This window comes from Syzygium oleosum, unplaced genomic scaffold (assembly GCF_021117445.2).
Source record: "Syzygium oleosum isolate NSW1041296 unplaced genomic scaffold, Sole_v2.1 Sole_v2.02, whole genome shotgun sequence".
NCBI lineage: Eukaryota > Viridiplantae > Streptophyta > Magnoliopsida > Myrtales > Myrtaceae > Syzygium > Syzygium oleosum.
Window position 1 is genome coordinate 10,906,539 of NW_026607486.1, and position 143,572 is coordinate 11,050,110.

The 143,572-nt window shown below is 39.9% G+C and overlaps 10 protein-coding genes and 1 pseudogene across 14 annotated transcripts in view; 7 read left to right on the forward strand and 4 right to left on the reverse strand.

Annotated features, from left to right (window-relative positions):
* Positions 1–1,163: 1,163 nt before the first annotated feature.
* On the reverse strand, positions 1,164–2,554 carry LOC115681575 (myb-related protein 308-like). Its single transcript, XM_030605554.2, has 2 exons — positions 2,011–2,554; positions 1,164–1,765 (listed from the first exon to the last, which is right to left on the reverse strand). The coding sequence occupies exons 1-2, from the start codon at positions 2,271–2,273 to the stop codon at positions 1,261–1,263; spliced, it is 768 nt and encodes a 255-aa protein (XP_030461414.1). The 5' UTR covers positions 2,274–2,554; the 3' UTR covers positions 1,164–1,260.
* An 18,888-nt stretch (positions 2,555–21,442) lies between these two features.
* On the reverse strand, positions 21,443–26,597 carry LOC115681524 (beta-galactosidase 13-like). The gene is made up of 19 exons (XM_056308677.1): positions 26,272–26,597; positions 26,078–26,173; positions 25,875–25,987; positions 25,734–25,800; positions 25,559–25,651; positions 25,310–25,453; positions 25,021–25,115; positions 24,834–24,939; positions 24,609–24,693; positions 24,408–24,526; positions 24,164–24,331; positions 23,840–24,018; positions 23,598–23,707; positions 23,394–23,503; positions 23,204–23,311; positions 22,981–23,085; positions 22,725–22,870; positions 22,296–22,641; positions 21,443–21,864 (listed from the first exon to the last, which is right to left on the reverse strand). Exons 1-19 carry the CDS (start codon positions 26,455–26,457, stop codon positions 21,748–21,750), a joined length of 2,493 nt encoding a protein of 830 aa, XP_056164652.1. The 5' UTR covers positions 26,458–26,597; the 3' UTR covers positions 21,443–21,747.
* Positions 26,598–26,800: 203 nt separating this feature from the next.
* LOC130137187 (receptor-like protein 15) lies at positions 26,801–42,414 on the forward strand (annotated as a pseudogene).
* Positions 42,415–46,841: 4,427 nt separating this feature from the next.
* Positions 46,842–49,676, forward strand: LOC115681522 (receptor-like protein EIX2). The gene has a single exon (XM_056307952.1). The coding sequence runs from the start codon at positions 46,842–46,844 to the stop codon at positions 49,674–49,676; it is 2,835 nt and encodes a 944-aa protein (XP_056163927.1).
* Positions 49,677–68,386: 18,710 nt separating this feature from the next.
* On the forward strand, positions 68,387–73,036 carry LOC115681570 (rac-like GTP-binding protein 5). The gene is made up of 7 exons (XM_030605549.2): positions 68,387–68,619; positions 69,843–69,930; positions 70,031–70,140; positions 70,248–70,311; positions 72,203–72,267; positions 72,389–72,454; positions 72,555–73,036. The coding sequence occupies exons 1-7, from the start codon at positions 68,521–68,523 to the stop codon at positions 72,657–72,659; spliced, it is 597 nt and encodes a 198-aa protein (XP_030461409.1). The 5' UTR covers positions 68,387–68,520; the 3' UTR covers positions 72,660–73,036.
* A 991-nt stretch (positions 73,037–74,027) lies between these two features.
* LOC115681490 (ubiquitin-conjugating enzyme E2 5B-like) lies at positions 74,028–75,176 on the forward strand. The gene is made up of 4 exons (XM_030605455.2): positions 74,028–74,314; positions 74,425–74,552; positions 74,645–74,749; positions 74,835–75,176. Exons 1-4 carry the CDS (start codon positions 74,245–74,247, stop codon positions 74,976–74,978), a joined length of 447 nt encoding a protein of 148 aa, XP_030461315.1. The 5' UTR covers positions 74,028–74,244; the 3' UTR covers positions 74,979–75,176.
* A 14,213-nt stretch (positions 75,177–89,389) lies between these two features.
* Positions 89,390–91,584, forward strand: LOC115681477 (probable BOI-related E3 ubiquitin-protein ligase 3). The gene is made up of 2 exons (XM_030605436.2): positions 89,390–90,466; positions 90,655–91,584. Exons 1-2 carry the CDS (start codon positions 90,047–90,049, stop codon positions 91,201–91,203), a joined length of 969 nt encoding a protein of 322 aa, XP_030461296.1. The 5' UTR covers positions 89,390–90,046; the 3' UTR covers positions 91,204–91,584.
* Positions 91,585–98,229: 6,645 nt separating this feature from the next.
* On the reverse strand, positions 98,230–100,941 carry LOC130137463 (uncharacterized). The gene is made up of 3 exons (XM_056308797.1): positions 100,435–100,941; positions 100,114–100,299; positions 98,230–99,713 (listed from the first exon to the last, which is right to left on the reverse strand). Exons 1-3 carry the CDS (start codon positions 100,621–100,623, stop codon positions 98,346–98,348), a joined length of 1,743 nt encoding a protein of 580 aa, XP_056164772.1. The 5' UTR covers positions 100,624–100,941; the 3' UTR covers positions 98,230–98,345.
* Positions 100,942–104,838: 3,897 nt separating this feature from the next.
* LOC115681568 (uncharacterized) lies at positions 104,839–108,416 on the reverse strand. 2 transcript variants are annotated; one of them, XM_030605545.2, is made up of 4 exons: positions 108,129–108,416; positions 107,187–107,334; positions 106,143–106,453; positions 104,839–105,874 (listed from the first exon to the last, which is right to left on the reverse strand). In XM_030605545.2, exons 2-4 carry the CDS (start codon positions 107,308–107,310, stop codon positions 105,062–105,064), a joined length of 1,248 nt encoding a protein of 415 aa, XP_030461405.1. In that variant the 5' UTR covers positions 107,311–107,334; positions 108,129–108,416; the 3' UTR covers positions 104,839–105,061. The 2 variants fall into 2 exon arrangements, with proteins under 2 accessions (XP_030461405.1, XP_056164626.1); XM_056308651.1 differs by lacking the exon at positions 108,129–108,416 and adding an exon at positions 107,899–108,098.
* Positions 108,417–136,608: 28,192 nt separating this feature from the next.
* Positions 136,609–140,167, forward strand: LOC115681521 (transcription factor ABORTED MICROSPORES). Of its 4 annotated transcripts, none has more exons than XM_056309023.1 (10): positions 136,609–136,694; positions 137,013–137,033; positions 137,234–137,337; positions 137,454–137,627; positions 137,712–137,790; positions 137,906–137,974; positions 138,110–138,688; positions 138,917–139,210; positions 139,283–139,459; positions 139,826–140,167. In XM_056309023.1, exons 3-10 carry the CDS (start codon positions 137,240–137,242, stop codon positions 139,997–139,999), a joined length of 1,644 nt encoding a protein of 547 aa, XP_056164998.1. In that variant the 5' UTR covers positions 136,609–136,694; positions 137,013–137,033; positions 137,234–137,239; the 3' UTR covers positions 140,000–140,167. The 4 variants fall into 4 exon arrangements, with proteins under 4 accessions (XP_056164998.1, XP_056164997.1, XP_056164996.1 ...); XM_056309022.1 differs by having other exon boundaries at positions 136,643–136,849; XM_056309021.1 differs by having other exon boundaries at positions 136,662–136,756.
* A 2,636-nt stretch (positions 140,168–142,803) lies between these two features.
* LOC115681489 (uncharacterized) overlaps positions 142,804–143,572 on the forward strand; it is an 826-nt gene continuing 57 nt past the window's right edge. The window contains exon 1 of the mRNA XM_030605454.2: positions 142,804–143,572. This exon is cut by the window's right edge and continues 57 nt beyond it. Within this exon, the coding sequence (XP_030461314.1) occupies positions 142,895–143,353 (459 nt within the window). The 5' untranslated portion in view covers positions 142,804–142,894 and the 3' untranslated portion in view covers positions 143,354–143,572.

The following is a 143,572-nucleotide window of genomic DNA, read 5'->3' on the forward strand; positions in this document are numbered from 1 at the left end:
TCCTCATCTCCACCTTGTGCCGCGCATGGGGCTAGGAGGAGAACCTAATCCCTGCCCTCGCGATAGCCACAAAGCCCTGCATGCCTACCCTGTTTGTCCTGTCTGGCTTACAGAAAGACATGTATCGCTTGACATTGACCAACAGCCAAAACATTAAGAAACGATTGTGTACTCATCTCAATTAGAATCCTTTAGAAGCTACAATTTGCAAATTCAGGAATAGAGCAAGGGCCAAAAAGAAAAAAAGTAGAGAAGGGAAAAACAATCAAGCTAGGGTTTGTTGGGGTGGGCTCATGGAATGAGTTGGCAAATATTAGGGTGGTCGAGTTATGGTACTATGGACAGTTGTTAGTTCCTTCACGCTTTTAATATTACTTTCTTTGGTGCTTTTATCGCAATTGTGCCAGAGATAGGCTACCAACCACTCCATCCACCCTATTATCTCCTCCTCTCACATCTTATCCAATTCCTTCAAAAAGGAAAACGATTTTCGTTTTGCTTTTCTATAGTCCATAAAAGACAATGCTTGTAATGTTTTTGTCGCATGGTGAATCACTTATCTTAAACGGTGGTTCAGTCAAAAAAGGATTTGACCTTAAATCAAATGAAAAATTCCCAAGTAATGATGATTATCCTCTGTTCTATGGAGAATTTAGCTAAACTAAAACCCTTTTTGTCCCTTTGTTAATACTCGTGAAAAAGAATGATGGTCTCCAAAGTGGGTTATAAATCTTCTTGATCTCATTTGGTGAATTAGGCAACGCATTCAAAGATTACAAGTACTTGTTGTTGAATATGTCTTTTTTAAGACATATCATTGTCGTGTTTTAATTAAGGGAAATGTATCTTTTTCATTCCAAAGAAAAGAAAAAAATCATGCTTGTTTCTCACAGATATCTGGTAGACGCTGGTAGCTAGCTACAACCACCATATTAAATTTGTCACCCTTTTTTGGGTCTTTGAAAAGGTCTTTAATTTTTTTTTTTGAAAAGGTCTCGAATTTTTTCATATAGGAAAAGTTCGACATGATATCACTGAAGATGAGATATCATTCATTCATCTCTCTAACTGGTAATATTTCTAATTAACCTGTGATTTATGTACTCAGCTATTAACCAGGACCAAGTACAAATTTAGAGAAAAGGGTAAAAGAGAGAGCGAGAGAGAGAGAAGCAACAAAAATTAATAAAGAGATTTCAACTAATAACAATCTCTTTCTCATCCCTTCACTGCACAATGATCCATCTTCTTCACCACAACTCAGCTCCTATAATCCAAAACACCAGCCTTCAAGCCCAAGAAGTCATACCCAACGCTAGTTTCGCTCTCGATCACTCCGATACCACAACTGCAATCTTGGCTATTTTTCAACCCCAGATTGCACTCAAGACACAAATCACTTTTCCTACCTGTGAATCTCAATATTGGCTCAGGCTGATGCTGTTGATGAGAAGGAGGGCTGATTCTGAGCTCAAGATTCAAGTCGGGACACCTTTCTCGAGCCGAAGATGTCGCGTCTGTCGACTCTTCTAAGTTGCACACGAAACTGAGCTCAGCGCTGTTCTTCATCTCTTTGATCTCCTTGGAATTAGCAGCAAAAGAAATGGTGGGCTCGTCATGGTGATCTTGTGCGGGCTCATTGATCGGCCTGTGAGTGGCCGGATCGATGCCTCGGTTCATAAGCTTCCTCCTTATGTGCGTGTTCCAGTAGTTCTTGATCTCGTTGTCCGTCCTCCCTGGCAACCTCCCAGCAATGAGCGACCATCTGTAAGAAAAATCCACAACAACTCATGGGGACAGTTAGTACAAATAAGCTAGATGAAATTGATTCACAAGGAGATGAGAAGAAGGTACATAATCTTAGGGGGAGTGTTTGGTTCGATTTAAAGAAAAAAAAAGAGGTTGATAAATCTCTGCGTGCTCATCCCATCTAGCAATTTTCTTATTATTAAAGTTATGTATATGCTACGGGGGTTGCAGAAAATAATTGAGGACTACACTGGAGCTTACTTGTTACCAAGAAGGCTGTGTAGTTTGATGATGATCTCATCCTCTTCTTCGGTGAAGTTGCCCCGCTTGAGGTCGGGCCGCAGGTAATTGATCCACCGGAGGCGGCAGCTCTTGCCGCAGCGGAGGAGGCCGGCGGCCTTCGGGAGCGACCGCCAGCAGCCCTCGCCGTGCGCTCTTATGTAGGCGATGAGCTTGTCATCCTCCTCCTTGGTCCATGCGCCTTTGTTTGTGTGAGCCTTCTCACAGCAAGGAGACCTTCCCATGTTGTTGATGTTGTCGTCGTTGGTGACGATGATGGTGATGATGGTGATTTTGAAGAGAGAGTGTAAAGAAGAATTTCCCTAAGTTGGTCTAGTGAAAGTTTGTAACTAGTTGAGCTGGTTGAACTGTTGTTCTATTAGTAGTAGAGACCTAGAATGGTGGGGAGAGAGAGAGAGAGACAGAGAGAGAATAAAATAGAGATAACATTAGATTTCTTTCTTTCTTTTTCCCCTAATTTTCCTTTTCGGTGATGTACCAAAGAGAGAGAAGCCGGCCCGTTGGAGGGCTCAACCTGTGATTTTATAATCTTGACTCTTGAGAGAGAGAGAGATGGACAGAGAGAGAGTCACCGGCCACTCCCTCTACCTGTCTCACCAACCCTCATCTAGAAGCTCTCTCTCTCTCTCTCTCTCTCTCTCTCTCTCCGTGATGATAATGGAATCACACGATCACATTGAATGAGCTGAGAAAGAGACTACAAGTAATAACTGGAGGGTAACCTTTCAGGTAGGTGTAAAGCAAAGGTGTTTAAAGTGAGGGACCAGGGGTGTAATAATTGTGAGATCTCTCTTTCTCTCTTTCTCTCTCTTGCCTCACTGCCTAAACTTTGAACAACTTCATAAATAATTCAGTTAGCTCTCAAGATCTCCCCCTAACTCAGTGGACAAATTGTACCAGACTCCATGACCCAACTCGAATAATTAAATCATGTTGGTGGAACTAACACTTTGGTGGGTTTCTTCAAAGGTGTACCATGTGTTGTCCTTTTATGAGGCCAACTTAGCCCCAGCCCATCCATGTTCGTTTCTTGAACTAAACCTACAGGGAACACAAACGTGGGATTTATGGGGTCTCCTCCTCATCAGCTACTTGCCAAACCATAATCAGCTGAATTGTTGGCGGTACGTTCCTTAAAAGACCTTTGAAGGATGACTGCAATTGACTTGCGAAATCGATCTACTAAGTTATTTGGGTAACTGTATTTCGATATCATAACAAGTGATTTGTATTCAAATGATGAATGGGAGTTGACCATGTCACTTTACAAATCAATTTTGTATATCAATCTTAAAATCTGTGGTATTATCTTTGGATATGATAGCTCATGTGTATTCATGTTTGTTGCTCTTGCAGGTTTCATATTAGTTCCTGAATACGTGTTTCGCAACATCGTTAACAAAGTGATGGACGAAACACGATTTTCTTCTCCCACCTTTAGATCTAAAACTTTTTGCATGTACAAATTTCAACAAGACTTTTCCCCTAGATTGCATATTGACCCAGTAAGCCGATGACAGCTTCATTTGCTCAATTGATCGAATCATTCCTTGTCTTGTACATTCTTTTTTTTTGGGCTAGAAATTCCTTGTCTTGTACTAAAAGACATGTGAACGTTTGTTTAGCGACCATGCAAGACTATATAATATGTTTAATGGAGCGGTTAACAAGGAAAATTAATGATACTTTAGAACCTGAATATGTTATTTTAGTTCGTTAGTTGTGGTGGCTCTTGGCAAAGAAACAAAGTGTTTGGCTCTACTTTCGTGCATATATGTGTTTTGGATCTTATTTCTTACCATGCATGTCACACAGAGAGAGAGAGATTCTAGAAGATGAAAACGAGGGGTTGATGAAAGAAAAGTAAAAAATATATGGTCGTGGTTGTGGCTCACCTTCCACTTTCTGGTTTCTGCTTTTCCCCAACTCCTTTTGGTTCACGTTTAGGCCCCAAGACCCCCCCAGCACAACTGTAAAATTTTTTATTTATGCACAAACAAATCTAAAAGAAAATCCATCTCTAAAAGTAAGGTGAAAACTATGGCCTCGTGTGATGTAAGTAAAGCAAAAAAGTAAGGCCTCGTATATTGTTTCAGTTTTCGGCTAAATTGGAAAAGAGAAAAGACATGAGGTTGGAATTAGGGATTTGAGAAATTAGATCATACCCTTGTATTAGTGTTACAATCATCTGATTGGAATAAAAGCTTGTTATCCGGGGAGCATCTTTCTCCATAATAGTAGAACGTCCAATGTAAAATCTTAAACTAATAGCAAAAGAGTCACAAATACAATGTAGAAAAGTGAGTGAGATAGTTTAAACTCTCTTCTCCTATGTAAGTCGGATTAAAACCAACAAATTGAATTTGATGAACGAGGATGCTTTCACAGATGTGTCAAGAGGATGGTAAGAGTTAAGGATGATGGGGAGAGGTTGTTTTCAAGGGGACAAGCAGAGAGAGAGAGAGAGAGAGAGAGAGAGAGAGAGAGAGAGAGAGAGAGAGAGAGAGAGAGAGAGAGAGAGAGAGAGAGAGAGAGAGAGAGAGAGATTGTTTATCCGTCGAGTTAAAATGAGCCTGAATTTTCACCTACCTTTTCCCTCTTTTCCGAGTGTCCATTTCTCGTCTCAACTTGCCTCGCTGTTTATGATGTTAATTCCTCTTGACAGGTCGCTTCCTTCCTTTTATTTTGCAAAAAGGACCCATCTAAAGCTTATCCATGTATACATATCTTCTTCTTTCCATTACTCCGGTCCTCCAAACGAGGATATTCAAGCTCAATTCACATGTAGGCGACCGAGAAAACCGATAAGTTTAGAAGGTTTTCTTGTCAACTGATCTGAGGGTTCGAAATGAGATGAAGGGTACGCAAAGAGAGATTCAAACCTTTCGCCATGAATAGCTAGGGAAGCGGTATCCTCGCTAAAACCTTTTGCGATATTCACATACGGCGAGTGATTAATTCGCCAAGCGATTCTTGAACAAACTCAGCACGGATGAACTCACATAATTGTTAAATTCGAGAAGCCCCGCATGAGGATCACACGGTCTTATCAACTAGAAACAAGCTGTGCATATGCAAACCGTGCTCACGAGATTTAACACTTTCCGGAGCCTTCATAATACAGTTTAACATTATAGGTCTGTGTACTATAGTATCTGGGCCATTTGGTTCATAACGAATCGAGGTATGTAGTAAGTAGTATACCTATCTCTGACTAAGACTTGTGATATCTTCATCTTCAATCGACAGTTTCAACCATATTAGGTAGATTTACGCTCTTATTTTTCAAATGTCTCCGGCGTTACCATTTCTATAGGTCTCCATAAAAGCCAAAAGTGATGCTTTTAATGGCTCACGTATGTAGATGGGGCTTTGGGTAATTTGGTATGCATGTGCCCATTAGGTGCGGGACAAGACCATGGAACTGTCCCATGAACCCATACCTACTTCTTTCAGTGTCATTTCCATGTGGGACTCTGGTCAGTTTCAATTATGAGAGAAGAAAGAAAGAGAGTGATGTTCCACAAGTGATGACTTTTTAGTTGCATCTTCTTCCATAAAGGGGTTAAAGATAAAAGGAGACATTATCGGGTGCTTGCGATCTCATCGCATCTTAGCCTTTAGATTATGCGACCCCTACATAGAACTCACCAAGTATCAAGCGCTCAGGTACATTAGACTTATATGCACTCTGTTGACACAAAAAACAATAAACTTTTGGTTATTATCGACAAGTGACAAACTAAGTCAATAAACATTTTGTCAGAATAAACGCCAACTCTTTGATAAGATCATCAACGCAGAGTCTTGTATTTTCTCAGTTTCCAATTATTATAGCCGGTACTTGTATTTATCTTTCCTTTAGGTTTAATTGTTCTTGATCCTTGTATTTCACAACTTTTGGTGTAATGTATTTCACTATATATAAATAAATTGTATACTGTTCGTAAAATTCTGCACGTGTCAACGAACGTGTTGAACAAGTAATATAATGATGAGAAGAGTATCGTCCCACAGAGATTGATGATAATAAACCAATTAAATATTAAAAATGGACTAATTCTAAAATTTATCTAACTGATCAAAATATAATTGAGAACAAATAAAAATTGACAATTTTTAAAAACGAAATTTTTTAAACTAAAGGCAGATAATCAATCAGGTAAAATATGTTAGAGCATTCGATTTCACCATAACCACTAGATATGAATTTCGGATCATTATGCATACAAGCACAATATCAAACATGTGATACCGGAATTTCCTAGTCTATTTACTATCCTATCTCTAGGTATAGCAAACCTACTCAGTTTATCAATTCACTATATTTCTATGTGAATTTAAATAAACATAAGCGCATTAAAATCTGTGAATATTCCCGGTTTACAATGAATCTTTTGAACCACCTTATCACCGAAAGCTACACAAATAACATAGTATATTTCTATCCACATTTAATTCATGGTTATATATTATAAGGAGTAATTGCATATTATTACTTCTCAGTCTCAAACATGCACATCGGATCATTCAAGTGGTGGCCAATCACCTAAACGCATTAATCACAATAATATATAACTCACATGAATGAAATTACTTGCAAAGCATAAAAAGCATGAAATTCATATCATCATGGTTAGGCTACATCGTAGCTCTAATAAAGAAAATTAGAACATAATAGAAGAAAAAACAAAAATAGAAATTAAACCAAACATCTTGAATCAAAGAACAAGAATTCTGTCACCACTTTTGTCTTCTCTTCAAAATACTTGAAAAACTCTCAGAACACTGAAAACAAAAACGATCTAAAAAAACTCCATGTTCCCCCAAGTTATCATATTTATATGATAACATCCAAGACTCCTCTCACAAGGCAATTGCTTCTTTTTCGTAAAAAATTAGGGAATAAATCGCAGAATTCCCAATGTGATATCCACCTTCTAACTCTTCTCTGGGTTGCATATTCCTTTCCTTCTTTTTGCCATATTTTCCTTATTTTCTCCATATCTCAATATTCTGCATAAACAAGGAAAAATTAAGTAAATAAAAGGAAATCCAAATATATTCTAACAAATATTGCATTATTTATTGCCTAGAGTAGATAAAATAACTCTATTTTTATAGAGTTATCATATACCAAAAATGATAATGTTTATACATATGAGATTTTTTGTGTAAATGATGCTTGCATATAATTTGGATAGCAATCCGTCGCCAATATAGTGGCTAATGTGAAAAAATGGGTGATAAACTCATATTTGGCAATAAGACTGAGTAGCTAAGAAACTTCTTACCATATATTCCTTTGTGAATGAACCCAACACCTTTGGTGTCTGTGCATTGTGATTGCCAAGCGGCAATAACCGTTATTGCAATGAAAAAAAAAATTTCAATAGTAAAAATAGACACATCCGATTAAGCAATGAAGTTGTAAAGCATTTGCTTCAAGATAGAATTATGTTTGTCGCTTATGTTGAGTCAGAAGTGATTTTGGCCAATCCTCAAACTATACATTGCGGGGAAATAGACTTAAGTCAGTTGAAGAAAATCTATAGTGATGGTAACCCAACCTAGATAATTAGTGATACTATGAATTAGGTTCATATGGGTAATAACAAGTCACTTGTCGATCTAGTGATGCACTATTAAAAATTTTTGTCCCTCCTAAGCTGAGAATAATGCAAGACTGCAATGAAAAAGAGGCTGAGCTTAAGCTCTTAAAGAATTCCATAGCCATTATTAGTAGTCATGGCCACGGTTCGGAACCAGCCGGTTCCGGTTCATAATTTAAAATTTTAAAAAATAAATTATGAAATAAAAAAATAATGAATTATGAAATTATGAAATAATGAATTATTCAATATAAATTGTAATCAACATGTAAATTGTAATCAAATTTGGGGACAAAAAGAGAGAAAGAAGGGGCTTGAATTTAATAAATTATCATTAAGCACCTTACAATTCGTTACAATGATCTATAAAAACAAAGGAGCACAATATATATGCCCTAAAATGACCCCAAAACCTAAGCCTATCCGAACCCCCGCATTCCGTGCACAGGGGTCACATGTCGTCGGATTATACTTCGATTTCTCTAAGCTCACGTGGGCGTGCCCGGTATGAGAAACAAGGGTCTCCGAAATATTTGCCAACTCCAACAATTCTTTTACCCTCAGTCGTTGCTACCCGTTCCGGTAGCGGTACCGGTACCGGTGGTATCTCCGTCGTTAAAGAATTCGGATTCATTATTCCGATCTATTTCTTGATGTCGGTATTGAGCCTTCGTCCAATCATCGACACAAGCTTGAGCCTTGTTGACACCTAAATTTTGGCGTATCATTTAGTGTAATTTGCATAGAAAATTAGGGATTAAATTTTTAACTCCTAAACAAAAATATTTAAATTGCATAAACATATAGTTTAGGTCCATTTAATTTAATTGCATTTTTTGCATCAGATTGGCAGTGGCGAATGAGCTTAAAATTTCATCGAACGAGACTCGGCTCGCTCGGAAGGCAAGGGCCGGGAATTACAAGTCAAACGGGCTCGGTTGTTTTAATTTGAGCTTAATTCAGCCCATTATCCTTAATTAATTCAGCCCATTTAAATTAAATTAAAATCTAAGCCCAAGCCTAAGCCCATTAGGACTAGAGAGCCCATCTAATTGACCTAGATTAGTGTCATATATACATCATTAGGTCAGGATTTTAGGGAGGACTCTCATAATTTTCAGAACACAATTTCTAAGAGCACGAGAGAGAGTTAGAGCGAAAAGAGAGAGAAGGAGCTTGGCTTGATCCTCCACGGTCAAGCCCCCATCCTTTCGCGGCCAGACCTGTGGTTGCACCACCGACAACGACGAAGCAGCCTGGTTGGATCTCATCGCCAAGCTTCAAGCCGCAACGAGCTCCAGACTTGCTGCGACCCCGCGTTGCTGAGCCCCATCGACACTATTGACGTCGCTTCCTTGCTCGACCTAGTAGTTCCTTCTTGCCGTCGGTGACTGTGACCCTCCGCAAGCTTGTCTTCACTAAACCAATCGCTCGGACAAATTCCAACTGCGCGTGGCTGTACCAGAGATCTTTGGACGTTGTGTCCACTGGAGGTTATTGCTAAAATAAAAAAGGAAAGAAATTTTTGCATGCGTGCAGGTGTGCTTCGTGACTGAAGTGGTGAAAAGTCCTGGAGGAGTGCACTTGGATCATTCACGAAGAAAAAGAACACAAGTGGTATAAATCCTGATGTGGTGATTTGGTGCAAAAGTGCTCGGTGGGTGCAGTTAAAGTCCTTAGAATTGAGAAAGTGTTCTGGCATTCATCTTCGTCCAAAATCGGCAACATCAATAAACTCCCAAGGCAACTCATCACCTCGCGTGTTCAACAGTTGCGACACACTCGGTCAAGACTCATCCTCGAGCAGCCATTGGGAGGTTGATCCCCGCGTCTCGAGCGGTACCACCCTCGCTCCTTCTCGGCTGAGAGCATCGCGGGCCACGTCGTGAGCCACCATCGGACATCACCGCCGGTCTACCTGCCGCCGACACCCCGTTCCGATCCGCAAGCCCGATCCGGCACCGAGTTCGAATTTGGGAATTATCTGCAAATTAGGTAATTCAACATTATCCGATATTTTCAGAATATTTAATTTCCTAATATGGGTGTTTGAATATTTCGTGAATATCATGTGGATATTTAGAAATCGGCAAAAGGACATTATAAGTGCCATAATTTGTGTACGGAGATCACTTTGGTGCCATAATTTTTTTTCGGATCACTTTGATGCCAAGTCGGAGGAAAAACGATCACTTAAGTGTCATAAGTTTTTTTTGGATAACTTCAGTGCTAAAATTTTTGAAAAACGATCACATAAGTGATAAAAATTTTTAAAAACGATCATTTAAGTGCTAAAAATTTTGAAAAACGATCACTTAAGTGCCAATCTCCGGCGAGCCTCCGGCGAGCCACGTCAGCTTCAGAAATTAATAAAAAAAATGCCACGTCGGATTTCTGGCGAAAAATTGTGTACGGCACCGGAGTTGGCACTTAAGTGATCATTTTTCAAAAATTTTAGCACTTAAGTGATCGTTTTTCAAAAATTTTAGTACTAAAGTGATCCAAAAAAAACTTATGGCACCAAAGTGAGCGCCGTACACAAGTTATGGCACTTGTAGTGTTCTTTTGCCTTTAGAAATCTTAGGATAATGTTCGATATATCCGCAATATTTTTAAATATTCAAAATTAGGAAAACTTCCTAATTTAGCAACGTATCTGGATGACTATCCGACCTTATCCCTAAGGTTCGATACGCGGCGATACGGAAAATTATTATCCTATCCATAACCACTTGGGTACGATAATGATTTTTATCCGCTTTCCAAATTTGAATAATCGGCTTTCCGTCGATATCTATAACCCTATAGATATGACCGATAGTTTGATTTTTGTGCCTAATCCGAGTTTGAAACAAATATGGCGGATCGCGTGGACGTTTTGAATGTGGTTGCTATCCTTGTTTATTTAATTGCTTTCGTTTTTCAAATAAACAGAAAATTCAAAAAAATATTAATTAGATTTGAATTAGAGTTTTTGCATGTCTAGGAATCCTAAATGTATCTAGAAGATAGAGTAGTTATTTAATTTAAATTAGGACTTGAGATGATCTATTTCCTAGTTTAAATTAAGTAATATTCTAATCTTAATAGATTATTCAGGTTATTCATTATTTCGAATTTTAACAAAAATCCTAAAGAGGAATCATGCTAGGGTAGATTAAGTCATCATAGTTTGCATGTTAATTTAGGCATTTTTATTATTCCGAATTTAAATTGAGAAAATACCAAAAATAATCATTCGTCCTGTCATTAGAAATAGGTCGCGTCGTCGCACGACATATAGTTTGCATGCTAGGTTGCATTAATCGCATGTCATTTTCGCATATCATTGCATATAGGCTAGATTTCATTTAAATAAGTGAAAATCCAAAAAAAGAAATTGAGTGAATTGCTTGTTAATTAGAAATCATATTAGGGTGTCAATGTGATTTTCTAGCTAACAATGCAGATGCTTACGTTGCTTCCAGGTAAGTAATTCTTCTAAACTTGCAATTTATTTAATGCTTTCTGGGTGTTAAATTGGTGGTTTGCGCACTCGCATGAACACCTCACATGTTATTAACTAAGTTGAAATGGATCCAAACTGCCTGCCAAAACATTTTTGAAAAGAAAAGGTACCGAAAGGGCGTTAGACCAGATCTAGCGTAATCAAGTCCCCGGGCTTAGAATCTCTGGTTCGTAGGAATAAAACATATCTCCCTATGTTTTATTTAGGTTTCTAATCAACCTACCATAAATTGATTAGTGGCGGCTCCAAGCATGAAAACTTTTGCATGTTAAAAATTTAAACCCTAAGTTGCGAATTGGTAGGGCTTGGGAGGGCCCGAGTTAGGCTTAGTCTTAACAATCTATTAGCCTGAGAGAAATTTTAGGTCGCGACAAGCCTCCACTGATTCTAGAGCTAATCTTGAACGATGTTCATCCAAAATATTACCTCCGGCACTGAATGCTTGTTCGACCGCAACTGTGGAACAAGGGGTTGCAAAATTTTGTTTTACAATAAGAGAAAGGATTGGGTATTGGCTTGCGTGCCTCTTCCACCAATCCAAAATTAAAAAACCTGTACTACCTTCGGATTTAGTAAACTCAAAGGAAACGGTTAGATAAATCTCTAATTCAGAAATATTTCCTATTACTCCCTTTTGTTTTTTTTGTCTATGTAATAAAAGTTGGAACCCTCTACTAATTTTACCTGTACTCTCACTTTGTGTCTCGGTAGATTGAGAAGATCCAATATCATCTAAATTATATTTAGTATAAAATTCATTATATAATTTTATTACTACGTTTTTAACCTCACTTAGTATGGTTGTAACATTTACTGTATCATAATGTAAACATTGATAATACATATGCAAATAATCACTTAAACCATCTAATTTGCAACGCGGATAAAAAACACAAGCAACTAAATAAATAATGAGAATTTCGCTATAATAATGTAGCAACTTCATTTTCATTGTTACTATAGTATGTTGTAATTCAACATCATTTTCATATTCCTCAAAAACTCCGACAATATTAATACACTCTACTAAAAATAAATGCGTAGTAGGATAATAAACACCGGACAAAGTATAAGTTGCATCATTAAAAACCTTTAAAATATCTAAATTTTTTTTGCAAATACCCCACTCTTGTGGGTATAAATTAATCTGAGGTATATTATTAGAAATGAATGTACATAATAAATCTTTATATTTATAAGATTCACTAAACAAGTGGAAAGTAGAATTCCAACGAGTTGGAACATCTCTTGGAAATCTTTTTGGCTTTTTGTCATTTTCTCTACAAAATCTACCCCATTCTTTCATTTTTTGGAGATGTTTCCACAAAAATTGAATCGCCGTTTTTATTGGTTCAAGAAAAATATCAAGAGTTTTCAAACCATCTTGTACACATAAATTTAAAACATGACAAACACATCTAACGTGAAAAAATTTTCCGCCAAAAGCGGGTTTACAAATATTTTCTAGATCGGCAATTGAAGCGGTATTTGCCACGGCATTATCAAAACCAATTGAAAAAATTTTGTTAAGCAAATAATATTCTTCTAAAATTTACCTAATTATTCTATAAATATTATTTGCCGTATGCTTACCATCGAAAACTTTAAATGCAATAACTCTTTTTTGAATACTTCAATCGTCATCTATCCAATGACATGTTATGCCCATGTAAGAATGAATTTGCCAATGATCACTCCAAATATCACTACCTATATGCACGCATCCATTAAATTGCATAAAAAAGTTTTGTAAATCTTTTTTTCCATTTTTGTAAAGATGTTTAATTACTCGTTTAAGTGAATTTCTAGGAACACGTTTTGCTTGTGGAGCATATGCTTTTTGTACAAATTGATTAAAACCAAATCTTTCTTCAAAATTAAATGATAAATGCTCAACGGAAACAAATTTACCTAATTCTTCTTTATAAGTTTTTTCATTAAAACGAAATAAAGGGGAAGTGTTAGGATTGACGTACCCGGAAATTTGTTGTTGCCTGATATCGATTCCCGCTTGGGTTGGATGTTTGCTCCTAAGATGTCGTTTGAATGTTCCATATCCTTGTCCACTTGTATATTTATATATTTTCCCACAATGTTTACAAATTATATCATACCTTTTTTGACCAATATCAAACCTTTCCATTTTCGTGAAGTGATCCCAAATGTCAGATGTAAGTTCCCGCTCCGCCTCCTTTGTTGTAGATATTTTGGCAGGAGGATGAAGACTTTCTTGCGTCGGGACGCGCTCCACATTGGGAAAAATGTTGATTTCATCATCTTGAAAATCTGCATAATCATGAGGATCAAAAGAATGATGGGATTCCGTCATGATATTCTTACCTTTGCCAGTTGGCACTCGACTTCCACTTGCCATTTTTCGAGTGGATTGAGAGAATTGAGCGGATTGATTGGGAGAATTAAGAGAGAATTGTGTGGATTGAGAAAATTGAGAGAATTTAAGAGAATTTGAGAGAATTTAGAGTATTGAGAAAATTTGAGAGAAGAGAATTTGAGAGTATTGAGAGAATTTGAGAGAATTTATAAGAAAAAAATGAGAAGAAAATTTAGGATAAAAAAGAAGAAGCTAGATAGTTGCAATTTGCAACGGTTATCTTTTTATTTTATTTTTATTTTTTATTTTTGCCCCGTTGCCAAGGCAGCCTGCAAGGCTGCCCTGGCAACAAGCCGCAGTAGGGCCTGCAGACGTGCAGGCCCTGTTGCGGGTTTTTTTTTTTTTTAAAAATTATTTATTTAAATTTTTAAATTTTTTTTTTGGAACCGGAACCTGGCCCGTAGGCCACGGGCCGGTTCCGGTTCTGAACCGCGGGCCCGGTCAACGGGCTGGGCCCGGGTTTGACTTGGCCGGTTCAGGGCCGAAACCGGCCCGTGGCCATGACTAATTATTAGTAGTGCATTAAATTGCAAAATACACTTAATGGAATCACCTGTATAAGTGTGGAGTGGTGCCGCTCCTATGAAAATTATCGGTAATAATCTCTATAGCATTTATGAATAAATTAAGCAGATGCATAGCCTGTTAGCACAAATCGCGTTGAAAAACAAAATTTGTGGGAGTGTAATGTGATTGGTGAAAATTATAATTCACAAAAAGAAATTCTTGGTTCATAGAAGATTCAAATTTTACCATTAATTTCGTGAATTATATTTCATTCTTTCTAGATTTGGTTCATAGCCTAACATGCATCAATTCCGACGCATTACTGTCCAATAACCCAACAATATTCTATTTTTTCTTTTCAAAACCTATGTGGGGGATTGTTGGATATTCCAACAGTTTTGAAATATTTTTGAAAGTAACGGCTTTGATAAAAGTTATGAATGCCATGAAAACCATCATTTTGTAACAACTGCATAACGGCTTCGTAACGGTCTTGTAACGGTTTTATAACAAGGGCAAAAGCAATCAAAGAGCCTAAACGATGCCCATTGTGACAATGTGAACCGTTAAAAATCTGTCTACATGGAAGCCAGAAAGCAAATAATATTGACATGGCACCCACATGGCTTAAGTGAAATAAAAGAGACATTGTTTTGGTTGAAAATCATCTAACGAAACCTTGACAGAGGGTAAATGTGTCACATAGGTACAAGTTTAGGGTTTTTTTATGTCACAAGAATACGTTAAGGGTAAATATATCACAACGGGTATAGTTTGGGGTTTTTATATTGCATAAAAAAGTTAAGGGTGAATGTGTATTAGTGGGCATAGTTTGGGGTTTTTTATGGCTTTTTCCCTTATAACGACTTTGTAACGTTTGATTTATTTCTTTATAAACCCTTAATTATTTTATAACAGCTTTGTAACGGTCATCTTTTTAATAATTACCAATTGATTTATAATAGTTTCTTGAAGGTTCTCTCTTTTGTTTGAATGTAAAATTAAACTTCGAACCGCAATCAAGATACACCAGATTAAAAAGAGAATTTGCCTTTGATTCTCATATCTTTCCTTTCTTTACTAAATTATACAAATAATGTTGTTCCCATTCCTTCTATTATCGGTGCAGAATAAAGAAGAATGTCTGTTATATCTTAGGATGACAACCACTAGAGTCTATTGCACTGAGTTTCATACTCCGAGGGGCAGAATTATCCTTAATCTCACTAATCATCCAAATTATATTGTGGTTTCTTTTCATTGTCCAATCACTCTTAAGGAATTCACTCGTGCTTTTACATGAACGAAGCTATTGATGGCAAAGGCAGAGGCAACACTTCGAGTTAATCGACCATAGAATCTAATAGTCTTGTCTTTGAGATGATTGCAAGCGAACCATCGATAGGCCTGTCAAATGGGTGAATCGGGTTGAAAATCGTCTGACCTTCCAACCTAAACTAACCCATTTTTATGCAATATAATTTTGGCGATCCATACCAAAACTGACCCGTTCCCAGTCTATATTTGACCCAACCTTGGCTCCTTTTTTGGAAATTTTCTCCTTAAATTGTGGCCTCTGAATAATGGACTCCATATACCATCTTGCCGAGTCGGTGAGGAAGCTTGGGTGCCTAGGTTGGGTCGTGAGCTAGGACTTCATGTGGCTTATTAGTAACGTGAAGACATGGGTGAGTGCCTCGCTGACAGCGAAGAATACATACATTGATGGGTTTAGGCTGGAAACAGGTCCATTCGTCTTAACCCATATTGACATATTTATATTTGTACTGACCTGTATTCAACCTAACCTGTACCAATCGTCTCAACTCCTTCACTAGATGCGTTAATGTTAGGTTTTGTAAGGCTAAATTCAATTATAGTTTTTTAGTCGATGAAATTGGCATTTGCTTCATATTTTTGAAATAGAAAATTATATCTGAATTTTTTTTAACATTATAAGAAAGAAATTTCCCGATTTTCACCACGATGGTGTCTTCTTCAAATAAAAATTGGTTTGCCACGATGTTGTCTTCTTCAAATATGTTAAGTACACCACTTAAAATATTTTTAAGAAAGAAACTTAAAATGTTTTTAAAACCAATTTCTTAAAGTATTTTATAAAATCAGGGCATTAACGATGACAAAGTATATTAGAAAATCTGACTCATAACTTCTCAAAATTAAGTCCACCATGAAGAAAATCAAAAGAGATGATAACCCAACCTATGTGATTGAGGATTTCATGAATTAGGTTCATATGAGTAATAATAACTCACTTGTTGATCTAGTATTGCACTATTATAAATTTCTGTCCCTCCTAAGGTGAGAACAGTGGAAGACTGCAATGAAAAGGCTAAGCTAAGCTATTAAGGAATTCCATAGTCATTATTAGTGGTGTATTAAACTGCGGAATACACTTGATGGAATTACCTATATAAGTGTGGAGTGAGACCGCTCCTATGAGAATTATTAGCAATAATCTCTAGATCATTTATGAATAAACCAAGCACGCACATGGTCTATTAGCACAGAAGTGTGTTGAACAACAAAATTTGTGGGAGTGTAATGTGATTGGTCAAAATTATAATTCACAAAAAGAAATTCTTGTTCATAGAAGTGTCAAACTTCACCAATGATTTCGTGAATTCTAGGTCTGCTTCATAGCCTAACAAGCACTAGTTCTGATGCATTGCTCTCCAATAACCCAACATTATTCTATTTTTTCTTTCCAAAACCTATGTGGGGGATTGATGGATATTTCTAACAGTTTTGAAATATTTTTGAAAGTAACGTCTTTGATAGAAGTTATGACCACTATGAAAGCCATCATTTTGTAACTTTTGTAACGGCTTTATAATGGAGGCAAAAGCCAAAAAATCCTAAACGATGCCCACCGTGACATATTTACCCTAAATTTTTTTGTGACACAAAAAATCCCAAACTTAAACATGGGCAAAAGGACACTATAAGTGCCATAACCTGTGTACGGAGATCACTTTGGTGCCATAACTTTTTTTCGGATCACTTTGGTGCCAAGTCGGAGGAAAAACGATCACTTAAGTGTCATAAGTTTTTTTTGGATTACTTCAGTGCTAAAATTTTTGAAAAACGATCACTTAAGTGCTAAAATTTTTTAAAAACGATCATTTAAGTGCTAAAATTTTTTAAAAACGATCACTTAAGTGCCAATTTCCGGCGAGCCACGTCAGCTTAAAAAATTAATAAAAAAAATGCCACGTCGGATTTCCGGCGAAAAATTGTGTACGGCACCGGAGATGGCACTTAAGTGATCGTTTTTCAAAAATTTTAGCACTTAAGTGATCGTTTTTCAAAAATTTTAGCACTAAAGTGATCCAAAAAAAACTTATGGCATCAAAGTGAGCGCCGTACACAAATTATGGCACTTGTAGTATTCTTTTGCCCTTAAACATGTATGGCACATTTACTTTCCATCAAATTCAGTTAATAAAAATCATTAAAAATTTATCTACATGGACGTCGGAAATCAAATAGTGTTAACATGACGCTCATATGACTTAAGTGAAATAAAAATGGCATTGTTTTGGCTGAAAATCGTTTGACAGAACCTTGACGGAGGGTAAATATGTCACGTATGTACAAGTTTGGGGTTTTTTTATGTCACAAGAAAAAATTTAGGGTAGATATGTCACAGTGGACATAGTTTGGGGTTTTTTATGTTACAAAAAGAATGTTCAGATTAAATGTATAACAATTGGCATAGTTTGGAATTTTTTGTGGCTTTTTCCCTTATAACAGCTTAGTAACGTTTGATTTATTTCTTCATAAACCCTCAATTATTTTATAACGGCTTTATAACTGTCCTCATTTTAATAATTACCAATTGATTTATAATGGTTTCTTAATGGCTCTCTCTTTCGTTTGAATGTAAAATTAAACTTCAAACTGCAATCAAGATACATCAAATTAAAAAGAGAATTTTCTTTTCATTCTCATATATTTTCTTTCTTTGCTGGGTTATATATATAACGCTGTTACTGTTCCTTTTATTATTCGGTGCGGAATAAAGAAGAGGGTCTGTTGTATTTTTGGAGAATAGCTACTGGAGCCCAGTGCACTAAGTTTTGTACTTTAAGGGGTGAAATTATCCTTAACGACGGTGCTTACTCTTAGACAATTTGATCCAAATCTCACAAATCATACAAATCAAATTGTGGTTTCATTTTCATTGTCCAATCACTCTTAAGGAATTCACTCGTGCTTTTACATGAAAGAAACAATCAATGGCAAAGGTAAAGGCAACACTTCGAGTTAATCGACCATAGAATCTAATAGTCTTGCCTTTGAGATGACCCCAAGCGACCATCGATAGGCTTGTTAAACGAGTGGATTGGGTTGAAAACCGTTCGACCTAAACTTAACCATTTTTATGCAATATAATTATGTCAATCCATACCAAAACTAACCTGGTCCCAATCTATACCTGACTCAGCCCATGCTCCTTTGTTTGGAAATTTTCTCCTTAAATTATGGCCTTTGAAGAATGGACTCTATATATCGTCTTGTCGAGTCAGTGAGGAAGCTTGGGTGCTCAGATCAGGTCGTGAGCTAGGACTTCGCGTGGCTTACGAGTAACGTGAAGACATGAGTAGATGGCTCGCTGACAGGCAAGAATACATGCATGGATGGGTTTAGGCTGGAAACAAGTCCATTCGTCTTAACCCATATCGACCTATTTATATTTGTACTGACCTGTATTCAACCTAACCCGTTAAAACCCTTACAAATCATCTCAACTCCTTCACTAGATGTGTTTATGTTAAGTTTTGTAAGACTAAATTTAATTATAGTTGTTCTAATTGATCAAAGGGTTAATACCATAAAAAACACTAAATTGGTATACCTGTGACAAATATACTTTAAACTAATTTTTTGACCACAAAAAACCCCAAACAGATACACCTGTGACAAATTTACCCAAAACTAATTTTTTGACCACCAAAAACCTAAAATTGGAACATCTGTGATAAATATACCTCAAAATAATTTTTTGATTGCAAAAAACCCCAAACTGGTACATTTGTGACAAATTTACCCTTCGTTAGTTTCCATTAAACTGGATTAATACCACGAAAAATCACAAACTGGTCACTTGTGATAAACGGAGGGTAAAATCCTAAACTGGTACACCCGTCAACTGTCACGTGTCATCCAACTCGGCAATTAGAAAATAAAATTTAACAGAAACTAATAAAGGGTAAAATTGTTACAAATGTATTTGGGGTTTTTGGTAATTAAAAAATTAATTTGGGGTAATTTTGTCACAGGTGTACCGGTTTGGGATTTTTTATGGTCAAAAAATTAGTTTTGGGTAAATTTATCACATGTGTACCAATTTGGGGTTTTTTGTGATGTTAACCAGTTGATGAAATTGGCATTTGCTTCGTATTTTTGAAATAAAAAATTATCTGAAATTTTTTTATTAACATTATAAGAAAGAAATTGCCCGATTTTCACCACGATGGTGTCTTCTTCAAATGAAAATTGGTTTGCCACAATGTTTTCTTCTTAAAATATGTTAAGTACACCACTTAAATTATTTTTAAGAAATAAACTTAAAATGTTTTTTAAACCAATCTCTTAAAGTATTTTCTAAAATCATGGCATTAACGATGACAAAGTATATCAGAAAATCTGCCTCATAACCTCTAAAAATTAAGTCCACCATGATTTCGTCTTCTTCCTTTGTTTTCGGTCAAAATCGTCACTTGGCCTCTTCCTTTCTTTTCATACTTTTCGACTTTATAATTTCGCTGCTTTTTACAGAAATGGGTTAGATAATTGATCTAGTTCATACGGACTCTAGCCCAAATTCAGGTGGGCTTTCTTTTCTTTAACCATTCAGAAATTAAAAATTTTGGAAAACTTAGGCTCCGTTCGTTTGGCGGAAAATATTCTTCTTTTGGAAAATATTTTCCCGGAAGTCATTTTCCTGAAAAATGTTTTCCTGGAACACAATTTTCTGGTGTGCGGTTAAAATCTGAAAAAGTTTCGGAAAATATTTTTTGGTGTTCGTCGACCGCCGATCCGGAGGCGTCTGCGGCGGCGATCGGGCAACCGCGGCGGCGGGCCGGCGGCGGGCGGCGGCGACGGGCGGCGATCGGCAATCGGCGGCGGCGGTCATTGCGGCGGGCAAAGAATCGACGGCGGACTAACGACCGACGGCCGACGGCGGCCGACGATCGACGGTCAACGGTGGCCGACGACCGACGGCGGACCGGCGACCGACGACGGCTGCGGCGGCGATCGGGCGATCGGGCGGCGTCGGGACCGAGGCGGCGGTGGACTGGCGACCAACAAAGGCGATCGGGTAACGGCCGACGATCGACGGTGGATCGGCGACCAGCTGGCGGCGACGGGCGGCGGTCGGTTATCGACGACCGACGGCCGGGCGATCGGCGACGGGCGGCGGTCGGCGACCGGCGGTGGCCGCAGAATCGACGACCGACAGCAATGACCACCGCGGCGCTCTACAATTGATGGTGATCAAGACAGCGGCGGGCGACGATCGACGGTGACCGGCGACCGACGACCGGTGGCGGCGATTGGCAAGGGCGAACGGCGACGGCGGCGGTCGCAGCAGCCGGCGGCGGCGGCCGGTGGTGGTGACCGGCGGCCGACGGCAGGGACCGGCGATCAACTTCCTCTCCCACGGAAAATATTTTTCCTCCCATGGGCAATTTTGCCTTCACTTTGGGGGAAAATGATTTCCTCTTTGGAAAATGATTTCCTCTTTTCACAAAGAGAAAATCATTTTCCCCCAAAGTAAAGGCAAAATTTCCCATGGGAGGGAAAATGTTTTCCGTGGGAAGTTATTTTCCGCTCCCCGAACACTGGAAAATCCGGAAAATATTTTCCTGGAAAACATTTTCCGCCAAACGAACGAAGCCTATATATTACCCGACCCATTAAAAATGAGTTAAAAGGTGAATTTACAATTTAAATCGCCACCTTTAACAACCCATTACTAGGCGGCAAGAACTCAGGGTATCCTGTAATTCACAATAAAATCGGATCTTGAGAAGATAGAGCATAGGACTTTTGGAAATTCAATCGGATCTTGCTATGTATTTCACGTCCTTGTAAATTCGTTTTCATTGGGCTAAGTTGTCGATTCTGGGTGAAGCATTTATAGTTTCAAGGCATCATAAACTTAAAGAAAGAGATATGTTTGCGGAGATCAAAGATGAGTGCATGAGCACAAATGCTGAATCAAGAACCCCATGAAGCGTATTGGTTTTCAATGGATCGATGAGAAGTCGAATAATAGATGTGAAAGCGCAATGGAGAAATTGTAGTCTTGACAATGACAGGAAAAGAATAGGGAGAAAGGTAGGACAAGAAGAAATGGCAAATTAAAATTGATGAGAAGCAAAATTAAGGCGACAAAAACGCGGTCTATACAGCTATGTGAGAGAAGTACTCAAACTTCTGGCCTTGAAAGATCAACGATGACTCTGTGAAGTCCACTGGACGTCTAAGTTGAGCGGAAGCAAAACAGGATAAGGCGAATGGCGCAGCATCCGATTTCAAGAACTCGTTGCCCTTTTCAGATAGCCACTAGAATCAAGGCCTTGAACCGATTGTTAAGCTGATCTCGACCCATTTTCCTCGCTGATCTTCTCTCGTGCTTCTGAGGGCTAGCTGCACGTTGCCTGGATGGCTAACGTCTTCATGATGTCGGGACACCCGTCGTTGTTCTTGTCAAAGAGAGATCTGTCAATGGGAACTTGGCAACTGGTTTTTCCCAGGCAATACTATTCAAAGAAAACCAAAGCACCCTGTTAGATCGGTGAAGTGTGTCTCCCTGTAAAACTTATGATTTTGCCTCATTGAACCACATTTTGCAGTCTTGAACACACCAAGGCTTTCAGCTAAATATGATATTGATGATTATGTTCCCGGCAAAGTACTAATACAAATGATATCGATTTCTTCCAACAGAATGGTTTAGTGTTTAATATTGGCATCATCTGCTAAATGAGTAAGCCAGTTCGATCAATAAATTTATCAGCAGTTAGATTTCGAATGGTATAATGTTTTACCAAACCTTGATTCTAATGTACCAAACCTTGATTCTAATGAACCAAACAATGTTTTCCGAAACTAATGTAAGGAAACTCAACTTCAATGAGAAAGTCCATAGCATTGTTCTTAATATTCAAAAATTGGTGGGTGCGAGTCATACCTGTTCAACCACCTTTTTGGAAATGGAAGAAGTGCATTTTCCAAGTGAAAAGGTTCCGCAGCTACCGTACGGATCGCCAAAGCTTGCAAACTCAATAGCGATGATCTTCTTGTGGTTTGAGCACTTTAAGTTAGCCGTCGGCTTCGCGGCATTCGCAACGGGTCTGATGTGGCTGTTCTTTCTTGCCCACGACTTCACGTTGGGTGGATGGTTTTCAGAAATGAAGCTACAGATAGTATCTCTGTCCACAGTGAGGATCTCAATTGACTGAGGATTGCCTCCTTCTTCATCCAACACGACCAAGAGATTGTCACTTGGTTTAATGAAGGACCTTGGAATATGGTACCTGGTAACAAGCAAATTTAGGAAGCTCATATATCTCTTCGCTTGTGAGTTAGCTAAGGAGGCGGTGCACCAGTAAATGCTTACTCTGATTGAGATGGTTGCAAAAGAGGAGTAAGGTAAGAATTCCAGAAGCGGCCAATGCTTTTGCCGTTGACCCAGATCATTCCCTTGCCCAAGCCAGGAAGTCGGATAGCAATGGGACCGTTTCCTTCGGGAGCATGGAAGTATGTCTGCAATCAAGATGATGTGGTTATGTGCATTGTTCTTGACTCATCTAATTGATTGATTAACACTATCATGTTAGATTTCCAGGTGATGTCTCTGAAATAAATTCGCATACCTTGTACCAAGTAAGAGCACGGCCGACTCCGTTTGCCTTTTTCCATTGTACCCGGTGCGATCCTGCTTGTGTGTATGCACGAACCTTTTCCCCGTCCAAGCCAACCTTCAATTTTTCCAATTTAATCACAATGATCATTTATGTCTTGATTCCATTTTCCTCCCTATCTCATCCAAAAGATAATTCTTTCATCGTAAGATCGGTTTAGAAGTTTCTTCAGTACCTGATGCCCCCAGCCATTCAGTGTTAAATCAAGTGTGCCGGTGTTCAAACCAAGGATTGTCACCAAACGAGGCCCAGCAAATCTGTGCTCCATGTATGCTCCACTATCCTGTGTCAACCAAAGAAGATATATTGATGCCAATTCTCAGATGCTTTAAACTACAATGCTACAAAAGATGCTAGGTTCTCACAGGTAATCCAACTGTCATGCCCAACAAAGATATGTAATTGGTCCCTGGCTTCAAGTGTACAGGTTTTTGAAAGACGAAGCTCTTCTCAACGTGGTTTCCATGGGCCGTTCCTGAGAACCATTACAGTATTTCACAATAAGTCAATAATGACCAAGACAAACCTAGCCACTAAGAATTTAACTACTCATCTTTCTGATTACTTACCGATGTATTCGCCATTTACAAATGCGAGCACAGCATGGCCAAGACTTGCTACCCTTAGAACTGGGACGATATCTTTACGCATTGGTAGATCACGTGGGCTTACCTCAATACTGAGGTCACAATTACATGAATGTGTCACTTTTCTAGAGTGTATTAGAGTTGGAGATGCATTTAAGTAGAGTATTTTCTCAGACATCCATCATATGATCTTCAAGAGGCTAAGATGCTCAAGAACAGCATACCTTGTCGTAAACCATGCATAGTCTGTGGTGTCTTTTGTCAATCCGTAGTGCTCAGCCGGTACCTTAGAATCAACTGGTACTTTGGCTGTGTCTGGGATGGCTTCTTGGGACATCTCCCACTTAAGGTTGTCTATAACCTTTGATCTGCGGTAGTTCCTTGCATTATGCTGTGATACAATCTAATTTTTGCAACAGAAAAATTTCCATTAAGCATTTTAGGATTACAAATGCAACCTAGAAGATCAGAACAAGCTAACTCATGAGCTTTAGTCAAATATAGGGATACACTGATTACTAGTAATGTGAAGAAAGAGGCAACATTACCGATTGTGTATTGTAAACTAGAGTCTTGCAATCAGGGAGGATGCTAATGGAATGAGGAGGCAAATAGTAACTTTCACCCCTGAACTCGGCGACTTGTGCCGTTTTGGTGTCGTTATTAGTCAAGAAAGCGGCGCAAACTTTGGTCCCTGGGATCTCATAAGTTCGGGCCTGCATAGAATAATTGTCCAAGTTAGTAGCCATGTTCTTCCTTCTTCATCTTCTAAAACTAGAGTTTCATAAGTACCTCAACGTCTGCTCCAAGGCGTTGTACGCTTGGGTTACCCCACAACAATGGCTTCCTACATAATCCCAAAGCCTTGTGCAAGTCCCTGAGATGGCCCCATTTGGGTTCCCTCTGCAAACCTAAATAAAATTAAGGGTTATTACGAAAGAAGCTTAGTCTATGACCATAGAGAAATATTTCTTTTTTTTTGGGTATTCGTACCATATTCATCAAGAGGAGCTTCATCATAGTAGCGGGTGGTTGTGAAAACGGCACTAGTTCTGCCGAAATTTGTTCCACCATGATACTGCAAATATAGTTTGAGTAAATTATTGCAGGCATGAATGCTATCAAAGCAAAGCGATTAACTACTGATAATATGTCTTGACCAAAAAAAAAAAAAAACTACTGATAATATGTTGTAAGGAAGTTCAAACATCCTCATACCATGTAATAGTTGGTTAAAGTCCCGTTCTTAGCAAAGAAACGTGCAACAGAGAAAGCAATATCTTCTGCTGATCTTTGGGATGGTGGATCTCCAAATACTCGATACCTGCAATCATTCATCATAGTTGAGAAAAGGGGGCATGTTAGCATCAGCGTAAAGTAAAATCTTTGAAACATCGATACTTACTGAGCAGTCCAGTTCTCTGTCCAGAGAGTTGGCTTGTTCGGGCTGTTTGGGCCGGTGAAAGTGTCACCACAGTGCCTTCCGTTGCATGTATTAATCTGATATACACGTCCACTTTATGAACAACATAGAAGTGTAGCATACAATAATGTTTTCCTCTACCAGTAGGAGCCAACGTGTTTCTGTAAAAATATGGCTTATCCATTTTACCCAACTGCCATGGAATTTCTAGGTTTCATTCATTCTTGAAAGATCGTTTTTGTCAAAATAAAGGAATATATCATCTACATACCACTGGACCGGGAGCATCCTTTTGCTTGCACATGATCCATGGAACTCCAATATTAAGACCAAGAGCCATGTTTCCTGCCCATTGGACATACCGGGTTCCTAGCTCTTTATAAGCGAGTTGAATATGATTGTACTCGTTTTCAATCTGTATAACCAAATATAAATATCAGACGATTATGGAAACAAGAAAGAGCAGAAAATTCATATAGAGCTCTAGGGAGGACAGTTCATGCTACTGTTGGAAACATACCTGAGCCAGAATGATGGGACCTCCTTGGGAAGCAAACAATTTCTCTTCCTTCATCATGTCTATGATTTTCCTAACATACCTTTCCATGTGGTACTGAAAGATGAAAGATCCGATCAGATGAGTGAACCAGTAAGATTCACAAAAAGGTAAATTCAGGCTTGGAGCAATAGATTACCTTGAACGGTGCATTGTCTGATCGGAATGTGATGTCCGGAACCTCCCTCAACCAATATGGAAGTCCTCTAAATAAGATTGAAGTATCGATGAGATTTGTGCTTGAGAGAGAGAGAGAGAGAGAGAGAGAGCAGAATTGTACCCGTGATTCCATTCGGCCTGAATGAATGGCCCAACTCTAAGGGTGACGTACATGCCATGCTCCCCGATCATCTTGATGAATTTTACCAGATCATTGTTTCCTTCGAAATTGAACTGCAGAATAAATATGGATATGATTGCTTAAAATTCAATCGGCGACATGATTTCATGGAATTCAGTTAGTGTAACTTCCGGTCCAATCACCTGGCCTTGAACGGGTTCGTGAACATTCCAGAACACGTATGTCTGGATCACATTCAATCCTCCATGCTTCGCCTTGCTAATAAGGTCAGGCCACATCTACATCCCGATTAAAAAAGAAATAAAAAGAAAATCCATTAAACTCGGCAAGGGATATACTTCAAACAAAAGACGAGTTTGATTTCGAAAGGGGTTACATCGGGGGTGCTCCGAGGGTAATGGATGGATCCCGAGAAGAGCAGCTCTCTCTTGCCATTGATGATCAGTGACCTCCCGTCATAAGTCACTCCCTGCAACTTGTTCCCGCCGTCCTCAGCGACTGCCAACAACACCAATGCGGAGAGAAGCACAACCGTCAGCAATTGGCCCGCCCTTGCTGACATTGTTCTGACGAGAGCCAGCAAAACCGAGCTTTCTCTCGGTTGGAAGTACGTAGAAGCTCGGAGAAGAAGATCAGCGATGCGGAGCGTATTTGAAACCTCTTCCTTGCCGAGGAGGAGGTGCCAACAGCTGCTTTTCGGCAAACGCATGAGGGCAATAATATGAGAGGATGGATTCAGGAGAGTGTCGACGGTTGAGAGGAAAGCTCGGAGGCTAAATTGGTCGTTGTTGGTCGTTGTACAGATCTTCTTTCGACTTGTTTTTTTTTGGACATCTCTCTCTCTTCTCTGTCCCTTCAATGGAAGATTAGAAGGTCTGAATGAACATGACAACAGATATTCGAAAATGGCGGGTATTACAGGTTTGACAAAGAACCTCATGCTCTGGATGGTCAAGCCAATGACAGTGCTCCACGTCATCCAGCACATTGTTGGTGGGAGTCTAGTCAATAGGCTTGACTTTCTCTGATGCAATGCTCGCTTCTTTATATCGTTTCGGTTAGCAAAGTTCATGGAGGTTCATGTCAAAGGTCGATCCACTTTGCACGTTATTGTATCCTAAATGATTTTGATCAAGATATAGGTAATTATGAACCATTTATATACGTTCAAACAATATATAAATTTCGACAAAACAAAAAAACCATATGTAAATTTGGTTATTGTGATTGCATCGTCTCTTACGGTCATATAAAGGGCTCGTGATCTACGTTGGCGTTGGAGAATTCACGATGGATTACTCGATTGGGCCCCCTCGTAGTTGCATTGATCGGGTATTAAGTTCGAAATTCTTAGACCGTTCAGACATGATCGACATGCTTATCGTTTACCTTTTTCTTTTTCTTTTTCGTCAAGTAATATACAAGATCAACTTTTGCATACTAGAATTACTTCACCTCCTAGTATGATCTCTAATGATTTTATGACCCGATTAGTTCTTTTACTATGTACGCCAAGCGATAACTTCATATCGGCGATTCCTACTCGACGGCAAAGGGTTCCAACATTTTATTATTCTTAAATAGTGGTAAATTCATTATTTCTTTAGCATTTTGGTAACAATGCAGTTAATTATCTCTTATTGAATTTGATATAGGCAAAATCATCCAGTTACCTATGAAATAACTTAATTACATGTCCCACAAATCGATTAAGTCTAGAATTTTGGTCTATGTAAGTGACCCTGATCAAAAAAGTTCGCATGTAATCGGTGAAATTTGAACGGGCGCCTCTTGCTCCTCAGTTGGAAATTTCCCAAGGGTGCAATCAACTGCACCAACCTTAAGGTTAAAAGAATCATTGTTTCGATAGTAATAACTAATAACTAATCGGCCAAATAAGTTTTGGGTCCATTTAGTTTACCAACAAAATCTGACACTTCCTGACCAATGTTCAAATTTACATTGACAGACCTAATGTCCATTTTTTTCATTGCACGGAAATCTGGAGTATATCCTATCCAATATTTATCTTTTTCTAAATAAAGAACAAATTTTTCGATTTTTCACAGTACTCTTGATCATGGTTGTTTATAATTCCAACCGGAATGATTCTAATTTTCCCCTATCCAATACCATACAAAACAATGCACTCAGGCAACTTCATATGTTTGGCCACACTTGCAGGAAGAGCCAATTATTTCACATGCTTCACACAATTATTAATTGGTTGCATTTGATGTCTTGACCAATTAATGGGTCTTGCAAGGCATGACTCGGATAGATTAGATGAAGATTTCTAGGCTAAAGCAGTGAATACCGCTTGTTGATTAGTAAAGAGATCACACCACCACCAATAATTGATTGAAGAACTCCAAAGGAAACGTGGTCAAGTAAGTCTGCTAATTACACCGGATTGAGAATCCTCGGTTGCCCTGCTTATGCTCATGTGAGTGATGGCGCGCTAGAGCCGAGGGTAACGAAGTGCATATTCTTAGGCTATGCACATGAGGTGAAGATATATCGGCTATGGTGCAGTGAGGAAGATTTACCTGGTTTTATGTTAAGCAGATATGTCACCTTTGATGAATCTGCTCTGTTTCAAAAGAGGAGTGAGAAATCAATTATGGAGAAAGATCTAAATGGCATTCAGAAATAGAGGGTGTCACGCCCCGTACCCCACGAAGCGCAACATCCCGTCACGATCGATTAAGGTGCAACGCTCTCAGGAAGCGTCGCCGACCCAAACCCCAAACAGAGATCAAGCACAAGCGGAAGTACGTATATAAATATATATACACCCTGACAATAAAATATATGAGGCCAAGGTAGCACAACCAGCAAACAACACCTTTGAAAGTATGTATACTAGTATTACCAAAGAAAACTTTTTACACAATTCATTTATACAACAGCAGAGGAAACACACAGTCAGCAACCACTCAGTCAAAAGGGGTCAGTGTAAAACACTTCGGCTCCTCAGCTTCCTCGACCATGGCTGCAGGTCCGTCCCCACAAGGGTGCACACTAGATGACCGCTAGATGAACTGCGGTATACCAAAAAGAGGCGCTCTCCTCGGCATCCTACAGCTGGGGGTCTGAAAAGTTTCGGTTTACACAACCGTGAGACGAATCTCAGTGAGTTCAATCCCTAAACCTAGGCTAGTCTAGCATGCAATCTCCTGACCGGAAACAAATATTTAAAATCATAACACAACCCTAATCATACACTTCTCTGACCCTGCAGGTTAGACAATTCAATATGTAATAATCACGGGACATGGCACATATTATCACACGTACGCCAATCATATGCTCATACACTGAGTCTCCCACACTCGCATGCTAATCAATGCATGTTTATGCATGCAAATGTCATCGACATGTCATGCACATTTCTTTGGCCCACTGGCCCACACTGGCACACTTGCCCAATTAATTATTATTACGACTCGAGTCATCAATTTTTCACGGCCCGGTGTGTCTAGCCTGCTTCAAAGTGCATGAGGCGCAGCAACCGATCTGGTCCAGTGTCTCTAGCCTACTTCAAAGTGCATGAGGCGCAACACTATTCTCCTTGCGAACCAGAGCCTGCTTCAAAGTGCATGAGGATGGTCGCCTTCCGGACGTACCGGGCATCGTCCTGCTTCAAAGTGCATGAGGACGGTATCGACCCGAAGGTCCTTGGGTGATCACACAACTCATTATTATCTGAACCCAGCGTATAACGCTTCAGGATATTTTAGGTGATCACATACCCATGGCAGACACGCATTCTCGCACAATTTCATCACATGCCTCACTCTTGGCATACGCAATGCGTGTCCATGCTATGCAATGCAATGCACCACGAGCACCAAGGAAATTCATACACTCAATAACACAACACGTGCTCAATTGGCCCAATTAATACCGTGTGGCCCAACGTGCGATTCACAATTCAATAATTAATTGCAAGCCAAACAGTGGCCAATCGCACTCCACAAAAATCAGCCACACCACATGCGACATGGTAGTACGAAATCAATCCCAATTAAGTACAAATCATGTACAACCAGTCAACCCGGACATACCCGGTAATTTTCCAATGGGCTCCTAAATTGGTCATTTAATCCAATTAATCTCTCCAAATAATTCTCATTAATCCACTAAATTTTCCCGATAATAATTTCTACCAATCAGTCCTCAACCTAGTCTGGAATACACACTGATACTACCTAAGCCAGTCCAAAATGCACCGATAATACCTAAACCAGTCCAGAAAAACGCACTATCAGTCATAATCCGGATTTAGGAATTTTACTCACTTAATTTCTGGACCACGGCGACGGGGAACGGCGGCCGGTTTCACTGATGAACAGTGAAACCGGCGGCGAAATTCCCGGCGACGCGTACTGTTCACGGCGGTACTGTTCACGGATGTACGGACTGTACGGACGGGGGTAGGAACGGTGCCGGCGAGACGGCGGCAACGACCGTACGGACACCGTACGGCCGGCGACGAACGGCGACGTACCGACTAGCTGGACGGCTGGGTGGCGACGGAACGGCGATCGGAGCTCCGGCGAAGCTCCGGTGAGGCTCGGACGCGGCGGCGGTGCTTTACCGGGAGAGAAAAAGAGAGAAAAAGAGAGGGAAAGGGAGAGAGAAAGGGCTGGACAGAGGCGAGGCTCGGGCTGGGGGGCTGTGGTGGTCGATGGCGGGGCACGGCAGTCGGTGACGGCGCTCCGATGGCCGGCGGCGAGCTCCGGCGAGACAAAACCAAGAGGGAAAATGGAGAAAAAGAGAGAAAAAATGGGAGAGAAGTTGCTGTTGGGGGCTGGTTCTGCCGAGAATGAGGGGAGGAGAGAGAGAAAAGATGGTCAGCTGGTCAAATAAAGTAGCCCAAAGTGCCACGTGTCGCCGATCCGTGAAAAATGACCAAAATACCCCTAATCCAACGGTTTTAATTCAATCCTATCTAAAAATGAGGGACAAAGTGGTCTTTTGGTCCAATCATGCAGCTGATAACCCTTGACAATTTTCCTAAAATTTTTCCCAAAAAAAATTCGGAATTAATACCGGCCCAGGGGCAAAATCGTCATTTTTCCGGTCCCGGGGCGAAATTCCAATTTTCTCACATACGCGTTCCATATGTGTGTGGCCAACATAATATGGCGTCAGATTCGCGAAATTCACTTTTTAAGCCCTCGAAAATCGACTGCGAAGTTCCGGGAATAAAATAATATTATTTTTTGCTCCCGAGCCAAAATTCCAGTTTTTCACCGAAACCACTCTAAATGTGCATGGCCACCCCAAAATGACTTCGGTTTTGAAAAATAACCTCAAACGGGCTCAAAATCCAACCTCGGGGCCCACAGGAGCAAAACCGTAATTTTCCCCAATTTTTGTCGAAATTCCAATTTCTGGCTGGATTAGCCCCAAATGTGCATGGCCACACCAAAACGACGTTGGTCCTGCAAAATAATCGTAAACGTCTACAAAATTTCGACGTCGAAGTTCGGGTCCAATCTCGCGATTAAATTTGCTCATTTTAAAATTCTAGAGCCTCTCACTAACGGGTGGCTGTTTAGGTGTTACACATATCGACCTAGGGTTGTCCGAATTGTAATGGCCTCGATTTTCGAGAGAGCGCGGGGAATTATCACTAGTACCGGAGGTCTTGGTCATTTAGGTTAGTTCGGGAATCGTTCGCCATGTGTACTCTTGGTCATGCGGAATCACCCGCGATCCAATCGTACATCATTGGTCGAATCGAATCCGTCACCTTCCTAAGATCGGCTCACATTGGTCCAAAATATTCCCTCGGCGTTCCTCGAAGTCCGTGCCTAACTCGCGATCGGGTCCCCGGTCCACGTACATATTCCTATTTAGCCTTTCCCAATAGGTTAGTATCCCGTGATTGATCAGGTCCGGGCGAGACTTTCTAAAATTAAATGAGAAATAATTTACACTTTATTGATTCCGAAAATGGGTCGAAATTCAGGATGCTACATAGGGAGTTTCAAGGAGAGCAACTTTTCTTAATCTCTCTAAAAATCAACTGTCTGGGAGACTTCTCTAATGTTCGAGGAAGTCACAAACATATTTGACATGAATTTCATTTAGAGACAACAAGTTAAATGGTCAAATTCCATACCCTTTATGCAAAGCGATTAAAAGTTTTAGGCCCACATGAAAATGGCTTGAACTTTGTGCTTCCAAAATGCTTGCGAAAGCTATATTTTGTAATCCTTGATATCAATGACAATCAATTCACTGGTAGAATACTTCCGTTTAGACAACAATCTCGATCATTTAGGATGATTGATCTAGAGAGAAATTACTTCATTGCGGGCAATTCCTTTACAGCTATGCCATCTTGCTAATCTCCAGTATTTAAGCCTAGCGTATAACAATATTTCTGAGGCATTTCCTCCTTGTTTCCACAGCTTCTTGCATTCCACTTTTACTTCGTATGGGGGTTTCTGGTCAAGGTTTTTCATTATGGTGTTAATATAATAGGAACAAGTCTAGAATTCACTAGCATGCTGAAATTATTATTTTTCATTGACCTTTCAAGCAACGCATTAGAAAGACAAGTACCGGAAGGGGTTACTATGCTTGCTTGTTTTCAGAATTTGAACCTCTCTCAAAATAAGTTGATCGAAAAAATCCCTTCAGATATTGACAACTTGAGACATTGAGATTCACTCGATCTATCCAATAACAATCCATCAGGTGAAATCACTCCTAGCATATCCAATTCAGACTTTCTAAGTTGTATGGATCTTTCCTTTAAGAATTTATCTGGTCCTCTTCCATCAAGCAATCATCTAATGAAGGCGACTCCATTGTTATTTGGTTTTACTTAGGATTGCGACCGGGTTTCACGATGGCACTCTTGGTATTTTGTGGCATATTACATTTGAAGCAATTTTGGAGGATCTCCTATTTTTACGTGGTGGACAGGATAATTGAAAAATTGTTGATCGTGATGATGATTACCATGCTAGCTCAAGAGAGCTTTTCGACTGCAACAGTTTATTTACTAAGTGAAATCTCTCTCTCTATTTGTATATTCTTTTCACATACTTATTTACTTTGTGATAGATGTTGCTAGCTGTTTCTATCATTTGTCGTCACATTTGAGAGTCGCATTTTGCATGAAAGTACAAATTAACTTATCCAATTTAGAAGACATGGGCTACTACAGTAGCTATGAAATTGATAGTTCCTTTCTTCATTATGGAAGATTGCTATTGAAGCTTCAAGTAATAAAGAAGTTATCAATATTCTCCAAAATTTCACTCTCTTTTCATTTGGTCATTAAAAAATCTTTCGTTTGTTCTACAAAATAAGACATGCGTGTTTAATGTAAAATGAGTCAACTATGTAAGTCGAAATTGGACAAGTCAAGTGCTCTGTATATTAAAAATTGGAACAATGTTTCGTCCTGGTAACATGTGAAAACTATTATGTGCTAGTAACTGTAAGAATTTCCTAATGTGGGCTTCATTAATTGAAATTAACTGAATTAATTTGGTCTAATAAAGGTAAGATATATGGGTTCTTAATAAGTCTAATATGGGGCTGGCTGGTGTGGGCCGAGTACGGCCCGGCCCGTAATGAGAGGGCCCGTGGTCGAAGACTCTATAAATAGCGCTCAAGTCCCTCCCCTAACCTGATGATGCACAATTTGACTCACATACGGATTTAGAGAGAACTTTCTTCTCGTGAGTGGCAATCTCATTAGGCCAGTGTTCTAACGAAGGGATAGGGGAGAAGCATTTGAGTTCGTATTCGGAAACCGTCGCAAATTCCGCGTCAAGTTCGATGGATTCCAAACCAGGTACGCGAATCTACAATTTCTCCATTATCGTGTTTCGGTTTCTGATTATGGTGATCCTGGGCATGCCATTTTCGTGGCCTACATGTGGAATCAGAGCCTACCATAGATTAGAACTGAAACATGTGGATTAAGACCGTTTTAGTTTTGTCCGAGAGATTTTTGCCCAGTTTCGAAATTTTTTGTCGGATAAAAGTTAAATTTTATTATATATTTGGAATCTACTCGTCGAGACGAGAAGAATGGTAGGCGGATCGTCGCCGGACGCGCTGTCACGCGCCCTAGGCGCGGAGGCGCGTGACGGCCAAGCGCGGCCGTGCCAAACCGGCGCGTTTGTTCGCCGGTAACTGCAGGCTGATGTCAGCATGATGTCAGCGAGGCGCGGATTCGGTTAACCCGGATCCTGACCCGACCCGACCCGGATCCTGACCCGACCCAACTGGTCAAACCGGTCCGTTGACCGTTGACCGGTTGGACCGGTCAACCGGTCGGACCGGCTGTTCAGACAGGTTTGACCGGCTGAACATGCGCCACGCCTTCCGGTGGCGCGTGCGAGCGCGTCCGATGTCCGTTTTGGACGATCTTGGTACCGACGCCCTCGTATCGAGACGCTCTACATTGTGATGTATTTATTTTGCATGTTTGAAGCTTTTAAAGATGTGAAAATACGTATAGAACCCTATATACGCGTATTTTTAGGGTATTTTTGCGTATTTTCTTGTATTTCTCTATGGTTTCGGAAATACATATGGTAGCTCACATGTATATCACCACATAAGGACTGTGTAGGGTGTAATTCATTGTCTATCAATGAATGGAACAGTATAATTAGCATGGCATGTAATTTCAAAGACATACGCCCCTGTCTTTACGTCTAGCATTACATGCATATAGTAAATGTGATACATAAAGCTCATATCCCTAGTATGAGAGATTTTCAAGAATTCAGTTGGGTTGTGACCGCCAAAGTGGCACACTTGATTGGGTTTGAGAAATATCGGTCTCATATTGTGGTGGGATGTCTCATGTTCTATTGCGTGATCATACTCCCAAAGGAGGTGATCTCGTACTGGTTCATAGAGGGGTACATGTATAGCATGTGCTTGAGAAATGACTGATCTTAGTGTTTCATACACCCAAAGGTGGTGATTTCACGAAAGATTAGAATATGTTCTCATGGCCGCTGTCATGTGGAGAGTGTACAACTGCATGTCATATTTTCTGCCCAAAGGTGATTATGTGATGATGTACGTAACTCTCTAGATAAGTATTCACATGATGCTGATTGTATTGTTTGCTTCTTTTTCAGTCACCTTTTCTGTAAACGGCAATTCCATTTCCATTGAGGTCCTTACTGGTTTGAACTTTAAGAAATGGAAAGAGGATTTTCTATTTGGAATGGAGTTGGCGGATGTTCACATTGCTCTTACAAAGGATAAGCCGGCAGATATCATGGCCACCAAGACTGAAGCTGAGAAAACGGACTATGCTTCCTGGGAAAAGAGCAATCGGATTTGCTTATTGACAATGAAGAAATCCATTCAAGAACACTTAAAAAGTGGTTTGCCAGCTGACTGTACTGCTAAGGAAATGATGACAGCCTTAGAGGCTAGAAACCGCATTTCATCTAATGCTGAGGTTGGAACACTTCTTCAAAAGCTCTTCAATATGAAGTATGATGGTACTGCTGGGGTTAGAGATTATGTCCTTAGGATGGTAGACCTAAAGACGAAGCTTCAAGCTCTTAATGTTTCCATTCCTGATGTCCGTATTGTGCATCAAGCCCTGAACACCCTTCCACCTGATTTTGGGATTATAAAGACAAATTACAATTCCCAAGATGAGACTTGGTCAGTGAATGACTTGATAGCAAGGGTGGTGGCAGAGGAAGAGAAACTTAAGAAAGAAAAAGGGCATCTAGCCTTATATGTTTCTAGTTCCCACAAAAGGAAGGATAAGAAGTCCAGAAATCATACTCATAAAGGTACTCATGACACTACCGGTCAATCTGACAATATGGGTCCAAAGAAAACATCCTTTAAAAGGGATAGTGACCACTGCTTCTTTTGTAAGAAGAAAGGTCACATAAAGAAGGACTATGGAAAGTTCAAAGCTTGGTTGTCCAAAAGTCAGCCTACAGGTAATGATTCTTTGGCACTTGTTTGTGAATCCAACCTATCAGAAGCACCATCCAGTTCTTGGTGGCTCGATAGCGGTGCAACTAATCATGTTGCGTTTACCATACAGAGATTCATAAACCGGAGGAAGCCAAATCAGGATGAGTCAAGACTCACTGTGGGAAACAACGAGAAAGCTGATGTTGTGTTTGTGGGAGATGTTATATTGATTCTAGACTCTGGTTTTAGATTAATGCTGAAAGACACTTTTTATGTACCTTTTTTTAGACGGAACTTAGTTTCCGTATCGTGTTTGGACATGTATGGCTACTCTTTTGAAATCAAGAACAATGTTATTTCTTTGTTTCTTAATTCAAATAAGGTTGGGTCTGTTATATGTCCAATGGATTGTACTGATTGTGTTTGTCTCCCAATGACATATACGTCGCTATATACTGAAAAGGTTGTTTCTAAGAGACCACTACCTAAGGAACAGTCTTATGCATTGTGGCATAAACGGCTTGGTCATATCTCTAAAGATAGAGTAGAAAGGCTGATAAAGACTAACATCCTGCCTGCTCTTAAAGATGACTTAGAGACATGCGTAGACTGTTGTAAAGGTAAAATGACCAAGATAAGGAAGAAAACTGCAGTCCGAAGTTCTGACCTGTTGGAGGTCATTCACACCGATATAAGTGGACCCTATATGACAACCTTGTGTAGAAATTTTTATTTCATTACATTTATTGATGACTATTCTCGATATGGCTATCTGTACTTGATTAAAGAAAAGTCTGAGTCTCTTGACAAGTTCAAGATTTTTCGGACTGAAGTCGAGAAACAGTTGGGAAAGGTCATAAAGGTTGTTAGATCTGACCGGGGTGGAGAGTATTATGGCAAGCATGGCGATGCCGGACAGCTTAAGGGGCCATTTGCCAAATACTTAGAGGATTCTGGGATAGTGGCTCAGTTTACTATGCCTGGGAGTCCTAAGAAAAATGGTGTAGCCGAAAGGCGTAATCGCACCCTTATGGAAATGGTGAGGAGTATGATTAGTAGGACAAATTTACCTGGTTTTCTGTGGGGTGAAGCTTTGAAAACAGCTTTGTACATTTTGAATCGTGTACCTACTAAAGCTGTTTCATTGACTCATTTTGAGTTATGGACTGGACGTAAGCCTAGCTTAAACCATCTTAAGGTTTGGGGATGTCCTGCAGAAGTGAAGTTATACAATCCAACATTAAGTAAGTTAGACTCCACAACCACTCGGTGTTACTTTGTATCTTACCCGGATCATTCGAAGGGATATCGGTTCTATAATCCCAATGGAGGCACAAGAATTGTGAAATCACAGACAGCCAAGTTTCTGGAGTTTGATGTGGCCGAAGAAAGTAGCAGCTCACAGACTATCGAGGATAATAGTACGGTGAGTAATGTTGTATCTTTATCTCCTCCCATACAGATAATTGTGGAGACTCCCACACCTTAGACTGAACCTGTTGAGGCTCAGAACCCTGTTGTCGAGACAGCTCCTAATGAAGTTCCTCAAGGCTCTCAGGTGCGGGATGAGGCTGTTGTTGCTCCGGTAAGGAGATCCATTAGGGAGAGACGATCAGCTATACCACTAGACTATTCACTCTATATAGGAGAGCAAGACTACGATATTGGTTCCGTAGCTGATCCAGTAACTTATACGGAAGCTGTTTCTTGTCCTCAGTCGGAACTGTGGTTGGATTCAATGAGAGATGAAATGCAGTCTATGAAGCATAATGGAGTTTGGGAACTTGTTGAATTACCTGAAGGTCATAGACCCATTGGCTGCAAATGGGTGTATAAGACTAAAAGGGACTCCAAAGGAAAGATTGAGAAGTTTAAAGCCAGACTGGTAGCCAAGGGTTTCACTCAGAGAAAAGGAGTAGACTATGAAGTAACTTTTTCTCCAGTCTCTTCGAAAGATTCTTTCAGAGTGATCATGGCATTGGTAGCTCATTTCGATATGGAGTTACACCAGATGGATGTTAAAACTGCCTTTCTCAATGGAGACCTTAATGAAGAAGTCTATATGATGCAACCCGAAGGTTTTGCGGCAGATGATTCAGGTACGCTTGTATGTAGACTGAAAAAGTCTATTTATGGTCTCAAGCAAGCTTCTAGACAATGGTACTTGAAGTTTCATAGTGTTGTCGCTTCATTTGGTTTTGTTGAGAACAGAGTAGATCAGTGTATATACTGCAAGGTCAGTGGGAGGAAATTCATTTTCCTTATACTCTATGTTGATGATATTCTGCTTGCAAGCAGTGACCTTGGTTTACTGCATGAGACAAAGCGGATGTTGTCAAAGAACTTTGATATGAAAGACCTTGGTGAGGCGTCTTTTGTCCTTGGCATTGAGATTCATAGGAATCGTTCTCGCTGACTATTGGGCTTATCTCAGAGGGCATATGTTGATCGTATCTTAGAAAGATTCAACATGCAACAATGCAAGCCAGGAATTGCTCCTGTCAGTAAGGGTGATAAGTTGAGTCTGTCACAATGTCCTCATTCAGATTTTGAGAAAGCTCAAATGAAGAATGTACCTTATGCTAGTGCACTTGGGAGTATTATGTATGCTCAAGTATGTACTAGACCAGATATTGCTTTTGCAACAGGACTTCTAGGCAGATATCAGTCAAATCCAGGACACGATCATTGGGTTGCTGCCAAGAAGGTTTTGAGGTACTTAAAGAGGACAAGACTATATGCTGATTTACAAACATGTTCAAGACCTACAGCTAGTTGGGTATTCGGATTCAGACTTTGCTGGCTGTCAGGATGAAAAGAAGTCGACAACGGGTTACATCTTTAAGTTAGCAGGAGGTGCAGTATCATGGAAAAGTGAGAAACAGAAATCAATGACATCCTCTACCATGCAAGCGGAGTTTGTAGCATGTTTTTCGGCCGCTACTCAGGCAATTTGGCTCCGGAACCTCATTAAGGAGTTGACCGTATTTGATTTTGTGGATAGGCCCATACAATTGTATTGTGACAATAACTCTGCAGTGTTGTTTGTTAACAACAACAGAGGTCTCAAGGGGTCTAAGCATATGGAGGTCAAGTACCTAACTATAAAGGAAAAAGTTCAGAATGGTGATATTGCAGTAGAGCACATTTCAACAGATCATATGATTGCAGATCCGCTAACTAAAGGCCTTCGCCCTTGTGTATTTGATCGACATGTCATGAACATGGGCTTAGGAGTATCATGGGATACTGTTAATTAGTGGGAGCTGTTTAGTTTTATGTTGCTCTTATGAAGTTCGTATATGATTTTGTTACATTTTGTAATATTTGAATATGTATCAACTCTTTTGCATTCAATGAGGTATTTGTGAATGTAGATTTATCAAGTTGAGTACACATATTTGATGAAAATCTCGAGGCATTGTGTAAACCTTGAGTACAGGCTACGGGGCATTCTTGATATTAGCCTTAAGGATATGTCTTGTTACACATAAAGTACAGTTAACTATCAAGGTAAGACATATGCAGGTTCGTTGGAACCATGAAGGATATTCTCTAGTGACACATTAGGTTTTGTGACACTTAAGGAGAGAGAATTTGGACTACAAAATGGATAACACATGAAGTATCACTCGTTTTGAGGTATTGTCCATTTGACACACTACCATATTGAATCCATATCAGTAAAGTTAAAAGCACTCGTAACCATGGAAGGCTCTGCGTGAGTACATGCAGTTACCGCCATGATTCGGTGTTCGAGACTTTATGGGATCGGATTGACTATTAAGAATAATCTCTAGACCAATATAAGGGTGCGCACACAGTTCTGTTTCAATTAATATCGCCCAAGTAGGAGAATGTAAGAATTTCCTAATATGGGCTTCATTAATTGAAATTAACTGAATTAGTTTGGTCTAATAAAGGTAAGATATATGGGTTCTTAATAAGTCTAATATGGGGCTGGCTGGTGTGGGCCGAGTACGGCCCGGCCCGTAATGAGAGTGCCCGTGGTCGAAGACTCTATAAATAGCGCTCAAGTCCCTCCCCTAACCTGATGATGCACAATTTGACTCACATACGGATTTAGAGAGAACTTTCTTCTCGTGAGTGGCAATCTCATTAGGCCAGTGTTCTAACGAAGGGATAGGGGAGAAGCATTTGAGTTCGTGTTAGGAAACCGTCGCAAATTTCGCGTCAAGTTCGATGGATTCCAAACCAGGTACGCGAATCTACAATTTCTCCATTATCGTGTTTCGGTTTCTGATTATGGTGATCCTGGGCGTGCCATTTTCGTGGCCTACAGTAACATGTAAAATGACCGACAACTTACGTAGTCAATAATTGTTGAAATACACGTTTAAAGTTGTGTTGAAGAAGTCTCACATCGGATAATTGATGTGGTGTAAATGAGTTAATACATCTAAGTTGGCCCATATTCATTGGCTAATGCTTTTACATAAAGATGGATTCAATTAGATATGTTGACGGGCTCAGACTTGGCTCGGATTTGGGCTCCCTCTTGGCAATCTCCCCTGACAAAGGTATCGAGCTTTTTCTGGACGCTTCCAACTATTGATATCAAAGCTTGATATTAGATTTTCTGTATTTTGATTTAAGGCTTTTGCTTGTTTGATTATTATCTGGAAATTCTGTTGTTGCAATTATGTTTAGAGCGAAAGTAGAAATTGAGAAGTTTAATGGCAGGAACAACTTTGAGTTATGGAGCGTCAAGATGGAGGCTCTATTAACCACTCAAGGTTTGGCTAAAGCATTGCAGGGTAAGGAATTTTACTTGAGTGAGCTCTGTGCATGCTTTCACGTAGAAGATTGGGTAACGAATTTTGGGCCGAAGCAGTGAACATGGCATGTTACTTAGCTAATCGATCTCCATCATCTGCTATTAAGTAGAAGACTATTGAGGAAGTATGGTCGAGGAAACTTGTTGATTATTCCAGATTATGGGTATTTGGATGTCTTGGGTATGCTCATGTGAGTGATGGTTAAGCTAAGGGTGAAGAAGTGCATATTTTTGGGTTATGCACATAGGATGAAAGGCCACTGGCTATGGTGCACCGATCCCAAACATCCGATTTGCAGTCAATAGAGACGTGATCTTCGACAAGATTACAATGCCTCGAAAGAGGAGTTTTGAGACACAACTGGTAAAGCAGATAGATCGCGGTGTTGGTGGTGAGGTAGAGTTTTAAGTGGAGACTCTGAAGATCTCGGAAGTAATAAAGGTTGAGACTGCATATGATGCCGCAATTCTTGAAATCAGTGATACTGAACAACCAACACACTCGTAGAACTGTAGCTATCGCCAGACAAAGAAGGCAAATTAAACCACCGGTATGTTATGATTATATAGATATTGCTTATGCATTGACTGTATGTGACGAGATGGAGACAGATGAGCTTTCGTCTTACTTTGAGATGATGGCTAATAGTGAGTTGTTGTAATGGTTAGGAGCTATGAGCGAAGTGATAGAATCACTTCATCGAAATTAGACATTGGAGCTATTTAAAGTACCCAAGAGTCACAAGATTGTGGAAGCAAATGGGTCTACAAACGAAAGGAGGGCATTTCTAGTGTCAAGGCAGCGAGGTATAAGGTAGACTTGTTGTGAAGGGGTATACACAGCAAGATGGCATTAACTACAATAATGTGTTCTCTCCTGTGATAAGACATACTTCTATTCGTATATTACTTGCATTAGTTGTTGCATAGAATCTCAAGCTGAAGCAACTAGATGTGAAAAATGGTGTTTCTTTATGGAGAGTTGGAGGAGCGGATTTAAATGAGGTAGTCAGAGAGATTTGCTATTCCAAGGAAGAAAGACCATGTTGCTTATTCAAGAAATCTTTATATGGGCCGAAACTGTATCCTAGACAGTGATATAAGTGTTCTGATGCTTTCATGGCTAGTTAGGATTATTCGAAAAGTCAGATGGATAGATATGTTTACTTTAAGAGATTGGAGGATGTGTCTTTGATATATCTATTATTATACGTTGATGACATGTTGATAGAAGTTAACAATTTGCCTGATATTGATGTGCTAAAGAAGCAATTGAGTGCTAAGTTTCAAATGAAAGATTTAGGTCAAAGAAAATATTGGGTATGGAGATCCTGCGTGATAGGATTGCAGGAGTTTTATGTTTATCTCAAAAAAAAAATATATTGAGAAGATTGTTGCACATTTTAATATGCAGTTAGCGAAATATGTAAGTACACTTTTAACGAAGCACTTTAAACTTTTTGATAAATTATCACCGCAGACTGAGAAGGAGGAGAAGCATATGTTTCGTGTTCATTATTCTAGTGCAGTGGATACTATTATGTACACCATGGTATGCATTAGGCCTGACATTTCATAAGATGTGATCGTAATTAGCCGTTATATGAAGCATCATGGTAAAACTCATTGGGAAGCTATGAAGGGCTCCACAGATATTTAAAGGGGACAACAAACGTTGGTATAATGTACCGGAGGAACAACAATGGCAATGAGACCACATGGTATGTGGATTTGGATTATGTTGGTGACTTGGATGAGTGTGGGTCTTTAGCAGGGTAAGTATTTACACTAACAAGTGGTGTAGTGAGTTGGAAAGTGTCCTTATAGGATCACGTTGCCTTGTCTTCGACTGAGGCAGAGCACATGGCACTGACTTTTATAGCGACGTAGGCGATATGGCTAAGAGGTTTGCTTTCAGATTTTGGGTTGGAGTAGACAATTATTGATACACACTGTGATAACCAAGATGTGATACATTTGGTATATAATCCGATTTGTCACTAGCGAACGAAACATATCGGCATCAGGTATCATTTTATGCAAGATGTCTTAGCGAATGGTAAGGTGATGTGAAGAAGATTGCGATAGTGGAAAACCGCACACACATGATGATGAAACATGTTCTTTTGGCAAAGCTGAAGCTTTGCTCGAGCTCAATTGGCGTTTGTAGAGAATGAACGCTCGTTGGGGCGTTAGGAGAGCAGCATGAATGATGAGCACTATGACTTGGCTATAAATGTCAAGTCAAGGTAGAGAGTTGTTAAATTACTGTCTCAAGTTTGATCTCGCGTAAACTTGATTTGAATTGGATGGTGTAAATTAGGATTATTAACCGAATCTGTATGCTGTTGAAGAATTCTTACTGTCGCCTTATCTTTCAACTCTGGAAGACGTACAATGGACATCAACGTTAAAGGCCACAAATGGGTGGGTCCAAGTCAAAGTTGCTTTTTTTGACTTTTTAAAAAAAAGGTTAATACTAAGAAAAACTCGAGATTGGTACACTTATAATAAATTTACCTAAAATTAATTTTGGAATTATCACAAACCCCAAGCTGGTACACTTATGATAAATTTACCCAAAACTAATTTTTGGGTCACCAAAAATCCCAAACCAGTACATGCGTAACACATTTACCCTCCGTTACATTACGTCAAATTTTACCATGAAATTGCTGAGCTGGATGACACATAGCAATAACTCAGTTAACGTGGTAAGTCCACGTGGAAATCCATAACTCTCTCTCTTTGTTTCTTCAATTAGCCATAATTTGAAAACAAATATGGCTCATTCTCTGTTTCCATCATAGCATGAAAAACCCCAGATCGTCCTCTGACGAACTTTGTTGATAGAGCTAGAAGAAAACGCGCTTCTCTTCGAACCACTTCCAATTGAAGTCATTGAACATCTAATTTGGTGATTTGCATGAGTAGCCAAACAAGTCTAAAAAGAATCTAAAGTGATAAGATTATTGGACATAAAAGTGTGCTCGGTTGAGTGCCGATGCCTAATCACGAAGACGAAGATGACGATGAAAGAGTGTGTTCAATGAAGAGGAAGACGAAGAGCGGATAGAGTGCTTTGAGAGAGAGAGAGAGAGAGAGAGAGAGAGAGAGAGAGAGAGAGAGAGAGAGAGAGAGAGAGAGAGAGAGTTATGAATTTCTATGTGAACTTGCCACGTCAATTGAGTTATTGCCATATGTCATACAGCTTAGTGATTTCAAATTAAAAATTGACAGAAGTTAACAAAGTATAAATGTGTCACACGTATACTGGTTTGGGGTTTTTGGTGACCCAAAAATTAGTTTGGGGCAAATTTATCACATGTGTATCAGTTTGGAGTTTTTGGTGATCTAAAAATTAGTTTAAGATAAATTTATCACAGATATACCAATTTAGGATCTTTCGTGATTTTAGCCCTAAAAAAAGCAAAGTAAGGGCACACATAAAAGGCATGTGTTTCTTCAGCGAGATAGCAACCGCACAAGGGAAAAAGATAAGAGCATACAAGACTCTTCTTGGACAACCGAGTGTAAAGCTTTTACATCTAATTAATTTGTTCTATTTGTAAACACTTTGGGTTTAAACTTAATCTAGGTGTGGGAAATACTTGAGAGTATGAGCGATTGTAACTTTGAATTTCTGATTATAATGAATTATTTGTTGCTGACTCTCCCCGTAAAATAGGTATTGACACTCGGACCGAATCACGTAAATCTCTAGTGTTCTTTATTGTTACTGACACTCTTACAAAAGTATCAACTGTTATTAAATTGTTTTAAATTACCAACTATTTCAATGATTTACCAACATTTATTTTTATAATTTACCGATGTGTTAAAATACTAACTTTTGTAGAAAACTACCAACTCTTATTTGAGTCCCCTTATCAACATTTATTACATTGATTCAAAATTACTGATTATTCCAATAATTTACTAAGATTTCTTTGTAAAAGTTATCAATGAATCAACTTACGAACTCTGATTGAAAACTACCAATCTTGATTCAAATGATTAACTAATATTTTTGTGGGATAAGTTACCAAATAATTTTAGCTTTATTTACTCTTACTTGAGCCAGTTACCAACATATGTTTAATTGTTCGAAATTAACAAGGGAATTAATAATTTATCAACTTTATTTTGGAGCATACGAACATATTATATTTATTAACTCTTATAGTAAATTACCAACTTTATATAAATCCTTTGACCAATGTGATCCGATTGTTTGAAATTACCAACTGTTCCAATACTTACACAAATTTATTTGTCAAAGTTATCGACTACGCACACAGCTCAACCACTCCTTAACAATGAGTTACAGTCTAGAGCATTAGAGATTCAAAGATGAACAATATGAAACAGTCGTCCTTCCCGGGAATCCATGGAACCATGACCAAATAACAAAGTAGATATTTGATGGACACAGATGTCATTGGTTGCATCTTAAGTTTTGACCGTTCGACGGGTCTTGCACTGCCTTTGTGCTCCCAACATGATGGACAACTTCTTCCATTTGAAGCATCTGAATTGGGATATTTCAAAGCTGTAGCGAATGTGATGGGCATCCGTACCGAGGGGGAAGCTGATCTGTTAAAATTCAAGCAAGGTCTCATCGCCGGTCCACTTGTCATCGTGGACCGGCTAAAATTGTTGCGAGTAGAAAGGAGCGGAGTGCAGCAAAAAGACTGGCCATGTCTTCAAACTCCATCTTCGAAAGCCATGTATCGAGATTGAATCGAACTCGTTAGTATATCTTGCAATTATCTGAGTTCTATCTTGATTTGGGATTCTTTGATCTCATCGACAGTGAATTCCCTGGTAAAGTGCCTCCGTTTTGAAACCATTCTCGATTATCAGAAGGGAAGAATCGTTTTACTGACACCCTCACACGCGGGCATGGGAACCAACTATTTCACATGCTTCACACAATTGTTCTTGGTCGCATTTGATGTCTTGACCATTTGACGGGTCTTGCAAGGCATGATTTGGAATATTTTTAGTCGCTTTAGGTGGCTAGTGTATTTCATGATTTCGTTGACCTTTTAGGATATGCTCCTAATTAAGTTAAATTTAACTCGAACAAAAATAAAATTGATCTTGGTCAAATTATCGGACCAATATAAAATGGTCGCATTTAGTGTCTTGACTATTTTTTTTTTTTTGGTCAAAGTGTCTTGATTGTTTGACGGGCCATGCAAGGCATGACTTTGAAATTTGAGATATGGGTAATGTAAGTCCTAAAACTTATCATAAAAGTATAATTGAGTATTAAAACTTTTAAAAATTGTAATTAAGTCCTAAAACTTATTAGCATTTTCCATTTATCAAGTTGGACGGAGTTAATGAAAGGATTTGATTGCACTAACTTGATAAGTTTTATGACTTAATTGCACTTTTTAAAAGTTTTAAGATTCAATTGCACTTTCATAACAAATTTTATGACTTGATTTTGTTGGAGTTGGCAAATACTTCGGGGACTCTTGTTTCTCATACCGGGCACGCCCACATGAGCTTAGGGAAATCGAAGTATGATCCGACGACATGTGACCCCTGTGCACGGAATGCGGGGGTTCGGGGGTAGCGCCCCTGAAACGGGGGTCTCGCTAACCGGACAGCGGGCGGGGGTTCCGCTCGCCGGTGAGCGGACGGCAGACCTGTTCGCCGGTGAGTAGGCGGGGGCAGCGCCCCCGAAATAACATCAGTTTTTTAGCTTATGTTTTAAGCTGACCCGTTTGTTGTGGGATTAAAAAGATTTGGATAGACTTGGGCTTTGGGCCCATTTTAAGTCCTATATATTATACTCGTACGAGAGATCATTGTAACAAGTGATTGTGGTTGTAAAACCTAAATATCATAATGGAATCCTTTTGCAGGACGTAGCCCTATTCTGGGGTGAACCTGAGTAAACTCGTGTGTCCTGTGTGATTGTTCTGATTCGGTTCGGATATAACCCCATCAGAATTTCACTTTCTGAAATTTTTAGGACTCAATTATATTTTCGTGATAAGTTTTAGAGTTGTTAAAATTTAAAGTCTCTTCAAGTTGCGAGTGAAAAGAGAAAAGGACATTCCAATTTTTTTTATGGCGAATCAAGACCAAGATACGTGTGACTAAAAGAAAGAAAATAATCATATCCTTCAGGGAAGTGTTTTCTTGGCCAATATAAACGGAAGTTTTCAATTTCATTTCAAACAACAATGGCATCCTACTTCTACACTAGTTCTGTGCCTGTATTCTTGTGTGCATTCTATGTCATTCAGGCCTTGAAATTCAGTCATTCCAAAGCCTTCACAAATATAAGATGCATTGGCGCCGAGAAGGAAGCTCTTTTGAAGTTGAAGCAGGATCTCTCCGATCCTTCGAGACGTCTGTGGTCTTGGACTGGCGAGGATTGTTGTGAGTGGGAAGGAGTCGGATGCAGCGAGAGAACTGGTCACGTCTCGAAGCTCGATCTTCGCAATCCTTGTGATGACTTTGTGAAGTGCATATTGGAAGGTAAGTTACATCCTGCTCTTAAAGAACTGAAGCATTTGAAGCATCTAGACCTCAGCTTCAACAATTTTTCAATACAAAAAATTCCGGCGTCCTTAGTTTTTCTTCGGAAACTGGAGTATCTCAATCTCTCATCTACAGGATTCTATGGAAATATTTCTAATCAACTTAGTAACCTTTCCAGCTTACAGTACTTAGATCTTAGTCTAAACCCAATAAAAACAGAGAACCTCCGATGGCTATCCACATTTTCTAACTTGAAGTACTTGGACCTGTCTTATGTCCCCCTTCTCAACCGCAAAGAATGGTTAAGTCCTATCAACATGCTTTCCTCCCTAGAGTATTTAATTTTGAGTGGATGTGTTTTGGAAGATGCTTCAGCTTCTCTGCATGTCAATTTCACTTCTCTTAGATACCTCGATCTGAGTAACAACTTCATGAATTCATCTGTTCCTCCTTGGTTTCTAAATTTGAGCAAACTCGAACATCTTGATTTAAGCTATAATGATCTCCAAGGCACATTCCCCCCTGCCATCCTTGAAAATAATCGGTGGCTTAGATTCCTTGATATCTCTCAAAATAGGTTGGGAGGTGAACTTTTGGAAAATATGAGCATTTTCTGCGATCTGCAAGTACTAAGCTTGCGTGCTAACAACTTTAGTGGGAGTATTTCTGAAACCAAGGACAATGCTTTGATTTGTGGACGAAGTAACCTGAAGATTATTGATGTTTCCTTCAACAATCTTAGTGGTAACCTACCCAATCAATTTGGGAATTTCAAAGATCTCGAATTCCTTGATCTTTCGTTGAATTCGATTTCAGGTCCTATTCCCGCTACTATGGGTCAGCTACCATCTTTGAGAAAGTTGCACCTCTCTTTTAACAGATTGAGTGGAAACATTCCCGAAAGTATTGGGCGACTATCCAATCTAGAGCTGATGCACTTTGCTAATAATCAATTAAGTGGAGTTGTTAGTGAACTTCACTTTGCCAATCTCACAAGCTTGACCGAGTTGTATATTTATTCGAACGAGCTTGTCATAAATGTTAGCACATCTTGGATTCCTCCTTTCCAGATTCAAAATATTTTCATGTCAAGTTGCAAAGTGGGACCAGAGTTCCCAAACTGGATTCGAACACAGAGCAACATTTCAGCATTAGACATGTCAAATGCTAGCATCTCAGATGAAGTTCCCCACTGGCTATCAGATGTTTTATCCAATGTTAAACTATTGGATCTCTCGCAGAATATGCTTAGAGGCACCATTGCTCGAATTATTGGAAAAAAGATGCCATTATTAATCCAAGTGTCACTTTTTGGAAATAACCTTAGCGGTGGCATTCCAAATTCGTTGTGCATGCTAGATGGATTGAATTATCTTGATCTATGTAGGAACCAACTATCCGGGAGACTTCCACGATGTTGGAGGAAGTCGCAAGCAAATTTGCGATGGATTTCATTGGGAGACAACAAGTTCAATGGTCAGATTCCAAACTCCCTATGCCATTTAAAGCAATTGAAAGTTCTAGGCCTACAAGAAAATGACTTTCATGGAGTGCTTCCAAAATGTTTGCTAAAGCTGGATTTTATAATGCTCGATCTCAGTGACAATCAATTCACCGGTAAAATACCTCCGTTTGGACGACACTCTCGATCGTCTAGGATAATCGATCTTGGGACAAATGGCTTCACTGGGGACATTCCTTTGGAGCTATGCCATCTTTCTAATCTCCAGTATTTAAGCCTAGCACATAACAACCTATCCAAAGGCATTCCCCGTTGTTTCAACAACTTTTCACGGATGTGGGTCAATTCCACTTTTTCTCCATATGAGGGAGTCCCGTCGCTCTTTCCCATTATGGTTGATATGAAAGGAACAAGCCGAGAATTCACCACCACTCTCCGATATTTATTTTCCATTGACCTTTCAAGCAACGCATTAGACGGACAAATACCAAAAGGTCTAACTATGCTTGCTCGACTTCAGAATTTGAATCTCTCTCAAAATAATCTGATTGGAGAAATCCCTTTAGATATTGGCAACTTGAGAGATTTAGAATCGCTCGATCTATCCAATAACAAGCTATCGGGTGAAATCCCTCCTAGCATATCCAATTTAGACTTTCTAAGTTGTTTGGATCTTTCCTTCAACAATTTATCCGGTCCTGTTCCATCGGGCAATCATCTAAGCACCCTGGACGATCAATCTGTTTATCGCGGCAACGATGGACTTTGCGGAGCTCCTCTTTTGAAGGTTTGTCCTGGAGAGGATCATAATGTTAAACACAGACAAGATGGTCACAATACGATTGAAGATGAGTCTAATGAAGACGACTCCATTGTTGTTTGGTTTTACGTGGGATTGGGACCAGGCTTTGCAGTGGCATTATTGGGATTATGTTGTATATTACATTTCAAGCAATCTTGGAGGATTTCTTATTTTTGGGCGGTGGATAGGATTATCGAAAAATTGTCGATCACAAGGATGATTATCATACTTTGGTTCAGGAGAGCTTTCCAATTTCAACTACGCAAATAAGAGGTTATTTAGTAAGTAAAATCACTCTCTGTCTCTCATGATTTATATTTTCTTTTCCTCGTAATCATTCATTCATTTTGTTGATAGATGTTGCTAATTGTATCTAGCATTTGTCCTCACATCTGTGAGTCGCAGATGACACCCCGCATGAAAGTGCGGATCGACATGTCCAACTCCGGAGCTATGCGCCACTGCAACTACTATGAACCTGATGGTTCCTTTCTTAATGATGGAAGAATTGTTATTGGAGCTTCAAGTAACAAAGAAGTCGTGCTTATTATTCTCCGACATCTCTCTCTTTCTTTGCATTTGGTTATAAAGAAAAAAAGTCCCTTGCTTTTGTCCAATAAAATAAGACATTATGTTAATGTAGAATGAGCTGACTATGTGAGCCGAAATTGGACTGGTCTACTGTTCCGTAGGGTAAAACTATGAATACTGTTTCGTGCTGGTAACATGTGAAAAGCCTTGATAACTATCAAACACGTTAGCAACAAAGTTTTGATTGGCAACTTGTTCGGTCGATGACATATTTGTAAGTTACCAACACACAGTTCCGGTGTTCGGAGAAGCTTGTATAGAAAAGAGGCTGCTGCCCCTGCTCACCAAATACCCCATGTCAACCCGTTTGCCACTATTGAGCATTCGTGGCACTGCTGCAGTTTGTGTTATCACATGGTGTCGCTAAGTCACTATGAACGGCAAAAGAACACTATAAGTGCCATAACTTGTGTATGGCGCTCACTTTGGTGCCATAAGTTTTTTTTTTTTATCACTTTAGTGCTAAAATTTTTGAAAAACGATCACTTAAGTGCCAACTCCGGTGCCGTACACAATTTTCCGCCGGAAATCTGACGTGGCATTTTTTTTTATTAATTTCTGAAGCTGACGTGGCTTGCCGGAGATTGGCACTTAAGTGATCGTTTTTCAAAACATTTAGCACTTAAGTTATCGTTTTTCAAGAATTTTAGCATTTAAGTTATCGTTTTTCCTCCGATTTGGCACTTAAGTGAGCCGGCGAAAATTTTTGGCACTAAAGTGAGCGCCATACACAAGTTATGGCACTTATAGTGTCCTTTTGCCCACGATGAACTGCCTCCGATGCTCGATTTTGATCTCTTTCATATTGTTTCAGGTATAATTTAATTTTGGTTCTTTGGGATAATGACTCCGTTTAGGATCCAATTTGGTTTTTTTAGTTATTTAAGTCGTTTTTACTAATTGGATGATTTCGTCGCCATTTCTAAGTATATAGTTGGATATTTCTGTGAGACCAAAGCTTGGCCATCAAGCTGTGTCTGCTAGGACTTTAAATTGTATCCATAACTTGATAGGACTACTCTATGATTTAAATGCCTGTTTTTGGGCAAAAGGACATTATAAGTGCCATAAGTTGTGTACGGAGATCACTTTGGTGCCATAACTTTTTTTCGGATCACTTTGGTGCCAAGTCGGAGGAAAAGAGATCACTTTAGTGACTCCGGCCAAAAAAAGAGCCACGTCAGATTTCCGTCGAGCCACGTCATATTTCCAGCGAGCCACGTCATATTTCTAGTGAGCCATGTCAGCATCGGAAATTAATAAAAAAAGAGCCACGTCAGATTTCCGATGGCCATGTCAGCATTGGCACTAAAGTTATCGTTTTTCAAAAAAGTTGGCACCAAAGTGATCCGAAAAAAAGTTATGACACCAAAGTGATCTCCGTACACAACTTATGACACTTATAGTGTCCTTTTGCCCCTGTTTTTGTCTCTTAGAGTAAGTCCATGCAAGGATTAATCATGTTCCTCGATTGTATTTCGAAATGTTCATATCGAGTGAAATTGTTTGGTTGGGTGCTAGAAATTCTGGATTTGCATGTTCATTAAGCCTAATTTCATTGTATAATTTTAAATTAGATCATACACTTTGCATATTAAATTTGCATTATGACATTGAGGTTGCATTATTATTTAATTGTCACATTTGCACATCTATTTCTGAAATCACATGTCATAAAATAGAAAATATACAAAAATTGAATCTGGCATGCTATTGATTTGAGACTGTATCTACATTAACAAATCCTTAAAACATGTCTAGGGGTGCAGTTAGGGGATTTTGCATATTCGTACATATGTATGTATGTATGTATTCATTCTCTTAGTATTGTCTGGCATTTGAGATTGCATTAGTTAAATTTTATTACCACGTGTAATAGCTCATTTTAAATAAATAATTTATTGAAGGTGTATTTTGCATAACATATTACATCCGCATATTCATTAATTTTTCTTTTTATAAATTGGTCTATATTAGAGAACTTGCGTAGACTTGCCCTTTACAGCTCACCGTGTCCAGCGAGGTTATATTTTGTCCGACAGGGCTTGATTTTCTATTACCACGCTTTATGTTTTTGGGTTAATATCACGAAAAACCTCAAATTGGTATATTGCCACAAACTAATTTTTTGATCATAAAAAACCCCCAAATTAGTACACTTGTGACAAATTTACCTTCTGCTAGTTTTCATTAAATTTTACTATCGAATTGATTAGTTGGATGACACGTGGTAGTTGACAGATGAACTAGTTCAAGTTTTACCTTTTGTTTGTCACGTGTGTACTAGTTTGTGATTTTTTGTGGTATTAATCCAATTTAATAGAAACTAGCAGATGGTAGATTTGTTACAAATGTACTAGTTTGGGGCTTTTAGTGGTCGAAAAATTAGTTTTTAGTAAATTTGTTACAGGTGTACCAGTTTGGGATTTTTTTATGGTGTTAACCTATTTTTTTATTGGTATTATCATACCTTATTTGAGTATTGTTTTGTTTAGATCAATTGTATGAGTACTCTCAAGTCGCGAATACATTTTCGTACTAGTAACATGTGAAAAGCGTTGATAACTATCAAAACACGTTAGCAACAAAGTTTTGACTAGCAACTTGTTCAATTGATAACACATTGTTAAGGTACTCAGAATGTTACGAAAGTGCTAACGGTTACTAGATTATCCTACGTTACCAACTATTTTAATAATAAGCTAACATTTATTTACATAAGTTACCAATGTGTTAAAATTATTATCTTTTATGGAAAATTACCAACTCTTATTTAAATCCACTTATCAACATTTATTATGTTCAAAATTACCGATTGCTCCAATAATTTACTAAAATTTATTTGTCAAAGTTAACGGTGCGTCAATATTACTAACTCATATAATGACTACCAGTCTTTATTCAGGTGATTTACCAACTTTTCGCGAGTTAAGTTACCAACATATATGCTCTACTAACTCTTATTTGATCTAATTGCTAACATTTATTTGATTATTGGAATTAACAATGGTATTAATAATTTACCAATATTTATTTTCGGAGCATACAAACTTATCAAATTCATTAACTCTTGTAGGAAAAACCAACTATTCCAATACTTGACATAAGTAATTAAGATGTTAAATTTACTAATTCTTATAGGAAAAGGCGAAAATGACACCACACGTGTCATAACTTTCGTATGGTATTCACTTAAGTGCCATAACCATTTTTTATCTCTTGAGTTCTATATAACTTTTCATTCGTTCACTTAAGTGTCATAACCTTTTAAAGATGTTCACCACAAGTACCATGCCACGTCAAATTTATGACATTTGGATGAATGTTTTTTAAAAGTTATGGCACTCAAGTAATTGATTGAAAGTTATTATACTCAAGTGAACGGTTTTTTAGAAGTCAACCACTCAAATGATAAAAAAAAAAAGCTATGATATTCAAGTGAGTGTTGTACGAAAGTTATGATATCATCCCTTCCTAAGTTATCAAGTTTTGTTTGAATCACTATCAACATTTGTTAATAAATGTGGAAACTAACTTAACGGTGATGAATAATAAATGAAAATTGAGTAAGGAGAGGCGAGGTTACATGGATCCTGACCTTGCACCTCACGGCAAGCAGGATGGAGCATTGAAAGAGAAAGAGAATGTCAAAAGGTGGTGATGATGATCTTGTTTGATTATAGGCATTGAAATAATGTGAATAAAGTAGAAAACACCAGAATACACAATAAAGAATCGGTTGGTAATTGATTTTCTGGGAAAAGGATAGTGGAAGTGCCAAAAATTGTATACGACACTCACTTTAGACTCCGTTCGTTTGGCGGAAAATATTCTCCTTTTGGAAAATATTTTCCCGGAAGTCATTTTCCTGGAAAATGTTTTCCCGGAACATAATTTTCCGGTGTTCGGTGATCAATACGAAAAAGTTTCGGAAAGTATTTTTCACCGGCGACCGGCGGCGGGGGCGGCCGGCGAGCGTCGGCGGTGGCGGCCGGCGGGCAGCGGCGAGCGGCCGGCCGCGCGGCCGGCCGGGCGGCTGCGGCGGGGGGCGGCGGGCGACCGGCGGGGGGAGGCGGCCGGCCGGCCGGCGGCGGGGATGGGCGGACGGCCGGGCGGCGGCGGACGGGCGGCCGGCGACTGGCGGCCGGCGGCCAACGGTGGTGACCGGCGATCAACTTCCTCTCTCACGGAAAACATTTTCCCTCCCATGGGCAATTTTGCCTTCAATTTGGGGGAAAATGATTTCCTCTTTGTGAAAAGAGGAAATCATTTTCCTCAAAACAATGAAGGATTTGGGGTGGGAAAGGAAAATGTTTTCCCACGGAAAACTTTTTCCGCCCCCGAACACCGGAAAACGCGGAAAATATTTTCCGGAAAAATATTTTTCCGCAAACGAACACAGCCTTAGTGTCAAAAGTTTTTTCCGGATCACTTAATTGCCAATTTTTTTAAAAAACGATCACTTAAGTGCCAACTCCGATCTGAGTTGCCGGAAATCCGATGTAGCCATATTTTATTAATTTTTTTGTCTTATGTGGCTCGTCGCTTGTCCAGTTAGCATATAACCCCTAAACGATGCCGTATAAAAGTTGTAAATACTGATCGATTAAGTAACAAATTTTGTTTAAAGTGATTACTTTAGTGTCAGTTGTTAAAAAATGATCACTTCAGTGCCAGTCGGATTGTGCAATGTCGTTTTGGATGTCCATGTTGACTGGATTTTTAAAAAAATATGACATGTCATATTAAAATTTTTAATTATAAATGCCACATAATCAATTTAGCCGGAATTAACACTTAGGTGATCATTTTTTTCTCTGGTTTGGTACTTAAATGATCGTTTTTTCTCTGATTTGTCACTTAAATGATCCAAAAATATAACTTTTGGTACTAAAGTTAGCATGGTACACAACTTTTGGCACTTCTAGTGTTCTTTTCCATGATTTTCTAGTTTTCATACCGGATTATGTTGGGAAACCTCCTATGACATTTTAAAGTTGACAAAATCATTTATTTTTTTTTTATTTGATAAATATAGATGTTCTCTTATTTCAGGATGTGTTGATGTAGGTGACACTATCACCATTGACAGGTTCTGAAGTACCAAGTGAGAAGAATGATAGAAACTAGATGAACCTTGATGAAGGTAAACAAGTCAAAAAGAGTGGGAAGCTCATGGAAACTTGGAGGTACTGAACAAGGTAAACAGTTTGGTGAAGTCGTGATCTCTAGCATGTTCAGAAAGATCAAATGGAAGGTAATACGTCGGTCAACTACTAGCAAGAAGCTTGGATAGGCTCACGAGTTACTGAATAGAAGTAGCTCACTCTATCACTTGTGATGAATGTACGTTACACGTGCTTAAAAATTTAGGATAAGAAGACCCAGATATTCTTTCACTAATTTATAATTTAAATAAATTTGACAGCTGGCTTTAGGTTTGGAGTTCTAAAAAAGAGAACCGGAGATTAATCAAATCAGTTCTTGCAAAATTTATTCACTCAATCAGAGGAGCGGGCTAGAGTCCTATATAGCCAACGTGATTTGGGAAGCTTCGCTATTGCTAGGAAGATTGGATTGTATTGGTGACTAGATCTCTGGTGATTATGTTGTTCATTCCACATGGCAAATTGATTATATGGAGGATTATCGAATGGCTAATTTAGAGATTGAAGACTATATAAGAAAATCATCCTTTGTTGAAGAAGGTGTTAAGAGAAGTCGAGAAAGCTATTAACTCTGATACAGTCACACACTCTGCTTATTGCGTCGCGCTTGTTGTTATACTTTTTCGAAAGTTGTTCTTGCAACTTGTTGTAATTTGTATTTTGAGGAGTGTACAAGTGTGTAAGCAGTGCTTGTGAATTGATGGTGGGGTCTAGCTTTAAGTGGATGCGTCACTTGCTACATTGTAACTACTCACGAGATTACTAGTGGATTATAGCTTGTTGGTATCTATTAGTACGAGAGAGTGGATATATGTTTGGTCCAAGCTGAACCACTGTGTGCATCATATTCTATCATTTTATTTAATTCTTATTTATCTTAGTTAAGCATATCGCACTTGATTTTACCCGTTCATTCCTATATCTATCAAATATTTCTGCATATATTAAACTGGAGATAATGTGAATAAAGTAAAAAGCACCCAAATAAACAATCAGAATCGAAATAGCATTCATTTTCCAATAACCGGATCTGATAACATCTGAAATATTGTGATTTTGAATTACTACAACTATAAGTGATTGAATAAACATATAGTATACGCTTTACCATATGAAGTTTTCTTCTTATAGTGGTTAACACATTCGAAACTTTGTTAATGGCGAATCAGTATATACCATTTTTATTCAATAATTCCCAGTCACCCACGTCTCCCAATGTTAATAAAAGCACATGTATAAGTGCTAGAAAATTCAATTATCTGATTTTGAATATTTAAATAATAAATCATATTTTCATCTAAGAGTTTTATCTTTTTTAACTGTTGGTAGTGGTCCCACAAAATCTCATGATCTGTGTTCTCATTTCCAAACACAAGTAAATTAACGCCACACAATTTGGTAATAGTAATACAAACAAAACTATACTAAATGGTTTCTTCAATCATAAAGTAGATAATTCAAAAGAGACGAAATTAGCAGCCATTCATCAAACTCATTGTGGTTTTCTCATTCAAGGTGTTAAACGTGACGTTACTAGACAACAACAACAACAGAATAACACTTTTTGCTTGTCTATCTAGCAATCTCAATTAGCATGCATCATTGATTTGGCTTCTCCCTAAACAAAAGTAAGTGTAGGTTCATATGATACATGTAAGTCTCAATCTACACCATCCATAAATCAAGACCCTTACAATGAAATAGGTCGATTTTCACTTTTCCATTTTCTATCGCCATTGATTCGCTTCAACTGAGCGAGGCTTGACTAGGATGCCTATTGTTGGGATGCGCAAGAGGAGCCAAGTACCTCGTTATGAGAGATTGCCAATAATGAGTTTGAATTCAAGTTTATCAATATATTCAGTTGGATTCACTTTCAGTGAAAAACTTAAATCATAAATTATAACTCGATTAGGATATATTAACTGATCCACACCTGAAACCTTTTAAAACTATTCATACATGCATCTAAAATTAGGAAACACTTTTAGAGTTCGCATGAGATTTGGGATTTCTCGTGATGCTATGACATGATTTCTCTCTTAGGAGTCGCACCGGGTGCTTTATCTTGGTGTACCTGTCTATAGTTTTTGATGTGCCATCAATTGATCACGTACACAAACATTTGTCTTGCTAGGTTAGGATTGATTTTTCTGCAATTTGATTATTTGCTATCTTTGTCGGATGCCACTCACTTGCTCATATTGGGTTTTTTTTTTTTTTTTTGGTCGAAGTTTTACTTTCCATTCAAACACTTGGAAACATATCACAAGAGAGAATATGACTAGAGTCGATACAAAATAAATCCCATAGAGGTAGGGGTGGTCTAGACATCCAGTTGGATGGTAGAAATCCTTTCGATGATTTTTGGCTATCCAGTCTGCGCTTGATTGCTGTTTCGTGGACAGTGGACCAGGGAAACCTCCTTTAATTGGGAGAGCAGTACATTACAATCAACAAAAAGGCTTCTCAAGGCCCATGGGCTTTCTTTCGGATTATAAGTGAGACTTACTGAAGCTTCGTTGTCGATTGTAAGCAAATCTTCTCTGCTAATATTTCCTTCTTCTTCGTTGTCTCTGCTCGCATGACAGAGAAGAGCTGCTTTACGGCGTTGCCTTCGGTTTCCAGCGGGGAGGAAGCGAGACACGTTTGGCGAACCCCACAATAATCACTCCTCTCGTAATCTCCGCATATCCCACCCACCGATCCCTCTGTTTTCCCTTCGATCCAAGACCCATCGACGTTGAATTTCAGAGTTCCTGGTTCTGGGGGCGTCCAGCGTTCTGTCTTCGCTTTGGCCTTCCAACTCCTCGATTCAGCTAAGTTTTGCTCCCGATAGTTTCTGTTTAGAAAAACAGCTTCTTCCACAATTGTTCCGGAGCTTGGACTAATTTGATTGAATACCCAGGCGTTCCTTGCCTTCCAAATTTGCCAGAGGACTCCTGCAAGCATTTCCGGATCCAATTGTGCTGAGCTTTTGGTGAGTGCTTCATCGATCCATTTGTCCATCCTTGTTAGATTTATCGGTGATACGTCCATCTGGATTCTCGGGTCTGACCATATGTTGTTGGTCCAGTCACAGAGGGTGAGATGTGCTCCATCGTCTCGGGATGCTTTCGGCAAATTGGACAAAGTGGGTCAGGTAAGGCCCTTCTTTTGTATAGATTTTCTGAAGTTGGCAAAGCATTACTACACACACACCATATGACAATCGAATTTTTGGTTCTGTGCGTAATTTCCATATCTCTGTCCAAAGTGAGCGGGGCTGCTGGTAAGAGGATGACGCGAGTTCTGTATTTTGCTTGGAAGGAATTGCTCGAAGTCTAGAATAACCGTGTTTTACCGAATATTCTCCTGTTGTAGCTCCATTCCATATTTGTCTATCGGTGTCCTGGATAGGATTGATCTTTATGGCCTGGATTTCGGACACAATCTCCTCCGGAAACAGTCTTGTAAGCTGATTAACATCCCACGTTTTTGTCTCTTGATCTATCAGTTCTACGACTTTCTGTGGGTCCTCCCTGTTTGCTGGACCTCCTATGACTCTCCTTTCCAGCCATTTGTCCTCTCTTATGTCGATGCTCTCACCATTGCCGACATGCCATCTCACATCAGGGCATATGGTATCCCTTCCCATTAATATACTTTGCCACCCCCACGAGGGCCGGGAGCCCTTAGTTGCTTTCCAAAAACTTCTGTTTGGGAAATAAATGCCTTTTAGTAGTTGGCACCACAAGGCAGTTGGATTTTGCGCCAGTCTCCACGCTTGCTTTCCTAGCATAGCCTTGTTGAAGGTAACTAAGTCCTTGAAGCCCAATCCCCCATCTATTTTCCTTTCTTTAAGGAGTTCCCATTTTTTCCAGTGGATGCCCGATTTTGATGAATTCTGTTTCCACCAAAAGGAAGCTATTTTCTGTTCAATCGCTTTGCACACTGAGATTGGGATTTTGAAAATAGACATTGCATATTGGGGAAGTGATTGTACCACTGTTTTGATTAGAATCTCCTTACCCGCCTTTGAGAGCAGCTTTTCCTTCCAGCCTTCCAACTTCATATTTACCCTTGCCAATATCCACGCGAACATCTGTTTTTTTGTTTGTCCCCAATCTGATGGGATGCCCAGATATTTCCCGGTTTTCTCCATAATTGGAACTCTTAGTTCATCCGCCAAATTTCTTTTGAGGATTTGAGGGCAACCAGCACTATAAAAGATTCCGGATTTGTTTAGATTTATTGCTTGTCCTGAAGCGAAGCAGTATTGGTTTAAGATGTTTGCCAGATTTTGGCATTCCCCTATTGTCCCATCCAGGAAGAAAATAGCGTCATCAGCAAAAAGTAAGTGTGACAACGTTGGGCAATTCCTATTCAGTTTGATGCCTTTCAGACTCCCATCCTCAACAGCCTTTCTTAGTAGAGACGAAAGCATATTTGCCATGATTATAAACAAATAAGGAGATAGTGGATCTCCTTGTCTAATACCCCGTGTTGGTTGGAAGTACTTTAATGGCTCACCGTTCACTTTAACGCTGAATGTGACTGAGGAAATACATTGCTTCACTAATGACACCCACTCCTGGCTGAATCCCATTTTCACCATGCTAGCGCAAAGGAAGTCCCACTCCACTCTGTCGTAAGCTTTTTGCATATCCAACTTTAGGATCGCCTGAAACTTCCTTTTCCGTTCCCGAATTCTTAGTTGATGTAGGACCTCCTGGACTATGATTATATTATCTTGAATCAACCTCCCACTCACAAAGGCACTCTGTTCTGTGGCAATTAGATTCAGAAGCCAGGGTTTGAGGCGATTCGTCATCACCTTTGAGATTATCTTGTAGCTGAAATTGCATAGGCTAATGGGTCTAAATTGTGTGATGCTTTCTGGATGGGTGACTTTAGGGATGATCACAATGTGTGTTTTGTTGAGTTCTGGATCGAGGTAGCCTGATAGGAAGAAATTGCTGACAAGACTGTGTAGATCATGTTGTAGTTCCTCCCAATGGTGATGGTAAAACTGGCCATTCATCCCGTCTGGTCCTGGGGCTTTTGTTGCTCCTAGCTGAAACACTGCTTGTTTGACCTCTTCTACGGTAACCGCTGCCATCAATGCCTCATTCATCTCATGTTGGCTTGGAAAAGAGCATTGGTCTAGAATTGGGCTGAAGTTCCTGGTACCCACTGTTTCGAACAAGGATTCATAATAACTGGCGATGTGCTTGTTTATGTTGTTGGGATCTCTACACCATGTGTCTTCAATTTTCAACATTGCAATTTTATTCCTTTGTCTTCTTTGGATCGTGGCGGCGTGGAAATATTTCGTGTTTTTGTCTCCCCACTTAATCCAATTAATTCTTGATCTCATGCCCCAATATTGCTCTTCTTGTTTCCACAAATTCTGGATTTGCACTTTGATTTGCTGCATTTCTTTTCTGTCGGAACCACCATTACTTGCATTTGTAAGGGTCGTGAGTCTTCTTTTTAAGAACTCGATCTTGTTGTGGGCATTGGAGAATTTCTTTTTACTCCACAACTCTAGAGCATCTGAGGTCTTTTTCAATTTTCCAGCAAACGAGATTGGGATGACTTCCGGTACACCCCAAGCTTCCTTCACCAACTCCTTGCACTCCGCATCGGCCAGCCAAAACGCCTCAAACTTAAAAGCTTTTTTCCTTTTAGTCCTATTTGGTTGGAGGGACAGCAGAATAGGACTATGATCAGAACCTATAGCAGGTAAAGCGAATGCTTCCGCATTTGGGAACCTCACTCTCCAATTGATGTTGCAAAGTACTCTATCTAATCTTTCCCGCACGAGTGCATTTCCTTCCCTATTGTTGGACCAGGTGAATGCGCATCCCTTGCTTTCGATATCCATTAGTGAGCATCTATTTAAACAGTCTTGGAATGCAACTAGTCTGTAGTGCTCCGCCCCATTACCACCTGATTTTTCCCAATGGTACAATATTTCGTTGAAATCTCCAGCACATATCCAAGGGAGGTGATTAGCTACCTTTATTACTTGTAGATGCTGCCACAGCCTGAGTCTTTCCTGGAAGTTTGTGGGAGCATACAGGAAAGTGATGCGCATGAGAGTCCCACTATCTTGATCTCTACACAAAATGTCTATAAATTCTCTAGAGGAATCTTCCACCACCACCGTCACCCCTTCGTTCCACATTACAGCCAAACCCCCGGCGATACCTTCGGGGTCTATTATCTCTATGTTTTGGAAGTTGGTTCTTCTTTTCACTCTGTCGACGACTGGTCTCTTGTTTTTAGTTTCCATCAGGAAGACTAAGTCAGGCCTTTCTTGAGCCACTAAGGCTCTGAGATTCTGGACTGTCAGGGGATTGCCCAGCCCCTGGCAGTTCCAGCTCAAAAGTTTCATATAATCCCCGGTGGCTTATTAGGGCTAGCCACCAGAGCCCAATCATTTCTTCCATCAACCAACTTGATCGGAGTGTCGAGGAGAGTTCCTTCATTGATGGAGGGATAGAGAATCTCGCATACCCCTTGAGGATCGATTTTTTTCTGTTTCCTCGTAGCGGCCACTTTCTTAAAGGCTTTCGTGCTGATCTTCTCCCTCCTTGGTTTCTTCGGTTGTCCATCTTTCATTGCAAACCCTGACCGAATTAGCTGGGTGTCTTGGCTTGTGGAGCCTAGTTGACCTTTCCTATTCAAGCAATCTGGTTGTGTCCCTTCTGTTACTCTCTCCTTCTGAGGAGAATCTTCAATCAGCCCAATAATTGTCTTACCCTTAGATGTAGACAACTCTCGTTCTCTAGGAATAAGTTCCCTTTGCGTTCCCGGGATGACCTCGTTTTCCTTCGTAGAGGGACTATACGTACCGTAAAAGATCTTCCAAAAGGGGCTCGATTCTCGAACTTCCGCTCTCAGCCATTGCCCATATTTGCTCCTTGCGTGTACCATGGGGCCCGCCTCCGCAAAGGGAACTTCCTTGCAGTAGGTTGCATAATGCCCTATCCTCCCGCATGAGTAGCAGAAATGCGGGAGTCTTTCGTATCTAAAGTCCACCCAGATCTTCTTATGCTCCAGGTCTACAATAGTTCCTGTCTTTAGAGGGTTAGAAAGGTTCACAAGAACTCTTACTTTACAGCTTCTACTAGGGCCTCCTCCTCTTGAGTCAAGTTTCACTTCTACCACTTCACCAATCTTCCTTGCTATTTCCTTAACTGTCTCTTCTGATAACCTCCCACGGGGAATACCTGCCAACTGAACCCAAAAGGCACAGTGTGTGAACTCGTAGCAATGGTCGGGAGTATCCGGCTCGCCTTGTTGAAGAACTAGTAAGTTACTCGAGAAGGACCATGGACCTGAATACAGTACCCTGTTTTTTTCCTCTATCGAAGTGAAGGAAAAGGAGAAGAGCCCCGGCTCGATGAGCTCGCATTCTAACCGGTCCGTTTTCCACGACTTCTTCATTGTGTTAATGAATGCTTGAACATTCACATTTGGTTTTGAGTACAGTTTCCCATATAATGTTAATGCACTTTCTTGTTGTTTTTCTGCAGGGATTTCGCCATTTAACCGCACGAGGTCATCTTCTGACCATAGATTTCCCAGTTCTTTACACAGGGCTGCCACCCGGGCTGCATTATCATCTTCCTTTGGCATAGTAGGTTCTGATGTGAAACTCACTACACTATGCTGTTCTGATTATGGCACTTACCATGAACTCCAAATTGATCCCCATTTCTCTGAGATCGACAATGTTGTACTACTATAGACAGTAGCGACTGAAATAAACAGCTGTAAATTTGTCCTTAATGAGACAACTTAACTGGAAATATGATTGAACAGCTATAGTTTACGGCTTCTGCTCCTTCTTGCCCCAAGATTACACTGTAGTTTAAAAGCTTCATCTACTTCTGGTACGAAAGTTGATACTAGAGGCTGAGCAGGGCACGGGGAGGATGGATGAGGAAGTTTGGGATGATTGAACTTTTAGGGTCGCGATGGAAGTTACTCAGTATGAAGGGTGAAGGTTAGCGAAGCTGGGGTTTAAATCGGTAGAGAAACAGCTCTTCCCGACCCACCGAAAGGAACCCCGACCCTACGCCTCGGAGGGGGAATATTCTGCCATTCACGAAGAAACAGATGGCATGCGCTTGAGGATTCCACGCCACTAAGGAAAATGATGATTCGATGGGGGGGTTTGGATTAGGGCATGACGAAGATGGATCTTTAGACTTCCTGGATTTATGGGAGGAAGGGAAGATTGGGATTTCTCACGGGGAGAGGAAACAAAGAAGGATTAAAGCTGGGGAAGGCCGGATTAGGTTTTGAGGGGAAAACTATCACCATTGGGATAGGGAGGGGAGCTCCTAAACGGAGAGAGGAATAAGTATCCAGAGGATCTGAGTGCCCCATATTGGGTTGAGTGAGCTAAATTGTGCACTTATCATGAAATCAAGAGGATTTGTTTTTTGGAAGTGTTTGTCCAATGTCAAATTTTTTAGTACTTTACAGAAGACGGGTCTCATGCCATCAAATCATGATTTCAATCAAAGTCGGAGTGTAACGCACTAATTTTGTTCGTGACGTCATGACTGATTGGATCATCTATTGTCCAATCTTTGGATATGATTTTTCCTTGTGAGAAACATTTATGTACTCGGTGATTTCTAATTTAAATTAATTCCTTTGGAACAAAGTAATTAGACGGGCTCTTTGATAATAAACTATTCTATTTGGTAATAGTTGGCGGAGGTGATAGCATCTTGCCGAGTTGCAGTGTCGGGCTCAATAATCTTGGACCTTCATATCGCAGGTGGTGCAGAGTAATTTATTGAGTGGAGAACATTTATGGTAATGCTCAAAGAAAATCATTTGCACTGATTGCTCTTCCACCCTATTACTTTTCCCCCAAAAAATAGAAAGCGTTATTTTTACCTCACAATGATTTTGGGCAAATTTGATAGCGTGAACATGACACGATACGATTTTGATATTCCTATACTCCAAGAAAAGAAAAAGGCAACTAGTTATGTTTTGACATCTAACTACTTCCAAGCATGTTGATCGAGTTCAGGTTTCTGAACAATGTTCATTACTTTTGGTGGAAGGAAGTTAATCTAGTTTCCATCACTTGAAGCAACTTCATTGTGGCCCGGGAAATTGTCGGGAATGGGGTAAATTATGTTGAGATCAGTACTTCCATCAGGGGTCATTTTCACATGGATTAATCCACTCTTTTTTTTCTTGAAATATAAAATATTAGTCGTTTAATTTGTTTCAAAAGGAAAATCCATTAAAAGCACCAGTAAATTTACTTCATAAATTCATTTACCTTATGCACTGTCTTAAAAAAAAAAAAACCATGACTTCATCGAAATGTCATTACATATTTGTGTAGAGTCATACACGCCGTAATCAAAATTCTAATCCTATTTTCTCTCTCTTCTGCTTCTCCCGCCATGCTCATGCACGGGACGGCAACAAATCGCGACCGCTCTCACCGCTGCAACCGTCAAAGCAATCGACGGCCATTGGATTAGAGGTCGAAAGCCCTAATGAGGCGACGAACTTGCATCGAAAGCCCTCGACCCTGGACCAGTGGTTCGATTTGGGGGAGGGGGTTAAGGGATGGAGGGAGGAGTTTATTAGATGTTGTGTAAGACTAGAATGGGCCTTTGAAAGAGGAGGGGGACATATTTAACAATTAGTAACAGTTTAACACATCAATTAATAAACTAATTCTATTGGTCACTTTCAGATACTAGCATTTCCCTTTTGAAATGGACAGTGAGAAGGAAAAGAAAGGAAAGGAACATAGAGAAATATAAAGAGGGAACAAAGACAAAATAGATCTCAAGTTTCCAAAATCACTAACATGATACCTACTTGTCGCGTGGCGTTTTATGGCCACACACATTTTCTGGGCAAGGACGATGAAGTTACTTCCGTTTTTTCCCGGTCAAAGTATTAAAAGAGTAAGAAGCCTTTTGGTTACATATATTGGAAAATCTTATGATATTCTGAAGATGACAAGACGGTTCGTGTATACTAATATGCATGTTTGAGTATGCAAATCAAATAGTTTTGGATGATTACTAAAAATGTCCTAAACTTTGCACTTATACCAATTCAGTCATAAACCTTTCAATTTAGCCAATTTAGTCCCGAACATTTTTCTGAATTTTTTTATATATTTTTTATTTTTTATTGCTTTTTCTCTCTTTTTTTCACTGTGGTCAGTGAGGGCTTGCCGTGGCCGAAGAAGCCCCAACTCACGCAGATCTGGAGGAGGCTTGGCCTCGCCAGCTGCTTGCGAGGCCTGTCCTCGCTGGCCGAAGGCAAGCCTCCCTCGCCCAGACCTAGGCAAGGCCTTCGCAGCCTGGTCAACAGCGGGGAGGCAGCTCTCGCCTAGCAGGTTGGCGAGGCCTGGGTGACCTTCGCCAGCCATAGTAGAAAAAAAAGAAAATAAAAAATATATAAAATATCCAGAAATGTTATTGAAAAATTACAAAAAAAAAAAAGGTCAATGTAAGCGCCGTCATGCAACGTAGGACACTTGACATCTATGTCAGCGATTTCCGACCAAAATTAGCCGAAAAGACTATATTGGTGAATCGTCATAATGTTTATGACTAAATTGGCCAAATTAAAAAGTTTAGTACTGAATTGGCGCAATAAATTTAGGACTTTTTTGGTAATTTTCCCTAAATGATTTCTAGTCAACGGTATCATATGCAATGTTAATAATAAGACGTCCATGCAAGTGAATATTTTTCTCACTTTGCAAATGCAGATTTATGATATGGAGTAGAAAATGTTAAAATGTGGAGGGACCTTTCAATTAGAGAACAAGCTCAGAGGTAGTGTGATCGTCAAGATACTTAATGAACCGAAAAAAGGAGTACGGCCTAGAGAACATGAGCACATCGATATGCTTGGAAGGACCTACGACTAGTAGGTAAACAGATTTCGGATCTTAAAAATTCAACAAGTCTAGAAGGATGGTGTCGTAGAGGAAGTTCTCGTTATAGACAAAGTGAATATTATCCACGAACTTGGAACAAAAGACCTAGCTCTTTATCAGTTAGAATCAAATTCAAATTGGTGTCCTGGAGCCAATTTGCAGCGTTTAGGGAAGCCCTAAAGGCATTTTTATCTACTTCAGATAAAGTCCATTAGTTAGTTGCAGATAAACACTCTGAACATAAAGACAGACCGAGTGCAGGGCAATAAATTCGCATCAAAGTTAGTAGTTGAGGATTGGCCGAGTTGAAGAACTGCTCGCAAGCTTTGCGTGTGCTTCCCTTGCTAAGCTTATTCTTTGAGAGAAACCGCGTGATTTCTGATCGTAGTTCTCCGTGAGAGAGCGTCATGCGCAGTAATCATAAAAGTGCTGGAGCGTAAAGTGAAGTGTTTATATCTGTAGAGCGAGCTCTAGAGCTTAGTGGAGAGGCAATTGTCATCTATAAATGTTGTCGAGGCTAAGCGATTGCAGGTTCCGACCTCGTTCTTAGGTTGTTAAGAGCTGGGAAGTGGAGTAGACCAATGTGGACCGACTGAACCAGTATAAATCTACTTTGCATTTCTCTTACTCTCTTTAAATTTCATTATGTGTTCAGTCCATTTCAACATTTGCGTAAATATTCTTTTTTAAAAGCAAAATCCATTTTCATATGAACATACGGATTGGATCACTATAGATAAAACTAGTTATTTCAAAAACAAAGACCAATATGATTCTTTAATCTGAAAAGGCAAAAAGCTTTTGTTTTTCATAAAGAAAAGCTTACTCGAGTTATCCCTGATTTTGGATTAATAGAAGGAAACTTTAGTGGCAAAAAGGATCTCCTATTTGAATGTGCACATTTACTTCTCTTGCCTTGTTCGAAACAATTCATATTCTTGCGGCAACTTTAGCAACGATAGTCGTATCTCGCAAAGTAGAGGTGTAATGACATGTTGAATCTTTAAGGACATGATTAGACCGAAACATGATGGGACTAGATTTGGATATCAACTATAAGTTATGTTTTTTTACGAGACAAAAAACTTTGGGCCAAAATTGGAACTCAAGCTAAAATTAGTGTTTTTTTTATAGGGTTAATACCACGAAAAATCTCAAACTAGTATATTTGTGATAAATTTATCATAAACTAATATTTTTACCACAAAAAACTCCAAAATGATACATATGTGACAAATTTACACTAAGCTAATTTTTTAACTATCGGATAATAAATATGTCACAAGTGTACCAGTTTAGTATTTTTTGTGGTCAAAAAATTAGTTTTGGGTAAATTTGTTACAGATGTACCAGTTTGGGGTTTTTCATAGTATTAACCCTAAATTTAATAGTACCAATAAATGTCTCGTTTTTTCTTACCGTTGGTCTAAATTGATTGAAAAAAAACTATTTTTTCAGGAGTTAAGTTTGAGAAAATTTGCGTATCGTATTTACTTTGAAAAATATTTACAAAAACAAAGAATTAAAATAAAGTTTCACAAGCGGCTAGAAATTTGATATTTTGACCGGAGATTATTTGGTGTCTCGAATAAGGTAGAATAGGAAAAAAAAATAATCCTCTAATTAATATGTTAGTTTATTTTTTGTGGTCGAAATATATGTTAGTTTGTGCGGCGGTGGTTGTGAGATCCCATAGCGTATAGCGAAAACGAAATACAATATAGACATTATATAAATAGTCATCCACTCATGGGCACCAAAATGACTCTTGATTAAATTTTTTCTATTCTTAATAAATTTGAAATTAACCTCTTTTCCCAATTTGGAAAGAAAAATGAATGACGAAAGTTAAAATTGAGCAATGGATAGAAAGGGAAAAGCCATCAAAGACTCTAAACCATGCTCACAGTGACATATTTATCTTGAAATTTATAAATAAATAAAACACAAACTATGCCTTTCGTTACATTTTTATTGTAAACTTTTTTTATGAGAATAAAAGCCTCAAACTTGTACATTTATATACATTTACTCTTATTAAAGATTCTATCAGATGACTTTCAGTCAAAATAACGTCGTTTTTATGTCAACGTCCATGTAGGCAGATTTTTTAAAGTACTTATTGAATGAATTTTGACAGAAGGTAAATGTGTCATATAAGTATAAATTTAGAATTTTCTGTGTTGCGAAAAAAAAAATTAAGATTAATGTGTTACAATAAATATAATTTGGAAATTTTGATAGCTTTATCCCCAAAAGAAGAAAAAGATCAATGAGCTATCCATAAACATCCATAGCTGGCAACGGCAGTCCCTCCCCACTCCCCAGTCTTTCTCTCTCTGTGTCCGAAGAAAATCTCTGAAAAATCGGGAGTAAAAGAAGCCTGTCCTGTCTGAAAGTGGGTTGACTCGGGTTGAGAATGAGCCCGTCGAGGTTCATAAAATGCGTCACGGTCGGCGACGGAGCTGTTGGCAAGACGTGCATGCTCATCTCCTACACCAGCAACACCTTCCCCACTGTAAGCAAAAACAAACTCACTCAAGACTTGAGCTGTTTCCACTTCTTTTGGTACCCTTTCATGGCATTATCGATTGATTGAAGCAATTGGACTTAATTTTGTTGTGGGTTCAATCAGTGTAAATGGGTGGCTGCGCTTCTTTGAAATTTTTCTTATTCGGGTGCTGAGGAAGGGGGGGTGAAGTTGTTCGAATTTTGGGTTTGCAAGAGCGATTTGAAATTGATAATTTGTTGGGTCACTTTAGGATGTGGATTTTGGTGGTGAGTGTTTGCTTCTTGGCCCCAATCTCTACTAGTTGTTGGTGACAAAATGAGAGAAAAGAAAGCGGCATTGGATTTTGATAATGTGTTTCTAGGTTTATGCTAACCTGTGTGCATTGGCGGAGTTTGCTTCTTTTGTTACATAGGAATTTTGTTTTCGAAATTATGCTTGTCATGTCTCTGTTTTTAGTTTTCTTTTTGGACTAAATTATGCAAGTAACATGGTTGCCATGGCCATAGCTAATGGGTTCGTTTTTCACACAAAGCCACATATGGAGATATTGCTATTCATTCTCTCAAATGGTAATGACTCTTTAGTCTTACCATTTGTAGTATGGACTATGAAATCGGATTTGATTTGAGAAGTCTTTTGATGAAGACATGAGAATTTCTACAAAATTTCTCAGTATTTGGCTCTTGATTAGTTTGTTTTTGGGTGAGATTTGAAATACTCTCACTAATTGTCCACTTTGCAAAGCAATATTGGTGTCCTTTCTTCTCTGTATTGGGAGGTGTTATTTGACGAATACTGGTGGTTTGAAGGTATCTGACATTGTAGTGTGGATCAGTCAGATTATTTGCTAAAGGATTGTTTACTGTGGGAGAAATTTCAATCTGTTCGTCCCGCACAACTTACTAGTGACTTAATGAACCAAGTTATCATATTTAAAGATGCCTTTATATTTTGAAGGTAAACTATGTTTCTGCCGGGGACAATTTAATGAGTTACTTTATAGCACTTACTATGGACTGTATGCCTCACGCTTTGTTGTGTGTATCTAGGGTGTTTTTACTAGGTAGGGCATGCGTTACACTTGATGAACTGAATGCTGGATGATATACTCCGAACTAAGTTCAGTTATAAATTTATCATTTGATCATATCTATAATGATTATTTGATCTGCACCTTGTTGAATTGAAGAGCTATCTTTCGATTCTCATGTTATTTTGCTCTGGAGCAGGATTATGTGCCAACTGTATTTGACAATTTTAGTGCAAACGTAGTTGTTGATGGAAGCACTATTAATCTGGGGTTGTGGGACACTGCTGGTTGGTCCTCAATCTCTGATGATGAAATTTCCTTCACTATGCTTTGGCTGAAATCCGTTTCTTCATGTTTTGATCGGGATGCTAATTTCCAATGCCACAGGACAGGAAGATTACAATAGGTTGAGACCTTTAAGTTATCGTGGAGCAGATGTCTTCCTGCTTGCGTTCTCTCTCATAAGCAAGGCTAGCTATGAGAATGTTGCCAAAAAGGTAAGTCTTACCCAGCTTAAGTTCTTTTCTCGATTTCTGCATTCTCTCTTTGCCTGCATGATCAGACCACATTTGTTGATCTTACGTATTTTCCCTTAAATGTTCAGTGGATTCCTGAGTTGCGACATTATGCACCTGGTGTTCCGGTTATTCTTGTGGGGACGAAGCTTGGTTAGAGTCTATGGCTTTCCCTTCGTTCTCCTATTACTTAGTAGCAGATACCATACCCTTGTTGGTAGTACAATATGATTTAATTCAATTGTTGGCATCTATCTCAATGTCATATGGTACATTTTTTCGAGATTGTAGTTTTGCTTGTTCATTAGTTCACGTATTTAATCAACATATGGCATTATCTGTTCTCACCCGATTTGCGACGTGATATTGATCTTAAAATGAGTATAGCCTGCATGTCTTTGGTGGACCACTCAGCCAGTCCAACTGGTTAAATCGGGGCAAATTGGACCTGGTCCGGTTTTCTTAGAATCGGTTTTGGCCCTGTGAACCATTTAAATATATTTACTACCATCTGTTGGCTTCATTTCTATACAAAAAGGATTTAGTTGCTGGTGATGAGTCTCAAATAAGTGACCTCAAGGATCAAAGGGGTGCTCGCTAGCCATCTGATCTGGGCAGCAATGATGTGCTTATTTCTTTTTTCTTTTCTTTTAAACTTTCAAAAAGTTATGAGATATTTCTGAACTTGTTTTTCAAGATTGCATTCTTTTATGTACATAGCGTATTTAATCTAATTAGTCACTTTAATTGGACTGAAAAGCTTGACTGGTAGGATCAGTTGAACCGCAGATCAACACTTGCTTGGTTCGTAAACCATTTTCAAAACATCTCTCTCTCTCTCTCTCTCTCTCAAACACACACACACACACACACACACACACACATACAGAGCAATGAGGGTTAACAGATTAAAATCAATTTTGACTTGGAAATTCGACCTTGCTCATAATCGAAAATTTGTGAATTTGTCTTATATACTTGAAGTAGCGCAAAAGTTTTTCCTGTTAAGTTTCCCTTGTGATCCTATGCCTTACATATAGCACAGTACTAATGAGTGTGTTTAAGTATGACATGATGATACTGATTAATTGGGACAACTAAAGCAAACAACTTATATCAGATGAATACAATCAATTGTAAGGAGGGGATGTTTGGAGCAGAAAATCAGAATAGTTGTCACAAGAAAATATTGCAGTCCTGGAACTTGAAGATATTGAGAGCACTGAACCAAATGTTTGGTTTCTTACCAGCAAAAAACCTTTTATCTTCAAAATAAGAAATTAAAAAGGGTATGGTATCAGTTACAGCAGGTCTTTTTATGTTGCTGCAAAAAATTACTTTCCGAAGCTATGTTGAAATTAAGTACAATTGTTCTGTTTCATTACATTGTGGATATTCTGTATCTGAAAGCTTTTATGGTCCTTTGAATCAATCCTCTAGCTTGCTAGTTCTTCATATTTTTGGCCACCATTAAGTTTGGTATTTCATTAAAGATAATTTGCTTCAAAGTTTTTTTTTTTTTTTTTGATTTAGAGTGTGGCTTTTTATACTTTGATTTTCGTTTGAACCCCTTTCTTTCTTTTTTCCTCCATGTATATACCAAGAATGCTCCCAGGTTAGAGCCACCTTGTTTAATAAACTTAGGGACCATATCCCGTCTGAGTAACTCTCTCAGTACTCTTGGTTAGCACACGGGTTCATGCGAATCCCAGGGTATTAATTGAACTCAGTGTCTGCTTTGAGTGTGATCTTGGTGAGCACACGGGTTCATGTCAGATATCTTGTCTTAATAACTTGATTGCTGGTCTCTATTTGTTGTTAAAAAAGGTAACTTGTAAAGTGGTTCGTTATCCTCATGCACAATACTTGTGTGGATAACTAATAAGCAACAGTACTTTTTGTGTGATCTCGTTAGCCTTTGATGAGACAGTACCTAATGTTCACTAATCAGCACTAATATCCCCTGTAAAAAACTGCAGTCTCGTCTATAGTATCCCAAGCAACCTCTTTTGTTCATTTTCATGACATATATTATTTCCTACAGATGTACGAGATGATAAGCAGTTCTTCTTAGACCACCCCGGCGCCGTCCCCATTACCACAGCCCAGGTACCCTCTATTCTTCCTTTAGATAGTTTCAACTTTCATTATTTATTGGTTTTTATTGACATCTTTTGGACTTATTTTTGAATGAGCTTCACTGAAACATTATTCTTTTCTATTTTGCAAGGGGGAGGAACTAAAGAAACTGATAGGGGCTGCTGCTTACATAGAATGCAGTTCAAAAACACAGCAGGTTCGTATTATCTGATTCCACTTACAGTTGAAATTATTTACATGTTGGATTGAATAATCTGTCATGTCCTTACTTGAAGTTTGTTAATTTGGGATCGCAGAACGTGAAAGCTGTGTTCGATGCTGCCATTAAGGTGGTCCTGCAGCCCCCTAAACAGAAGCGAAGGAAGAAGAGAAAGGCTCAAAAGGCATGCTCTATCTTATGAGCATGGCAAGGAGAGCAAGAAGAAAGAAATTCTTTGTGGTATGGAGTAGTAATTAATTACTGCAAAAGGAGTAAACGAGTGATGTTAATAGTCCTAACTGACAACCTAGGGAGATGTCGACAGAGCATTGCAGTTCTGCTTGCTGCACCTCGTCTGTGGTCTGATATCATTATGAAGGGCTTACTTTATATGCGGGTAACTAGCAAAAAATTTCATAAAAGCTCTAGAGAGTTGTATTATTTTTCCTTTTGGTTGAAAAAGTCGCATTGTTTACTACTAGGATGTATTGTGCATGTGTTTTTCTTGGTAACTACTACTGGTGTGCATGTTGATGCAGTTGTAGTCTTCTAGAAATGGTCCTCTGATTCTATTTTCCAGTTTGATCTCTCTCTCTCTCTCTCTCTCTCTCTCTCTCTCTCTCTCTCTCTCTCTCTAACATTAGCTCCTACCCTATCATCTCTAAGGCGCATGGCTCAGACCTTTCCTGTCTCATGCTGTTGGTTCGCCAATTCCGAAAAATCTTAGAACACAATTGGCCAGACGAGACATACTTTAGTGACTGAAATTATGAAACTTGGGGCATTTAAATAAGGTGTTTGAATTGCTCTAAAAGAAGAGGGACACAGAATTGGAAGGCCATTTAGTGCAAAGAGAATGTATTTTGAAGGGGACAGATATAAAGGTGCACAATGTGAGGTCTATTTTTAAGATGTCAGAATCAATATTTGCCTTTTAATCTTCTTTAACAGATCAGAGTAGTCCCAAGATTCTCAAGGGCTTATCACGAATTGCCTTTTGTTGAGGGTCAAGGGATTGAGTCTTGAGCCGCCCTGATAGAGATGGCTTGCACAATCAATTTGTGACAATTGGTGGGTGGTGCATTAGAAGGTATCTAACGAAGCAACTCTTGCATTTCTGAATGGAATCAATGGATATTTTACTAGCTGGGGCATTTCCTCCTCTTTTATTTGTTCTTTTCTTGTTTTGCCTGGAGCTATCCTATCTGTTTCCTTGGTTCCTTCTTTTCCTCCCAAAAAAAAAACAAGGTTCACATTCCCCTGACCATGTGTGATAGGGATGCACGATTGAAGCATTATCTCGCCGGATCATACAGGGATAACCCTCCTGATTGAACCCTCTAATTTATCGGGTGACGATTGCATCCGATAATCAATTCGTCGTAATAGCTAGGCACTCTCTCTCCCTGTTCCTGTACATGCGTATGGACACGCTCGCGTGTATGTCGGTGTGGCATCATTACAAGATTGCAGTCAATTGGCAATAAAATTAGTCCTGATTTATATTGCTGATGAACTTTGGCCATGTTTGTCATGTTCATCAGATTTTAAATGCATGATTCCTGCCCCCATTTTCTTTTCTGCAAGAATTGATTCTTTCCCCACTCATCTTCCTTTCAAAAGGAATCGTTTAGCCAATCTCTCACATTTGCTTCCCCTCTTCTTCCTCGCCAGTCGCCACCACCTCAAATTCCTCCATTATAAACACCACCACCTTCCCATTTGACTCATCACAACCTGTTCCCCTTCAGTTAACTTCTTCTTCACCTTGTAACGTATTGGCTTCAATGGCATCCAAGAGAATTCTGAAGGAGCTCAAGGACTTGCAAAGAGACCCCCCATCTTCTTGCAGTGCAGGTACAGGAACATCAAGGGACTTGATCAAAATTGGGCCTATGCTCAAAACAATATTATATTTCTCCCCACCAAAAAAGGAATTATATAATCACTTTAGCCGTGTCTTTCAGGTCCAGTGGGTGAGGACATGTTTCATTGGCAAGCAACCATAATTGGCCCAAACGACAGTCCTTATGCTGGTGGAGTCTTCCTTGTGACCATCCATTTCCCACCTGATTATCCTTTCAAGCCTCCAAAGGTGCAAAGATCAGGCCAAATCTTTCTTTTCTTGGGTAATTTTAAATTCAAACCCAAGAATTTCTTGAATTAAATTGGGGGCAAACTTTGCAGGTTGCTTTCAAGACCAAGGTGTTCCATCCAAATATCAATAGCAATGGGAATATATGCTTGGACATCCTCAAGGAACAGTGGAGTCCTGCCCTTACAATCTCCAAGGTATATCCAATACACAGTTGAAGAATTTGTTCACGACTTACTGACTCCTAGTCAATCCGTACCAATATACAAGTGATTCTCACAGGTACTGTTATCCATATGCTCGTTGCTCACGGATCCGAACCCTGACGATCCGCTCGTTCCGGAGATCGCCCACATGTGCAAGGCCGATAAAGTCAAGTATGACTCGACGGCCCGCAGTTGGACCCATAAGTATGCCATGGGTTGAACCAGACATGTCCTCTGAGATTTAAACTGAAATCCCATCACGTTTGTTATGCAACAACAGATTCAATTCATCACCACCCTTCACCCAAAGGAAGTATGTTGTCAAGAACCACAGGCCTGTGATCTGAGGATGTATGTATGATTGTAATTTGAGAATCTCTGAAATAAAATTTGGTGTGGAGGCTTTTCAAGATTTGAACACATTATCTCTACTCTCTGTAGGCACTATTTCACATTGTTCAGCAGATATTAATCACTTTCTGGAAATATCATTATGATCATCTAAGTGAAATTCATCAAAAACATTGTTGGCTTGCAAAAATCGCAACTAGATGTAAAAAGAACTTATTTGAATCAATTACGTTACAGTTACGAAATCGCGCTTAAACTTTTAAAGCAGTTAGTTGTGATCTCACAAATTTTACCTGCTATCAAAGTTGGAAGTCTTGAATTTAATTTTTCAAGACCTTTATTTGCCTCCTTATATTTGCACGGCCCAATCCTAGGCCGAAAGCTTTCATAATAGTGGGTTGTGATCCTACCGATTTAACAAATTACCATAAAGTTAAATGAGCAAGATTTCCTGAGATTGATGAGGTTTGACATATATACAACTCAAAAATATGCACGTGTCACACGCGTGCAAGAGAAAAAACGACAAGTTCAAAATCGCGCTGTAAATAATAATTTTTCTTCGTATTCACGCTTATAATTCTAGCATCTCAATGTCCATTCCGGAAATAGGAGGGATTTATGTATAAGAAGATTAAAATATCCTCATCAACTAAAATAGATAATATATATATGACGAGGATAAAAGAAAATGGATGCTTTTATCTAATTTTGATAGTTTTTTTTTGTTGCTTTTTTTTTTCAGCCGAAATGCCATGAAATGGAGTTGAACATGGTTAAGAAAATGGCCGTAAAAATGAGAAGTGATTAACCGGAGGGTTGAGACAAATAGGATGAAATTTTTTTCTCCCACGGCAAATACTTTTTCCCAATTTCCTTGAACATTCACTAAGGGCAAATCATGAAATTTCATACGGGGAATAGGGCTGTTTTAGTCATTCAAAGAGTGGATACCAACTTTGAAAATTCGCTCCATATACAATATAAGTGGCCATGGTCCTGAGCAAAACCTTAAAAGGCTCAAGGAGAAAACATGTGAAAGGGACTCCCCGGTATGGTGAAGGCTCGTCCCTATGTTCTCTCCGTATTCCCTCTCTCCAGGGAAGAAAAAGATTTGGAGGAAACATGGGGCCTTTTGGGTGGTGAAGGTAGACACCACATCAACTTCGGTTGACTATCTTCGGATAGACAGGTATAGTAGCCTCCCGCGTTTGAGATGACAAGAGGAGAAGTCTTAGCTTCCTACATGTCTGCTTATGCTTCGCACAAGCCTGTCAATCGACTGGCAGACCTATACGCCGGTTGGCAAATCATGAAATTTCATATTGGGAATAGGGCTGTTTTAGTCATTCAAAGAGTGGATACCGACTTTGAAAATTCGCTCCATATACAATATAAGTGGCCTTGATTTTTTTCTACCATAAAAATAAAATAAAATGAGGTAACTGGGCACAACCACTGTTAATAAAGAATTTGGTGACTTTGTTTCCACACCTAATAAGGCTAAAACACATTCTCTATTAAATTAGAATGACCAAAATGTCCTAAATGAAAATAGGCAACTAAGTTGGCTAAAAAAAAGAAAGTCAATAGGCATACATCGTGCTAATAAAGGGATTGGGGGTGAGGTCGGAGAGTACCAGATCTGGAGTTCGATCTCCTTATATACCACACATACATGTATGTACATAAAAGAGATGAGCGAGACCCAAAAAAAAAAAAAGAAAAAAAAAAGATGTTGGTTCGGAAAGGCGAGTAAAGTGGGATCCATCTATTAAACCCCATCTTCATCATCGAACCGAAAGAAGAAGTACACGAGAGATGCAAGACCTTCTTGGATAATGATGATGTCTGAAATTTTTTTGTTGGTTTATAATTTTTATTTCATTTTTGGAGCTTATCTTCAATGGGCAATTTTCAATTATTATATTCACAGCTTGAAATTATTTTTACGATGGCTTGTTTTGACTAAAGAAAATATTTGCCAATGAATATTTAGTCGTTTGTCAGCCTCGAAAATGTTTCCTTAGCGTAACGTATGGATTGCTTGATTGAGATGATGCTTCAGCTAGTCAAGGATGGCGACAGCGTCAGTTTTGGCGACGAACTATGGACGCCAGAAGTTTTCGCGACCACTTTAATCGTACAAACTAGCGACCGTATATTTCCTTCTGGTGAAATTTTTTTCCGTCACTAAAGTCAATTATCAAAAAAGTCGTAAATTTATTGCACACGTACCGATTTAGTCCCAAAACCTTTTGACAATTTACCAATCTAAATCTAAACCTTTGAATTGTATCAATATAAACTTTTTTACGATTTGCCAATTTAATCCTTTAGGTCAATTTTGGCTGGAAATCGTTAACATGGTAATTTAGTCAGCGCCGGCTATCCTACGTGACATGACTATAGAACTAGCGCTGACGTGAATAATTTTTGCAATTTTTTAAAATTTTTCTGAATTTTGTTATTTTGTTTTTTTTTTCGTTTCGTTTTTTTACAACCCTAGGTCGGCAAGGTTGCCGATTGACCCTAGCTTAGATCCTAGAGAGGGCCCGACGCCCTCGCCCAGACCAGGTGAGGGTCGCCGGCCCTTGCCTGTGGCCGGGGAGGATCGGTGACCTAGGGTTGAAAAACAAAAAGAAAAGAAAAAAATAAGAATTTCAAAAAAATGTTAACAAATTAAAAATTGTAAACCCTATCCATGTCAACGTCCCCTTGCCACGTAGGAAGCCAACGCTGACTAGATCGTCATATTAGCGATTTCCAGTCAAAATTGATCGGAGGAACTAAATTGGCAAATTGTCAAAAGGTTTAGAACTAAATTTGTCCAAATTGAAAGGTTTATAACTGAATTGGCACAAATGCAATAGGTTTATGAATTTTTTTGTAATTTCCCCGATAAACTTTTTATCGCGCCAACATTCATTTCGATCTTAATTTGATCGATTAGCACGAAGAGACCGATGATGCACAAATCCGAAACAGGTCGGACTCATAGTTCAGATTCCGCGGGCCAAATTCTTGGAAACCAGTACGGCAAGAATCAAAGAAACTGGGTTTTTTTTTTTTCTTCTAGGCAACTCCATGATGCTTAAAGTCCTGGGGCATTCATTGATGCTTTAGCATGAGAATGCGTGCGGAAGGAGGAAGAGGAGGAGGAGGGAGGCAAATGCAATGAAGAGTAGAATTAATGGTCTATTCACAAGTGTACAATGCACATGACTTTCCTTGTAGGGAGGGTTAGTCCTCTCTTTTAGCCGTGCAAAATGCTCCTAGCAAAGCACGCAATTCTTTCAAGACTTTGGGGGCATTACCTATCATTCTTCTACGCTTTTGGTACGAAATTTATGGGCCTTGGCTCTTGGTCTAAGCTTTGCTAAGCCCAGGTGGAATTTGGGTGCCACAAAGTGTCAACTCTTGCTTTCGACTTTTGTAAATTTAGCGGAATCCGCACTTTGACTTTCATTCAATACCGACATACATGAAATTTTCATTTAAGATGTTCAATTATTAACTTGTAGGATCGCATATAACTCATTCACAATCTTTCGAAACTAGTATATTCTATTTTCAAGATTCGGAGGTAAAGCTATAAGTAGAACTTAGAATAGCCGATTAGAGTAAGAAAATACAAGAGTTTGGAGAGCCTTCTCCTACATTGCCATGTAATTTAGAACCAGCACAGTTTCTTTTTTTTCATTTTCTATCTCTTGTTTTGAATGGTCAAACTCCCTGCTTCGTCAGCTATCAGCATGAATTTCGTGGTTTCTCTCGCCTCTGTCAATCTGGATTGTCTTTAATTTCATAGAGTCACGCATTCACATGCAAGATCCTGGGGTTATCAGTTTTCAAAAGCCTTGAATTCCTGACAATATATAAGTATGAATATATATATCAACTTTCTTCAAGCACCAACAACAGACAAGACACTATCGGAACACATGCACTCCATCGATCAGTGCCATGCACGAACATATCTATACAGTCTCTCATGAAAATTCAAACCTCGATGTGTTTTTTATTATGTTCATTGTCAAACGATTAACGTGCATGATACGATAATGGTTTAATAGGAGACTGACATGTCTTGGTTAGGGTTTAGGAAACGGGGAATTGTTTATAATCTACATCTCAACTGCTCGCATATAAAGATCTGAATATTATCCGTCAAAATTACATTCTGCGTGTCGTTTTGGAATTTCTTACAAGGACCCGGTGTGCTAAACGGAATCTATCACAACGGTCAATTATGTGAGCCTTACGTTAGAGCCATCAATCAGTCTCAGGAAAATAACAATTGCGATTGCATTGTTGGGCCTCAGACATCAGATCTAGACAAGAGTTTCCCAATCATGTCCCTTTGAGTGGTAAGCAAAAAGAACGATCAAGACTATATACGGGTTTATATTTTCCTCCAATCATGATTGACGAAACTTATATTTCCACCATGCAATCTATTAGATGATTTCAAGTTATGAACATCAAGTGTACGTAAACTTAACTGAACACGAATATGATGATGTCTATGCTGATAATCTACCGATCACAAGGATGGTTCGACGAAATTTTTCGAGTGCTATTGCGTTTGGAAGTGAGCTTCCGGGAAGGCAGAGTAAGTCAAAAGGATCTTTGTATAAGGGCAGGCGTTTTAGGGTTTGCTTTTTCATTTAAGGAAGAGGAAAACGTTACATTGGAAATATAAGCCTAACAAGACAAAAAGTAACGCTCGACGTTCTGCAAAGAAGATAGCGTGACTCACCCACGTAGGCCTACTGGTGAAAAGCAGACAATGCATGCCATGCACATAGTCAAAGTAAGTAATAGCACGGGAAGCCCACCATGCCTTTTGCTTTTCTCTTTTCTTTTCCTCGCCTTTATGTTATTATATTATGGGGAAATTAATGTTGAACATCACACCAAATAATGACACACTTCACATGACTTTGGTATATCAGCACCATGTAGCGTAATCGACCATCTACTGCATTTTCTATTAAGGTACGTATCTTGTCCTCTAGCAGCCAAGCATTGAGAATCCTCTGAAAAGATATTATGGCATTTCAAATAATAACGTAATCGTTCGGTTGGCGGAATGGAATAAGGCAAGAATGGAATAGCTCTTTTTTTATGGGAATAGAATAGAGCGGGATTAGGAATGGAATATCGATTCTCTAGTTTAGTTTGCACAATGGAATTGCTATTGCAAGACTATGCGCTTGTTCGGTTTGCCGGGATTGCATTGGGAAAAAGTTAAAATTAATAATAAAAAATACCTAATATACTCTTTAACGAGATATAATCGAAATACTATCCAAAAATTTTCGCATACACTTCGTACATGTGAACCCACTTTATCTCAAACATTAGGTCAAGTGGATCCGACATGTGCCCATAAAATTCAATGGCTGAGATGGAATGGGTTCACATGATTCAAACTCATACAAAAACTTTTCCACCTCTTGAGTACGTCAAGCCGTACCTCTAAACTGATACCAGCTCATAATAAAGTTTCTATTTTTCTTTTGCCAGTCCAAGTAGTAAGATTTTAGAAAGATATTCAGCAAGTGTATGTGAAGATTATTTACGTTTTGAACAAATCAGTCGAAGAATTAAAAAAGCTAGCGCGACTCGGAAGCTTTTCATCAACTGATTAACAAGCCAACATGCTGACAAAAACGATACGTAATCCACGGCATTGGCACCTATTATGTCTGCTGATCCATCCGCAATCGTGCTGACACGCCCTTTATAAAACCTCAATAATAGGAAGGGATTGATGGTATGGCGACAAGACAAACCAGTAATGTTTGGTGGGAGGTGGGTCGCCATCCCATGGACCATCCACTTTATAGATTTTCATGAACACATGCATGTCTACACGATCACCATGTGACCCAGTCTCTCTGATAAAGATAGAATTCAAGACTTCTTTTTCGTACTCCGCTCCATGTCCATCGGTTCTCGGTGTAATTTCATTGCTTGCAATGGCGGACAAGTTCCAGATCAGAACAAGCAGATGAGGCTTGCTTCGCCAAGCAAGGACAGCGCAAGGGACAGGACAAGGCAACTAAAGTCTTGTGAACATGAAGACCCACGTACGACTTTTCCCTCTCGTTAACTCCATCAGACAGTCCCCAAGACGAAGGTGAAATGGGGGATCTGTCTTTCCTTTTTCTTTTTGTTTTCTTTTCGGCCTTTTCTTGTGGGCATCTTTTCTGGATTTTTTTCAGCTGTGGCTCCATCATGTGCTGCTGCCAGCAATTTAGGGCATTGAAACGGTCCATTGAAGTCTCTGTCACGCACATCACAACGCCAGGACGACTCCCTTTCTAATTGGTGGGTCAATAGGTCAGACTTTAATAGTAGTGGGACTCTAGAGAGGATTAGATTATTGTTCACGTTTAATGCCTTGGTGTTCTCGTAATACTATGCACTGACCCCCTCTCTCTCTCTCTCTCTCTCTCTCTCTCTCTCTCTCTCTCTCTTTATTATAAACCCCACGTCTCGTCTCTATCATCAAGCCGACCCTGAAGCATTGCATACGGCAGAATCTTGAGCACACCCACTTTTTCCTTGGAAAGATGATTATGCCATTACCGTGATATCTGATATAAAGAAAGAGTATATGTACCTACCCTACTGACGAATTCAGTATTCCAATTCTTTTTTGGACGATGCATGATTATTATTTTTTGAAGTACGTCAACCGTTTGTAGTGTTGGAAAGATATCTTTGGTTATACTTTAATGTTGCAGATCATAAGAACACAATTATCAGGTGACCCGATAATTTAATTAGTTATGGCCTTTCTCAGATATTCAGGGGTAAGTGTTGGGGTCCGCACCCTTATGTCCTCGTGGGATGGAGCATAATAATTTGATCCTGGCCCTGATAACTTCATTGTCAAGTTGAGGAACACGAGCAGCAGGAGGTCCCTCAGTAGAGATTATTCAATGGGATTGAAGAGGCCAAGGGCACTGAGGCAACACGAGCACAAACACATTGAAAACTGCAAAATGCCAATGGACAAATAGCTCTAGCCCATAGGGGGGAGGGTGGTCAAGAAGCTCGACGAGCCATATGCATGCAACGCTACACAACCCAACACTTAACTGCACTGTTGGGAAGCGAGAGATCTCAGAAGTTGCGTCCCCATCCACTTTTCTCGCCAAAAAGCTAAAGAACAAAGACAAGTGGTGGTTCAGACAGAGAGAGAAAGAGAGAAAGAGAGAGAGAGAGAGAGAGAGAGAGAGAGACTTCGAGAATAATAATGAATGAACTTTCGGGGGTGGTGGTGTATTGGATTCTTGGCCCTATCCATCGAGGACTTTAATAATAGCCCCCACGCAGAGTCCCGCACCTAGAGGCTTTTTCTTAGCTTTTAGTCAATGGGGACAGACCAGAGAGGTGCTGATGTTGATGTTGGGTCCGTTATGGTGTTCTTTGGCATTGATATGTGTTCACATGGAAAATACCCACACAGACACGCCCCATTCCTCCCTCCTTGGGCAGACGATGAACCGTCCCAAGCGGAAAACGACAGGCTCTTCTTGAGGTCTTCATCTTCATGCCCTGTGTGGGCATCACATGGGCCACCACCACCCACCCCCCACCGTGATAACTTCTATGTGTGAACATATCGTTGTTATAAACATTGTCGGCTCGAGCCGAATTCAATTTAACAGGGGATGACAACAATCTTAGTCTCGGAACTTTTGTAGGATGTGAGATGTGTCATCATCCATGAACTTTTGACTAGTTCAATTCGATCTCTAAACTCATGTTAAGGATAATTGCAAATAATAGTTGCACCAACAAAAAGATGAGAGATGATATTGCATATTTGACAAAAGTTCGAGAACTAGCGGTGTCATTAAAAAGGATTTCCGTTGCATCCGTATCTCATCAATTGGCTAGGGTGGTATTGATTGTACTATGAAATAAATTGTGCCCAATGTGCAATGGATAATTGCAGATGATATTGCACCAACAAAATGTTGAGAGATGACATTGCGTATTTGACAAAAGCTCTAGAACTAGTGGCGTCACTAAAATGGATTTCCATTGCATTTATATCTCAATCCATCGGCTAGGGCCGCATCGATTGTACTATAACATAGATTGTGCCCAATAAGCAACCTTTTTCTATTACAGGCAAAGGATTCGGAGACTCGTAAATTAAGGTGTAAATTTACGACCTTGTTAACAAAAACGTAAGCACTCGATATAACCAAATATCCATATTTACGCAACAACAAAAAAAGAACCTTTTCCTAACTCCCCAACTCCTATTTCCAAATCCCGACCATACGCCACAATGCAAGTGAGAGAGAGAGAGAGAGAGAGGCATGAGTGGTGGCTGTAGTTTGTCCACGACGGCGGTTGCACTATGGTCGGGGGCGGCAAAATAATGTTTCCCACAATTAACGTAGGGAAGAAGAAGAAGAAGAACATGATGTAATATGAAACAAAAAAGAAGGAAGAAAGAAAGAAAAGAGGGGAATAAATTATGAGGGCACATCTCACTATTGAGCGTGCGATGATAGTGCCTTTAAAATCACGATCCCAAAATTTTAGAGAGCCCCAACCCGTTGGAAATCATGGCGTTATGCACCAATTGTCGACGTTATTCGTAAAGTTTAATTAGCTCCAAAAAGGGTGTGAATCTGACATCGACTTGCATTGTGGAGCGATGTTGGAGGTGGCAACTAAGTAGCCATCAACTTGCATTATTGTGTGGATTTCATAGTAAACTATAAAACGATAGCTTCTAGTATAATAGGAAATAAGTTCTCTAGATTGATAAATGATTAACTTACAAATGGAAGGGACTATCTAAAGATGTGGATGGTTGTGCTCACTTTGCATTTGTGGAGCAATGTTGGAGGTGGCAATTAAGTAGCTATCGAAGCGGTGAGAGCGATGGCGATTCATCAGTAGTGGAGGTTGCATTGGTGGTGGCAATAGGCACCAATAGCATTGATGATGACGAGGGAATGGCCACATGATTTTGGAGAGATGACTTTGCTTTTGAAAAAGAGGCGACTCACTTGGTTCTTTTTCCCCGAGTAGGAAGTGATGACAATTCATCAATAGTAGAGGTCGCATTGGTGATAATATAGTCACAAAAGGAAGTAGCTAGTTGGGAAATGAGCGATAGAGATTGAGATTGTGGGTTAAGTGGATTTTGGTAGGCGACTTTCGCTTATTAAGAGGACTACAGAAAATGCTCGATTTTATAGTTAATTTATGGAGAGATTGTGAGGGGGTTTTCTCTTCAGATCTCTTTATTTTGTAAAAGCATTAACGCTGCGCAGAAGTAGCACCAATAATGGGAAGAAGCCCAAATTTTATGAGAGGAGTGGCGATTCTAGTAAACTCAAATGTCGCATCCAATTGTGGAGAGTTTTAATGGTTTGACTGCCAAGATCCCAAAGTTAAATGTCGAAGTTCCTAAGTGTGGAAACACATATGCCCAAAACTACTCCAAATGAATGAACTAACGGGGTACTTATAGTAAGAGGGCTAGAATAATTAACGAATAGGATCATCCGTCGTGGGATTCCCGATACCGGGGTATCAATAGTGATCCAGTTGTCTAGTGTTGAGAGGATGCGGGCCAAAAGATGACTTATAACATGTCATGACAACGCCAATGACGAGTTACCACAATCAAGAGGACATGGGCGGGAAAATTGCCCAAATAGACTGAAACCTATTGTACGACAGCCGATTCAATCCGAAACTTTCAATTTTAATAATTAAGTCCTAACCCTTTTGAAAATCTTTTTTCAACCATGCGAAGATTTTCTTCATTTGCTCTCAATGTAATACCTTAGAATCTCACGTGTTTTTCCTGAAGAAAATGTCAAATTACTGACATATACTCTATCTTCCCCCTAATTAACAACACTTTTTTTTTTATCTTTTTCGAATGGACTTTAGTTGTTGTGGAAGTAGATCTCCGAATCCGGCTGACAATGGCCAAATTCCCCTCCGTGATTCCAGATCCACGATGCATTGCTTGCCGTCCAAAATGGGTCCTGCCCCAACCCTAGCACCGGGATTTGTTGACCACTTAGCCAAAGTTGCATCAAGATTCACATCACATCACGTTACATTTTGCATTAAAGTATGCAATCTCCAACTCCAGCCTTTCTTTTCTTTTTCTTTTTCTTTCCTTCATCTTCTCGATGTCATCTTTGGTGGGAAGCTTCCTCCATTTTGCTTAGTTTAGGTTCGATGGGGTCATGGGGCTATGCGTTGCGCTTGTCCCACCCGAGATTTCGTTTTGACGTATTTGGGGATTTACGTAGATTCGTTGCAATGACTATTGATGTGACCTTGTACTAACTTAGAATGATTATTCAAAGCTAGGAGATAGACATTGGGACGAGAGGCTTTTCTTGCTTTTCTTGCTTGTGGGGAGGGGAGGCTTACGTTCTTGAAGGGGCAAATTTTTTAGGTTAGGCAAGTTCAGAAACGACCTGTCTATGATGGCGAGCCTAATCCTATTGTACGTCCCACATGCATTCCCTATTTATGCTTCGTATTTACGTGAAAGTGAGAAGAATGCCCCTTTCCATATCTTTTATTGTCTAGCAATTGCTCGCCACGAAAGGTTTTGGAGCTTGACAAGAAATGTAGGTGCTTGTCGCGGTCTAGGTGGACCAATTTAGAGTTTGGAACTTTGAGAGGGATAGTTAGAGAGGTTTGTTTTGGAGAATTTGCGATCGGGAATTGGACCGGTCTATTTTAGGTTCTATCTTAGAGCCCGAATCTATATTTTATGATATTATAATTGCGAGATTTGAGTTGTTTGAAGTACTTAAAACCTAGCCTAATCAATTACAAAGGAACAAAATATAAATTATCAAGAGCAAATTGGGTCTAAATCAACTAAATTATTATGACAAAAAAAATCGGAAATGTGGCCAGAAAAGTGTGACTAAAATAATGAATTTTCTAGTCCGAAACGGACTATGCCACCTTTAGGTATTGGCAAAATGATGTAGCAATTCCGGTCAATTCGCGAGTCGAACCGGAACCGATGGTCCTTCCATAAGGAAGTTCCCTCAAGTATGCACGCCAAACCACTATTTCTCCATAGTGGTAGACTTAGATGGAAAGGGAACCCTAATGGCCTCTTCAAGTCTTTCTATGGCTGCTCTAATTAATCTCCGGCTACGAAAATTTAGGTTGATGAAGGGTCTCTCATCACTCCTCAAAGGACGGACACTACTGTCAAGGATTCGAATTTAACGCATTATTGCCGCAGAAAATTCAATCTTGACGACTTGATCGCATGCACATGAGAAAGCTGCTTCAAATAATGTCTCTCGAGGACCCACGAGTCCAGTCTCAAGCATCATAAAAATAATTTTTTTGAAGCCTTTTGAATTTACTAATTACATCACATGGCTAGAAACAGTCGAGTCTTCACATACACACACACACACACACATATATATAAATTCATGACGCTAAGAGTATGCTAAGGAGACAAGACACCCATAATTGAAGGCCATTCAATTTTGACTTGGTACGGCAGGTATGAACTTAGATTTATCAGATTTTCCTCCGTCCTATTTAGCGAACGGATTCCCATATGATACTCCTTGCTCCACGTGGCTTGCTCTCGTTTAAATTATTCATGCAAATGTTTAGATTATTGATATTATTGTTATCGTCGTTATCGTCACGTCACATAAGTTTGAACTATGACTAAAAAAATCACACACATGTATGTAGGTGAAAAAGATGGGGAAAAGGGAATAAATAGAAGGAAGAATAAGTGTCATTTGGATTATTTCAGAAGATGAATATGAAATTTGACAAGATGGGAAAAAAATTAAACTTACATTTAGATTACATGAGATATTTATGTAATGACATGAATATTAATAGCCTTTGTAAATTACCATTTTATCTATAAATGATACCATGCGGTTATTAGTCATGTAACATCAACCATGGACATCATTGTACATTTTTCGGGGAGGTTGAAAATCACTTCAATTTTTTTTATTTGCTTTTTTTTTTCCAATATAGACATATCAAAATATGCCCTTTTGTCCCTAGACAAGATTAAGAATAAGAATTCGACACGATTGGCTGTGGCAAATGAATTATATTCCTTTCATACCCGATTTATGCGGGACGGGGATTATCACACCCAATGGGATTAATCGAGTGTTCAAAAAGTTGCGAACACTCATTGATTTCGAAACCGAAAAAAGTGAAACGGATCGACTTACCTACAGTTTAGCGGGAAATGTTATTTCAGCATTAACGAGACGGCTTGACAAAAGCCTTTCATTTCCTCAATTGGAACGAATTCTTTTCGGGCGAATGCAATCGATTGTCAATCAAATATGCTTGATTAACTAACAAATATACATATGTCCAACATGTACAATGATCTTCAACCCTAATGACCGGATCAAATTCCTTAAACTTAGGGGTCATTAGTAGGACCAAAATTGATCCAAAGATCTCAATTTGGCGAGTAATTCTCTAACTGGGTTGCGTTTGCGTGCGACATTACAGCTATATCTAGAACAAGGGAATTCAATGAGGGGAAAAAACGAGTCAAAAAAGAAACAGAAAGAACCTCGGAGAGACTTTCAAGGTCTTGACTTGGAATTTCGGGATCGTTACGCATTGAATTTATTTATTTTTTAAATCCGATTGTCTATTATGTCGCGATTTATTGATTGTCATCATGGCGGATTTTGTTGTAATTATTGAATATTTGACCGCCCGACAATTACTAGGAACATTAGGGTTTGGAAAGCAACTCTGGAAATTTCTCTCAAGAGTTGCCAAATCTCAATACGTGTTAAATAATTTCCAAATGTCAAGACGTGATCATTTAATGATGAATCAAATATTTTCATAAGTTACCAGAAATTATCTATTATTAAATAAAATTCATCGTATGTAGAATGTATTGAATAAATGTCGCGATAAGTTTTTGGGATTAATTTGCAGAAAAGTCATAATGTCAAGACTCATTAAAAGTTGTTTTAGTAACGATTTTTTTTACCTTTTAGGAAATGCCGCCATCCATGATTTTTCAGATATCCATAAGTTTTATTTTGGAGAATGGGTGAAATTAACAAAAAAAAATTCATCCTTAAGTGTTCCCTACATTACATTCTCGAACATCTCTAGTTTCAAAATATATTTCATTACGCGCTTGAGTTTCAAGAAAAGTATATTTTGAATCATAATTTCACAATCGTCCCAAAAAAAATCGCAATTTCGCGGGACTCACGCTTTGACTTTTCAATTTTAATTTGAACAACCCTACTTGTAATTTTTTTACTTTCGCCTTCGTTCTGCGGAAATCGTACTTGTACTTTTATTTAACCCGAATATTTGTCGTCTTTCATGATTAAATGCGCTTTCCTAATTCCTCAAAATTCCTTCGCACCAAAGATACAAATTCTTCATCTATCTTTAAATTTTTTTTTTCGGAAACTCGAGATTATTGCACACGAGGATGAATATTGTGATCAAAGTCTCCGGATTTTAGACCCACTAGAAGTAGACACATACCTTAATTATTGTTAGATATACCTAAATCCACGCATATCTCGCGTGAATAATAGTAGGATGGCAACATCAATTGCAAGCCTAAGGGTGTGATCCTAACTACATATATTTTTTTTCTTGTAGGGTACTCAAGAGCGGAAAAAGCTTTTCCTTATTCAAGCACGGCTCCAAAAGAAACTACCTTGTAAAGGGTGTCCAAAAAGATTACGGTCCATATCATCATAAAATCGATCGACATTTTGGGCGAGCTTCTAGCCCCTTCGAGGCACCATCGGATTGAAAAGTAAAACCCTGCGATCTTCCGGGCCGAGATTTATCGAACGATCGGGATCTGTTGTAATTTTCAATTCGATGGCTCTTCTAGAAACCGAATAATCGCCTCGAGATTTTACCCCGAATTAGCTTCGATAATCTACCGAGTGGATAACCACGGATCCAGCCTAAGGACTTTCACCAGCTAATCACAGCTTTTACCTTTTCCAAAAGAGAGAAACAAATCCCCCCCTATTTTTGGTCCTGCCAAAGAAGGGAGAATCCCTAGTCCTCCGACGCGAAAAAGATAGCTTCGGAGGCAAATAGGGAAGAGAATTGGAAAAGGCCATGCCAACCCTAATTTTCAGCCTTACCCTTAAAGAACAAACTGACAAAATCTCTCTCTGCTTAAAATATGAAATCTGACTCATTCGCAGGCCGATATATCTCACAACCTCGCCCGCCCCCACTTGGAATTGAATTCCTTCGCTTTCCCTCTTGCCATGTCATGTGAGTAAACAAACCAAGATCAAGAAAAGCTCTGTCAGTCTCTCTCTCTCTCTCTCTCTCTCTCTCCGTAAACAGAAACCCTCCTCTGACCCGATAGTTCAGTCACAAAATCTGCATGTGTACGTTGCTGCTTACCGCGTCCCCAAGGCTCTTCCACCTCTATCTTTAACGCTCGTTCAAGCCAAGCCATCATTATTAATAGGTAGTGCCAGAGAGAGAGAGAGAGAGAGAGAGAGGGGGAGGGAGGGAGCGAGGGATCCGAGCACCTTTTCCAAGTTTTTCAGTTACTGAGGACCCCCCCACACTGCTTTTAATTAATTCCATCCGAGTCGATTAATTGAAACCCAAGTCACCCTCTTCCGAGTCTTCTCTCTCTCTATATATAACGTTCCATCCACCCTTTGGCCTTCTTCATATGTCCCCTCAGATCCTAGGACAAAACCAATAGAGGAGGAGGAGGAGGAGGAGAAACAGGGAGAGTTCTTGAACGGCTCTCTTGAAGGAGATCAACGCGGAGGCTGTTCGGCTTTGAAGCAGAATCGGTTGAAAGAAGGCTTTTGGGGAAGTGGGTATCAGTTTAATTGGTGTGGTGTTGTTACAGAAGGGAGAGAAATGGCCATCCAAGCGCAGTTGTATCCTGGGAATAACGTTGGCGTTGGGTTGCCACCGTGGGGCTCTTCTCAAGGTTATGGTGTTGCGGCCAACCACAATGGTTGTGGGTACGACTATGGCTTTTCCGGGATGAAACAGAGAGAGCAGCAGCAATTGCAATTGGAGTTGTTCTTGCAGCAGCAACTGCAGAATCATGACCAGAGGAGCAATGGAAACTGGTGTTTTGACAACACCTCGCTTGTGACTGCTCCTGAAGACGGTGCATACAAGAACAATCACCTTAGCATCAACGACATGGTTCAAGCAGCAGCACCAATTGCTGCTGCTGCTGCTGCATCTTCTTCTTCTTCTTATTCCCAGAGCCTCCCTTTCCAACTCGATCCGCATGGCCAAGAAATCGACCACCTCCTCAGACTACAGGTGAGCCACATACCCGACCCGACACGGTACCATAAGATTTCTTATATTTTGCCAAATATGTGATCGACGAAGCATATGTCGGAAAGAGATTAGTTGTCCCTGACCCTGCTTTTATCTGAAGTGTTATGCACGTCGATGAAGCATTTTATGCCGTTATATTTAATTCGATTAATCTTTGGCAATTACAGAACGAGAGATTGAGGTGGCTGGTGCACGAACAGAGCAAGCGGCAAATCGAGTCGATGACGAGGAAGATCGAATTGAGAGTGCAAATCTTGTTGAGGCAGAAGGACGAAGAGATTGCGCAAGCGGCAAGAAAGGCCGCAGAGCTGGAGGAACTCCTGAGGAGGCTAGAGGTGGAGGGCCAGGAGTGGCAAAGGGTGGCCCGAGAGAACGAGGCCATGGCCGCGTCGCTGAGCAACGCGCTCGAGCAGCTGAAGGACAGCGCCTGTTGCAGGACTTCGAGCTCGTGCAGCAGCAACGGAAATGTAGGGGAAGACGACGCAGAGTCGTGCTGTCACGTGATGACGAACACGAATCCGAACAGGGAGAGTGGTAAACCAGGAACTGGCGAGGATGGCGCTGGAATTTGCAGGAACTGCAACGCGAGAGAGTCGTCGGTGCTGTTCATGCCTTGCCGGCACATCGGATGCTGCATGGTGTGTGAGCCTCTTCTGGGTTCTTGTCCCGTTTGCAGAATGGTGAAGAAAGCTAGCGAGGCGGTACTGTTCTTCTAGGATTTCTTTCTTTCTCTTCTGGGTTATCATTCGTTAGTTCATTTTCATTTTTTTATCTTATGTTTTGGTGAATTCCAAAGAGCTAGGGTTAGATTATGGGAGGCTCTTGCTTTTACATTTGTGAAGATGATGGTGGAGGAGCCAGAGCCTTCTTGAGATGGATGATGCAAAAGGATCGTTTTCTGTGTTGGACAAACTAAAATTTTTTTATTCTTTTCAAACGAGTCTCTCTTTGCTTAGGTAATTCCAAGGCAATGTCTTTTTCCTTGGAATATGTATGTGTGAATTTGGAGTAAGCATCTTGTCATCTAACTCTAATAGACTTTGGCTGAATTGATTTGACAGTATAAAAATATTACGGCACCGACAGATTATTGAAAATTCAGTAGTTGTTTCTTGACGTTGCCTCTTTTGACGCTTAAAGGAAAGGCTACATGGTGAAGGTGATTGTTTGCGGTCTCTTGTGTTAGTAGAGTTCAAGTCGAGTTGGTGTTTGTGTTATTTGATCCATATTTTGTTTTTCGTGCAATCAGATCACTGAACTTTCTCAATTTATGCGATGTGAGTCCTTTTTTTAACAGCAATCAAATTGCTGATGTGAAACCGCTGACATGCGAATAATGGACACAAAAAGGCACTATCGATGCCACATCATCGATTGCAAAAATGTCAAAACAAAAATTATACCACGCAACAACTCTCGCGTGCTTGCGGCATGCGTGCGCACGGTAGGGTGACTTGCGAGGTTTAGCATGGGTTACTATTCCCTTGACCATTGCTAAAGTTCAAATTAGAGAGTGTGGTGAAGCTCAGGGTTTGGCGAGGGTTGCCATTCTTACAACTCTCACGAAAATCTAATTATAGAGAGATAGACGGTGCTCGAGGGTGGGCTAGGGTAGTCATTCCTATAACCCACACCAAATTTATATGGAAGAGTGAGAGCGAGAGAGAGAGAGAGAGAGAGGTGCGCGGCCAAACCAGCAAAAGGGGAAAGGGGGTTGGCACCACTAGGCTAGAGCATAGGCTGGAGTAGCAATGTCGCAAGGCTCGTATAGAGGTGGGTTTCTTACCAAGTCCCCAGTGGAGTCGCCAAGCGGTCGCGACAACGACAAAGCAGCAATGTGGCCGAAATCTTGGATCGGATGTCCAAGTAAGTCCATTAGCCCAAATCCGTGGTCACCAACCTTGGGCGAATCTCGTGGTGGCAATGATCTATGCAAGCCTCCTTCATTGATAAAGGGAGGGGGGAATGGTGATGGTGGCTCGCCATGAGCACGATGGTAGTGGCAGAGGTCTTGACGTGTGCGAGAGAGAAAGAGAATTCATGATTCGTGTATTTTTTTAAGGTGAAATCTATAAAAATAGAGGCAAATTTAGTCATACTGAGAATTCTTATCCTTAAGTTAATAACTTGATTTGGGGAAGTTTCAATGACTTCAATTCGAAGATGGGGATACCAGATGTATTTGTTTGGCAATACACAAAATCACAAGAATCCGAAAAGTCATCAGGCAATCCCTATGAGATATTTTCGTGACGCATATGCGCAGCACTCAAATATTCTTAGGTAACCCCATCATAGGCTTTACAATCGTGTTAGAAAGATGCATCCAACTTGGTCATGTACAGCGACATCAACACTCAAATGTCCAATGTTCGAAAAGATCACCCTAGAAAGCCGCGAATACCGGTGGTGGTGTTCGGGAGAATAAGGATCACAGTCCCTTTGTGGGGAATGTGCTCCACCAGCTGATCCTGATTTTTTCGAAGGATATCGCATGCAACGAAAGGAAAATGAGTACCGAAATTGGACTTTTCTTTCCATGCATTATGCTTCTTACTATCATTCCAAAGAGCGCGTGCGGGAAGGGAATGAAATGGAATAGAATGGAATGGAAATGGACCCGCCCTAAGGGCGAATCATTGAATCCAAGACCCTAACGAGGAGCCGCACATGTGAAAGCTCTCTCAATGGGATGGAATTATTCGGAAAAAAAGAAAACGCATTACAACAAGCTCCGGGCATGCAAAAGCTCAATGATTTTCGGCCGTTGTATCATGTGGGATGCACGTCATCTAGACCATCGAGATCCACCGGGCTCATGCGTGCTTGGTTCGTGCTACTGTGGCTCGATCAGTAATGGAAATTTAAGGATAATCAAGTCATGCGAGATAGTCGAGTCGAATTTTCTTCAAAGGATATGTCACATTTTGGTAGGTTTCTGAGAGAATATCTACTCATTTTAGGGTTTGAATTTTTGTAGTCAGCCGCCATTTTATGAGCAAGAAGCACCCAATCAATTTCGTAATTTAGACCACGAAACCTGCACGCATGTTCACATGACGGCAGTGATAATGAGAAGATTATGTTGTATGAATTGAAAGAATAATTCTTCGTTGAATCGGCTCTCAGTCCATGGAAACAAGCTAGCTTTAATTATTATCAAGTCAATGGAAATCATGCACGTTTATTTTTATTATGATACTATTTTTTTGCCATTTTGAACAAGACAATCAACAACTTGACCCCCTCTCTCTAGAAGATGTAGAGATAGGATCCAATCAACATTTGAAGCAACGGGATGAAAACTATACTTATTGGTCCTAAAAGTTGAGTTAGAAATGTCGATCGGTTGGGCTAGTCTTAGACTGGTCAAAAGTTGGAAAAATTAGCCAATCAATCCTAAACTTATTGTAGAGATATCAATTCAGTCATAAGCTTTCTAATTTTGTTAATTTAGTTCCAAACCTTTGTGCGACATTCCAATATAATCCTTCAAACCAATTGTCATTGAATGTGGCTGACCTGGCTGTTTAGTCATTGCCGGCCGTCCTACGTGGCACACGACGTTCATAATTTTTGGCTAAAATTGGCTAAAAGGACAATATTGGAATTTCATGCAAAAGTTTAGGACTAAATTGGTAAAATTGAGAAATTTAAGACTGAATTGGCATCTGTACAATAAATTTATGACTAATTGAACAATTTCCCCAGAGTTTAATAAACCTATAACATAAATTTTTTTGATTTTGGGGTTGGAATAACGGATTATAATGACGCCTAATAACGATAAGGAACTTGTTCTCTAGGGGAAAATTCACTATTAGGGATAGGGTCACATGGTTTAATTTGATTAATTAGCATATAATCAGATTCTTGATGTGTATTTGTCACCTTTCGGTGTATGTTTGTGAGCCCAACATGCGTAAAATTGGTATTGTGACCTAATAATTTTATGTTTTTGTTGCAATTGAATGCACATTCCGTTTGACACAAGTAGCAATCTAACGTAGTTTTTAAGTTTTGATCGACTTTTATCATGATGGAAAGTGGCTAAGATCTATAAACGAGAAGGTGCATCTCGTGAAATGTAAAACTTATGAGAATTAGGGTTAGTGTGTTTAATGAAAAATCATTTTTTCAAATTAGACTTTCCAGCATTTGTATGACATAAAACTACTCAGACCGACGGAAAGCGTTTTCCATGCCTAAAAACAATTAAGTTTTGATTGTGGAAAATGATTTTCTTTTCTAACGAGAAGAAAATTATTTTCCCCAATTTCTTGCTTTCGCGTAGGTCCCTTTAATATCTATTTCATATCTCTCATTAATTTTTTCTTTTTCTTTTATAATAATTCTTATATGTTTTTTTCATAAATCTTTTCAAATGTTCTTCTACATTCCCAAAGAAACGCAATATTTATATTTTACAAATTCGATTCATAATTTCGTTCTTAATTTCTTTGTAATACATGTTATTTTGATGGATTACAGAATAAACACAAAAGATGTTGATTCCAATTTGTTAGTTATCACATCTCATTTGACACAATATAGGCTGCGTTTAGTGTAATATTATCAAATACCATAAAATCAATTTTTCAACTTATTTTCAACACTCTCACCTGAAAAAAAAATTTCAACACAAATAAACACCAAAAAAAGTTTACTTTCTTTGAAATTGAATTTCCTAAAATATTTTCCCATGACAAGAAATTTACAATGAAATAAACAACCCTTTAGAATGCAATTGATATTGAAGATTGATTGATATTCATAACAAAAAGAGTATAGGACAAAAGGTTGCAACCTTTTGGATTGAAGGTAATTTTGGGAATAAAAAAGGTTAAAAAAAGGGGGGAAATGACACAAATAGTCCCGTACTTTGGTCAAATATGCATTGTTATCCCTGAACTTTTAATTTGTTCAATGTAGTCTCTGAACTTTGGTCAAATGTGCAATATTGTCCCTGAACTTTTAATTTGTTTAATGTGATACTTGAACCTTGGTCTAATAAACATTGTAGTCCTTGAACTTTAAAAATTTTCATATCGTCTAATGATTATATTCATTTACCAATTCAAAGACTATATTGAAAAAATTAAAGGACTAGGGATGGAATTGCACATTGAACCAAATTTTAGGGACTACATTGTACAGATTAAAAGTTTAGGGACGACATTGCACATTAAACTATAATTTAGAAACTATTTGTGCTATTACCCCAAAACAATAGGAGGAACTCCGAATTTCCTTATATTTTTTTTAAGTATCTATAATTCCTATTTATAATTATGTACTCACCAAATAAATGATAAAATGTATATCTATTGGTCTTCTATTTCAAATAAACCTAAAATAAAGAATATGTTTATTTTTCAACTATATTTTGGGAAAAATGAAAGCAAATTTTTTTTTTTTGTAATAGAGGATTGGATGGTATACAAGCCAGCTTTGGTGCACCCAATCTGGTTCACCTCCTCGGACAATTTTAAGTTCACATCACCTCACGTCGGTCTGATGCATGTAGAATTTTACTCTCGCAATGCTCCCGACAAGGTTTGAACCTAAGACTTAAAGAAGCAAACTCTCTTGTCATTTGTACTGATACTTTATTGGTAATAGGTCTACTTTTGGTCGTATCATTATTAAATTTTCAATAAGACTTACTTATGCTAGCAATTGCATCGATTGTCCGAAAATAATTAAACTAAGTTATGAAGTACGTAATTAACCATTGAGTTCATTTTATTCATATATGAATTTGAAAGTTGATGGAGGAAAATAGTTGATATGCTCCCTTGAAATCAATGTAAAGAATAGTGAATGGAATTCTGTGGTGATGCGACATGCGTCTTATTTAATCGAAAACTTTCTATGTCCCCACTTCTCTAATTTCATGTTAAATTTCAGTCTAAATTCTCTACAGTAAATAACAGAATTACAGATAGTTTTCATAATCCGGTTCAATATCAACTTTCCAGTTAACATTAATCTGTTAATTAACAAGCAAAACTTGTTAATCGTGCATTACCTCTATCATTATTATTATTAGCAAAAGCAAAATCACGGAAAACATGAGGAAAACCCTCGAGTTGATTGTGGAGGGCCAATTTTATTGAATACCTCATCCTATTTCGAGGAATCAAATGGCCTAAAAAACATATGCCAACCCAAATAGCACCCCCAAAGACTCCATTTGCCTTCTGGGTTGCTACATGGCCCAAAACCTGCAAGGGTTCCAAGTTTCTCGAAAAATAAATAATTCGGACAAGATTTTCATAAAAATAATCGCTTGTATTACTTGCAAAAAAAAGAACAAATAGTATTTTATTGTCCACGAAAATGTTTAGACATAAATTGTTGTCGATAATGAAAACAATTTTGCACCGATTAATTATTTCAAAATATACAAGCGATCATTTTTAGGAAAGTGTTCTCCAAATCATTTATTTTTCGCAATATAAACGGAGAAACTCTGCTTTGGCGTAAACCACTTTAGACTCCATTACCTTCAGAGTAGTTTTTCTAAGAGGATGCATCTCCCATATATTTCACGTTGTTCCTGATAACTCTCAGCTTTGTTATCAGTGCATGAACTCCTCATCCTGCAATGTACAGATCATATCTATGTGAGATCGTGGATATGCTGTTTTCTGTTGAGTTTTGCGATCGTGCCGGCTTTGTAGCTGTATCGCATCTATGAATATCCTTGCTTTCAACGAGATTATTATTGATTTCGTTCAGTCACGCGCATCGCGCGGGTCAACACCTAGTAAGCTTCTTCACGATGACTTTACAGAACAAGAGATGGTGCAATTGAGACTACAGGTCCAACTGTATGGAGCCTAAAACATGTATCAAGCACTTCTGAGTTATGTGTAGGAGTGGAAGTCATGGACTTTATCCTCTGGTAGATCGCTTAATTTGGTCGGTATTAACTCTTCCAGTATCAGTACCAACAACTGAGCGTTCGTTTTCATTTTCCAACGATTGAACGTTGTTATAAATAGGATTAGAATCGAGGTGAGAGATGATTATCCAGCAGATTGCCCGATTACTTACATTGAGAGGAGAGTCTTGTTAAGTTCGATACATGCTCAATTCTTAACGAATTCTACCACACAAAAGAGGGTCGCGCACGGACTTCGGTGATTAGGCACAAAAGTATCCGTTATTTCTTATCGATTCTTGTTTAATTCTAATGAATTTTCTTGATTCTCTTTACATTGTAGTTATTTCATCAACAACTTCGTTATGATGGATGATACTTTGCTTGGCCTGCCAAATACTAAACTTCTGGATCCATCCTGCCGGCAGTGCTCGTAGAGTAAGACCGGGCAGCGATCATGCCCAAGCAATTTGATCGAACCCGTGCTCCGAAAGCTACTCTTGATTTCCTCCATGTCAGGTATGTATTCAGTTTCAGCAGAAGAAGGCTGGGAGAAATGAGTAACAAAAAAGGAAACACCAGCAAGTTTTCTATCTTGTCATTTAGTAGTTATATTAGTGAATTGCAGAATTGCCCGACCTCGGATCGTGTCAGCTATGTAATTGTAGCACGTTAAGAACCAGTATTTTAGGTCTAACTTGACATATTTTAAGGACTGTGACCAATGTTGCGCCATTGATCTATCATGGGTTTTTCCTAGGGCGAACTAGGCAAGTAGATTGTGAGCAAGACATATACACACCAAACTAGCAGAAGCAATGCCCAGAACCAAGATAGAAACAAGTTCATCAAATAACCAAGGTCAAAGAATTCATAAACTAGGACTAGGAGAAAACTCCCGAGGAAAACTACCCACATTCCGACCATGAAAGAAAACCGAGTATAATCCAGAGTGACTAGGAGAGAACTCTAGCTATTGACTCTATTGACAAGCGAGATGTACTTGAGCAAGAAGCAACAGACCTCGCACAGGGCAATCGCGCCGCTCAGGTTGATATCGAGGCCGGTCTTCTCTTCCTCCAGGGCCCGGCGCTTGCAGTCGGACTCATCTAGCTGCTTCCTCAGCTCCTCCGTCTCACCCCCAAGCCGAGCATTCTCCTCCAGGGCCTGGCGCTTGCACTCTGACTCCTCGAGCTGCTTTCTCACCTCCTCCACCTCGGCCTCGAGCCAAGCATTCTCCTCCTGGAGGAGGCCCTTGCTCTCACTGTACTCGAGGCAGCACTCCGTCTCAGCCCCAAGCCGAGCATACTCCTCCAGGGCCTGGCGATTGCACTCGTACTCCTCGAGCTGCTTTCTCAACTCCTCCACCTTCGCCTCGAGCCAAGCATTCTCCTCCTGGAGGAGGCCCTTGCTCTCGCTGTGCTCGAGGCAGCACTCCGTCTCGGCCCCAAGCCGAGCATTCTCCTCCAGGGCCTGGCACTTGCACTTGGACTCCTCGAGCTGCTTTCTCAACTCCTCCACCTCCGCCTCTAGCCAAGCATTCTCCTCCTGGAGGAGGCCCTTGCTCTCGCTGTACTCGAGGCAGCACTCCTTGTAGTACTCCGCACACGAGGCCTCGTTTCGTTTCTTCCCGGCCAAGTTGAAAGCGTTGTGGCAGAGAGCTTTGAAGCTATAGCGAAGCAGCTCCCATTCTTCCCGGTCAGTGTCATAGCGGGCAGTCAGGTCCTCGAGCTTCGAGGCAAGTTGGAGATTCTCCGTGGTCAGCTGGTGGATGTCCTCGCTGTATCCACCCGCGAGCTGTTGGTACATATTGACTGCGCCCACGGCCTTGTCCAGCTCCTCCAGTAGATACTCCCTTTCGTGTGCCCAAGGGCTCTCGTAGTATCCTCCTCCCGGGCTGTAGGAGTCTTCTTCGCCCCTAATTTCTAAGTACTCGCGAGACAACCCAACCGTAGGTGTTGGCGGCGGTGCCCGTATATGCCTCGGTTTCTTCGAAGGACGCGATTCGTCTTGCGCGCCGCTCTCTTGTGGCCGCATGAAGGGCGGTTCCCCGGGGCTTCCCCTTCCACTCATTGCTTGTGAAGTGTCCAGCACCTCCTGATCATTGGCTTCACAGCGAGCAGCCGAATTAGCAGTCTGCTCCAACTTATCAACATGTCCCTTAGCAGTCTCTGCCAACTTATCAACCTGTCCCTCGGAAGTCTTCTCTTTGAGGCCCACGGCTTCCGCTGGCTTCGGGTTCCGCTTGGCTTTGGTGGTCTTTTTCTTTACAGGCTTAGCGACGCTGTTTCCTTCTTCACTCTTCTCGGTTTCCCAATCAACTATTCTTGCCCAAACCTTTTCTTCCCGAAACAATCAAAGGTAAAGGTTTAAGCCAAATCGAAACAGCAGACTACGACTTTTGGACAATAAACGATTAACAAATCTTAGGATTCAAAAGCTTTAATAATCGAAATACGTAAGTTACGAAAACCATTAACACGAATTGGCTATACACCTTTCTTTCGAGTATAGGATCTTGAACGCTCTTTTTGGTGTTAGGGTTTCAATCTTTTACAATATGTAAGGCAACATCGTCCATACGAGATGACCTAGCGCTATAACATATTAGATGTCCTTAATCACGAGCGACACATGACATTTCTTGATTCACGATGAGTTCAAACATGCACTCCTACTTTCGTGATGAGTTCGATTCACATCGATCAATTATATTGAAGAGAGAGAGAGAGCTCACTTTAGCGACCTCTCCAGACTGCTTGGCCCACCACGCCAGCAATAGGCGAATCCCGCTCGAAACCTCGAAAAGGAGGAAGGACGTTGCGGCGAGACGTGTCGGCCGCCCGAATACCAAGTAGGCCTCGAGAAGGATCGCTGCGACGTGCTCCGCGGTGATGAGAATCCACGAATCGCCCTTCAATTCCTACACCCAAATAATCACAAACCAAGCACACAGTCACGTTAGCAACACAGAACCATCGATCGCAAGCCGATCAGTAACACGCGAGAGCCCTAGAACTGCACAATGTATTAAGCTCGACGCATTCGTTGCGCTCACCGGACAATCCCATTGGACGACCGAGCGCACGAAAGACAAGGCCTGGAAGGCGAGCGAGAGCATGAAGCCCGGGAACCAAGACGCCGGGGATACCGCCGCTGACGTGTAGGCGCAGAAGAACACCACCCGCTCCAACCAGAAGATAATTCGGGATCCTAGCTCCAGACTTGAAGCCATGGTTGGAGCCATGGCTGATCAAGTGTGCAAGGAGCTAGGGTTTAAGCCTTAAGGTATGTTGAAGAGGAAGGCTTATATACATGAGTGTGCGCGTGTTGAGCGCGGGCATATCGAATGCGGAATATGTTTGGATTACTTTGGGAAGTAAGAGAGATTGCACTTGGATTACGATGGACTCTAGCTAGCATCGATATCCTTCGATGATCGATATTGAATCCTTGCGGATATCATCACTTTCCGCTTATATTTCTGTTTGTTTAGGCTTTGGAATTAGTTGAAATCAAAAGGGGGGAAATTGGAGCGAGGGAGAGGGAGAGAGAGAGAGGAGTAATTTTGGAGAATCCTACGTGTGAAAATTCTTGATCGGTCCTGAACCTTCCGTATTTAGATGAGATGGCCATACAGAAGTTTCAATGGAGATAGAGAGAGAGAGAGAAAGTGGGACCCATATGACACGCGGCGCCACGTGTCGTGCATTGAATGGTCCGGCCCCTCCCTTGGTGACGTGGAGGGGCCGGCCCTACTCATTATTTTCTCTCAAATGGGACCCACCCAATTTTTAGGATTCCTTTGACTTCTTTATTTTTTTTGTTGGGATATTTTTAGATATGATCACGGATATGGAGAAAAAATCCTATAAGTTCAAAAGTTCGGACTAGCCCCATCGAATTGGTCTCGATTTTTTTGGCACGAGATTAGGTCAGGACAGGGGGTATGTTTTTTTATTTGCATTTCGAATCGGTACGGTACCTGAGATGCCTACGCTTAAATAAATTCAGACCTACCCAAAACGATTCAAAAGACAAAGTTTATATTTAAAAATAAGGAGATAAAGATTTAAAAATAAATCTTGTTTCATTTGTGGACCTCCATTAGCCATAAAGAATTAATAATCGAACAATAAGGAGTCATATAATAGTGTGGTATTAAGTATGGTCCAAGTCACTTTTTCTTTATTTAGGACCCAAGCACATAGCGATCCTAACTTGGTTTATATTGATTGGAATAAAAACTCTCTTCAAGTCTTGTTGGCTTCGCCTGTTTGTACCCCCGAGTGGTCCGGCATCCAATTCCAACCGCCACACATTTAAAGGATTCACTTGAAAGTCAACTATGAAAACATCAAATATTATTCATTTGTTTCACGAAAAATCAACAATTGAAGAATGTTTTTCTTAATATTCTATCGTTCATATGCTCAAATAAAAGAGTTAAACATCAGGAGAATTTTTTTTTTCCAATTGCTCATCTTTCGAGATACAATGAAAGAACATAAAAGATTTTCTCTTCTGCATCTCTCACTATTTTGATCGTTTCTCTTCATCTGCCACAAAAACTCAATCCATTGAATTTAGTTTTGACATGCCAAAAATAAAATTTGCCTTATAATATATTAAAACTAAATCACCAGAATATAAATTCCATCGTGGCAACGTATGAAACCGACCCAATGAATTTGGTTTAGATATTAATATGATCAGTTTCTAGTGTTCCCACATACCTATTTAATTCCGCATGAATTTTTCATTAACTCGAGAAGATACGTCCTTTGAAAATAAATTATTATGATAAAGTTGTCATCTCTAAACCTATTATATCCATGACAAGATGGAATTCTTACATGTTGACAATTTTAAAATCTTCAAAGCTTGATAAAATTATAAAACTGTACGAAATTTATATAAAAAAGTATGAGATCTCAAGTAAAAATTTGTTGGACATGACCTTTCAATCTTTGTGTGATGGTTGAATTGAATTGTCATATCAGGTACCAATCATGCCAAATTGGCTTTAAGGACTAAATTAGTTCTATTCAAGGAGCATGACCAAGTGACCCAAAAATAAAATTTAAAAAGCTAAATTTAATATTGATGGACGGTACATGGATTTTTTTTTATCAGAAAAGAAAGAAAGCAAAAGGCAGTACGGTATGCATATGTGAAACATCAATGATGAGAAAGTAATTCATAAATCTAGTACATAAAAAAAAATTGAATATCGATCTCGAATTCAATGGGACCCACGGTCCATATTTAGTTTGGTATATGAACTACCACCTATTACAATAATTTCTCATAAATGACTCTTACATTTGGCAACCACACAGTTTCTAATATGGTCTCCACATCCTTTGGACTCCTCTTTAGGACCAGGCGGTGCGACTCAACAGAATCAATGTTCAAATGCCAAGCATGTATTATAGATTTTTAGAAGTTAAAGATCCGTATATTTTGCGGAAAATAAATTATTTGAAAAATATTTTTTTAAAAAATGATTTCTTATATCTCTTAGAAAAATAAATAAATAAAAATTGTTTACGTCCTCCTAAAAAGGTATGTAAATGATGATAAGCTTTTTTAAGTCAACTAGGGTTAAAAAGATAATTATATGACGATAAAGCAAAGAAAAAAAGGAGCTTAAGGAATTCAAACAAAATGGGGGTGGCCGAGAGGCAAGGACAAGTGCCACAAGTGCCGGCCAAGGTTGCCGGCACCACCACCTGCGAACCTCCCACGGGGCAATCACACGTGAGTGGGTGGCTAAGTAGCACCAATACTAACACGATACGCTGACGCGTTATTTCTCAAAATATAAAGAATTCTGACACGTTAGGAGACGTTATATATTAAATGTATATTTTTATATATACATGATAGATTATCATTTTCATGATTATTTCAATCAAATTAATTTGATTCAAATCCATAAATAACTAAATAATAAAAAAAGAGCCTAGTTAGAATTTACATTAAAAACATTAATCCACCATTTGCTAATATCATCCATTGTTTCGAATTGACAAATTCAACTGCATTCCATTTTCATAATCCATAAAACTTGGCGAGAGAAGAAAAAAGCAATCCACGTTCCACCATTAAACTTAAATTTAACAATAAGTAAAAAAAAAATCCACATCTCACCATTAAATTTAACCCTAATTTATTGAAAATGTTTAAAATTGACCTCGTGAGTGTCAGGATGCTAGACTCGCGTATCACTGGCGTGTCCGAAACGCTGACCACGTGTCGGATGTCTGATACATGTTGACCACGTGTCGATTGTAGGGAAAATTATCCAAAAAGTCCTAAACCTATTGCATTTTTACCAATTCAGTCCTAAACCTTTTCAATTCTTGCTAATTGAGTCCATCCGGCCAATTTTGACCGGCCGACGCTGATGTGGCCGCCGGGTGTCTAGCCAATGCTGATGTGGCAATTTTTAGATATTTTTTTCGAATTTTAATTTTTTTCTTTTTATTCTTTTCTACCCTTCTTCCCTCTTGTCAGCCTCTTGCAAAGCTCGCTCACCGTTGCTAGGCTGACCTCGCCCAGCCAAGGAGAGGCCGACCTCGCCATCGCTGGGCAAGGTTGCCCAGGTAGCGGCGGGTGAGGTTCACCCTCGCCAGTGGCCGGCGGGGGCGAGCTTCACCAGAGGCCAGCGAGGTCCGTGCCTCTTTAGCCGATTCGGCGACCGGCCAAAGGCAAGAAGGGCAAAAGAAAAGAAAAGAAAAGAAAAACAAGAAAAATATATGAAAAAATTGCTACATCAGCGTTGGCCGGTGGTCACGTCAGCGCCGGTCGGTCAAAATTGGCCGGATGGACTCAATTGGCAAGAAGTGAAAATGTTTAGGACTGAATTGACAAACTTAAAAGGTTTAGGACTAAATTGATAAAAGTGCAATAAATTTAAAACTTTTTAGATAATTTTCCCGTCAATCGCATGCTCAACACCTACACGAAGTTCTAGTGAGAGTGCCCATGCTTCCCAAGTAGGTGCGGGGTGGCCAAGACTTTATAGTAATTCAAACAAAAACGAGGGGGTGGCCGAGAGGTGAGGACAACGGGCGCCACAAGCGCCGGCCGAGGTCGCCGGCAACACCACCTGCTAACCTCCCGCGGGGGGCAAACCGCACGCGCGAGTGCGTCGGTCGTTTCTTTTTTGGCGGGTCCACAAGGGGGAAACACACGGACAAAGACCCCTCACACCAATTTCTACCCATGAATTAAGGGTGGTTTAGGGTTTAATACGAGCACGTGCGACATCACTTCCCCCACGCACCCCCGTGCGCCTTAGCCTTTGCTGCCCTCCGTTAAGAAACAAGAAAAGAGCTTGTCTTTCTTCTGTGTGGGATGGAGCGACATCTCTTTCGTCTGCTTTGCTTTCTGGGTCAGGGCATTTCTGCTTCGGATCACCATAATTGCAAGCGCAAAACGTGTTTAATCTCGATTTCGATGCGCTAACTCGAGCGTTTATTGTGTTCCCATGAGCTCTCAGTGACCTGAACGTAAGTTTTGTTCACCTGTTGACTCGATCTCTGTTGTTACAATGACATATACAAATCACACCCACGTCCTCACTGCCCATGATCCTATCGTGGGTTAGCTTAGCTTAAGCTTATTAGTATCGCAACATCCGTCTCTATCTGTTACTACTACTGTCTCTGTTTCCGTCACACCAGTTCGTCTAACAAGCTGCCGATGCGACCGCTTTTGATCTGGGACTGCAGGGACGCGACGGACTCCTCCAATTTGGAAGATTCCAGCTCGATCTGACATAGGCGATCTTGGGTCTTGGCCACTCGCGCCTTTGCATCCGCGACCGCCTGTTCTTTCTCCGCCAGATCTTCCAGATGACGTTCTAGTTTTTTCTTTGTAGTCTCGAAGACGCGATCGCATTTGGCCTTCTCTACCTTGATGGCGTCGCACTGAGTGATGAGCTCCCCGGATTTTGAAAGCCTTTCGAGCACTTGGCGCAACCAATCGACCTTAATTTGCGAGGATTCCAAGTCCTTTAGAACCGCTGACATTTCTCGGAGTTTAGACTCCGTTAGCTGAGTGGTTGAGGAGGACCGGAGATCGTGGACCACGAGGCAGACGCACTCGAGGCAATAAGAACGCATGGCGATCGATTCCATGCGACAGCTCTCAGCTATATCCCCATACTTGTCAAAAATGGCCCGTAAAGTAGAGGAGACACTTTCTTTAACATAGTACTTCCCGACGGTAACTCTGGAATCCAATGCAACTGAGTGGACCTCCTCCTCACGGCTCTCTTCAGACGGACGGTCCGGATCAGAAATGCTGGAGCTCAGAGAATGGTCATGCACTCCTCTATGTTGAGTGCCTTCTTCCGCACCATTGACGGCAATGGATGAGACTACCTCAGGGGGCATGTGATGCTGATTGCTTTCCGTCTCTTTTGGTGGTTTCCACGATGTAATCTCAGTAACACCTGAACTCGAAGCTTTAACGTGACGATCTGGCTGTTGACAAAGAAGTCGGGGTGGGAGAGTGAGAAAACATAAATGCTAACAACACAAGGATGTGCATGACAAAAGAAAGGGGGGCAACGGAATGGAAAGACGAGTCCCAACGAATTCAATTAACACTGGAGTGAGTTTCAGTTCATAAAGAAGTGGGACCTGCCATAAATCAAGACGTGGCCGTATGTATCCTATTGCATACGTTATTCCATGTGCACATATACGCTATAATCATTCAGAGAGAGAGAGAGAGAGAGAGACTACTCACAGAGAGACCAAGAGCTGGTGTGGCATGTCCTGAAGTTGTAGTCAAACGAGAGGTCCCAAGTTGCCCCCTGTTGAATGAGAAGTCCTCGACATGAATCTCTCCGGAGAAAGGCACAGATGACGACACAGGATTTGTGCTCTCCAGTTCGCTTTTTGGAGAAGTTAAGTTTGCAGTAGATGACCGATCAGTGGCTACAGGGACGGTATGGACAGTTGATTTCTCATGCGCATTTGCTGGCTTGTTGTTAAAACTCGACCCCCTAGCCGTTTTCCTTCTTGAATTCTGGAAACCATCAGTTCCGACATTGTATCCTGCAACGGATAAGGGCAAAATCTTTCGGTCAATCAAACACTTGGATGTGCTGTAGTTGCAGCAGTTCCTAGACCGGCCAACATGGTGGAACTTATCATACGAGTTTAATGAAGGCTGTTTCACCGTCCTTTGATGATGACTAACGTGCAATGCACTGTCTAGATATTTATCGAGAGCATCAAATGCAAAACAAAAGATTAGCGAGTTCAACATGGCAAGTCGAAGGCGACTTCAATTCCCATTATCCATTTCCTCTACAACCAAGTGACAAACCAGAAGCCAATCAGCATAGTAAATTTACTCCCGAACTTTGAATAAAAGATACGTACATGAATAACGCTGAGCTTCAAAATAACTCAACATGACTGCAGGCCAAAATTCTATCAGTCTGATAACTAAATATTCTACTTTTTTCACCACTTGAAACAGAGGAAATTTTCCAATAGTTTTTCAAGATATCCTAGCTAAGATCACTCACGAGTCACAACATCCTTTTCAGCAGAAATTCCATTCATCAAACCCTTCACTTGTGAAATAGTTGACCTGAAAGGTCATTGGTCTCTGACCAAAGAAAAGATCCACCCGCCTCCCCTTATTCCCTCTGTTTTGTGGCAGGATGGGCAATGAAAGAACCATGTCTTTGCATCTTTCGAGTACAATACATACTACTAATAGAATAAATCTGCGACGACAATTGAGAATCAAAAGAGGACCTATGGTTTAAGAAAGCACCTGTAAAACTTTTGCTCTTGCGGGCCTTTGATGTGGCAATCTTTATGTAGCAATCTTCCACGCATCTGTGGAAAGGATTCGACGCGTTTACGCAATCTGGGTGAACTCTTTCCCTCTCAGCCATCTATTCGCAGTCGGCACTTTTCCGCTGCACATACGCAAACACTTGATCAACACACACAGTGTATGCACGGGAACGAAAAGAAACCGATGTGCCCTCAACAGCAGCATCTCGGAATTCACAGTTCGCACAACAATTCCTTTCGGCGACTGGCGAAAAAAGAGAAGAAAAGGAACGGCTTTCAGGACACGCAGGCCCTGGGTTTTAGTATGACCTTAAAATGCTTCCAAAATCAACTAATCAAGAAAAAGGAGGGGCATCCCTAGCTAAATGAATCATCAATCCATAGGCGTAAAAGTTCGACATTTCCTTTCAGAAGCTGCAAGAATTGAGCTCCATGCGCATCTATGATCGAAAGCCTTGTATCAAGGACTCTCTCTCTCTCTCTCTCTCTCTCTCTCTCTCTCTCTCTCTCTCTCTCTCTCTCTAAATTGGCGTATAACTTTCCCAGAATTTGAGGTAAAAACCGTTCCTTCGGTGCACAAGAATACAAAACAGTCCTTTGAAAAAGCTTTCGATGCTCTCTGTCATGTCCCGAAACGTTAGGCATCCAGAGAGAAGATCCAGAGTGTGGATGGTGATGGTACGAACCGAAATTCCCAATGAAACCGACGCAACCACTCCCTCCGAAACGCCGACCCCGCACTGTTCTGTTCACGAACTTCAAGAACCACGGAAAAGAACCAAGAACAGGAGCACCAGACAAGACGCCGCAAAACCACGAAATACCCAAAAGAAGGAAACAACACCAATCGAAGATAAGCATCGAAGTAACGCAAAAATAGGAGCAGAGACGGCGTCCGAAGAACGAAAAACCTTATCGAGAAGAAGAGAAGAGGAAAAGCGCTAGAACGAGAAGAACTCCGAGTCCAACTTTCTGTCCTTCCGGGGGGGTGTTCAAGAACAAGCCTTCGTTTTTCTTTCTCTGGGCGTCTGAATTCCACCCGTCGCTGTCGCGGGCTTCACGGTTTGACCGACGACGCCCGGCGACGTATGAAAGGATGCCGGGTCGTCAAACCCATCACGTAAACGCGCAGAATTCCCCCTGACCACGAGGGAAAGGTCGAACACCACGGGTTTCTGCGTTTCCCACAAGAACAAGAACAAGAACAGGAGATCTTCTTCTGTCTCTCTGTCTCTATCTATGGAAGTAGGTTCGGCCACTCTCGCCCTTGGAAGTGGGGGGCGGGACCATCTGCCAACCGTGCCACAGGAGGACGATGATGGGGTAGTTTAGAGGTCGGCAGTGGACACGCGGTACCGCGATGGACGCTCTGTGGGTGGTGGGATGGTGGGACGTTCCTTCATAAATACATGACCATCCGACGAGAATGCGTCCGTGTGGGCGGAGGAGTCCTCCTCCACTACGTGGGGATCTCGGCCTCAGAAAATATATCGTCCAAAAGAAAAAAATGGAAAATGTGTCCATAGAAAAAATCATAAAGTAAGTCTACGGCCGTGACAAATTTACTCTCCTCCAGTTTCCGTTAAATTTTACCGTCAAATTGCTGAGTTGGATGACACGTGACAGTTGACGAGTATACCAGTTTAAAGTTTGACTCATTATTTTGTCATAAATTTATCAGTTTGTGATTTTTTGTAGCATTAATCCAATTTAACGAAGGGTAAATTTGTCACAAGTGTACCAATTTGAAGTTTTTGGTGGTAAAAATATTAGCTTGGGGTAAATTTATCACAGGTGTACTAGTTTGGGATTTTTCGTGATCAAAAAATTAGTTTGGGATAAATTTGTCACAGATATATCAGTTTAGGGTTTTTCGTGGTATTAACCTATTTCTTATTATGTTGCCAAAAATCATACATTATGTATATTATGATACCAATACCCCAATTTTTTTAATCGCTAAAATCTCCAAGCTTATGGTAATGTGTGAAAAGGAATATAAAATTTTTGTCACATCAGTATAAATTTGGATATTTATGACATTAAAAGAAATTTTGGGCATTGTTGGGAAGAATTTAGGATTTTTGTTTTGTTGTAGACAAATGGTGTTTTTGTCACACCGGTATAGATTTGAGTGTTTTGGTGATGCGAAAATAAAGTTTGGGTTATTGCTATCACAACGAGTACATTTTAGGATTTATTGCGGTATCTTTTTTAAATAAAATTTTATTTTTTGGGGGAAGGGTGGAAATATGATGATTACCCAACGGAAAAACTTTAAAATGCGCACTCCTTAGTCCTCACAAAAATATTTTGAAACATAGCATCAGCGGTAAACACACGGTACGAAAATGAAGGATGTTTGGATGATATTCTCGATCATAGTAAATTTAGTGGGGGCGGTAAGTGATAACCAGAAAATACTGGGGTCAAACAAATATTTATATGAATATTGAGGAAGTTCTCTGAAAATTTCGGTGACATTACCCCCTCCATCCCTCCAAAGAAGGTTTCGTCGCAAGACAAATATTTCAAGGGAAATTATCCAATCAATTTTGGACTTATTGTATGGATGCCAATTCGGTCTTTAACTTTCTAATTTTGCTAATTTAATCATAAGCCTTTACATGAAATTCCAATGCAGTCATTCCGGTTAATTTCTACATTAAAATACTGACGTGGCGGTTCAGTTATCGCCGGCTATCCTACGTGTCACACCCCCATATCAGCAATTTCCCCCCCAAAATTGGCCGGAAGGACAATATCGGAATTTCACGCAGAGGTTCGGAATTAAATTGGTAAAGTTGGAAAGTTTATGATTGAATTGGCATCCATATTATGTTTTCATGACTGATTGGACAACTTTTCCAATATTTCATGTGAGACTTTGAAATTCATTTTTCTTTTGAGTCTACTTCGTATCACGCCACGTGAACAACGTTGTTCACTTAGCTTTTAATATGAATTCCCCGTTTTGCACTGCATCGTCGGTCTTATCGATAGCAAACCATCAGATTTCATCATCAACTTCTGGCGATTGATGTCGATGGTACCGAATCGGGTAAACGGGTCCCAATATGCCATAAATTGAGGGGAAGAGGACGCAGTACCTCTCAGTCTTACTTCACGGTTTTAAATTCAATTAGGGTGGTAGGTGGTCTTAATATTAGTTATATGTGCTTCGCGGATCCTGTTTACATCAAAAAATGACCAACTTGTTGACATGGAAAATACATGATAGAGGCATGAATTACACGTCCCATCATCAACGATTGTAGAAAGTGATGTCCATTTAGTGCATCGATGATGGTTTAGTCGTGGTCGATGAGTGTTTGTACCAAAGATCATCAAGGGATACATGACAGAGGCATAAGGCAACGTGGAAGAAAATATTATCAAGTTGCCAACATAAAGGACAGTCACGTGTATATGTTTACACCCAAAGATGACCAATTTTTGGGTATTATCGACAAGATTGGGAAAACGAGCAGAAATTTCAGTTCTGCGCTAGCTCGGTAATATGGTTATAACTTCGTCGAGACAGATTAGATTGACCTAATTCCAAAGCCAAAAGAACGAAGACTCCTGGATTTACAATTTTTATGTTTTAAGTTTTCTCAGAAAATCACTGTAGAGTTTTCGACGTTAAAAGGAAGTCGACTGTCGTGACTGGTCAGGATGCGGAAATTTCAGTTCTGCGCTAGTTCGGGAAAATGGTCTTAACTCCATTGAAATAGATCAGATTGACCTGATTTCAAAGCCAAAAGAACAAAGACTCCTGGATCTACAACTTTTATGTTTTGAGTTTTCTCATAAAACCACTGTATATTTGTCGACATCAAAAGGAAGTCGACGGTTGTGACTGGTCAGGATGCGGAAATTTCAGTTCTGCGCTAGTTTGGGAAAATGGCCATAACTTCGTCGAGACAGATCGGATTGATCTGATTCCAAAGCCAAAAGAACGAAGACTCCTAGATCTACAACTTTTATGTTTTGAGTTTTCTCATAAAATCACTGTAGAGTTATCGACGGTCCTGACTGGTCAGGATGCAGAAATTGATAGACACCTCAATGAAGAATTGCCAATTTGAAGGAATCGACAAAAAGTGAAGTCGACAATCTCGAATATAACTATCGAAGAAGTAACTGTCAACATAGTGGGGTCGAAGCAACCGTCAAAGTAGTGGAGTCGAATAAACCGTCAAGGTAATGGACTCAACGCAACTGTTGAAAACCACTAAGGAGCATATATGTATATTTTGAGGGAACAGTTACTTGGAAGCATGATCATGAGGTACTTATCACTTGTAGATAAGATCGTGGGACAGTTATCTTGAAAGCAGGATCATGGCATCACCTGAACATGAAGACAAGATTTTCGGAATGAAAGAGCATGGGCACAACCGTTGAAAACCGCTAAGGAGCAGTTACCACACAACCATTATAAATATCACCGGCCATCTACTGGAGACACCCCCCCCCCCCCCCCCCGACAAGTCAATTAACATGTTATCATTCAATTATCTTTACTTTCCGTACCGCACTTTACTTTTCCTTAGCTATAGCTTTTCGATTCGCGTCGTCGATTAAATTCCAACGTGTATCCTCTATCCCGAGTGTTGCATCATTGATTAAATTCCGACATTATATCTTTGTGTACGTGTGTGGCTATATTTTCAAGTTTTGTCGTCGATTAAATTCCGGCATGGTTTGTACATACAGTCCAGTTCGCAGTTCGAAGTAAAAGTTCGCAGTTTTTCCTTGTCTTCCTGGATATTTTCTATCTAGAGTCGCCACGGAACCTAGTCGTCTCTCATTAAAACCCGAAGAACGACGTTCGGTGAATTATATTTCGTCGCAGGAGCTTTTCCGGCAAAAGAGAGCCATTTGGTTTGATTGATTCTTGCTCGAGCCTAATGATGAAAATTTATCATGTCTGGTTCCTTCAGAGGATGGATATGTAAGAATTTATTGATCCCAATGACAAAAAAAACCTGACTTAAACGATCCTGTATTAAGAGCTAATTTGGCTAAAGGGATGGGTCATAATTATTACGGAGAACTTGTATGGCCCAACAATCTTTTAAAGCATCTGGAAGCTAGTTGATTTTTGCACCATAAAAGGTTTATCATTCACAAGAGCCATATTTGAGAAATAACCGATATTAACGGAGATTAATTTATAAAAAGCTTTGGTTTTATTGCTAGTCGATGGGGCTCTGGACAGGGTGGAGACCTACCTCGGCGCGGCTGGAATGTTTGTTTCATGGTACCAACTATTCAACGAGTGAGTACGCCATCAAGGCCCCACCAGGAGCGCGGTGGGAATTCCAAGACCGATGATATACCTAACTTCAGTCATAGATTTAGCTTCAAATTAAGTACGATCATGTATTGTAATGCAAATCAGAGTAATAAAATTCCAATTTCAATATCGAAATATTTATGATGTTCATATGTTGCATAGTGCATGTTTTCAGTTTTCCATCTAAGTTTGTGCTTCTTTTTGGGAAATGACACTAATCTTTCCTAAATTTTTCACCCAGTGTGCAATGTCATCCTTAGACTTTTAATTCGCCCAATGTGATCTCTCAACTATTCTTAAATATTCAATATAGTCCATAAACCTTTAATATATTCAATCTAATTCGTCAACTTTCCAACAAAGTCAAATCTCTCCTTTAATACTATTTACAAGTTTTCACAATTACACTATTACCCATATTTTGAAGAATATCTTTTCATTTTAATCATTTTCCTAGATCAATAACAAAAAATATGATTACATTTTGCTCTTTATTGATATTACGATAGTTCCACTTATAAATATTTTAGCTTATGGTCGTTATAATAGTAAAATAGGACATCATTTATAGTTGTATCATATTGATTTTCCTGCTATTTTATATATAAGTATTTTTATAAGGAAATTTGGAAATTATGATAATTTATAGATGGGTATGCGTACTCATATTAATATAAAGGGTTAATATCACGAAAAACCCCAAACCAGTACACCTGTGACAATTTTATCCCGAATTAATTTTTTGACCACTAAAAACCCCAAACTGGTACATCCGTGACAAATTTACTCCAAACTATTTTTTTGACCACCAAAAACCCTACACTGGTACACTTATGATAATTTTACCCCGAACTAATTTTTTAACCACCAGAAACCCCAAACTGATATACGTGTGATAATTTTACCCAAACTAATTTTTTTACCACTAAAAACCCCAAACTGGTACATTTGTGACAAATTTACCCTCCGTTGTGTCCGTTAAATTGGATTAATATCACAAAAAATCACAAATTGGTAAACTTGTGACAAATAGAGGGGTAAAATCCCAAACTGGTACATCCGTTAACTACCACTTGTCATCAAACTTAACAATTCGATAGTAAAATTTAACGGAAACTATCGGAGGGTAAATTTGTCACAAGTATACCAGTTTTGGGTTTTTTGTGGTCAAAAAATTAGTTCGGAGTAAAATTGTCATAGGTGTACCAGTGTGGGGTTTTTTGTGGTCAAAAAAATAGTTCGGGGTAAAATTGTTATAGGTGTACCAGTTTAGAGTTTTTTATGGTCAAAAAAATAGTTTGGGGTAAATTTGTTACAAATGTATCAGTTTGGGGTTTTTTGTGGTATTAACCCTAATATAAATCTTGTTCGTTATTTTTTAGAAAACATGAAACACACAAGATTGAAATTAATATAAAAATTAGGTACAAGGTATAGATGGTGCTGCCGGAATGTTCGTTTCATGGTACTAACTATTCAATGAGTGAGTACGCCACCACAGCCCCACCAGACGCGAGGCGGGAATTCCAATACCGACTATATACCTAACTCCTGTCATAGATTTGGCTTCAAATTAAGTACGATCATGTATTGCAATGCAAGAGTAATAAATTTCCAATTTCAATATCGAAATATTTTATGATGTTCATATGTCGCATAGTGCCTGTTTTTAGTTTTCCATCTAAGTTTGTGCTTCCTTTTGAGAAATGACACTAATTGTCCCTAAATCTTTCGCTCAATATGCAATATCATCCTTAGACTTTTAATTCATCTAATGTGGTCTTTAAACTATTCTTAAATGTTCAATGTAGTCCATAAACTTTTAATTTATGCAATCTAATTCCTCAACTTTCCAACAAAGTCAAATCACTCCTTTAATGCTATTCGCAAATTTTCATAATTACACTATTACCCATATTCAAGAATATCTTTTCATTTTAATCATTTTCCTGAATCAATAACAAAAAGTATGCTATCTTTTTATTACCTTTTGCTCTTTAATATTACAATAGTTCCACTTATAAATATTTTAACTTATGGTCTTTATAATAGTAAAATAGGACATCATTTAGAGTTGTATCGAATTGATATTCCTTTTATTTTATGTATAAGTATTTTTATAAGGAAATATGGAAATTATGATAATTTATAGATGGGTATGCGTACTCATATTAATATAAATCTTGTTCGTTATTTTTTAGAGAAGATGAAACACACAAGATTGAAATCAATTTAAAAATTAGGCACGAGGTCTAGATTATTGCAAATTTTATCAATCTAAAAAAATAAGGAACACTAAATTAATATAGTTTCTATATTTGTTTATGAAAACACTAAAGGTATTATAAAATCTGGGTAATAGCGTAATTATGAAAACTTGTGAATAGTACCAAATGGATTTTTTGGTATGAAAGTGGGCAAAGCTCGAAAATTACATCGTTACTCTTCTAATAAAACATGATCCAATCCGATTCCCTAACAACAAAGGAAGCAAACCTATTGGTAGCCTACCTAATACAAAATTATCGCACACATTGTTGGGCTAGATAACCAATTTGCTAGCCAATCTATAAATGCATTTCCCTCCCTAAAATTATTAAGAACCTCGACCTGTTGAAAATACTTGAGCATGCTTCCAATTTAAAAAATAGTGTGTCACCAAAATGAAGCAATAAAATCGATTTTCGAAGCAAAGAAAAGACTTCTTGCGAGTCCGCCTCCATAATAAGTTTGGTAACACTCAAAAGATTGCCAATTTGAGGCTGAAGAAAATGCCCCACAGTTCTGCTTCGAGTGAAAAATACACTACCACTGTTTGCGTGAATCCAGCAAGCTAATTGCCTAAGTCATCATGAATAAGTCCACCTACTGAAGCTAGACCCAGGTTGCCCATAGAGGCCCTGTTGGAATAGAGTTTGACCCAACCAGAAGGAGGGGAGTCCAACCCATAAACTCATCTCTTTTATCCCTTTTGGCAGACAACCTATTTTCTACCATTTGAGAAGAAAAAATATCATTGGCGTATCATAAGATCAGGTTAACAGGTGCACTTGGGAAAGAAAAGTGTTTCTAGAATAATCTTGATTCCTCCAAATTCACAGATGCCAACAAGTTACACCAAATACTAGTGGCTAGTCATATTCTTTTACGAGGACTGTTGCGACAAACAAGTTTGCTAACAACCACTGATGCAAATCAAGAGTAAAGAAATGACCCCTTAAACTTATAGGCAAAATCTTCTGACAATTAGCCTTTGCATACTTACAATCTTGGAGTACGTGTAAGGTGGTCTCAAAGGATTGTAGACAAGAAGTGCAGTGCAATAAGGATCCGTTTGGATTTTACCATGAAATCTTTCGTGATTAATAAGTAGATGCTACTGTAAAACCAGCCATAAAAAACTTTTGATCCTTTGCGGTCCATCCCATTTCCATACTAAGCTCCAAATGTTATTTGTAGGCAAATGTTGTTCCGATAAGATTGATTCATAAGCTTCCTTAACAGAGAAATTCAATGTGCTATTGCTACCCCAAAGCAGCATATCATTATAATCATAGTTTGTAGGTGGAAGCATGCATTGAAGTCACAACAAAATTGATTGAGATAGGATACCCACTAGACTAGCGGGGTTCCATTGATTATGACAAAAAAATCACGAACAATGCATTCAGTCGTGATCTTGAACAGGAGCAGATGGCAAGATCCAATGGATAAGGGGACCAATTTCATCAACCCAATTATCAGTCCAGAATTAACTGTTCTCTCATTAACCATTACCCATCTCATACCCTTGACTACGTCATCCCTGTTAGAAATATTAAAATTCTTTTTGTCTTTATTCAAACTTGATCCTCAAGTTTATAAGTCCTCAAGCATAAAACTTGGTCTTCAAGAAAATTTCACCTATACCTTAGGAGTAGTATAAATAGATTGTCCCCTCCCTATTTGTGTTAGAGTGTGTGGAAAGCCATAGAAAGAGAGAGTTTAGAGTTGTGAGAAAAAGCTTGTAGAGCTAAGCTTGTATTTCTCTGTGTAAGGCTTGTGCAAAGGCATTTTGAATATTATTATCTCTCGTTGTGTATTTGTGTGCTTCTCACCAAAATCTTCAAAGTTTGTCTATATCCTTTTTGATTCCTATAATTGGTATCAGAGCTAGCAATGGCATCCACCAGTTCCGTTCAATTACAACTTCCAAAGTTGAACGGAAGGAATTTCAATAATTGGTTTGTCTAGATGAAGGTTCTTTTCAAATCCCAAGATTTATGGAACCTGGTGGAGAATGGCTACACCGAAGTAGTCGATGCTGAAGCATTCGAGGCTTTAAGAAAGGAGGAGAAAGACTCTTTGGTGGAGTTTTGGAAGAAAGATCAGAAAGCATTATATGCAATCTTTCAAGCCGTGGATGAAACAATATTTGAAAACATATCGAGTGTGGAGACCGCGAAAGAAGCGTGAGATATTTTGCAAAAATCCTACAAAGGCGATGATCGTGTCAGGCGGGTGCGGCTCCAAACACTTCGAGGAGATTTCGAGTCTTTACGCATGAATGGCTCTGAATCTATCTCGTCGTACTTTGATCATGTGCAAACCATCGTTGACCAACTGAAGGTTAATGGTGAAGAACTCCAAGATGTTCGATGTCGCGACCTAAATTTTTCTCAGGCTAATGGATTATTAAGACTAAGCCTAACTCGGGCCCTCCCAAGCCCTACCAATTCACAACTTAGGGTTTAAGTTTTTAACATGCAAAAGTTTTCATGCTCGGAGTCGCCACTAATCTATTTATAGTAGGTCGATTAGAAACCTAAATAAAACATAGGGAGATATGTTTTATTCCTACGAACCAGAGATTCTAAGCTCGGGGACTTGGTTACGCTAGATCTAGTCTAACACCCTTTCGGTACCTTTTCTTTTCAAAAAATGTTTATGCATGCAATCTGGATCCATTTTAACTTAGTTACTAACATGTGAGGTGATCATGCGGGTGCGCAAACCACCAAAGTAACACCCAATAATCAAAACATTAAATAAATTGCAAGATTGGGAGAATTACTTACCTCGAAGCAACGTAAGCATCTGCATTGTTAGCTAGAAAATCACATCATCAATCCTAATATGATTTCTAATTAACAAGCAGTTCACTCAATATTTTTTGATTTTCACTTATTTAAATGAAAGCTAACCTATATGTAATGACGTGCAAAAATTAACACGCGATTAATGCAGCCTAACATGTAAACTATATGTCATGCGACGACGTGACCTAATTAATGACGGATAAATGATTTATTTTTGGTATTTTTTCAATGAAATTCGGAATTAAAAAAAATGCTTAAATTAACATGCAATCTATTCTAAAAAAAAAAGATAATTTAATCTATCCTAAAGTGGCTTCTTTTTGGTATTTTTATGAAAATTCGAAATCAAGAATTACCCTAAAATGAACCGTCGAGATCAAGATAATATGTAAATTAAACTAGGAAATAAATTACTCTAATTCCTAATTTAAATTAAAAAGTTATCCTATCGACTTATTCAAAGAAAGTTATTCTAAACCTATCCTAAACATGCATCATTATCTTCTAATAAGATCAATTCAAATCCTAACTAATCTTTTTTTTAGAATTATCTTTATTTAAAAAAAAAGAAAGCAATCAAACAAAGATAACAACCGCACTCAAACAATCCACGCGATCCGCAAGATTCTTCAAATTCAGATAAGGCAAAGAAATCAAACTAACGGTCATATCTATAGGGTTATAGATATCGACAGAAAGTTGATTGTTTAAATTTGGAAAGCAAATAAAATCTATTATCGTATCCAAGTGATTATGGATAAGATAACGATTTTCCGTATCGCCGCGTATCGTACCTTAGGGATAAGGTCGGATAGTCGTCCAGATACGTTGCCAAATTAGGAATGATTCCTAATTTTGGGTATTTTCAAATATTGCGGATATAGCACACATCATCCTAAGATATCTAGCAATCCACACACTATTCACGAAATATTCAAACATCCGAAAGATTAGGAAATTGAATATTCTAAGAATATAGATGAGAATCTTACCTAATTTGTGGATATTTCCAATTTGAACTCGCGGATCGGGATTGCGGATCGGGATGGTGGCGAGTGGACCGGCGGCGGCGCGCAACGACGGACTGGCGATGGATCATGAGAGTCGATCGTCCATCGGCCGATGGGGGTGTCTTGGCTGAAGGGGCTGCTCGATAAAGCTTACTGGTTCGGTGGTTCTCGGCCAAGGAAGGAGAATCTTGCAGTGTGGACTTGATGGATGCCTCGGCTTGACTCGTGGAAGGGGGACCTCAATGACTTCGCAAATTGCCCTTCCGCTTATAATTTTTCTTCTCTTCAAGATCACTACCTGTATCGTGCAGGCCCACTAATTCCAAGCTTGACCAATCCGTTAGTTTTTGACCAAGGAATCCACGTTCTTCAACAATCCACCGCTTCTTAATTTCTTTTCTGTTTTCGATTTACTCGGTCATTGTTCTTGTTCGCACGAAGGGAGTGGGATGGTCGTCCAAGAGTTGGACACCCCGCTGAGAGCCGTTGAAGGATGGGACTCGCTCACGGACAAGCAGTTCACGGTTTGACTCCTCGTGTGGAACGAAGACCGTCGTCGAGGGGGAAAGCAGCAGAGAAGCAACGTCGTCGGGTAGCTCGGGTCGCTCTTTCGTAGTCGGATCAGCAGCTTCGTCGCCTAGGCTGAGATAGCGCTGGCAGTGGGCAAGGCGGGCTCGGGACTCTCGTGGCTGCAGGTCTGGCCGCGAGGAAGGTGGTGGCACGGCACGGGCACGAGGCGGTGCGGTGAAGGCTGGCGCGTGCGCGACCGACTCTCTCTCTCTTGCACTCTCACTCTCACGTGTATCTCTCGTGCTCTCAAGAATTGTGTTCTCTGAAAAATTATGAGAGCCCCCCTTGATTATGACGCATAACGACATATTTATATCGCAACCCTAGGTTAATTAACCGGGCTTTCTAGTCATAATGGGCTTAGACTTAGGCTTTATCATTTAATTTAATTTTAATTCCAAATGGGCTAAATTAATTCGGACTGATTTAAGCTCAAATTAAAACAACCAAAGCCTTTTAGACTTGTGAATTTTGGCCCCCAATCCCTTGAGTGAGCCGAGTGCTCGAGCTCGGTTTACGAGATGAATTTTCAGCTTTCTCGCCACCGCCGGTCCGATGCGGAATGCAACTAACCTATATGAACTTAAACTATATGCTATGCAATTTTAATATTTTTGTTTAGGGGTTAAAATTTAATCCCTAATTTTTCTATGCAATATTTAAATAACGGGATCTCCAAAATTTAGGTGTCAACAGCTGCCCCTCTTTGAAGGTGAGCTCAAAGAGGTTGCATTCAAAGACTAAATGATGCCTAAATTTTGGCCATGAAAATGCAATGAATGTTATTTTTGGTGGGAGTATGAGTCCCATTTTGAAATGCAATAAGAAATGATGCATGCTGACGTGAATAAAATATACCTGGAGTTACTTACCTGACAAGAGTGGTAGCGTAATTCGAGGCATGACTCCGACTTTGTAGGTTGACAATCACTTGGGCATTGTCCCAAAGATGTTGCCTGATAAACTATTGGGAGGGCTCCAGTAACCTGCAATTCAGTCAAGACACACGAAGAAAGTTCGAGGCATCCAGTTATCGTCTGGGGTGCTCGAGAGAAAGATTTAGCAAAATGGAAAATGTTCCAACCTTTACAAACTACCTATACATCGCCATAGGTATTCGTAAAGATTTGGCCACTGCACCTAATTATCATCGTAGGTGCGACACGGGAGAACTTTCCGAGATCAGGAGGATATTCCGACCTTTACGAGATACCTATACATCGCCATAGGTATTCGTAAAGATTTGGCCGCTTCACCTATACCTTCCTCATAGGTGAGCCGCGGGGGAACATCTGGGATTGAGAGAACATTCCGACCTTTACGAGATACCTATACATCGCCATAGGCACTTGTAAAGATTTGGCCGCTGCGCCTATACCTTTCCTCATAGGCGTGTCACGGGGGAACATCTGGGATTGAGAGAACATTCCGACCTTTACGAGATACCTATACATCGCCATAGGCACTTGTAAAGATTTGGCCGCTGCGCCTATACCTTTCCTCATAGGCATGTTACGGGGGAACATCTTCTGAGATTGGAAGAATATTCCGACCTTTACGAGATACCTATACATCGCCATAGGCAAAGATTTGGCCGCTGCGCCTATACCTTTCCTCATAGGCATGTCACGGGGAAACATCTTCTGAGATTGGGAGAATATTCCGACCTTTACGAGATACCTATACATCGCCATAGGCATTTGTAAAGATTTGGCCGCTGCGCCTATACCTTTCCTCATAGGCATGTCACGGGGGAACATCTTCTGAGATTGGGAGAATATTCCGACCTTTACGAGATACCTATACATCGCCATAGGCATTTGTAAAGATTTGGCCGCTGTGCCTATACCTTCCCTCATAGGCGTGTCACGGGGGAATCTTCCCGAGATTGTGTGAAAACTGTGCCTAACAAAATATCCAGTTATCATCTAAGATATTTGAAAGGACTTGGTTGATAAATACCTGAATATCGTCGCAAGTACTCAACGATTGGCTGAACCAGGGGCTAGCCCGAATGTTCAGGGGTTCCTTGACAGAGTACCTGGATATCATCAGAGGTACCTGAAAAGGCTTGATCAATAGATGCTTAGATATCGTCAGAGGTGTCTAGAGATAGCAACAAAATGATCAAATATGGGACCTGACAATTGCTCGAACAGGTTAGGGATACCTGGATAGTCACAGACATCCAAGGGATAGAGATATACTTACCTGTTGATATCTCCGACTCTTGAGGGCGTGTCTCCTGCTGGACACAGTTTTAGGCAACATGTAATATGCAGTCATGGACAATCAAGGACGCATATGCTCATATACTATAGATTCAACTGGTTTTCATGCATGACGATTTTGTCAAATCAGCATTACTAAATTTCACTGGGGAAAATCATGATAAGACAAACCGAACTCACAAGTGGGTGTCTTAAAAATGTCAAATGAAGGACTTCCGGTCTGAAAGGGCTTTCACTCACTTTCATCGAAAAGCGGCTAATTTATGAGAATCACTCCATCTCACCTTCATCATGTGGACAAGGGTCCGAGTATTCTCGCAAGCGGTACGACCTTACCAATCTGAGAGGTCTTTGTCAGGACCGTAACATGGGCTTGGTCAATGGCTTAGCAAAAGGGGACTCTTTGAGTCAAGGCTATTGAAAGAACAATACTCCGCAATCGTCTCCGGGTTTACAAGTCAAGAACCCTACAAAATGAGATAGAAATGGACTTGCTCGCACTTCTTCGAGCTAAGCTTATAAACATCTGAATCCTACATTAGTTCAAGTGCCCTAATCTGAAGAGACTTTACAAGGGACGTAACGTAGGCTAGGCTCATGAGTTGAGAAATGAATGGATCATTAGGCTCAAAATGTGTATAATTGGGGTGAAAGTTGGTGATCATCTAGGCATTATCACCGGTCCTCTTTTCGCCAGGGATTGTCTTCTCGGTAGATGCTCCATTGGCCTCGAGAGCTCTTCACTTGACTCCTTAAGACTGTGGATGACTTTGACACATCTCAACATTTTCTACTCCGAAATTCTCTCATTTTTCTTTCATTCTCTTCTTCTTCTTTTCTTCTTTTCTTCTTTTTTTTTTTTCACGGGCATTGGCCTTGCTTTTACCAGGCACACTGCTTTTTCTTGCCCTTTTTTTTTGATTGACACTTGACATACGTTGTTTACAATGTAAACATTGGCCAACTATACTCTGACTGAATGACTCGCCATTTGAACTTTCAAGGATTTCTGTCTTCTATCGATGCTCCGGATATGCTGCTTAGACAGTGATGGCTTTTACCTTACCCCAGTGTGGGGATGATCACCAACTGGGTTTAAGAAATGAATTTGCAGGCTCAATTGGGCTTAGCAAAGGATAAAATGCGTATAGGATAGAGAAAGAAATGCTCTTCGTCATCCTAAGGCACTTGAACTTCATGTGAATTCATTTGAAAAAGCAACACTCGAAGATTGATGCAAGTGAGAGCAAGACAATCTCTATTCATTTTTCACCTTATAATGCTTACTTACATCCAGTTTGCCCCGATGTGGGGTGGTTCTTGACAGGGGTAATTTGAAAGAATTTCTCCAAGTGTTTAGGCTCAAAGTGGCGAAACAATGGATAACCTGTGGTGTTTGGGATAGAGAAATGAACCGCCTTTCGTCACTTCGGTTGCCGTACCTTTTGCGAGATCACCCTTTACCTTACCGACATGGAATTTTTCTTCATTCAACTCACTGGAGATTAGTGTATGAAACCGTATATGGGGTATGGCTTGCCTTTCATCATCCCGATGTACCTCATTCAACACATTCAATTCATTCCACATGAGTTATTAGATTGTCCAAATAGATCCCCCTTTTGAAATCGATGATGCAGACTGACAAAATGATCAAGCAGAATTTAACGCCAATGCACACATTCCATCTTTAAATTGATTGAAACCATTTATTCATAAGTGAAATGTTTGTGACTCAGAGTATAAACCAGACATTTGAAAACTTTTGCCGCAAAAATGTGAGATCCTATCGGGGATAATACATCTTCACATCATCAGAATTAACAGGAGTGGAAAACTCACGACCGTCCATTTCTGCGAGAATCAGGGCACCTCCGAGGAGCACCTTATTAACCACATATGGACCATTGTAGCTTGGGGCGAATTTGCCCCCAGGAATACGAAAGACTGGCAGTACTTTCCTTAGGACTAGGTCAATTACCTGGAAGTGTCTTTGACGTACCTTTCAGTTGAAGGATCCAACTATTCTCATGCGGCAACTAGATCAAGCGTTTCGTCTCACTTTCAGGGAGATTTGCTCTTATCTTTACTTCCTTGGGTTCCTCCGTATCACTCAGGTTAACAGTGATGGTTCAGTCTGAAGTAACAACTTTCGACCTTTCATGTCGCTCTAGGCCATGCAGCATTTCTGAGGGACCCTCAAGATCATCGAGATCATCAAGATGTCATCGACTGAATATAATGCACCAGATTGGACCGTTCCCATACTCTCGCATGTCACAAGATTGCCCCTGAAACATAAAGTAGGGGGTTCAAAAGGACGAACATGGCTAAACAATGTTTTTTTTTTTTCGATTCCTTTTTTGATTTTTTTATTTTTTGGTGACTTTTTTCGAAATTCTTTTCAAAAAAGTTTTAACACGAGGAAGCATGAAGAAGCCCAGGCCTTAGAATTCTCCTTGGACTATATTTTTCTTTTATCGGTTGGATATCATCACCGGGCTGGTTTGATGTACCTCAACATGCCATCAAAATGAAAATAATTTGTAATTTCATTGATTATTACCAAATGAATTACATTTATTGAATGAAAATTGCGACAATTGAGTCCTGGAAACGAAAAATCCTAAAAAGCAGTTCCCGAGACGGGGCAAGTCCTAAAAAGCAGTAAAAATTCCCACACAGGGGGGTGTGCGAAAAAAAGTAAAGGTGTTACTCTTGCGGGCCAGTGCCCATTCCCTCCAACGGTCCTTCCTCTATGGCTCCAATAAAGAAATTATCGAACAGGGCAGTGATTCCCTCCATTGCATCATCAGGATCTTCTGTCACTAGAGGTGTTGGATCATCCATACCTCCCCATCCGTCGCTCAGTTGCCCCAATGTGTCGATCACCTCTTTTTCTTCATCAGCTTTAGGTGTGCTCTCTACAATCTCTTCATCATCGGACGCATCTTCGAGCGGAGGCATGTCTTCAAGAAAAGGACCGAGCTTGTCATTCCTGGTGTTCAATGTAGCAAACTCTTCTTCCCAATTAATAACCACTTCAGAAATAGTGGAAACGATGCCAGTGTGGTCAGCATAAACAATCATCCCGGCTTCCACCATTTCAGAGATTCTTTTCTTCATGACGGTCAGAGGAGGCGCCTCATCACTCGGGTAATAGCCAGCTTTTACTAACCCACCGTAGACGTCGGCGGTGTACAGCTTGACATTTTTTATTCGACCAGCATCGAAACTAAATATAGCATTCACATTACCCGCGTGATCAGGGAGCGGGTTGCTCTGAACATTCGGCTTAGCGGGTTGAAACGAGAAAGCCTTCGTGTCCAGGAGGTTCTGGATTCTGTGCTTGAGGGTAAAACAATCGTCGGTTGAGTGCCCCACCTCGCCCATATGATAATCGCATTTCTTAGCCGGATTGTAGTTATAGAACTGCTCAGGATTGGGCCGCTTTGGCTCAGTGGTAAGCAAGCCTTTCTTTCGGAGGACCGCCAATACTTGAGACAACGACCCGGGGAGGGGGGTGAATTGCCTCTTGTTGTTCTTCTTCTGAAAGGGTTGACGACCCATAATTGTCGAGCTTCTGCTACTTGGATTGCTGGGACATGGTTAGCATTCCACCGGCCCGGTTGGGTATAAGTCACATTCACTTCAGCTGCCGGCTCTTTCTCCTTTCTTGCACCAAATCTTTTGGTCGAGGAAGACGGCTCCACAAACCACCCATCTTTCAGCCCTATCTCAATCTGTTCGCCTATAGGGATGAGTTGATTGAAGTTGTCAGCCGGAGTGGCTACCATCCGATTACGGTATTCGAACGGTAGAGTTTTAATAAACATCCTCTTCAATTCACTATCTATGGGTTCTGGGATAATCTGTGCGGCTATGTTTCTCCATCTGATAGCATAATCCTTGAATGACTCATTCTTCTTCATCTGAGCACGCTCGAGGTCATCACGGGTAGGAATGATGTCCGTTATGAACCTGTACTGCTTTAGGAATGCTTCGCTAACTTCCTTCCAGGTTTTGAGGCCATTTATCTTCTTCATGAGATACCAGTTCAAGGCAGGACCCGTCAGACTTGCCTGAAATGCATGAATCATCAGGAGTTCATTATCAACGTACGGTGTCATTTGTACGTGGTATAGCTGCAGGTGGGCTTTTGGGCAGGAGGTGCCATTGTACTTGTCAAAATCCGGCATCTTGAACTTCTTCGGGATTTTGATCTGTGAGTAAAGAGACAAGTCGATTGAGGGTGAATCATGTGAGCCTTCCAGCTGCTTCACTCTCTCTTCAAGTTTGTTGACCCGTTCATCAGGTTTGTCCTTGTTGACGATAATCTGGACGGGGTCATCTACTAAATCAGGAAGATCGTCATCTTCCTCACTATCTACATTCTTTCCACCTTTATGTTTTGGGGCTGATGCTTCAGGGGATATAGGAATGGGAGTCAGCCGAAGGGCTTTGATCTCAGCGGACATCTGTTGCATTGTGGCGAGGACTTGCTTCATTTGGTCCTCAATGCCAACGACACGATCTCGTAAGTCAGTTTGATCGGCCATTCTAGTTCTCGACCGCGTATGAATAGGCGATCGCGATCGGTCCGTAATTACCTAATGTAAAGGAAATGAACCAAATAAGCACATGGTCAAGACAAGGTTGGTCCATGACACGCTTCTAGTCTTTTTTTGTTTATTCATGAAAATATTCGTATATGGACGAGACTTTATGAAAAGTGATCTAGGCAAAGAAATGTAAATAACGCCCTCGACACAACCTAGGAAATAGAAGCACCAAAATCCCTAATCATAAAACTATGAAAAACAAAAATTGAGACTCCCTAGAAACTATGAACTGAAAACAAATTCTCTAAAACCCTTTTTTTTTTTTGTAAAAGAAAGACGACGACAAACTTCTTAGGAAAATAATTACCTATGACACATCTAGGAAAATAAAGACATAGATTGAAAAGAAATTCTCTAAAAGAGCTTTCTTTTTTTTTCTTTTTTTTAAAAAGGACTCAATGATTATTACTTTCAAATTTAAAACCCAACCTAGACCTATCATGGACCGACCCGAAAAATGCAATAACTAAATAAATTGCAAAAAGGAGAGTTCAGAAGACTTACTTTACCCGGTAGGACCATGGCAATCACATAGACATGCGCATGAAATGTGAGGTTCGATATCTATCTAGACTTTGGCTTGCAAAGTGGAGATGCGAGGATTACCGGGCTAAACCAGTCATGGTTGTGGTTAGGCCGGGGTTCCCCTGACTCCGGCTTAGTCAAGGAGCCGACCTGGGTTGCAAAGGGTGCAACCGTGGTGGTAACTCAATGACACCGTGAAAGAACTTTCGGGACTAAGGAGGGCGACCCGTACCACGCGGGTGTGGTCGGGGTGTCCGCTGTCTCAGTACCATCCTAAACCTGTGCCGCCCAGGTCCGGCAGCGGGTAGTGTGTGCGGTGTAGTGTAAATGCAAGGCATGCACAGCAAGTTATATCATACAGCGCTTCGTGCATAAAATAAACCATACATCCAAACACCTCCCTGCAAAACAAGGGTTAACAATCACGCCTCCCCGTATACCTCCCATTCTGCAAAAACATTTAACACCTAAAAATTATGAGAGCCCCCCTTGATTATGACACATAACGACATATATATATCGCAACCCTAGGTTAATTAACCGGGCTTTCTAGTCATAATGGGCTTAGACTTAGGCTTTATCATTTAATTTAATTTTAATTCCAAATGGGCTAAATTAATTCGGACTGATTTAAGCTCAAATTAAAACAACCAAAGCCTTTTAGACTTGTGAATTTTGGCCCCCAATCCCTTGAGTGAGCCGAGTGCTCGAGCTCGGTTTACGAGATGAATTTTCAGCTTTCTCGCCACCGCCGGTCCGATGCGGAATGCAACTAACCTATATGAACCTAAACTATATGCTATGCAATTTTAATATTTTTGTTTAGGGGTTAAAATTTAATCCCTAATTTTTCTATGCAATATTTAAATAACGGGATCTCCAAAATTTAGGTGTCAACATTCGAGTTGTAGAAAAAATCTTAAAATCTTTGACTAAGAGATTTGACTACGTTGTTACGGCGATCGAAGAAGGCCAAGATATATCAACCATGATGTTGGAGCGGTTAATGGGTTCATTATGCTCGCATGAGCAAAGAATGAATCAGAAGTCCATCGATTCGAATCCCAAGCAAGCATTGCAGAGTCGGGTCGCTCACTCAAATCAAGGAGGCCATCATGGTGCCTGAGGTCGTGGAGGTGCCCGAGGTAGAGGTGGAAATTCGAATTCCACGGGAAGGTATAAAACACGTGACAAATCAAAGATCAAGTGTTTTAAGTGTAACATATTCAAACATTACAAATCTGAATGTCTAGCAAACATGGGGCACGAGCTGCTAGAACGTGTACATGTTGTCGATGCTAATGAAAACGTGGTGTTAGCATGCAAAATGGATGACTCGATTACCATGGATACCAATATCTGGTATCTCGATACCGGATGCAGTAATCACATGTGTGGCCGAAAGGAGCTATTCTCGCAATTAGATGAGACAGTTCGTGGTGAAGTCAACTTCAGGAATAAATAAAAAATTCCCGTTTTGGGCAAAGGTAACATTGATATCAAATCAAAAAATGGTACTGATGTTACTATTGCAAACGTTTACTTTGTGCCAAGACTTTTCTGGAATTTGCTTAGTGTTGGGCAACTTTCCGAAAAAGGTCATAGAGTTAATTGAAAATGGAGTTTGCACTATTAGAGGTGTAAACAATAAGTTGATCACGACGGCGCAGATGACGAAGAACCGGATGTTCCCTCTGTCCCTTCAGACGAATACTCTGTTAATTTTTCAAGCGATGGCAAAAGATAGCAAGTGGCTGTGGCATCTTCGATTCGGTCATCTAAATTTTCGTGGACTAAAATTACTCGTCTAGAAAAAAGATGGTGGCCGGCATGCCTTTGATTGACTGTCCAGATCGTCCATGCGAAGGATGCTTGTTGGAAAACAACATCGAGAATCCTTTCCAGTTGGAAAAGCTAGAAGAGCCAAGCAGCCTTTGGAGTTGGTATATATATATGGCCCTATTGAGGTGGAATCAATCGGACAAAAAAGGTACACACTAATTTTTGTCGATGATTTTACTAGAAAAACATGGGTATATTTCTTAAGAGAAAAATCAAAAGCTTTTGGCAAATTTAAAGAGTCCATGTTGAGAAACATAGTGGTTTTAATCTAAAGACGTTGAAATCGGATAGAGGTGGAGAATTTACTTCTAATGAATTTGACAAATACTATAAAATTCATGGAGTAAAACGTCAGTTGACTGCTAGCTATACTCCTCAACAAAATAGTATAGCAGAAAGACAGAATAGAACGATTTTTGAAATGGCAAGGAGTATGCTAAAGGCTAAAGATTTACCAAAGAAGTTTTGGGCAGAAACCGTTGCTTGTGCTGTATTTGTGCTGAACAGGTGTCCAATAAAAAGTGTTCTTGGAAGAACCCCAGAAGAGGCTTGGAGCGGCAACAAGCCAGATGTTTCGTTCCTACGAGTATTTGGGTGCGTGACATATCCCCATATACCAGATGAACGGAGGAAGAAGTTGGATGACAAAAGCGAGAAGTGCATCTTCATTGGCTATAGTAACACAACTAAAGGCTATATAATCCAGTCACCAAAAAGATAATCATCGGCACGGATGTCCAGTTTTTAGAAGATAAAGCCTAGGACTAGAACCAAAAAAGTGACCAGAAAAACATTACCATCAAAGATGAACCATTAGAAGGAGATACAAAAAAACCTCAATCATCTTCGACCAGTGGTGCATCTTCTTCATCATCTTCGATTGGTGGTGCATTTTCTTCCCCAACAGCAGCTTCAAAACCACCATTACGTCGTTCACAGCGACTGCGAGAGACTCCAGCAAAATTCAGGGATTATGTGGTCACAAGAAACAATGACAGTGATAATGACGAAATCACTGATAAAACTATTGTAAATTTTTATTTATTTGCTAAATGTGACCCTATATCCTATAATGAAGCGGCTGTAGATGAAAAGCGGATCCAAGCAATGGATGAAGAAATCCGCTCCATTGAAAAGAATGACACGTGGGTGCTAACTTCTTTACCATCTGGTAAGAAGCCCATTGGTATCAAGTGGGTGTACAAGACAAAGTACAAACCTGACGATCAGGTGGACCGTTACAAAGCCAGACTGGTCGTGACAGGCTATAAGCAAAAGCCAAGTATTGATCATTTTGAAGTATTTGCACCAATGGCTCAAATGAATACCATTCGGATGGTCTTAGCACTCGTAGCTCAGAACCGTTGAAAGATCCTACAAAATTGATGTGTGATAACAAGTCGGCAATTGCATTAGCCAAGAATCCTGTTTTTCATGGCAGGAGCAAACACATAGACATCAAGCATCATTATATCCGTGAGCTAGTCAAAGATGGAGAGATTGAACTTGATTTCCGTAGATCCGAGGATCAGATTGCATATATTTTGACGAAACCATTGAAGGCAGATTTGTTCGAGAAATTGAAGACGATACTTGGTGTTGTTGATTTCCAAAATCAATTTTAAGGGAGGCTATTAGAAATATTAAAATCGTTTTTGTCTTTATTCAAACTTGATCCTCAAGTTTACAAGTCCTCAAGCATAAAACTTGGTCTTCAAGATAATACAAACTTGGTCTTCAAGAAAATTTCACCTATACCTTAGGAGTAGTATAAATAGGTTGTCCCCTCCCTATTTGTGTTAGAGTGTGTGGAAAGCCATAGAAAGAGAGAGTTGAGAATTGTGAGAAAGAGCTTGTAAAGCTAAGCTTGTATTTTTCTGTGTATAGCCTGTGCAAAAGGCATTTTGAATATTATTCTCTCTCGTTTGTGTATTTGTGTGCTTCTCACCAAAATCTTCAAAGTTTGTCTATATCCTTTTTGGTTCCTACAATCCCATACTTCACGAAGAGCTTTCCAAATTAAAGAATAGGTGGGACGAGTTGGAATAGAATCAGGGAGTAGTGCAAAGCAATGATATTTGTCTCTAATAAAAGTTACCCATAAGGACTCTGGTTTCGAAAATTGAGACCCAAGCAAGTTTAATAAGAAATGCTTTATTACTCCCACATAATTTGCGAAGTCCTAATCCTCCATAATTCATTAGTTGGCAAAGCTTTTCCCATCCTAATAGGTGAATTTTCTTTTTTTCATAAACATCACTCCAAACCAAATTCCGACAATCACGTTCAAATGCTTCACAAGTTATAGCAGATTTTTGCTGATTGCATCACATACAAAGGCATAGTCATAGCAATAGATTGAACCAAAGTTGTTCTCCCTGCAAGAAAATTTTTAGCCTTCCATCCACTTAATTTACTATGCACTTTATCAATAATAGGTTGGTAAGTTTTACGACTAACTCGGTCATGAAGAAGTGGTACTCCTAAATACTTGCCAAGATTACTTGTAAGAGGAAAGTGTATAGCAGAACTAATATGGAGCATTTTGTAGCGAGGGACATTCTTAGAACTAAAAAGTTCAGATTTAGTGGCACTTACTTTTTGACCAGAAGCATCACAGAATTATTCTAGACACTTGTAATAACTTGCATTTGCTCAACATAAGCTTCAACAAATAAAAGGAGATCATATGCAAATATCAAATGAGATAGGACAAAACTACCTTGATGAACTCGAAACGGCTTCTGGTCACCCTTATCTACCAATCGCATGATTAGATGAGAAAGCCATTTCATACAAAGGATAAATAAATAAGGTGAAATAGTTTGGAACAATTTTGTAAGTTCATCATTCCAAAATTGCATACCGTTAGTAATACATTGCATGATGAAATCCACTAGAGAATTTGGAAGTCCCGTCATGCGAAGAGAATTATGAAAGAATCCCACCTTAGCCTATCGTACGCTTTCTCCAGATCGACCTTGACAGCGTATAGCCTTTCTTCTCCTTCATTTTTCACATTGAATCTGAGCAATGATAGTATTATCTTGGATATGGCAACCCGATACGAAGCTAACTTTGTTTGCTGACAATATTCCTCATCAAGAGAAGAAACTTCTCATTTCCAGCTCATTGACAACTCCAAATCAAAATATTCATCATCAAGTAAAATATTAAATGATAATTAAAGCAATGTAGTGGTCAACTTAATCCATTTTAACATCAAAGGAATCAGGTACCATTGAAGCTAGCTCCTCTGTATCACCACCAGGATCCCACTATCTTTAATCAATATGGGTTCAGGAGATTTAGGTTGATTGCAAACATTTGATAGCAAGGTTCCATTACGATGTCCAGCTATTTCCTGTTCCACTAGAATAGAAACCTCATAATCAATTATTGAAATAGCTTTAGATGCAATTACAAGCCTTCCTTTCTTCATTATCATCCCCCCATTTACGAAGAAGCTAACCTTTTTGGGCAACCCCAATTCAGTATTATGGGAATGATGCTGATTGGGGGTTTTATATTCTCGAGCAAATTGGTCAAGTAGCTCATCATCACTCAAACGAGGCTTCAATCAAAGAACAAGGGGAATGTTGAGAGGGCGGGAGTAAAGAGGACTAGTTCCTCATGAAGAAAGATCAGAGACGTTTTCTCTAACGACTCATTTAATTTTGTCATGATAAGTTGAGGGACAATATTAAACAAAGTGAAAGTTTCAGGTATACATTGAACATTTAAGAATAATTCAATTATTATAATGATGAATTAAAAATTTTAAAAAGACATTGCACAAAGAACTATCGGTCTCAATTTCCTTTCTCTTTATCGTTTTGTTTCCTCATATTATTCACTATAACACATATTAGAAGATCCAGAAACCTGTTGTGAAGCAAGGATAGTGAAATTGAATGATCCAATCATCACTTTCGATTACACAATTAGTTTTGGGCGGTTCGCGAGGAGACCAGTCAGATTCTTAGTTCTCAAAATTTGGAAGCGGAATAACATGTTCGGATCCCGGTTCCTAGTGCAGAACCAGACCAATCGGACCAGTAATTTTTTTCTCTAAACTAAAGAGTAAAGCTAGCGGAGGCAAAAAGCGAAACCCTAGCCTCTCAATCTCACAAATCTCGACCTCTCGCCTCTCTCATGCCTCACTCGCAGCCTCACCTCCCTTTCTCGATCTCGCCTCGCCTTCTTAGATCGCCTCAAGCCTTACCTCTCACTCTCGCATTGCAGGCCTCTCACTTTCACCACGCCTCTTCCGCGACCCTCTACTTCAGCAAAAGGGCACAAGTGAAATCAACTAAAGATTGTGTTTTCTGTGAAAAAATATGATTTTTATGCTTGTGAAGAAGGGGGTCATGGAGGATGTAGTGGAGGAGAAAGGCGAGACCGAAGAAGAGGAATGGTGGGCCGGAATTGTGAAAGAATGAGAATGGTAACTGGACTATGAAAGAAGAATGGGGCTGGTCTACACACTAGTCCCGTCACCATCAATGCTTGCGTGGCCCTACGCAATCACTGCTCAATGATTATCCAGCTACCAAACTCCATAGCTTTCTCTACCCATAAAAAAGAAACTCCATAGTTTTGGGAAGGGCTGAATCTTCATCATATCACCTTGAATGTCATTAGTTAGAGTGCACCACTTTCTTTCTTCCAATTTTTCCCTAATAAATAATAAATGAAGCAATTGCTCTCACAATAATGGTGGGAAGAAAACTCTACAAATTTATGCTTTTACCGATTCTCAAGTAAAACTAAAAACCTGACTAAAACATGCAATTCTAAAACTAGCCTCAATTCCAAAATTTTGGAACCAGGAGTTATAGACTCGGTTCCCGATTTTAGGCTGGGAAGCGATCACTCCTGCTAAATGTGAGTGTGCATTAGCGCTTAGGAATCTTCTGTCTTCGAACCATGCTTGCTGACTTACAAAATTAGGGTTTGCTGGTACAATCAAGCTCACTTTGGATAGCATGGATTCATTGTTGCTTGTTAAAGCGATTATGGGTTTTGGCAAGTTGAGCTGACAATGTCTATGCTTGGTGAAAAATTCTTAAATTGAGGAGTCTATTAAAACCCGTGACAAATATCATGTTAGGATATCAATCACCTTATATGGCAGCACCGTTGGCACCTCTGTGGATACCGTTTGAAAGATATTTTACAGCAGTTTAATGATGCTGCATTGGAAGAGAGATTGAGTGGCAGATTTTACAGAAGGGAATGAACGGAGACGGCCACTCCAAGATCTAAAAACTATAGTGGACATTTAAGCTACGTGGTACTCTATCCCCACACTCTGCTTCTTCATATGAAGTAGTATTTCTAGGATCAAGGCGTGGGAAAAGTTAACTAGGTTGAGGCCTAGACGTTGATAGTTTCAGCCATATGATCATAAATTTTACTTCATACGATTCCGGGTAACTAATCATCAGAAGCTGCAAACATTAAGTAAAATGAGGAAGTGACGTCATATTGCTGATCTATGTATTTTATGTACGAAACATGCTGAACAAGAAGAACGTTTGCTTTTATTGCTCTTTTCCACGGCAAGCATCTATATATAATAAGCAAGCTTAGTAGGATATCCTTTACAGTTGTGCCACGTGTTGAAAATGAACGCACATGGTTGATACATGTAACATGGCAAGTGCTAATAATAACACTTATTCTATAATTGATATACCTTGAATAATCCTCTACCATTTTTTATGTAATTTTTCCAGAATTTGATAGTAAAGACAACGACAAGGTAAATTTGTTATTGAAATTTAGTTTGATTTATTTTTCGTTTATTACTCAAATAGAGAGTAAAAGGCAGCCCCAAATAGTAATAAGTGACTCAAATGTGCAAAAATTCTGACTCATTTGTTGGTTTTATTGAATATTCTTACTAATGCATTTATTTGTTTGTCACTTTTATGAAAATGAGCCCATTTCATGGTGGCCTTGATGCCTTTTTTCATCATCAAGTATTTTTGTGCTAAACTAGAGAAAATTTGAACCCATCTTCATGATGAAAAAGATTGGCCCAACATGCTGAAGCGTTTGGTAAAATGTGAACGTATCATTTGTTTTGAATTGTGTGTGCGTGCACACGCTGACGAAAGAAGAAAAGAGACTAAGGGTGTGTTTGCTTCACGGAAAACGTAATGTTTCTGGAAAATGTTTTATAGGTAAAATGATTAGTTTTCCTTTGTTTGGTGATATGTAATAAAAAAAGTTTTATGTGTTTGGATCTCATTTGGAAAATGAGTTCAAAATACGTTTGTTTTGCCAACCAGCGCTTGTGGCCTGTGGCCTGTGGCTGAGGCCAGCAACCAGAGAAAGGAGGAAGAAGGAAAAAAAACAAAGAAAAGAAAAAGAGAAAAGAAAAATAAAATTAAAAATTAAAAAAATAAAATAGTAACAAATTCAAGATGTACAATTCCAGAAAGTGTTTTCACCTTCTTAGATTATGAAATTCACTTTCCTAATTTTATACATGAATGTTTTCTTTGACCGGAAAGTGTTTTCGGTAGACTTATTATTTTTGGTGTTTCGAAAAATGGATTCTCGGAAAACACTTTCCTTCAAACAAACGCACCCTAATATAAGGATGGTGAGGACCAGAGAAGAAAAAGCTCCTGATTTACTTATTTTTGAAACTTTTATTTGCAGAAGTATGTATTTTAGTGCAACCATATGTTCCTTCCCGTATTTTAAAGTTTTATATAAAATATTTTATGATCACCACATTTATTCATACATGAAATATTGTGACTTTATTCAGTGAAAATTTATTGCCCTGCCATTATGGAGACAACAGAAACAAAATTCTTTTTGTTAATTCTTAAATACGTATCATCAACTTGTGTAGTCAAATCTATTTCTCTCAAATTATCGGTTAACCATAAAATGCGTGCATTTAGCTATGTTATAAACGGCGGTTCTTTAGCTATGTTAACAACATTTACCGAGTAATGCAAGTTGTACATGTACTTAAGACATTAACACTATCATATAGAATCATCTTGGACAAGTACATTTTCTAGAAAATGAATTGGAAGAAGTCCCCAAACATATGAAAACGCAGCACAAGATCTTATTAGTTCAAAACGAAGAAAAACTAAGTTAATAGCCAACTTTTAGGTGCAAATAATCTAAGTAAAATAATTTGATATAAAGTACATATCTTCTACTATAGATCGGATATTAAGCTCATGAATTGACGGTTCACTATTTAAGTAAAAATTGTGATATTTACTCTAATTCCGATTTTAAGGGTATTTTAGGGAATTGCAATAGTATTCCCACGTTATTACATATGTCATTCACAAACAAATGGTATAATAGGTATTACATTACTCAAACCAAACAAACGTAATAGTTGTTACAATATTATTAAACGTAACAGCTATTACATCATAGTCTTATTCCATTCTTGCAACCAAGCAAGCCGTCAGATACTTGCTACTCATAATTCATATTCTCTTTAGTTTTAGCACTCAAAAATTTTATTTCTTCAATCTAGTCCCTCATTATCTCCAAACCCCAACACTATTTCCAACCATCAACCATGCTAATCTTCATCATGAGAACATATTGGAGCACTTGAAAACTAAACTTCATATCTTCTGGCCGCCTCTATGGTCGAACCGCCTCTGACTCTGAAGCACGCTAAACTATCGATCACCGGAGTCATAGAAAGAACGAATATAATCAGCCCTCAAGAAGCAACAATTCTTTCCCATGAAGTAAGTGACAGCAGCTGCTAGGTGCTTGTGTTTCTGTCAACGGAGTTGCATGAGACGTGGTTAAACATCTGTAGTTATTAAGAGAGAAGCAATGCCTTTTAAACCCGGCCGGTCAAAGAACCGGTAGAGTTGGCGGTTCGTGAATCAACCCGTTGAACCGACGGGTGAACCGGTCATGCACATTTTCTTGAATTATAAAATTTATTGACTTAAATTACCAAAGAAAAAATGGAAAGAAAAGGAAAGTAAAATGCTGATGTATGTGAATCCTTCGAGTTATAGTTGTAGAGTAGTTGAGACACGAGTTGCGAGCATCATCGTCCAGGACGGATCGAAAGACTTGCCAAGGTAGTTAGGCTCTTTGGCACGCCATCTTAGGTCATGCGATATGCTCCTGCATCATCACCTCAGTTCACATACTTAATTAATATTTAAAGATGCCATTTCTTTCCTTCAATTGGAGTTTCCCTTATTTAATCCCATGCAAGCATTGCATGTCACCTACTATGTTTCTAACAGACCTCAAGCTCTTCAAGAAAATCTGAGAGGTGAAGCATGAAGAGTTGATGACTCTTGTCTCTCCTCCTCATCTTTCTTCATGAATCAAGAAGAACAGATTTAGCTGTAGAGATTCTTCGATTCTTTTTCCTTGTATTTTTGCTGTTTTTTTTTCTCGGGTCAATTCATTTGGTGATGCAATGAGGTGGGTGTGTTGGAATGATGCAGTTAGCCATTGCTATCACCTAGATTTTTTATGTCAATGTCTTGCCTTTTTGTCCTTTATTTGCTCTGCTCTGTTGTTCCCGTTTCCTCTATTTCAATTTCTTTGGTCTTGACTCTTCACTGATAACGCTTAGCCAAAACAGGAAGTCACTGAGATTTTGCAGGTACCTACCATCATATCTGTCATGTTTTTCGTTGCAGCTCTCTAGTTCTGGCTCTAGTCAGTGTGTCTGATGTCAAAGATTGTTGTTTGAGAAACTTGAACCTTGCCCTGATTAAATTCTTAGTCCTTGAGCACTAGGATTGTGCCTGAAGTTCACTTTCTTGTGAATTCTTGAATCGAACTGATCAAATAAATTTGCAGGTGAAGATGATTATTGTCCAGACTCTGATGGAACGACTTCGGCCCCTCATAGGCTCAACTGGCTGGGACTTCTGTGTTCTCTGGAAATTGAGTGAAGATCAAAAGTTTAGAAATTCCTAGATTCCTCTCTCTCTCTCTCTCTCTCTCTCTCTCTCTCTCTCTCTCTCTCTCATGTTCTCATCTTTTTCCGGTGAAAATATGGTCTCGGTATTTGTTATAGACTGATAGAGTGGATTGACTGTTGCTGCGCCGGAGCTGAACACAACGAAATCGGAGGTGAAGAGTTCGGTTTTCCAGTATCTCCTTGTAGAGATGTCATGTTTCAGCATCCAAGAAGAACGAAAGCTTGTGAACTCCTTGCTCAGATGCCCTCTTCCGTGCCCCTGGAATCCGGGTACTTTCAACTCACCATTTCCTTTTGTTTTTTGATGGACTGGAGTTTCTGTTGCCATATGAAAATACAATTTCTTGTGAGCAGAATTTATGCGCATGCCTTCATGTCGTCCCAACCAAGGTGGCTTAACTTCGCTAGCAGCTCCGACTCGAAAGCAGAAGAAGTGAGTTAACAACTGATATGTCCATCAAACTGCATTGTGTCTATTTATCTCGCTTGTTTTTCGAACATTGATGTCTCATCGCAAGGTGATCAAAGAAATTTCTGTCCTTTTGCAGGATACAATCGGGACCAAGGTTCTGATACCATTTCCTGGAGGTTTGATCGAGCTTTTTGTCACTAAACAAGTATGTGATTTGAATGTCACAGCGGTTCTTGTGAGTTTACGCTTAGTGGAAAGATCGATAGATTTTTGGCTTGATCAACTTGTCAGAGTTTCATCTCTCCCTGAAATGTCGCCTCATGTGTTTCTGTCGCTTTAGGTACCAGAAGATCAAGAAATCATAGGCTTTATCACATCCCAGTTCTCCATTCCGTTTGATGCCGATTCCCTATCCTCAGTCTGTATGGAGACAAATTTCTCGATAACACCAAATGCTTTGAATGATCTGCCACAGCTGATCGACCCAAATGACCACATCAATTCGCCGGCACAACTGCCCGAAAATCTGAACCTGCACGATGCTTCCGGTGACGGAATCCACCTGTATGAGGCAACCATCGGAGGATCGTATGACACTTTTGTAGGTAACGAGGAAATGAATCCTTTCAACAAGCTGTCAGCAGGAGACGGATTTCAAGAGACGGATGGAGTGGAACAACTGAATGTGGTCCCTACAGAACAAGTGAACACGGAGTGGCAAGGGAATGATGAGGAACAGCTCAAACCGGAAAATGGCGCAACGAAGTCAACATCTGATTGCAGTGATCAGAACGAGGAGGATGATGAGAGGAACGGGAAGCAGCCTCACTCAAAGAACCTTCAAGCAGAGAGGAGGAGGAGGAAGAAGCTCAATGACCGCCTCTACAATCTTCGCTCGCTAGTCCCAAAAATTTCCAAGGTAATATGCTGTGCCATACTGGAAATTATATTCCAGTTGAATTTCTCAGCATGTTGTCATCCTACATACAGAGTACTTAGCAACTTTTTAAATGAGATTCAGATACTTTGATGGGCTAATTCATGACATTAGGAATATCCGAACTGCGATCAAACTCTATTATGTCGATTTTCACAGAATTCTTGCCTGTAAATTGTGCAATTTGACTGCTTCCTCATGACAAAACAGCTGGATAGAGCTTCGATCCTTGGGGATGCAATTGAATACATAATGGAGCTGCAGAAGCAAGCTAAGGAACTCCAAGATGAGCTCGAAGAGCAATCGGATGTGGAAGACCCCAGGAACTCCGGCAGCAGCAGCAACTTCACCGTTGGCCAACCCGAGGTTTTCAACATTGGGCTCCTGTCAGCATCAGATAAAGCGGCATTTACTTATCAGCTGCCGGGAAACACTCAAGGAGATGGATCCACCAAGAGAAACCGCGAGTCAGAGACTGCGTATGACAAGCAACAACGCATGGAGGTACTCCATTAGATAGTCCCTCCGATTCTTTTTCAACTGCTTCAGCAAAATGCTAAAACTGCGAACACACAGCCACAGGTGGAAGTTCGGCAGATGGACGAGAACGAGTTCTTCATCAAGGTGTTTGGGGAGCACCGGCCTGGTGGGTTTGTGAGATTAATGGAGGCTTTGGACTCCATAGGCCTCGAAGTGACCAATGCAAATGTTACCAGATTCCTAAGCCTTGTCTCCAACGTTTTCACAGTTGAGGTACTGTCTAAAAGCATGTCTAGCATAGTAAATACTTGGAACTCTTAGTATACCGAATGAGAGGAAAAGTTAGAACATCAGATAAACTATACTAACACCCTCTTTATTCAAAGACTCTATATTGAACTTGTGGAGCAATTAGCGAATTTCCCATATAGACCACAATGTTGTATTTCGGGTATTTTTTAATGTAACGGCATTCAGGAACCATATCATTTGTAGGAGGTTCAATTTCATAAATGCAGTGCATTACTCTCCAGACAGGACAATTATAGTGTACCCAGATTTGTTTATTGCATTTGGATTATTCTTTTTTGGTATGATTTAGCTTGAAAAAAGTGGCTCTTTTTCGTGATTGAATTGCAGAAAAAGGACAGCGAGCTGGTGCAAGCCGATCTCCTGAAGGACTCTCTGCTTGAGCTGACAAGGAATCCCGCCGGCGGGTGGCCAGGGCCGAGCAAAGCTGCGGAGAATGGCGGCGCCAGGAATTGCCATGGTCATCAGCATCATTACCACCTCCTGCACAACCATCCCTTCTGATTTCACTATCACTGCCTTCCCAGCGTTTGATAAAAAAAATCTTTACATTATAGGATGTTCAAGTGAGAAAGCTGCTTCTCTCCTCACAGTTCTTGGCTTTCACCAGGCTTGTGGGTGAAAAATAATAGTACCACTGTGTCATGGCAATGTATTTCACTCTTTGGTCCATTTTGGTTTTGATCTATTTTAGACTTGATAAAATTTCAAAATCTCTGGCATCTAAGGTGCTAACTATGTTTTCATGACAAGAAATGATCGCTTATGCGTGTAGCACTTCTGCGTAATTACTCTTTAAAGGGAATCCTGTTACACGAATAGCTTCCGGTTACATTACATGGCAGTGACACGAAGAAGTGATATTTCGGGCCGGTTAGAGTGTGCTTCTTTATTACGATTCTTAGTGAAAATTGAGCCACTTAACTGAAAGTGCGGTGCTCATTGTTAAGGGTGATTGGTTAAAAAATGGACATTTTTGAAAGAACCGGGCCTTATATGTAATGTAAGTATTATTTTAGGGAAACATTCATGTGAATAAAAGGGTTTATTTCAAGCTTGTGATGAGAAAGAGGAGGTGTGCATACCTAGTTCTAGTCGACAACATGGACGATCACGACGAGCTTGCCGTACTCTTTACCATTGAGAGGGACCCTTCCAATCTTTACGTGTGTCTTGAAAGGCATTTTCTCTTGTGCTAAATAAGAGAGAGAGAGATGTCGTTGCAACTTGGGAATTCATAAGAATTTTTGTTAAGATTGTTGGAATAATTTGAAGTAGAGATAAAAAAAAAATCAATTGACTGAGGCATGCAAGCACCGTCCCAAATGATCATTCTACCCCTTGAAGTATGAAACTCGATGTGACAGCAGCCTCTAGCGACTATCCTCACAAGATTCAATAGACCATCCTCTTTAGGGCCCGTTTTGTTTAATTTGCAAAAGAGCCTTGGAAAAATGCAAATACCTTTAGATTAAAGTCTCTTGGGGAAATGCAAATAGCGTATAGTAAAAAAATCTTTATCAAGCTACTTCGGGCCAAGTAGTATTTGGCTAATTTTTTTTTTGCAAAAGGGTTTGGGATTTTCTTTTTTATTAAAAATAAAAGCTTACCCTTCCTCGGAGCTAGCGAAGGACTATGGCCGCCGACGAGCCAGATCTAGAGCCAGTAGCCGTCACCTGAGGTCGGGTGACCACCGGCGAGGGTCGCGCTGCCCCAGGCAATGGCCGCCTGGGTCGCGTGACCCTTGCCGGAGGTCGCGTGACCTCAGGCAGCCGTCGCCTAGGGTTAGGCGACCTCGTCGGCCCTTCGCCGTCCGGATCCAATGTCATTGGCTCTCGCCGGAGCGCAAAGAAGATGAACAGTAACAAAGGGGCAAAATCGAAATATTAAAAAATAAGTTAAGGCAGTTTGGGAAGAAAAAAATTGGTTTCAGCATTTGCCAAATGCTGAAAGCCCAAAGCTGGTCCGGATCAGCTTTGAGCTTTGGGCATTCCCAATGCTAGCTTTCGGCCGATAGTCTATTGGAAATTCTTGTCAAACGCTCTTGCATTTCCCCAAGGGGCTTTCAAGCCCAAAAGCCCCTTGGGAATACTAAACCAAACGGGGCCTTATTCCGCACAGAATATTAAAGGGAACATGAACGAAAAAAAGTATATGTCTAACCCAGCAAAGAAAGAAATAGAAGGAGAGGAGAGAATTTTCTTGTTTTGATATATATATTTTTAAATTATGCTCGGAGTAACATAAGGTAAATGAAAAAGAGAGCTATTTTTACTTCATCAATTCCTGCATCAAATCAAAAAACATTACAAACCGTTACAAATTTATGGTAGTCATGACTTATATGAAAACTGCTACAAAACAATGGTTTCGAATATTTCAGAGCCGTCGAAAAATCTAGCATCAAAAAAATATCTTTCGCTAACAATCAATCAAAATAGAACATACGATCAAGTGAGATTGAGCAAAGCGCTTTGATTAAGTGTCTCGTCACTGGAAATTCTCCGCAGAACGCTTACACATCACTTTTGATCGGGCCGAAGTAGTGCTTGTTTAAGAGACATCGGAGCCGCGAAGATATGTAGTTTTCATGCTTCCTCTTTATTGAAGCCTAACCGCAAAAAGAAAAAAGAGGGTATCGGATTCCTCGATTTTTAATCAGGTTTCCGCCTTTATGAACTTAGCCATTCTGGATTAGGACAAAAGAGATCGGTAAGTAAATCAAGACACGCCCGCTATACACTTTTTCGCCATTGCTTTCCCTAATCTCTCTATTTAGAAACCGTAGATCAACCAATCATCAATCGATTTTCCAATTTTCGTTACATTCGACATCTAAGCAAAGCTTACGATTCTCTTAGTGAGAAGCTCTCGGTTCCGCTTTAATTAAGTCCGACAAGCAGGCACGAGAACCGGACTTGCTTTGGCTAGCCTTCATGCAGGCAACCCAAAGAGAGGTAGGCGCGGAAGGTCTTCCAATCCAAAGCAGTCGATCGGAGCTGCAAACGTTCCCCTCGACAGAAAGGCATTCTCCCCCTCCCGGCCCCAGATTCGGTTCACGGGAAAGGGGGATCGGGATACCGTTACGGATCCGGATGCCTCGGTGGATCCCCATCCTCCTCGACCACGCAGGATCGCATGCCTATTTGTGCTGATTCCGATGCCGAGATCTCGATCGCACTTCTTCTATTCAAGATTATTCTTTTGGATCTAAAAACTCATCAAGGCCATGAGCTTCCATCTCCCCGAAAACGACGTCGTATGGGGGCGCTCAACGCCCCACCTCCTAGAAAACCAGAAGAGTCCAAAACCCTAACCCCCCAAAAACCCCTCTCCCACCAACACGCACCGCCCACCTCGCCCTGCTCTGCATCCATCCATCCATCCATCCATCCGTCAATGGCGTCGCTGAGCGGCAGGTTCAAGGAGCTCCTGAAGAAGTACGGCAAGGTGGCCCTCGGCGTCCACTTCTCCGTCTCCGCCGCCTCCATCTCCGGCCTCTACGTCGCCATCAAGAACAACGCCGACGTCGAGTCCCTCTTCGCCAAGCTCCACCTGCCCGGCGTCGGCGTCTCCGCCGAAGAGGACCCTTCATCGCCGCCGCCGCCGCCGCCTTCTTCGACGCCGAGCGACGGGTTCGTGGCCGAAGAGGGCTCGGCCGAGGGCGCGATCGGGGAGGAGGCGAAGAAGCGAAACCGGACGGCCGAGCTCGCCGCGTCCACCGGCGGCGCCCTGACGCTGGCCATCCTGTGCAACAAGGCGCTGTTCCCCGTCAGGGCGCCGATCACGATCATGCTCACGCCCCCGCTGGCGAAGTTTCTGGCCAGGAGGAAGATCATCAAGGGCAATGTAAGATAAGAGTTTTCGATGCTCGCGGCGTTTTGAGTTTATGGTTGATAATGGAATTGTGCTGGTCTGCTAGGAGGAGAGGGAGAGGGAGAAGGGAGAGATGTATTTGATAGTTATCAAAAGAGAGGCATGGCTGAATAAGAAAAAACTCGATTTTGTGGAGAGTACTAGCCGGAAGAGTCGTGTGATCGGTTGAACAGTTGAATCTTTTTTGCGTTCGGGTTGAAT

Coding starts and splice junctions, on each gene's coding strand:
- LOC115681575 (XM_030605554.2), bottom strand. CDS start 2,273: ATGGGAAGGTCTCCTTGCTGTGAGAAGGCTCACACAAACAAAGGCGCA. Junction 1,766..2,010: donor CACAGCCTTCTTGGTAACAA/GTAAGCTCCAGT, acceptor TTTTTCTTACAG/ATGGTCGCTCATTGCTGGGA.
- LOC115681524 (XM_056308677.1), bottom strand. CDS start 26,457: ATGTCAGCAAGGGCGGGCCAATTGCTGACGGTTGTGCTTCTCTCCGCA. Junction 26,174..26,271: donor ACCCTCGGAGCACCCCCGAT/GTAACCCCTTTC, acceptor ATCGGGATGTAG/ATGTGGCCTGACCTTATTAG. Junction 25,988..26,077: donor ACGAACCCGTTCAAGGCCAG/GTGATTGGACCG, acceptor TTTATTCTGCAG/TTCAATTTCGAAGGAAACAA.
- LOC115681522 (XM_056307952.1), top strand. CDS start 46,842: ATGGCATCCTACTTCTACACTAGTTCTGTGCCTGTATTCTTGTGTGCA.
- LOC115681570 (XM_030605549.2), top strand. CDS start 68,521: ATGAGCCCGTCGAGGTTCATAAAATGCGTCACGGTCGGCGACGGAGCT. Junction 69,931..70,030: donor GGGGTTGTGGGACACTGCTG/GTTGGTCCTCAA, acceptor CCAATGCCACAG/GACAGGAAGATTACAATAGG. Junction 72,268..72,388: donor TCCCCATTACCACAGCCCAG/GTACCCTCTATT, acceptor CTATTTTGCAAG/GGGGAGGAACTAAAGAAACT.
- LOC115681490 (XM_030605455.2), top strand. CDS start 74,245: ATGGCATCCAAGAGAATTCTGAAGGAGCTCAAGGACTTGCAAAGAGAC. Junction 74,315..74,424: donor CCCATCTTCTTGCAGTGCAG/GTACAGGAACAT, acceptor CGTGTCTTTCAG/GTCCAGTGGGTGAGGACATG. Junction 74,553..74,644: donor ATCCTTTCAAGCCTCCAAAG/GTGCAAAGATCA, acceptor CAAACTTTGCAG/GTTGCTTTCAAGACCAAGGT.
- LOC115681477 (XM_030605436.2), top strand. CDS start 90,047: ATGGCCATCCAAGCGCAGTTGTATCCTGGGAATAACGTTGGCGTTGGG. Junction 90,467..90,654: donor ACCACCTCCTCAGACTACAG/GTGAGCCACATA, acceptor TGGCAATTACAG/AACGAGAGATTGAGGTGGCT.
- LOC130137463 (XM_056308797.1), bottom strand. CDS start 100,623: ATGGCTCCAACCATGGCTTCAAGTCTGGAGCTAGGATCCCGAATTATC. Junction 100,300..100,434: donor TCGTCCAATGGGATTGTCCG/GTGAGCGCAACG, acceptor ATTTGGGTGTAG/GAATTGAAGGGCGATTCGTG. Junction 99,714..100,113: donor AGTCTGGAGAGGTCGCTAAA/GTGAGCTCTCTC, acceptor CGGGAAGAAAAG/GTTTGGGCAAGAATAGTTGA.
- LOC115681568 (XM_030605545.2), bottom strand. CDS start 107,310: ATGGCTGAGAGGGAAAGAGTTCACCCAGATTGCGTAAACGCGTCGAAT. Junction 106,454..107,186: donor CAAGAGCAAAAGTTTTACAG/GTGCTTTCTTAA, acceptor TATCCGTTGCAG/GATACAATGTCGGAACTGAT. Junction 105,875..106,142: donor CACCAGCTCTTGGTCTCTCT/GTGAGTAGTCTC, acceptor CTTTGTCAACAG/CCAGATCGTCACGTTAAAGC.
- LOC115681521 (XM_056309021.1), top strand. Junction 137,338..137,453: donor AAATTGAGTGAAGATCAAAA/GTTTAGAAATTC, acceptor TATTTGTTATAG/ACTGATAGAGTGGATTGACT. Junction 137,791..137,905: donor CCGACTCGAAAGCAGAAGAA/GTGAGTTAACAA, acceptor GTCCTTTTGCAG/GATACAATCGGGACCAAGGT.